We start from the raw sequence: 139,242 nt of genomic DNA on the forward strand, positions 1-139,242 counted from the left end.
GTTTCCGCAAAATTAATTGACATGCTGCGGATTTTTGAGCTCAGCGTTTACGCTGCGGAAAAATCCGCATCATGGGCACAGCACATGGGGATTTCAATTGGGGAACATTGCTGCCCTTCTACCATGCGTTTTTCATGCATTTCCGCGGCGTTTACGTAACATGAAAAACGCATCGTGTGAACTCAGCCTAAAGAGAATTTCCAACCTTCTTGAAAATTTTACAGGGGACAGGGTTTGTTTTAAGAAAAAGAAAAACAACCTTAAAGGGGTTGTCCAGCTTTAGGCTACAAGCCTGCAATTTCTCTGTGCGCGCTGTGAGGATTCTCAGGTGCCGGTGCCCGATGTGAATTGAGTGCAGCCGAACACAGTCTAGTCAGAATGTGGCCAGAAGTAGAAGTATGCGTATCACATGCTTGTGGTCACACACCCGACACCTGAAAATCCTCACAGCGAGCAGGGCGTGCAGTGTGAGGATTCACAAGTCTGCAGTCACATAAAGTGACTGCAGTCTTGTAGCTTAAGGCAGCTTGCACCTGCTTTATTCTGATCGGAGGTGCTGGTCAAGTTTTTTTTATAGTTTACTTTTGGAGGTTGTGACAGCCTCCTTTTCTGACTGTGCACTCCTCTGATCAGCCTAAGGCCCCCTTCACATGTACGTGTCTGCGTTACGTGTGGCATCCGTTTTTTTCATGGATACCACACGTGCCCATTATAACCTACTAGCTATTCAACCCGTTCTACGCCCCGGTGACAAGCATTTTTATTGGTATATGGTCTCCCATGCAGGTATGTGCTGCCCCCCTATTGGTATTTGTGCTTCCCCCATCCTGTCCCCACCATCCCATCCTGGTATGCAAGGCACCTCTCACCCCCAATCCTGGTATGCAAGGCACCCCTCACCCCCAATCCTGGTATGCATGGCACCCCTCACCCCCAATCCTGGTATGCATGGCACCCCTCACCCCCAATCTTGGTATGCATGGCACCCCTCACCCCCAATCCTGGTATGTGTGGTACCCCATCCCTCATCCCTATCCTGGTATGTATGGTATCCCAGATCCTGGTATGCATGGGCCGCTCACCCTCATCCTGGTATGCATGGCACCCCTCATCCCCATCCTGGTATGCAAGGCACTCCTCATCCCTATCCTGGTATGCATGGGCCCCTCATCCCCAATCCTGGTATACATAGTACCCCTCATCCCCAATCGTGGCATACATGGTACCCCTCATCCCTATCATGGTATGTATGGTACCCCTCATCCTGGTATGCATGGTACCCCGCATTCCTATCCTGGTATGTATGGTACCCCTCATCCCTATTCTGGTATGCATGGCACCCCTCACATCCCTATTCTGTTATACATGGCACCCCTCACACCCCAATCCTGGTATGCATGGTCCCCTCACCCCCCAATCCTGGTATGCATGGCCCCTCACCCCCCAATCCTGGTATGCATGGTCCCCTCGCCCCCCCAATCCTGGTATGCACGGTCCCCTCACCCCCCAATCCTAGTATGCATGGTCCCCTCACCCCTTAACACTGGTATGCATGGTCCCCTCACCCCCCAATCCTGGTATGCATGGTCCCCTCACCCCCAGTCCTGGTATGCATGGTCTCCTCATCCCCCCAATCCTGGTATACATGGTCCCCTCAACCCCCAATCCTGGTAAGCGTGGTCCCCTCACCCCCCAATAATGGTATGTGTGGTACCCCTCATCCTGGTATGCATGCTCCCCTCACCCCCCAATCCTGGTATGCATGGTCCCCCTCACCTCCCAATCCTGGTATGCATGGTCCCCTCACCCCCCAATCCTGGTATGCGTGGTACCCCTCATCCTGGTATGCTTGATCCCCTCACCCCACAATCCTGGTATGCATGGTCCCCTCACCCCACAATTCTGGTATGTGTGGCCCCCTCATTACTTTCACACTGTACACACATACAAAAAAATAAACAGTTATACTCACCTTTCTTCTCTGTGCTCCAGCGCTGCTGCGTCCTGTTCTGCCGGAGGCTGGGGGAGGAGTGTGGCGACGGAGCACCGCGCTGTCCGGCGCCATTTTGCTGAAGACACACTGCAAATGTGTCTTCAGTAAAATGGCGCAAGATAGCGCTATGTGCATGCGCCGATCCAGCGCCCCACTCCTGCCCCGGTCTCCGGCGAAGAGAGGCGCTGCGGCAACGCTCCTCCCGGTCAGGTAAGTATGGCGTCGGAGATCGCGGTATGCGTTCAGTGCCTACGCATACCGCGATCTCCGGCGCCATACACTCCTCTTACCTGTAACGGCTGGATGGGTGATTCTGTCTGGAGCCAGACTGCGCGTCGCGCATGCGCAGTCTATCGAGGCTGCAGACAGAGACACGCTTGTAGTGTTATATTATAGATGGTGTTTTTCCGGTAACGGTTTTATATGAATTTATGAAGGTGCCTAAGGCTTTTAATTAATGCTGGATCCTACCTGCCCTTTAAATTTTTACGCTTATAGCCCGGGAGAGGCATGACTGATAAATATTAGGATTAGGATCCCATCAAAGAAAGGTCACCTTGTCACGGCTAGTGGGCTCTCCTGAATTTGCCAATTTATGTGCTAAATACTGTAATTTTTATAAGTAAATTCTATATAGCAGTAATGCGGCTCAAATGTCATATATTCAATGTTTGCAGCACTTACAGGGGCGGCTGTATTCTCCTGTATCTATCTATACTGAGGAGAGGGTGGACATGCCTTGGTGTTTGGGACCTGATCTTTTAAGACCCTAACAACGCCCCCGCTGCTATCCGTCCTTGGTGACACTGTTTACCTCTTGGTATCACTTTGCAGCAGCCAACAGAATGTCTCCGCACTGTGACCCTAAACTACATTCTCACTTATCTTTTTGCAAAGGACCAGAAAAAGAGGGGAGGAGACATCACACCATGTGAGACATCCCACCCACTTTTACTGCAGTCTTAATGCAATCTAACACTACACTAGATTCATGGGAAATGTCTGCAGCTGCTCCCCCTAGTGTTTAAAAGTTGAAAATATCAAAACTTTTACAATTTTTATATTTTTTTACCATTAAAAGATTTTTTTTTTTAAATTAAAACTTTAGTGCTTTACATTTTTTCAATTGTTGCTGCGAGACCTCTGAAGATGATGAGTATTATACTATCCATTTCTGAGCTTTACGTTGCTTTACTCCCTACTTCACAGTACACTGACGTTGAGTATGGCCTCATCCATATGGGGTCACAAAGGTTCAGCTAATGTTATCGCCTTTTGCAGGGCTTTTCATACTGGATACATCACCGTCCATCATATGAAAGTCCAACCATAAACAATATTCCATGGACCCTCAAGGTAAATCCCAAACTTCTCCCTGATCTTCTCTATGGGATATTCATGAAGCTGCTTTATATTTTATCCATGACTGTATAATAACAAGGGCTCTCTGGTTGATTAGATTATGTATAAGAGAATTTCTAAATGTTTTTTTTTTATTACAGGATGACCCACTACGTGTGGTTCCCTGGAAAAATTCCTCTGAAGATTCCATCAAGCTTCCTCTTTGGATCTTCCGTGCCACAGTTTTTGTTGCGCTGATGACACTTGTGACAATACTAGAGAACTTGGCTTTAAAGCGCACCTGTCAGCAGGATTGTGCTTAGTAAACCACATACACTGACCGGTGGGCGCCATTACACTGAGTAAAATGATAGCTTTGTTGATGAAATCCGTCCAGAGGTTCTTTTATAATCTTTAGTTTCAGTTTTGCCATAATGAGATACTCGTGCTCTGGGGCGGGACTTTAGGGAGGTGCTGTAGCTGGTGCTCTCATTATGTATGCCTATCTCTGACAGGTCACTGTGCTTTCAGTCGCCGGCCTAATATTTTAAATATTGCCTTTGTAATTTCTCTGCCAATTTGAAATTTACATCCCCAAAATGGCCGCAAAGGCCCGCGCATGCGCAGTAGCATCTTTCGGTTGCCGAAAGATGCTACTGCACACGCGCGGTCGTCATTTTGCTAAAGGAAAAAGAAACTTGCCTGCAGCAATATGGCACCCAGCAACCGAAAGATGCTACTGCGCATGCGCAGGCCCCGGCGGCCATTTTGGGCGATGTAAATTTCAAATTGACAAAGAAATTACAAAGGCAATATTTAAAATAGAAGCAGAAGCACAGTGACCTGTCAGAGGCCAGAGATAGGAATACATAATGAGAGCACCACTTACAGCCCCTCCCTAAAGTCCCACCCCAGAGCAAGAGCATATCATTATGACAGAACTGAAAATAAAGATTACAAAAGAACCTCTGGACGGATTTCATCAACAAAGGTATCATTTTACTCAGTGTAATGGCACCCACTGGTCAGTGTATGTAGTTTACTAAGCACAGTCCTGCTCACATGTGCGCTTTAAGGCTTGTCCTGAGCAAGAAGGCAAAGTCTAAACCTGGTGAAACAACTATAAAACCCACTCCAAAGAACAAAAACATTCTGGAAGAACAAAGTACTTGTAAGGAACCAATTTGTATCCCTCAGATTCAGGAGCAAGTTTCCAGGAGAATAACTGTTCTGCCAAATGGCAAATGTTCTGGTCCATCCATGGCTCCTGCACCATAGGATGCGAATAAAGTTCCTAGACGCAACTATAAAGAGGGTTTCAGTGATATTGTCTGGGTCCATACTGTACCATATTACAGCAGAAGAAGAGCTCGAAGTTCTACAGAGCAAAAAGAGGTTTCTGATCTTTGAATGAAACCAATAACCAATAACCTAGAATTTCAGAGCCGAGAACGCCAGAGTTGAGCACACCAGTACCAAGAATACCAGAGCCTAGAGATTCAGAACCTGGAATGCTGGAGCCTAGAAAGCCCACAATACTGCAACACAGAATCGAGAGGAGAAGATTTTTCTGTAGATGTCTAAGAGGCAAAAAAGATTGAGAAAACAGCTGCCTGTAGTTTCCATCGCTTGCATCTCACCTATTCCCGATCCATCACAGATTTGAGGGATACCTCCTGATGTCATCAGCATCGTAACCATCTGTGGTTCACATCCTACAGATGACGATAAACTTGAAGTTCAGATTTATGGGTGGCTAAATGCTGGAGGGTGATGACCTATTGATGGCCCACAGCCAGAGGTTCATTACCTGTTGATGGTACACAGCTGGACAGTGGGTCAATAACTTTTGATGGGACACATCCAGGTTCCTCCCTGATTACAAGGGACCCTAGTGAATACTGATCATTCTGAACCCCCACTGACTATATACTTGCTCCACCTCACCCTATACCATCATGGAGGACACTTTCACCTGTGTCCACTGTAAGGTTGGACTTTCTTTCATAATTACAGAAGATTAATAAATATCATAAAGCTGAAAAAGTGTTGAGTAATTTTATTATTAATAAATATAAAGTATAATATATATCTATAGAGGGCACATAAGATGACTAACTATAGAAAGCATAGTATCGCCTGATATATACTGTATATTCTAGATGGCGCTATTACACTAAATACATCACAACCTCCAGGGTGATATTACCGTACAATGCGAGATCACTAATAATGGCCACAGATTATGAGAAAATGACCAGCTCCATAGTCCTGGAGTTATTATAAATGTCTCTAGTGTGAGGCAGGGACTGGACGAGTGTTGGAGGGAGGTATATTCCCCCAGGACGTCCTTTATGTATCCATGCTGTAGAATCTGCCGTATACTTCTGTTCTAGCAGTCAGACATTTCACTCTGCAGATCACAGGCTCAACATTGTGTAAAACTACCACCGTATATAAGAGCACTCAGAATAAAAACTAGCAGCATGCCGTGCACTGCCCACGTCATGTGTACGGGATACAGGACCTGCATGACCTGGTACGGCCATTATAGTTGATAGATTAATGATACCTGTGCAGATGAAGGGAAAAAAATATGTGCAACAACAGGAGGAGAAAGTCTCAAAATGTAATTTGAAGAGTATGAGATGCAGATATGTGGTACCAGGGAGAAACGTAAGTGTAGTCAGACAACACAATGACCTGGAAACGGGTCAAGCAGAGCCGGGTATGTGGTAATAATAAATGGGCAGGGAAATGAGTCGAAGTTTTGGTAATCATGGTGTAACAGACCGGGCACACTGACTGGGTAGGAGAGAATTTTATGTTCTTTTGATTATAGGATCATTCGGAGAATTCCTGCTCCTTAATATTTAAAGGGGTTGTCCGGGACTATTTTTTTTTTTTTTACCGTGGACCTAAGAACTTACAGGCCGATCTTTGCCTGCTAACAGTGGTCACAGCCCGCTCCTGCTGGTGATTCTCCAGCTCCCGCTCTGCTCTGTTGATGGGGCATGACTGCTGGAGTCATGCTGACTGACAGCTGGCTCCCCGCTGCCTAACAGCAGGGAGCCGGCTGCCAATCAGCATGAAGTTGGCAGTCATGCCTCCATGACAGAGCAGATAGGAAAAGGAAGAGCTGTCCTGTTGACTTGAAACACCAGAATTGCTGTTAGGAGCAGTTCAGGAGCGATCTGAGTCGCTACCAGCTAAAACAGGCAGGTAGTTAGCAATTACCTGCCTGTTAGTTCTTAGTAATAACTCATAGGAAATAGTAGCATGTTAAACCCAGTATAAAAAAAATCAAAGGTTATATAATGGCATAATACACATGCAGGTATTGAAGGACTCAGGTGGACAACTCGTCATGAAATACATATATACGGAGACAAAAAATGACGAGCAATAGTCCAGGGTAATGTACAAAAGTAGGAAAAAACAAGGAGTGATCCGGCATCCAAAAGTCTTTAAAATCAATAATCCTATATTGGAAAACTATTTTAAAAATCATATGCAGAGAAGTCACATCATACAATGATTAAGGACCATAAGGTCTGAAACTCGTCTGTACATCACCTCCTCCTGTGGGGGCTGTGACTTCTCTGCATATGATTTTTAAAATAGTTTTCTAATATAGGATTATTGCTTTTAAAGACTTTTGGATGCCGGATCACTCCTTGTTTTTTCCTGCTAATCTCCCGGGGCACTGCCGGCTGTTCCGTGCACCTGATGTCTGAGTAAGTTGAGCTGACGTTTTTTTCCTCTTTTGTTTCAATGTTCAAAAGTAGAAAATTTATTGATGGATAAAAATATAGATGAACAGGGCAGGGGGGAATAGGACACACATCCACGTGTGAAGACAAACTGTGGAAAAAAGGGGCACGCAATATAGGAACATTAATAATAGTATATATCAAATATCATATACATTATCATATGTACTATCATAACAGATATAAAGGAATACTATGTCATAAAAAAGAAATCCTGCCGTTATACCAATAAATAGCGTTATCAAGGTATATGTGACAAATTATCCCACTAGAACTATGCTAATGCACCAAACAAGAAGCATTATGAAATACTTTGGACACCAATGATGCAGGAGCTCTAACTATTAGTGCGTCCGCCCCTGACGCGCATTTCGAACCAGCCTTCGTCAGGTGGCACGGTCTCCACTTATTCCCTGACTTATACACTACGCCAGATGAAGAAAAAAGGCGATGTAGTGCAGCCCTGTACAGTAACAGGACCTCCCTTTTGTTTCCCCCATGGAACACCAATACATTTCAATTGAATGTGTGTCCTCGGATGTACATTCAGTTGAAACCAGTGGGCCCACTCTATGTCCTGCTCGGGGACACCCCAAAGATCTGGGCCCATTGCTCCAGTCCGGCCCTGGTTACAGTTCATGCTAGTCCAGACAACAGATATCACGTCCATCGCACATGTATCCAGTCAGCAACTACAGTCCTCACATACATAGTTCATCACATGCAGACGATGGATACCATGACCGTAGAACATCTATCTAACTCCAGCAACATATAGTACAGTCTCAACTGGGGTTCTCCAAACTTATTTGTGGGTTCAGTGTTGGGCAGAGGAGCAGACCTGTATTCCACCAGATGGAGCCATGGTGTTTTGGACTGTTACTGAAGAGACCCTCTGGAGTGGGAGTCAGAGACTTTATACCCACAGTTCCCATTCAGGACATTCCTCCACAGGATTGGAGAAGTTGGGGGGAGGTGATACTTCACTGTTCAACTAACCACCATATTTGTCCTAAATTGTGTAATTAGTAAACTGCAGTGGGCTGATGCAATATATACTCAGCAGGCATTTACAAATGAACATACCACAAGAGTGAACGTACAGTCTCATATGAAACAATGACTCAATTGAGGCCTCTGAGAGACTAACAAGAGTAATGGAATGATTGATTTACCTGATTACCAATTTTGGGTCTGGCCTTATGGATACATAAGATCCAGCTTGCATGTCTTTCTCTGCTTACTATTACTGAATGGAAACAGTGATTCCCGATGCTGAACGCTCTCCAGGAGAGACCCGTGCACCTCAATCTCATGAGCAAGTAAATCTCCAATAAAACACAACAATAAGACCGACATAACCAGTGCTCCGTGCTGGAAAAAGTCTGTATCCCTTAGAGACGTGCACTCTGCTCTACGTCCATTGGTCCAATAGTCTTTAGTCCGTGGCCAGCTCCTCACACTGATGAAACTGGTGTAATGCATGTACAAGAGATAGCAGCCACAACACTTATTACTCACATCTTCATCTCTTTTACATAGAGGCAGAATCATTTTATATCCTGGTGGTGGTGCTTCACTTGTAAATGACTTTAAAGCAGTACAGTTGCTGGGCCTGAAAACTCCATTCCTTTTTTTCTGCCCTTTACTGACCACTGCTCTTCCAGTAATTCCCTTGCCCCAGCCTGGAAAGTCCAGTATTTACTCACTATGACTCCCAGGTGTAGCCTACACATTACCTTCTCTTCAGTCGTACTGTCCATTGACAATATGGAAAGGAGTCTGCTGCTCACTGAGCAGCTGCTCACTGGGGTAGATGTGGGGGAGGGTGGTAGTAGGGAGCTGCAGGACAGTGAGGGGGGGTAGAGGGAAGAGTACCAGGGAGGCTAGTCCTGATCTGGCACAGCCCAATAAGTTTGCAAAGTTGGCATATGAGGGGGGTGACGGTACAGGGGTAGCACTGCTGCAGCAAGACATGTCCCTTGAAAGCCAGAGGAGTGTCAACTCCAGTAAGGAGGGAAATAGGAGAAACAATTATTAGGGAAACAGATAGGGCAATCTGTCACAAAGACAGGGATCGTCGAACAGTGTGCTGCCTACTTGGCGCTCGAGTCCGGCACATCGCTGATCGGGTTGACAGATTACTGGGAGGGGCTTGTGAGGACCCAGGGGACATGGTGCACATTGGAACAAATGACAAAGTTAGAGGTAGGTGGAAGGTCCTTGAAGATGATTTCAGGGAATTAGGCTGCAAGCTGAAAGCAAGGACCTCCAAGGTGGTATTCTCTGAAATACTACCGGTACCACGTGCCACGCCAGAGAGGCAACAGGAGATTAGGAAGATAAATAAGTGGCTCAAGAATTTGGGTAGGAAGAAGGGATTTGGGTTCCTGGAGAACTGGGCTGACTTCTCAGTTGGCTACAGACTCTACGCTAGGGACCGGCTGCACCTCAATGGGTGCTGGGGGAGAAAATGGCTAGAAGGTTGGAGGAGTGTTTAAACTAGGGATTGGGGGGAGGGTATTCATTTTATAGGTGGGGAAGATAGTGCAGATAGTGACCTGGGCACAAATAAAGAAATTGGGGGTGGGGTTAGAACAGTCAATAAAGTAAGAAGGAATAGAGGTACAGAGAGATACATAAAATGCATGTACACTAATGCCAGAAGCCTCACCAACAAAATGGAGGAATTAGAATTAATTTTGTTGGAAAATAATTATGACATGGTGGGGATATCTGAGACGTGGCTGGACGAGAACCATGACTGGGAAGTTAATTTACAGGGCTATAGTCTGTTCAGAAATAACCATACAAACAGTCGAGGGGGGGTGTTTATATGTAAAATCATCCTTAAAACCCATCTTGCGGGAGGATATATGTGAATCTAATGGAAATGTAGAGTCCCTGTGGGTGGAGATAAGGGGAGGGGGAAAAAATAATAAATTACTGATAGGGGTTTGTTATAAGTCTCCAAAAATAATGGAAGCAGCGGAGAATATCCTCGTAAAGCAAATAGATGAAGCAGCGACTCAAGGAGAAGTCACTATTATGGGGGACTTCACCTACCCTGAAATACATTGGGGGACAGAAACCTGTAGTTCAAGCAAAGGTAATAGGTTTTTGACAACTATGAGAGACAATTACCTTTCATAACTGGTTCAGGACCCAACAAGAAGGGGGGCACTGCAAGACCTAATATTAACCAACAGGCCAGACCGCATATCAAATATACGAGTTGGGGGTCACTTGGGTAATAGTGATCACAAAATAATACATTTTCATGTAACCTTTAATAAGATGTGTAGTAGAGAGGTTTCAAGGACACTAAACTTCAGGAAGGCAAATTTCCAACGGTTGAGAGATGATCTTAGTGCAATAAACTGGGACGATATCCTGAGACATAAAGCTACACAAAGCAAATGGGAGACATTTATTAGCATCCTGAATAGGACCCGTGCACAATATATACCCTATGGGAATAAACATGCTAGAAATAGGAGGAAACCACTATGGCTAAATAGAGCTGTAAGGGGCGCAATAAGTGACAAAAAGAAAGCATTTAGAGAACTAAAGCAAGTAGGTAGTGATGAGGCATTAAATAAATATAGAAAATTAAATACATTCTGTAAAAAACAAATCAAGGCAGCAAAGATTGAGGCAGAGAGAATCACTGCCAGAGAAAGTAAAAAAAAACCCAAAATATTCTTTAGCTACATAAATAGTAAAAAACTAAAAAATTATAGTGTTGGCCCCCTTAAAAATAGTCTGGGGGAAATGGTGGATGAGGATGAGGAAAAAGCCAATATACTAAATGATTTTTTTTCAACTGTATTTACACAAGAAAATCGCATGACAGAAAACATGATTAGTGATAACAAAAGTTCTCCATTAAATGTCACTTGCTTAACCCAGCAGGAAGTACAGCGGCGTCTAAAAATCACTAAAATTGACAAATCCCCGGGCCCCAATGGGATACACTCGCGAGTACTGCAGGAATTAAGTAACGTCATAGATAGACCATTATTTTTAATCTTTAAAGATTCCATAATAACAGGGTCTGTACCATAGGACTGGCGTATAGCAAATGTGGTGCCAATATTCAAAAAGGGGACAAAAACTGAACTTGGAAATTATAGGCCAGTAAGCTTAACCTCTACTGTGGGTAAAATCCTGGAGGGCTTCCTAAGAGATGCTATACTAGAGTATCTGAAGAAGAATAACCTCATGACCCAATATCAACATGGGTTTACGAGGGACCGTTTCTGTCAAACTAATCTGATCAGCTTTTATGAGGAGGCAAGTTCCGGACTGGACCGAGGAAATGTAGTGAATGTTGTGTATATGGACTTTTCAAAAGCTTTTGATACGGTTCCACACAAAAGGTTGATACATAAAATGAGAACAATGGGGATAGGGGAAAATATATGTATGTGGGTTAAGAATTGGCTCAGTGATAGGAAACAAAGGATGGTTATTAATGGAAAACACTCAGACTGGGTCTCAGTTAACACTGGTGTACCACAGGGGTCAGTATTGGGCCCCCTTCTTTTTAACATAATTATTAATGACCTTGTAGGGGGCATACAGAGTAATATTTCAATATTTGCAGATGACACTAAACTCTGCAGGGTAATCAATACAGAGGAGGACAATTTTATATTACAGGAGGATCTATGTAAACTAGAAGCTTGGGCTGATAAATGGCAAATGAACTTTAATGGGGATAAATGTAAGGTAATGCACTTGGGCAGAGGAAATAAAATGTATAATTATATGCTTAATTGTAAAACACTGGGCAAAACTGAAACTGAAAAAGACCTGGGTGTATTGGTGGACGACAAGCTCACGTTTAGTGGCCAGTGTCAGGCAGCTGCTGCAAAGGCAAATAAAATAATGGGATGCATTAAAAGAAGCATAGATGCTCATGAGGAGAACATAATTTTACCTCTGTACAAGTCACTAGTGCGACCACACTTAGAATACTGTGTTCAGTTCTGGTCTCCGGCGTATAACAAAGACATAGCTGAACTAGAGAGGGTGCAGAGAAGAGCGACAAAGCTTATTAGAGGACTGGGGGGTCTGCAATACCAAGACAGGTTATTACACTTGAGGTTATTTACTGTGGAAAAACGAAGGCTTAGGGGTGATCTTATTACTATGTACAAGTATATGAGGGGACAGTACAAAGACCTGTCTACTGATCTTTTTACTCTGAGGCCTGAGACGGGGACAAGGGGGCATCTTCTACGTCTGGAGGAAAGAAAGTTTAATCATAATCACAGACGGGGATTCTTTACTGTAAGAGCAGTGAGACTATGGAACTCTCTGCCGCATGATGTTGTAATGAGTGATTCACTAATAAAATTTAAGAAGGGCATGGATTCCTTTCTTGAAAAGTATAATATTACAGGTTATATATACTAGATTCCTTGATAGGGCGTTGATCCAGGGAACTAGTCTGATTGTCGTATGGAGTCGGGAAGGATTTTTTTTCCCCAATGTGGAGCTTAGTGTTTGCCACATGGTTTTTTTTTGCCTTCCTCTGGATCAACATGTTAGGCTATGGGTTGAACTAGATGGACTTAGTCTTCCTTCAACCTTAAAAACTATGTTACTATGTTACTTTGCCTGTGCTGTCTCAGGGTTACCCGCTAACCCACAGCTCTACCTCCTTAAGCTCCTGGCCGTATCCAGTGCAGCTGACCTCTTTCTGTCTATAGTCCACTTCACCACACAGGTAAAAGGCTGCTGTGGCCATATTACTCTGCCACTGGATCCAGTTACAGAATCTTGCTATCTCTGTTCTGCTTCCTTCCAGTCTCACACTCCTCACTATGCGGCCTCATCTGTCACACTCTCTGTATTTGGCGTCACCTCACTACTCATTCCAGTGCTGACTTCTCTAAGCAGGAAGAAACTCTCTTCTTACTTCCAAACACTCCTCCCATCTGTAGGGCCAGCTGACTGTTAAGTCTTCCTTACCTAGTTGTCTAATCTACTACAGCTCTGATGGGAGATATTGCATTAAATTCAGCATTAAACATTGCTCAACCATTATACATGTTATAATGACACAAACTGTAAAAGTCTTCTGGGACGGTGTCCGACATCTTCACACACTTTTACTGTATAACCACGAGTCACTTAAATGTCAGGGACATCGATCTGTCTAGTTAGGGGCAGAAGTGATTGTGAATCAATGTCACCTCTTCTGGTGCAGATGAAAGTGACAACAGGAGCCCGGGAGAGGAACAGCGAGACACCCCGAAAGAGGGAATGGTGCAGATAGTGGCCTATTATGACTGCACAAGCCCATGTACATTGGTAGCGTACAAACAAGGGGAACAAATACCTGAACCTGGCAGATCCAAATTCAGACTGGTAGAAGCACTACTCTGACCCTGGTCTGTCCCTACATGATGGTGGAGGTTGGCACCCTAAGATAACGCAATGGCGCTCCCTATCAATAGTGGCTCACCCTGAATGCTCCTAACAACTCCTAGTTTATCTATGCTTGTGTAGCAACTTACTTGGGAAAATAGGTTAAACACTAAAAACTACAACTGACCCTGCTTGCTCCTGTACAGACTAGATACCTTGACTACACAGTCCCCAGCGGTACCTGCGGGTGAAGAGATAGACCTGACCACAGACTAGGAGATGGCAACTATGGCCTAAACTGCCTAAAAGGCAGACAAGTTGCTTCACGCTCCTCCTAAAGAACCAGAGGGCAGAGCAGAGTGTGAATTATCTAAAAGAAGAGAAGTGTGCTGAACAAAGGAATAATCCCAAAGTAAGAAACAAAATACCAAACAAAGAATACAGCAAGTACTGTTAACAAATATACTGCCTATTTTCAAATGATAAAAAGAAGAAAAGTGCAAAGTATAGCAAATAAACAGCAAAGCGAAAAACCCTAGCTCCAAATATCAACAGAATGTCAGAATATCCAAATGAATCTATCACTAGCAGGAAACGCAGACTATAAAGCTGCACCCAAAATGTGATAGGCATCCAAATAAAAATACAAATATGTAAAGCTAAGCAGGCTGCAGCCAGAAAAGCAGAACCCAATCACCCAGTGAAAAGGTGTTTGTCCTGTGGCTCGGCAGAAAGAGAAGCCGACCACAGAACACAAACTGAAGGGATCAAATCCTGAAGCATGACATTGCTACAGACAATTCCTCTCTCTTCCTCCTCCCTGACTTCTCTAGTTTTCCATTTCTGTTGTGTCTTGGTAATTGTGGGTAACATGAGGCGGCCCATTCAGGTTGTACAGGTGGTCCGGCTCTGCAAGGACGGCATCCATACGTGCCGTCACAAGAAGGTTTGCTATATCTTGCAGCACAGTCTCAAGAGGATGGAAACAAACTCCATGTGGACGGCATGAGGGGCCAATATCCTGTAGTGGACAAGGGACAAATACCGCCACACCATGACCAGATCACATATTACCACCACATAGTGACCGAATACTACCATACTGAGCATTAATACAAAAACAGAATACTAATATTACCATTACTAATAGTGCCATTATTCACAGGAGCTCTGTGTATAGTATACAGTGTATAGTGTCAATGTACAGATAACACACTGACTCACTGGTGATGTCTCTAATTGAAGTCCTTCATCTCCACTTTTCCTCTTCATCCATCGCAGACCGCCATCACTTCTTCTCGCCAGGACTCGTCTCTGCATAAAATAACACAGTTATCTAGAGCAGCTTACAGAGCACATTCCCCAATATTTCCCCAACTTCTACACTACACCAGATGAAGAAAAAAAGTGATATAGTGCCGCCCTGCACAGTAACATGAACCCCCCACAGAAAACAGTATCCTCAAAAATAAAATACATTACAGCAGTAATAATATCCGTTAATTATCCCCTACAGTAATAATGCCCCACATCCTACTCCCATTGTCTTCATCCGGCCCCCTTTGTCTCCATCCTGCACCCAATGTCTCCATCCTGCCCCCATGTTTCCATTTGTCTCCATCCTGCCCCAATGTCTCTCCATCCTGCCTCCAATGTCTCTCCATTCTGCCCCCCATGTCTCCATTCTGCGCTCAATGTGTTTCCATTCTGCCTCCAATATGACTCCATTCTCCCCCAATGTGACTCCATTCTGCCCCCAATGTCTCCCATTCTGCCTCCATGTTTCCCATTCGACCCCCCTGTCTCCATTCTGCCCCATCTCCATTCTGCCCCCCATGTCTCCATTCTGCCCTCAATGTGTTTCCATTCTGCCTCCAATATGACTCCATTCTCCCCCCACATGCCTCCATTCTGCCCTCAGTGTCCCTCACCCTGCCCCCAACCTGTGCGGTTTTGGTGATTTTTTTCCTCTATAGACTTCTATGTGGAGCATAAAAAAACGTCTGTAAGAAACTGCAGATACTTTTTTAAGTGCAGAATCAAAGCTTTTCTGCACTGTAAAAAACAATTAAAAACGCGGTTTCACATCTGCACCAAAATGCATCAAATAAGGGGGAAAAAGCCTAAAATAGTGCACCAAAGATGCAATAACCAGAGGAGATTGTTATTGTATAGATTGGTGCACAGTATTTATGCTACGTGTGAACACGGCCTTACAGACACAAAAAAGCCAGATGTCATATAGTGAAACTACACAGAGATGAGAAAGTTCTGAAGGGTCCGACTGTGAATGAGGGAACAAAAAATAATCCACAGGTCCCAACTAGAGAAGAGCAGGACGCACAGATGATATTGCAGCAGCCCGGGCTAATCTAAAGCCGCGACAGGGCCTCCCGTCCAGCCACCAATTACCACTGACCTGGATGCTGGACCTGAGTCCCATGAGTCGATCCTCTCATCTCTAGTCCCAGCCGTCCTGGATACAGCAGACAGTCCCGGATTTAGGTCTATGCCCTGCAGTCCCGAGTTTCTGCTGAATGTCCCTCACTGCCACCGCCCCTCTGATAACTCTTCCTGCCGGGGGAGAAAGACATGGTAAATGGGCGTAGCTTGGGGTGTGGATAGGGGCGTGGTCAGACTACGCGTGCCGCATGGTTTCGCCCTTTTTCTAGTCCTCATAGGTTGGCGGTATGCTTGTACTGAGGAGATCTGGGATATCAGTGATTAGGTCCCATATTGTGCACTGTAAGGTCTGGAAAAGCTCCTTCTATCCGTCTCTGTAGCACCAGAGGAAGAACAGAGGGGAAAAGACAGGATTTTCTACATGTCGCGTTATGTAGATGTTCTGCAGATTTATCACAACCGTCCACAAGAAGAAACTGCCATCACAGAGCCGCCTTTAGCTGTTGGAAAAGTTTAAACTTAGTTTTGAATAGTTGCTATAGGCAACAAGGACTTTCTATTTATGCTGGGTCACATGATGCTGGTGCTGGGTGATGTCATGTGACGGAATGTTGTGGGTGATGACGTCACAGAGGGCGTTGTGATGTCACCCTTGGGGTATATAAGGGGGCTCCATCCACCTGGAGCTCATATCTCATTGGCCATATCTTGGTGCTGAGATACCCCCTGGAGACAATGAGGATCGCCATATTGTTTCTGTGCTGTACCCTGTTCTACCCTGTGAATTACCATAGGCTGCCGGTGAGTACCTGTCTATTATTACATATGGAGGACGTTTAGAATCAGCTGCGGCAGGGGAAGGGGATGGGGAGGGGGGTCCTGTAAGAATTTACCTGCGGGAATAAGAGGTTATGGCAGGGAAAGGAGCTTAGGAAGTGACAGTCAGAGGGGATATAAGTGTGGGGTGACCCCTCTGACTCCCACATTCCTGCTTTGTCCTTGTAGTGATTAATGACTTTGGTGTTGTCCCTTATATATCACTTTGCAGTCACCAGTGATCGCTCCGCACTGTGATCCTAAACTACAGTCTCATTTACCTTTTTGCAAACGCCCAGAAGGGGAGGAGTGACATCACACCCATGTGAGCAGATCCCGCCCACTTTTACTGCAGTCGTAATGCGAGCTAGCTGTATTCTGTTTTCATGGAAATGTCAGCAGCTGCTCCCCCTAGTGTTTACAAGATGAAAACATCAAAAGAGTTAAAATATTTTTTCAGATTTTATACCATTAAAACCTTTTTAAATATATATGTGTATTTATATATAAATATAAATACTTTACAATTTTACAATTGTAAAAAAATTGCTGACACTTTCCCTTTAAAAGATCTAAAGACGTTCTGCTTCATGTGCCATTGTGACCAATCACAGCACAGATTATATTTTTTAAACTTTTCTTGAAAAACTGAAGCTGCTCCGTGATTGCAAATCATGTGGAAGGGTTCTCTTTTAGACATTTAGTTAGGTCCAAAGTATCAGTGACATGATGGATAGAACTGTGCAATGATGTCACAGAGGGCTTTGTGATGTCACCCCTGGGTATATTAGAAGCCTCGGCCCATCTGCAGCTTGTATCTCATTGACCATACCTTGGTGCTGAGAGACCTCTGGAGATGATGAGTATCACCCTATCATTTCTGTGCTTTACGTTGCTCTACCCCCCACATTACAGTACACTGAGGGCGAGTATGTTCTCATCAATATGGAGGTCACAAGGATCAGCTAATGAGAATATCGCCTCTTGCAGGACTTCTCATACTGGACACGTGACCGTCCGTCATATGAAAGTCCAACTGTAAATAATATTCCATGGACCCTGGAGGTGAATCCCAAACTTCTTCCTGATCTTCTCAATGGGATATTTCTGAAAGTTGCTTGATAATGTATCCATCACTGTATAATAACAAGGGCTCTCTGTTTGACTGGATTGGGTATAAAATATACAGGACTTTATTATGTTTTTTTTCTTTATTATAGGATGACCCACTACCCGTGGATCTCAGGAGAAGCACCTATCAAGCTTCCATCAATCTTCCTCTTTGGCTCTTCCGTGACGCAGTTTTTGTTGCGGTGATGACACTACTGACAATACTAGAGTATTTGGCCTTAAGTCTTGTCCTGAGCAAGTGGGCAATGTCTGAACCTGGTGAAACAATCAGAAAACTCCTGAGAACAAAACCATTCTGAAGGAACAAAGTGCTTGTAAGGAGCCGATTTGCATCCCTCAGATTCAGGAGCAAGACTCCAGGAGAACACCTGTCCTGCCCAATGGCAAATGTTCTACTCCATCCATGGCTCCTGCACCGCAGGATGCGAAAAAGGTTCCTAGTTGCAACTATAAAGTGGCGTTCAGTGATATTGTCTGGGTCAGAACGATCCCTCACAACAATATAGGAAGAAGAGCTCGAAGTTCCACGGAGCATAAAGAGAGGCTACTGATTTTTCAGAGAATCCAACAACCCAGAATTCCAGAGCCAAGAGCACCAGAACCTAGAACACCAGAACCTACCATGTCAGAACCTAGTATGTCAGAACCTAGAATGCCAGAGCCTGAAATGCCTACAACACCTCCACCCAAAATCAAGAGGAGAAGATGTTTCCTTAGATGTCTTAGAGGCGAGGAAGATTGAGAAGGCAACTGCTTGAACTTTCCCATTGCTCGTGTTTTCATCACAGGTTAGTCCTATACATGCTGTCTGATGGGCACCATCTTACTACATACAATGCAGCATTGCACCTGAAATCGAATGGATATTTTGTCACACACTTGCACTTTAGCACCTTATCATATGGCGCATATATCTATGAACACTTTGCTAAGTATCACTGTCTAGTATGTGCTTCTGATGAACCTATTTTAGGAAAACGTGTCGAGGTTTGGCATACTATGTACTTGAGTTTGGCGTACTATGTGCTTGTTGGTAAATTCTATTGCCATCTATAATCTACTAGATATTATAATGTCTATGGTGGGATGCCCCATGCCGAATTGTTGATAACTGACTATGAGCATTGTCCTCTATTTCTTATCTACTATGGTTACAGGTTGATGTGAAGAGAGCTGTGCCATTGGTAGCGATTTTTCTACTGATTTGTCAGTCATATTTATGTTAGTTTAGCAAATTTCTGCTTGTAGGGTCTAATGTTTTAGCATAGTGTATGTTCTGTGAGCTAAATTGTCATACTTATGCACTAGATAGATTATAAATTGTGATGCTTATGTACTAGATAGATTATTAGTTTAATCGGTGATTTTTTAAATATTTTTTAACATCAGGAGACTCAAGAATCGCATCTTACAGAAGACAAGCCTAAATGCCGAAGGGTGATGACCTGTTGATGGCCCACAGCTGGAGGGTCATTACCTCTTGATGGCACAAAACTGGACAGAAGATAAAAACATTTGATGGCACACAGCCGGAGGGTGATGACCTATTGATGGCCATAGCCAGAGGGTCATTACCTGTTGATGGCACACAGCCGGACAGAGGATCATTACCTGTTGATGGCACACAGCCGGATGGTCATTACCTGTTGATGGCGCACTGCCGGATGGTCATTACCTGTTGATGGCACACAGCCGGAGGGTGATGACCTATTGATGGCCATAGCCAGAGGGTCATTACCTGTTGATGGCGCACTGCCGGATGGTCATTACCTGTTGATGGCACACAGCTGGAGGGTGATGACCAGTTGATGTCGCACTGCCGGATGGTCATTATCTGTTGATGGCACACAGCCGGACAGAGGATCATTACCTGTTGATGGCACACAGCCGGTCAGAGGATAAGATCTTTTGATTGCATACACCGGGTCCCTCCCTGATAACAAGGAACCCTGGGGAATACTGGTCATCTTGATCCCCCACTGACTATATACTTGCTCCACCTCAGCCTACACCATCATGGAGGACACTTCCACCTGTGTCCACTGTAAGGTTGGACTTTCTTTTATAATTACAGCAGATTAATAAACATCATAAAGCTGTAAAACTATCGAGTAATTTATTATAAATTATTATAAAGAAATATAAAGTATAATAGATAGCTATAGAGGGCACATAAGACGACTAACTATAGAAAGCATGGTATCGCCTGATATATACTGTATATTCTAGATGGCGCTATTACACTAAATACATCACAACCTCCAGGGTGATATTACCGTACAATGCGAGATCACTAATAATGGCCACAGATTATGAGAAAATGACGAGCTCCATAGTCCTGGAGTTATTGTGGCACCCCTGGGGTCTGGTTGCCACAGTAATAGAAATATTACGTCTGAGAGCAAGTGGGAGGTTTCCTGGTCAGGAGCCCTAAGCATGCCACACCTCCTGCCCCAGTCCTGGGAGGGGAGGAATCTGCCCTATATAAACTGGGTCTGGGGCGGGGTTAGAGAGTTCAGTTGAGTTCAGACACAGGGAAAGCAACAACTAGGAGCTCTGTAGGAGCAGGAGTTGAAGACCAGGGGCTGGAGCTAAGCGGAGCTCGCCCTGGCAGAAGAATACAAGAACCGGACACCGGAGTCCGAGGCTGCAAGGATCTTTAAGTCCAGCAGCAGAACCCAGCCGGCAGGGGATTCCAGGTCCTCTGGCCATAGAAGCCCGGAGGCTCGGTCACAAGCAATGGACCAGCACCACCATCGTGGAGCGGACGCTATCAGGAGGCCCCAAGTCACCGGCTATACGGTTGAGCACCACACGGTACGCTCAGGGATGTGGGCTACTTCTACCAGCTTACAGCAAGGTAGCCAGGAATAGTGCAGATAGACGGGGAGGCCTACAACTCCACCTGGCCAGGGGAACTCCTGCCTGCTCACAGACTGACCAGGCCCCTTATGCTAGCCAGTACTCCCAGGAGGGTCTGCCTTAATATCATCAGTAAAGACCCTGAACTGCACTGCAAAGACTCTGAGTCGTTCCTGCTTTCTCACCGCATACAGCACTATTAGTACTGGGACTCCCGTGTACCATCACTCCCATCATCCACATTAACTGCCCTGAGGCTATACTTCTCCCGTGCGGAGTCATTCCATCCTTTGCTGCGCACACAACACCAGCCTCAGCGGTCTGCCTTGCAGCGGCGGTCCCCACTGACCACAATCCACGGGTGGCGTAGTCGTACAATTATCATACAGCTTGCCTGCCACCGGTTTGACCACCCTGGGCACGGATCGGGCCATCGCCACGGAGACTACCACCCCCAGCGATCCGGCTCCGGGTAATCCCACACACGTTCACATTAGGCCCAGGGGGTGCGTCATTATTATAAATGTCTCTAGTGTGAGGCAGGGACTGGACGAGTGTTGGAGGGAGGTATATTCCCCCAGGACGTCCTTTAAGTATCCATGCTGCAGAATCTGCTGTATACTTCTGTTCTAGCAGTCAGACATTTCACTCTACAGATCACAGGCTCAACATTGTGTAAAACTACCACCGTATATAAGAGCACTCAGAATAAAACCTAGCGGCATGCCGTGCACTGCCCACGTCATGTGTACGGGATACAGGACCTGCAGGACCTGGTACGGCCATTATAGTTGATAGATTAATGATACCTGTGCAGATGAAGGGAAAAAAATATGTGCAACAACAGGAGGAGAAAGTCTCAAAATGTAATTTGAAGAGTATAATACAGAAATGGGAAACTTCTGGAGATGCAGATAAGTGGTACCAGGGTGAAACGTAAGTGTAGCCAGACAAGGGAAAAGTGCAAATGATCCAGCGTAAAGGTTTGTTTAGTAGAAAAAATATTAAAACTTAGCTTTTATTAGCCATATAAAACACTGCTCCACAAAGAATACAGCAAATGTGCAACTATCATAGCTTACAGACCTACGCGTTTCAACAAATCATGTCTTAATTATGGCCCTACTACTAGAATGACAAAAAGCCATATATATATATATATATATATATATATATATATATATATATCCACGTGCCTGTATGACCTCCCTACAACGCCTGGGCATGCTCCTGATGAGGTTGCGGATGGTCTCCTGTGGGATCTCCTCCCAGACCTGGACTAAAGCATCCGCCAACTCCTGGACAGTCTGTGGTGCAACGTGACGTTGGTGGATGGAGAGAGACATGATGTCCCAGATGTGCTCAATTGGATTCAGGTCTGGGGAACGGGCGGGCCAGTCCATAGCTTCAATGCCTTCATCTTGCAGGAACTGCTGATGACGCACCCCTGGGCCTGTATCGCGCAGCGTTGCGCACGCGGGAGCTTACCCGGAGCCGGATCTGTTGAGGGTTGTAGTCTCGTGGCGGTGACCCGGTCCGTACCCAGGGAGTCAGACTAAGTGGCGAGTCTATTAGCAGTAGATGTTGGATGACTACGCCACCCGTTGAATGCAGCTTTGGAGCTGCCGCTGCAGGGCAGACCGCTGAGGCCGGTGGAAGGATGGTGCAGCGGGGATGGTATAACCCCCAACGGGAGGGGTATGGCCTCAGGGCAGCCGACGTGGATGATGGGGGTAGCAGGAACCACTCGGAGACGGTACGGTGTAGTTCAGGGTCTTTACTGGTGACAAAGATAGACCCTCCCGGAGTACTGGCTAGCGATTGGGGCCTGGTCAGTCCTTGAGCAGATGGGATCTCCCCTGGCCAGGCGGAGTTGTAGGCCTCCCAAACTAACGATACTCTTCTGGCTACCTTGCTAGAGGCGGGTATAAGTAGCCCACGTCCCTGAGTGTACCGTGTGGTGCTCACCCGTATGGCCGGTGACTCGGGGCCTTCTAGTAGCTTCCGCTCCACGACGGCGGTGCTGGTCCCATGCGTGTGACCGTGCCTTCGGGTTTCTTGGCCAGAGTACCTGAAATCCCCTGCCTGACGGATTCTGCTGCTGGGTAGGAGTTAGTCCCCACAGCCTCGGACTTCGGGTCTGGTAAGAAATCTTCTCAGTCAGGGCGAGCTCTGCAGCTGCCAGCCCCTGACTCCTTGTAGCACTGCTCCCACAGAGCTCCTGATGTTCTTTTCCTATATCTGCTTCTCTGTCTCTACTTCTGGCATGGCCCAGGAGCTGGGCCCAGCCGGGGCCACAGCTCCCTGTCAGCCCTCCTGGCTGAACTCTCCCTCTGAACTCTCTAACCCTGCCTCAGCCCCCGGTTTATATAGGGGAAGTCCTTCCCCTCCCAGGACTGGGCAGGAGGTGTGGCATGCATAGGATTCCTGACCAAGAGACCTCCCACCTGCTCTCAGACATAACATTGCATTACTGTGGAAACCAGACCCCTGGGGTGCCACATTCCCCCCTAGTGAAATTTAGTACTCCGGGACTAAACATATTTTTTTAGAAAGACATAACAGGGTATAACAATAATAATACAATAAGAAAAACACATAAAGGTGGTCACGGCATGTCCGCAACCGGGTGCAGTCTTTGAAGGAAACAAAGGTGTCCATTTCACCAAAACAGGGAGACGTAACCAGGTAGGGGTCTGTCCTGCCCCGAGTCCTTAACAGTCTTTTAGTCCATCCTGGGTTACGCTCCACTAACTGTACAAAGGATTCCCGGTAAATCCACCAAGGACTCCTATAAATTACTAGAAACACATAATTATTTACAGGATATGGCCGCTCACAGTCCTCAGCCTGGTAAGGGATAGGGGATGGCTGCTCACAGTCCTCAGCCTGGTAAGGGATAGGGACACACGGGGAACAATTCACTAATCCCAACGGGGACCATATTTTAATTAGCAGCAGTCCTTGTACCCTTACGGGTAACTATTTACAGCTCTTTATTCACGCTACTTCCCTTCAGTAGCTATGTCCTCTTTGTGCTCCCTCCTGAGGGTAGTCCTCAGACCCGTCCGGGTCCTCTTGGCTTTCCTCGTATTGGTAGTACTGTAGCTCCTCCTCGGTTAGCTGGGTTAGTATCTCTGCGACAGTCCTCCCCCGAGGTGGCCAGGACTTTACCTCCCTTTGGGCTGCCCCGGTTAATTGGGCCACCAGGATGCTCACCTTTTGCTCCTCTGTGAGGGGGTACACCTGGAAGAGGCTATCCAGCTTTTCTCTAAAGTCATGCAGGGTATGTGACTCCCCTGAGTATTGGGGTAGCCAGGCTGCTCCCGGGATATAGGGCATGGTAAAAGGCATGACTGCAGCAGCGCTGGCGCTGGCGGGGGTTGAGGCAGTGAAGCTCTCCTCCGTATCCGACATCTTTCTCCCCCCCCTAGTGGACCGTGGCCTACCTTGCGATGATCCTCTTCCGTAGGCCGCGGCTCCGCAGTGGATCGTCAGGGTTGAGGACCTTCCGTCGCGCTCCTGTGACGTCGGCGTCTGCTGGGCTCATTCCAGGACCTTACGCAACGTCCGGACGTGAGGCGGGGCTTCAGTTCTCGCGCGCTTTCGGAGTCCACGCCCCTCTTCTTCCCGCGCGGCGTCTTCAAGATGGCGTCCAACGGCGGGAAAACTCCACGGAAGGCGGGAAGAAGGCAGAAGATGGCGCCGGATGGCGGGAAAACTTCGCGGATGGCGGGAAGAAGGTAGAAGATGGCGCCGGATGGCGGGAAACCTCCACGGATGGCGGGAATCTTCACCACTGGTAAGTTTGAACAGTCTTTTTCAGGCACGCAGTACCCGGTGGTTGCGGGCACGAAATCCTGCCGACTACGCCAAAAGTTGACGCGCCCCTGGGCCTGTGTCGCGCTGCGTTGCGCACGCGGGAGCCTACCCGGAGCCGGATCTCTTGAGGGTTGTAGTCTCGTGGCGGTGACCCGGTCCGTGCCCAGGGAGTCAGACTAAGTGGCGAGTCTATTAGCAGTAGATGTTTGATGACTACGCCACCCGTTGAATGCAGCTTTGGAGCTGCCGCTGCAGGGCAGACCGCTGAGGCCGGTGGAAGGATGGTGCAGCGGGGATGGTATAACCCCCAACGGGAGGGGTATGGCCTCAGGGCAGCCGACGTGGATGATGGGGGTAGCAGGAACCACTCGGAGACGGTACGGTGTAGTTCAGGGTCTTTACTGGTGACAAAGATAGACCCTCCCGGAGTACTGGCTAGCGATTGGGGCCTGGTCAGTCCTTGAGCAGATGGGATCTCCCCTGGCCAGGCGGAGTTGTAGGCCTCCCAAACTAACGATACTCTTCTGGCTACCTTGCTAGAGGCGGGTATAAGTAGCCCACGTCCCTGAGTGTACCGTGTGGTGCTCACCCGTATGGCCGGTGACTCGGGGCCTTCTAGTAGCTTCCGCTCCACGACGGCGGTGCTGGTCCCATGCGTGTGACCGTGCCTTCGGGTTTCTTGGCCAGAGTACCTGAAATCCCCTGCCTGACGGATTCTGCTGCTGGGTAGGAGTTAGTCCCCACAGCCTCGGACTTCGGGTCTGGTAAGAAATCTTCTCAGTCAGGGCGAGCTCTGCAGCTGCCAGCCCCTGACTCCTTGTAGCACTGCTCCCACAGAGCTCCTGATGTTCTTTTCCTATATCTGCTTCTCTGTCTCTACTTCTGGCATGGCCCAGGAGCTGGGCCCAGCCGGGGCCACAGCTCCCTGTCAGCCCTCCTGGCTGAACTCTCCCTCTGAACTCTCTAACCCTGCCTCAGCCCCCGGTTTATATAGGGGAAGTCCTTCCCCTCCCAGGACTGGGCAGGAGGTGTGGCATGCATAGGATTCCTGACCAAGAGACCTCCCACCTGCTCTCAGACATAACATTGCATTACTGTGGAAACCAGACCCCTGGGGTGCCACACTGACACACTCCAGCCACATGAGGTCTGGCATTGTCCTGCATTAGGAGGAACGCAGGGCCAACCGCACCAGCAAATGGTCTTACAAGGGGTCTGAGGATCTCATCTCGGTACCTAATGGCAGTCAGGCTACCTCTGGCGAGCACATGGAGGGCTGTGTGGCCCTCCAAAGAAATGCCACCCCACACCATTACTCACCCACTGCCAAACCGGTCATGCTGAAGGATGTCGCTTTCCACGGCGTATCCAGACTCTGTCACGTCTGTCACATGTGCTCAGTGTGATCCTGCTTTCATCTGTGAAGAGCACAGGGCGCGAGTGGCGACTTTGCCAATCCTGGTGTTCTGTGGCAAATGCCAAGCGTCCTGCATGGTGTTGGGCTGTGAGCACAACCCCTATCTGTGGACGTCGGGCCCTCATACCACCCTCATGGAGTCGGTATCCAACCGTTTGTGCAGACACATGCACATTTGTGGCCTGCTGGAGGTCATTTTGCAGGGCTCTGGCAGTGCTCCTCCTGTTCCTCCTTGCATAAAGGCGGAGGTAGCGGTCCTGCTGCTGGGTTGTTGCCCTCCTACGGCCCCCTCCACATCTCCTGGTGTACTGGCCTGTCTCCTGGTAGCGCCTCCAGCCTCTGGACACAGCCAACCTTCTTGCCACAGCTCGCATTGATGTGCCATCCTGGATGAGCTGCACTATCTGAGCAACTTCTGTGGGTTGTAGAGTCTGTCTCATGCTACCACGAGTGTGAAAGCACAACCAACATTCAAAAGTGACCAAAACATCAGCCAGAAAGCATTGGTACTGAGATGTGGTCTGTGGTCCCCACCTGCAGAACCACTCCTTTATTGAGGGTGTCTTGATAATTGCCAATAATTTCCATCTATCGTCTATTCCATTTGCACATCAGCATGTGAAATTGATTGTCAATCAGTGTTGCTTCCTAAGTGGACAGTTTGATTTCACAGAAGTTTGATTTACTTGGAGTTATATTCTGTTGTTTTAAGTGTTCCCTTTATTTTTGGAGCAGTGTATATAGATACATACAGTGAGTACGGAAAGTATTCAGACTCCTTTAAATTTTTCACTCTTTGTTTCATTGCAGCCATTTGATAAATTCTAAAAAGTTCATTTTTTTTCTCATTAAAGTACACTCTGCACCCCATCTTGACTGAAAAAAACAGCAATGTAGAATTTTTTTGCAAATTTATTAAAAAAGAAAAACTGAAATATCACATGGTCATAAGTATTCAGATCCTTTGCTCAGACACTCATATTTATGTCACATGCTGTCCATTTCCTTGTGATCCTCCTTGAGATGGTTCTACTCCTTCAATGGAGTCCAAATGTGTTTAATTAAACTGATAGGACTTGATTTGGAAAGGCACACACCTGTCTATATAAGACCCCACAGCTCACAGTGCATGTCAGACCAAATGAGAATCATGAGCTCAAAGGAACTGCCCAAGGAGCTCAGAGACCGAATTGTGGCCTCCATAATCCTTAAATGGAAGAAGTTTGGGACCACCAGAAGTCTTCCTAGACCTGGCCGTCCAGCCAAACTGAGCAATCGTGGGAGAAGAGCCTTGGTGAGAGAGGTAAAGAAGAACCCCAAGATCACTGTGGCTGAGCTCCAGAGATGCAGTAGGGAGATGGGAGAAAGTTCCACAAAGTCAACTATCACTGCAGCCCTCCATCAGTTGGGCCTTTATGGCAGAGTGGCCAGACGGAAGCCTCTCCTCAGTGCAAGACATATGAAAGCCCGCATAGAGTTTGCTCAAAAACACATGAAGGACTCCCAGACTATGAGAAATAAGATTCTCTGGTCTGATGCGACAAAGATAGAACTTTTTGGTGATAATTCTAAGTGGTATGTGTGGAGAAAACCAGGCACTGCTCATCACCTGCCTAATACAATCCCAACAGTGAAACATGGTGGTGGCAGTTGTTAGAACCCTCCTGTTAGTTTTTTCTATTTTGTGGTCACGTGACCTTCTGCCTATTTATTCCAGCTCCGCCCTTCAGGCTTTGCTGGACTTCAGTGTTACTTTGACTCTTAATCTAGCCAGGTGCTTTGTACCTACTGTATCTGTGGCACCCCAGGGGTCTGGTTTCCACAGTAATAGCAATATTACGTCTGAGAGCAGGTGGGAGGTCTCCTGGTCAGGAATCCTAAGCATGCCACACCTCCTGCCCAGTCCTGGGAGGGGAAGAACTTCCCCTATATAAACTGGGGCTGAGGCAGGGTTAGAGAGGAGAGAAAGAGGAGAAGAAGAGTCCCAGACAGAGACATAGTCTGGTCTGGAGAGGAGCAGCTATAGGAAAGAAAGATCAGGAGCTCAGTGGGAGCAGTGCTAAAAGGAATCAGGAGCTGGAAGCTGTAGAGCTCGCCCTGATTGAAGAGTTCTCACCGGACCCGGAGTCCGAGGCTGTGGGGACTAATCCTTACCCAGCAGCAGAAACCGACCGGCAGGGGATTTCAGGTCCTCTGGCCAAGAAACCCGAAGGCACGGTCACACGCAAGGGACCAGCACCGCCGTCGTGGAGCGGAAGCTACCAGAAGGCCCCGAGTCACCGGCCATGCGGGTGAGCACCACACGGTACACTCAGGGACGTGGGCTACTTTTACCCGCCTCTAGCAAGGTAGCCAGAAGAGTACAATTAGTTGGGGAGGCCTACAACTCCGCCTGGCCAGGGGAGATCCCATCTGCTCACGGACTGACCAGGCCCCGATCGCTAGCCAGTACTCCGGGGGGGTCTACCTTTGTCATCAGTAAAGACCCTGAACTACACCGCACCGTCTCTGAATGGTTCCTGCTACCTGCATGCTATTCTGCTACCCCCTTCAAACACGTCGGCTGCCCTGAGGCCATACCCCTCCCGTTGGGGGTTATACCATCTACGCTGCACAATCATACCACCGGCCTCAGCGGTCTGCCCTGCAGCGGCGGCCTCATAGCCGCATTCAACGGGTGGCGTAGTCGAACACCGTACCATCTTCTGCTAAACTCTGCCACTCAGCTTGACTCCCTGGGCACGGACCGGGTCACCGCCACGAGACTACTACCCCTATCAGATCTGGCTCCGGGTAGGCTCCCGCATGCGCAACGCTGCGCGACTCAGGCCCAGGGGCGCGTCAACTTTGGCGTAGTCGGCAGGATTCCGTGCCCGCAACCACCGGGTACTGCGTGCCTGAAAGAAGACTGTTAAACTTACCTGTGGTGAAGATTCCCGCCATCCGGCGCCATCTTCTGCATTCTTCCCGCCATCCGTGAAGTTTTCCTGCCATCCGGCGCCATCTTCTGCCTTCTTCCCGCCATCCGTGGAGTTTTCCCGCCGTTGGACGCCATCTTGAAGACGCCGCGCGGGAAGAAGAGGGGCGTGGACTCTGAAAGCGCGCGAGAACTGAAGCCCCGCCTCACGTCAGGACGTTGCGTAAGGTCCTGGAAGGAGCCCAGCAGACGCCGACGTCACAGGAGCGCGACGGAAGGTCCTCAACCCTGACGATCCGACTGCGGAACCGCGGCCTACGGAAGAGGATCATCGCAAGGTAGGCCACGGTCCACTAGGGGGGAGGAGGATGTCGGATACGGAGGAGAGCTTCACTGCCACAGCCACCGCCAGCGCCGCCGCTGCAGCGGTCATGCCTTTCACCATGTCCTATATCCCGGGGGCAGCCTGGCTACCCCAGTACTCAGGGGAGTCACATACCCTGAATGACTTTAGGGAAAAGCTGGATAGCCTCTTCCAGGTGTACCCCCTCACAGAAGAGCAAAAAGTGAGCATCCTGGTGGCCCAACTAACCGGGGCAGCCCAAAGGGAGGTAAAGTCCTGGCCACCTGGGAGGAGGACTGTCGCAGGGATATTAACCCGGCTGAAGGACACCTTTGATACCCGCACCTCAGCCGAGATTAAGCTTAGATTCTACGGGTGCAAACAGCGAGCACATGAGAATATAAGGGACTATGCACTAAACCTACAAGAGGCCCTGAGAGCCATTAAGCAGACCGACCCTGACGGCGTGGGAAACGAGGACAGGCTGTTGACCGAACAATTTATAGAGGGACTATATTGCAATGCCCACCGAACCCAGTTGCGGGCAATGGCCTTACAGGATCCTCATCTGGACTTTGCACAGTTCAAGGACAGAGCCATCCGGGTGCTCCGAGAACCGGCACCGGGTGGCGTGGTGACCCACAGGCGCCCTACTACCGCTTACCACCAGGAGGCGGCGCCCTTGTCGGCAGGGCCTGTGGGAGCTGACGCGCAGGCTTTGAACAATGACCCGGCTCCAGACTTGCACCATCAGGTCCAAGAGCTAGCTAAAAGCGTTGCTGCGCTAACCCGAACTGTGCAGTCTTTACAGGTTTCTGCTCCAGGGAAGATCCAGCTGGCATCCGGACCGGAGGACATCCCGTGGCGTCGACCAAGGAGGACCCCACCGGCCAGAGGAAGACCCAGCGACCGATACAACGAGGACGGACAACCCATCTGCCACCGCTGCAATCAACCCGGACATATGGCAAGGTACTGTCCTTTAAACTGGCACAACCTGGGGTAGAGGGCCAACCCCTAGGAATAAGATCACCAGGCCCATCGAACTGGCGTGACAAATACGTGGGAGGACGTCCAGTCTTGCCTGTGGTACTGGATGGCATTCCTATGAGTGCCCTACTTGACACCGGGTCACAGGTCACCACCATCCCGTACATGCTCTTCAAGCAGTACTGGAATGACTCGGATATAACCCGCTACCCTGACGACGACTTGAGTATCATTGCCAGCAATGGTCAGCCCGTGCCACAGATCGGATTTAAAGAGATGACCATTAAAATCGGTAGAGTCGAACTGGCAGCACAGGGACTGATCATTGTAGACATTGACAAGCGCGAGAGTCACCCAAAGATAACTCTAGGAACTAATGTGATTGAAAATTGTCTTGCAGAGGTGATTTTCATTTTACAGCAGGTTGCCAAGAACGCCAGCTCCGGCCAGCAGCGAGTGCTCCAAAAAGAGATCCGGGCACTGATGCGGCGGCAACAGGTGGAACTCTCCGGTGGTGAGATAGGAAGCGTGAGAATGTGTGACCCTTTCCCTATTGCCATGCCCCCGAAAAGTGAAATGATGATTTGGTGCCGGGCAGCTATTGGTCTGAGAGGTAGAGATTACCAGGCAATGGTAGAACCAGTCTACTCAGACAGTAGGCCCACCATTTTGACGGCACGGGGGGTGGTTGATGTACGCCATGGGAGGGTGCCCGTTCGCATAATAAATATCAGGAAGAGGGAAGTATACCTGCCCCGGTATGCCACGCTAGCCAAATTGTATACCATCGACCAAAATTCTGTACAGTCAGTGGAACCCTTGCCTCCATCTCACCCAGAGGAAGGTAACGGCTCTAAGAAACCAATGGAGGACTGGTGTCAGCAACTACATTTGGGAACTGACTCCACTCCCTCACACCAGAAACAGGGAGTCTATCGGGTGGTTCAAGAGTACGAGAGAGTGTTTAGTAAACACCCGTTAGACTTCGGGCGAGTAAAGGGGGTAGCACACCACATCCCCACGGGAGACCATCCTCCCATAAAGGAGAGATACCGACCCGTACCCCCTGCACACTACCAACACGCCAAGGGGATGCTTAGAGACATGAAGGAGGCTGGAGTAATCAGGGATAGCTGTAGCCCCTGGGCAGCTCCACTAGTCTTGGTTAAAAAGAAGGACAACACCATGAGAATGTGTGTAGATTACCGGAAAATCAACCGTATCACACACAAAGATGCGTACCCCTTACCAAGGATAGAGGAGTCTTTGGCTGCTTTAAAATCTGCTAACTTCTTCTCCACTTTGGATCTCACTAGCGGGTACTGGCAGGTTCCCGTAGCAGAGGCGGACCGGGAGAAGACCGCATTCACCACCCCGATGGGACTTAGCGAGTTTACCTGCATGCCGTTCGGACTCTGCAACGCACCAGGAACCTTCCAACGATTGATGGAATGCTGTCTGGGACACCGAAACTTCGAGACGGTCCTGTTATACCTGGACGATGTCATCGTCTACTCCAAAACCTACAAGGACCACCTGAAACACCTGGCAGAAGTGTTCGAAGCCCTGGCAAACTACGGCTTAAAGGTGAAACCCTCCAAGTGTCACCTCCTGAAACCAAAGGTGCAGTACCTGGGACACGTGGTGAGTGCTGACGGAGTGGCTCCCGACCCTGATAAGATCACCGCAATTAAGGAATGGCCAAGCCCCTCCAGCGTAAAGGAAGTGCGGCAGTTCCTCGGGTTGGTAGGCTACTACCGAAGATTCATTCCCGGTTTCACCAAAAAGGCAGCTCCTATGCAGGACCTCCTGATAGGCCAGTCCAGGAAGGCCAAGAACCAGAAGCCACCCTTCAGATGGGAGAAGCTGGAAGAAGAGTCCTTCCGCCAGCTGAAGATGGCCCTCACGGGGGATGAAATCCTGGCGTACCCTGATTACAGCCAGCCCTTTATCCTCTACACCGACGCAAGTAACGTCGGGCTAGGAGCCGTACTGTCCCAGATCCAGCAGGGGAAAGAACGGGTAATTGCTTACGCCAGCCGAAAACTGCGACCCACCGAAAGAAACCCTGAGAATTACAGCTCATTCAAGCTAGAGTTCCTGGCAGTGGTGTGGGCAGTCACCGAACGCTTTAGGCACTACCTTGCCTCTTCCCGGTTCACCGTGTACACGGATAACAACCCGTTGACACACCTGGATACGGCAAGACTCGGTGCCCTGGAGCAGAGATGGATGGCCCGCCTGTCCAACTATTAGTTCACGATCAAATACCGGGCAGGACGCTCCAATACCAACGCGGATGCCTTGTCCAGAATGCCAAACCTACCGGACGTAGGGGAAGATCCAGAGGAACTGGAAGAAGTTGAACTCCCCGCGTTCCACCGTCATGGGACTATCCAGTATTCCCACCGTGTAAGGGGTAAGCAATCTGCTACGTTCAACCCCTTACCTCATTACAACTGGGCGGAAACGCAAGACAGTGACCCCGCCGTCCGACTGGTGAAGGAGATGCTGACTCAGCCAGATGCCCGCCTTGACCCAGACGCTCCGGAGGAGGCCAAGCAACTGTGGGTTGAGAAGAGTCGACTGTTCCTTTACAAGGGGAAGTTGTGCCGCAGAATGGTTAACTCCCGGACGCATGAACTGATCTGGCAAGTAGTGGTGCCAAGAAGAGACGCGGCTATGGTACTGGAGGCATACCACAACGGAGCTGGGCACTTCGGATGGAAGAAGCTGGAGTTCCTGCTGCGCGGGCGGTTCCATTGGGTAGGCATGAGAGGAACCATCGAGAGGTGGTGCAGAGACTGTGGCCCATGCAACCTAAGAAGGAAGGACCGTGCTAGCCAGAAGACTCCCCTGCAGTCCATCGTCACCAAGCAGCCGTTGGAACTGGTAGCCTTGGATCATGTAAAACTGACCCCCAGCAGAAGTGGCTACGTCTATGCGTTAACCATCGTGGATCACTACTCCCGGTTCTTGGTTGTCGTCCCCGTCAAGGACTTAACGGCTCAAACAGCAGCTAGAGCCTTCCAGCAGCACTTCTGCCGTCCACACGGATACCCAGAGCAGGTGCTGACGGACCAGGGACCTGCCTTTGAAGCGGAGGTCTTCCAGGAGTTCTGCACTCTGTATGGCTGCCGGAAGATAAGAACAACACCCTATCATCCACAAACCAATGGACTCTGCGAGAAAATGAACCAGGTGGTGATAGACCTTTTGAAAACATTGCCCCTGGAAGAACGCAGTCTGTGGCCTGAGAAACTGCCTGATCTGGTGGACCTATACAACCACATCCCTGTAGGTTCTACCAACTGTACCCCGGCTTACCTAATGAGAGCAAGACCTGGTAAGCTGCCTGTTGACCTGGATATGGGAGTCCTGACACCCGAGGACACTTCACCAGAAGCAGACTGGGACACAGAGAGGCAGCAGCAGTACCGGAAAGTACAGGAGAGCGTGGAGCGAAGTCTCTGTCAAGCTAGAGAAAGACAGGAGAAGACTTACAACCAGTATGCTCCCGCTGTTCCCCTGGTACCTGGAGAGCAGGTCTTGAAGAGGAAGAGACGGCTCCACAAGTTGGACGACCAGTGGGAGAAGGACCCGTACACCGTACTGCCCTCAAGCCATGAGAACCCGAAAGTCTGCACAATCAGTAAGGATGGAGGAGAAACCACAGCCATTGTATCCCGAGATCACCTGAAGAAGTGTCCCGAACAGCTACGGAACCCTGAAGAAGAACAGGAAGACCCTCGACCCGCAGAGGAAAGGGAAGATATGGTCAGTACTGTGCTCGGAGACTTCCCTCGGTCTTGGACTCAAGTCAATGGCGCTGTTGTGGTACCCGTCCTCACCTTCCTCCAACCAGCATCTCAAGTACCTACGGAGAAACAGGTAGAGCTGGAAGAGCAGCCGGTCCAGGAGGCAGAAGACCCCACACAAGCAGACCAGGAGGCTCAACCCTCTGCTTATAGTGAGCCTGCCGTGCCCCTAGTGAGCCAAAGAGCTCGTAGACAGCTGCCCAGTTTACCTTTGACAGCCCCTACACCCTGTAACTCAGGACCAGTCAGTCAGCTCCGTAGGTCTACTAGGGTCACTAGAGGCCAGTTGCCCGTACGTTGGAGGATTTAAAGTGCTCAAACTGTTTTATTTGTATTTACCTGTTTATTGTTGCTTGTGAATAATTGTGTATTTCTAGTTATTTTATAGGTTTCGTTTATGGATTATCCGGAATCCTTTGTACATATGTTTGGAGCGTAACCCAGGAACGGACTAAAGACTGTTAAAGACTTGGGGCAGGACAGACCCCTACCTGGTTACGGCTCCCTGTTCTTTGGTGGAATGGACACCCTTGTTTTCTTCAAAAACTGCACCCGGTTGCGGACACGCCGTGACCATCCTAATGTGGTTTTCTTTATTGTACTGTTTCTGTTTATAACTTGTTATGTTTTCAAAAAAAATATGTTTAGTCCCGGAGTACTAAATTTTACTAGGGGGGAATGTGGCACCCCAGGGGTCTGGTTTCCACAGTAATAGCAATATTACGTCTGAGAGCAGGTGGGAGGTCTCCTAGTCAGGAATCCTAAGCATGCCACACCTCCTGCCCAGTCCTGGGAGGGGAAGAACTTCCCCTATATAAACTGGGGCTGAGGCAGGGTTAGAGAGGAGAGAAAGAGGAGAAGAAGAGTCCCAGACAGAGACATAGTCTGGTCTGGAGAGGAGCAGCTATAGGAAAGAAAGATCAGGAGCTCAGTGGGAGCAGTGCTAAAAGGAATCAGGGGCTGGAAGCTGTAGAGCTCGCCCTGATTGAAGAGTTCTCACCGGACCCGGAGTCCGAGGCTGTGGGGACTAATCCTTACCCAGCAGCAGAAACCGACCGGCAGGGGATTTCAGGTCCTCTGGCCAAGAAACCCGAAGGCACGGTCACACGCAAGGGACCAGCACCGCCGTCGTGGAGCGGAAGCTACCAGAAGGCCCCGAGTCACCGGCCATACAGGTGAGCACCACACGGTACACTCAGGGACGTGGGCTACTTTTACCCGCCTCTAGCAAGGTAGCCAGAAGAGTACAATTAGTTGGGGAGGCCTACAACTCCGCCTGGCCAGGGGAGATCCCATCTGCTCACGGACTGACCAGGCCCCGATCGCTAGCCAGTACTCCGGGAGGGTCTACCTTTGTCATCAGTAAAGACCCTGAACTACACCGCACCGTCTCTGAGTGGTTCCTGCTACCTGCATGCTATTCTGCTACCCCCTTCAAACACGTCGGCTGCCCTGAGGCCATACCCCTCCCGTTGGGGGTTATACCATCTACGCTGCACAATCGTACCACCGGCCTCAGCGGTCTGCCCTGCAGCGGCGGCCTCATAGCTGCATTCAACGGGTGGCGTAGTCGAACACCGTACCATCTTCTGCTAAACTCTGCCACTCAGCTTGACTCCCTGGGCACGGACCGGGTCACCGCCACGAGACTACTACCCCTATCAGATCCGGCTCCGGGTAGGCTCCCGCGTGCGCAACGCTGCGCGACTCAGGCCAAGGGGCGCGTCATATCTCTCTAGTTTGTTGGGTCCTTGGACCACTAAGTACTTTTGTCTGTTTGTCTTCTTCTGCTACTACTTCTGCCAGGAGGTGTCCAATTTTGTCCCAGTCCTTAGTTCTTTTAGGGACCCCTCCCTTTAATCTATAGGTCTGCGTTCAGACTAGCCGCGGACGAAGGCGGGTCTGTTCACAAGGAACAGGTTTCCCGCTGCATCGTAGGGAATCAGCTTAGTCCTATTGTATGGACAGATTTCCTCTCTTTCCTTAGTTCTTGTAGCAGATCATAACAGCAGTATCATGCTATGGGTGTGTTTTTCAGCTGCAGGGACAGGACGACTGGTTGCAATTGAAGGAAACATGAATGCGGCCAAGTACAGAGATATCCGGGATGAAAACCTCTTCCAGAGTGCTCTGCACCTCAGACTTGGCCAAAGGTTCACCTTCCAACAAGACAATGACCCTATGCACACAGCTAAAATAACAAAGGAGTGGCTTCAGAACAACTATGTGACCATTCTTGACTGGCCCAGCCAGAGCCCTGACCTAAACCCAATTGAGCATCTTTGGAGAAACCTGAAAATGGCTGTCCACCAACGTTTACCATTCATCCTGACGGAACTGGAGAGGATCTGCAAGGAAGAATGGCAGAGGATCCCAAAATGCAGGTGTGAAAAACTTGTTGCATCATTTCCAAGAAGACTCACGGCTGTACTAGCCCAAAAGGGTGCTTCTACTCAATACTGAGCAAAGGGTCTGAATACTTATGCCCGAGTGATATTTCAGTTTTTCTTTTTTATTAAATTTGCAAACATTTCTACATTTCTGTTTTCTTTCAGACAAGATGGGGTGCAGAGTGGACTTTAATGAGAAAAACATGAACTTTTTAGAATTTACCAAATGGCTGCAATGAAACAAAGAGTGAAAAATGTAAAGGGGTCTGAATACTTTCCGTACCCAGTGTACATGCATGGAAATAAATGCAGAATTATATTTCTTAATACTGCAGTATCAGATCCTGTCTTGAATTAACCCCTGTGGTATCCAATGTGAAAATCCACAGGGACTCCCGGTTCAGAAGTTTGCACTTATGGTCCCCCACTCGTGTGGATCTATATACCTTCTCTATCTCCATATATTTAAAGAATGAGGTGTCACCTTTATGAACTCTCGCAAAATGCCTCGATACTGCTGATGTATTTATGGCTTCCAAATGAATCGCATCAGAAAGATGTCTTCTGATACGGACTTTCAGCGCACCTGTGGTACAACCCACATAGTGGACCTTACACAAGGTGCATTCTATAAGGTATATAACCCCTGATGAATTACAATTGAGGAAATCATGAATTTTATATTCTCTATCATTACTTAAGGACATAAAACTATCTGTTTTAACCGCGTGTAGACACGCTTTGCACCGATTGGCTCCACATCTGAAGAAACCTTTTGTGCTGAGCCAATTTGGTTGTACAGTATTAGTCTCACTGGTGTATAAGCTAGGAGAAAGGATGGTTCCCAGAGCGGGCGCTTTCCTGGCTACAAAGCGGATGGCATTAGAAAGTAGGTTTTTTAGTTTCTTGTTCTGATATATAATAGGCAGGGGTGGATTAAGAGTAGCAAGGGCCCCGGGCAGTTTAGAAGGCGCGGGCCCCCCCCACCTGATTTATCACGTGACATGTCACATGATCCCCTGTGATAGATCATGTGATAGTTCACGGGAAATTAATTTGGCACAATATTAATTGTGCTGCCTCATCTGAAAGCAGCACAATATTGGGGCAGATACCCTGATTCCAGCGATGTGTCACTTTTTCAGCTGCTTGTTGTCATTTTGAGAAAATCACCGTTTTATCTGCTGCAGATCTAGCAGCTCTCTGAATGCTGCGCTCTGTATAGCCCCACCCACACCACTGATTGGCAGCTTTCTGCCCATGCTCAGTGTACACAGAAATCTACTGATCAGTGATGGGGGTGGGGTCCTACAGAACTTACTAGTCATCTAGTGATATTTACCTTCTGACAAATCAATGATTTTATCAAAACAACACTAAGCAGCCCAGTAAGTGACACATTACTGGAATCAGTGCCTGTAACCCTACATTATGCTGCTCTCAGGTTAGGTGGCAAAAACCTGATGACAGATTCCCTTTAAAGGAGCTGTAAAGACAAAAAAGTTTGTATTAAAAAAAATACAAGCCATTTGTTAAATTAACTTTTTTTCATTGTTAATTCACATTAGACTGTATCTTCAACACTTTTGTCAGCAGGTCTTATTACAGACTCTGAATAGAGCAGCTCTCTCCCTCTCCCTCAGCAGAAAGTCACAGCATGGTTAAAAAACAGGATCTTTTATGATTTTCTCATAATAAATAAAAAAGGACATGCAAGTCCTCCAAACTATTTTCCGTTTCTCTATAGGGGAGGTCCTAAATCTTTCTTGTTCTTTAGTTGATCACAAGTCAAAAAGGCAAAGCATTTACTATGAACTCGCCTAAAAAAATATACATTTGGAGAGTAATATCATCATCTGCATGTAAATATTCCTTGACTCTAAGGGCTCGCTCACACTGTCGTATAACACGGCCGAATGCTATGTGATGTTTTATCGGATAGGACTCGGCCCTATGTTATACTATGGGACAGTGCGATTATTGGCATGAGAAAATAATCTCATTCCATATTCGGACCATGTGCACCCATACAAGTCTATGGGTGCACGTAAAACATTGGACTGCACTCGGATGTCATCCAAGTGCAGTCCGATGAACACTCACAGAGACTATGGAGAAGATGGAGAAATTAAGTTCTCCATCTTCTCCATATCTGTGCTGCGAGAGAATCGGATCACACTCAGTTGAAGCTCTGACAGAGTTTGAGCCGAGTGTCATTAGCATAATTGGCCCTATTCTCTTGCATGAGAGAATATATGGCTTAGTGAGTGGACCCTAAAACTGAATAGCAGTGACGGACAGGCACCTCACAAGCGGGATCCATGTAGATCTCAGATGTCATGTAGGTAGGGCTTCATTCCATGGGGTAGGGCTTAATTTCAAGGTATATAAAAAAAAATAGACTTCAAATAAAAATTAAATGAACACAAAAAGCACTAATTGAATTATTTTTTTCGTATTTATGTTTGCAGCCCCTTTAAAAACCATTTGAGGACCAAGGCACATATATGTCCTATAGTTTTAAACTGGAAAAAAATTTGATTGAATAAAATTTAAGGTCCTCGAAGGTTTAAGTAGGTCATAAATTCATATGAATACTTGCTCATACAATTGCACATGCCAAAAGATGAAGAAGAACAGAATCAAAAATATGACATTAAATGGAGCACTTACAGGTATTCAAGGTGAAAGAGACCAGCAAAGGCATCGTCTCGAATGACAGTAAATGAGATAGAATTCAGCAAGCTGAAAATGAAGACAGCAGGTTAGAAGTGAACCAGACTTTATGGTGCTCAGAATTAGTCAAGCAGAATTTATTGAATGCTCTTGCAAAGCACTGAGACTCCCGCTGTGTATAGATGGCGCCGTGCGGCCTCCTGCTGTGTATAGATGGCGCCGTGCGGCCTCCCGCTGTGTATAGATGGCTACGTGCGGCCTCCCGTTGTGTATAGATGGCTACGTGCGGCCTCCCGCTGTGTATAGATGGCACCATATAGATGGCTACGTACGGCCTCCTGCTGAGTATACGTGTATAGATGGCTACGTGCGGCCTCCTGCACGGCGCCATCTATACACAGCAGGGGGCCGCACGGCACCATCTATACACAGCGCCGGGCCGCACGGCGCCATCTATAAATAGTGGGAGGCCGCACGGCGCCATCTATACACAGAAGGGGGGCCCACGGCGCCATCTATACACAGCAGGGGGCCGCACGGCACCAACTATACTCAGCAGGAGGCCGCACGCAGTCACGCATGCAGTCACGCACACACACAAACATATACAGACATATACATAGACACATAAACACATTTGAAACACAAAAATACATATAAACAGACATCACACAATGATATCTGCCTGCACACACACACACACATACATACATACATACACACACACAGACTTACCATCCCCGGCTCCATTCCTCCTGCCTGCACTGACTTCTCCGTTGCAGCAGTGCAGGCCGGGCGCACACTGCGTGACGTCACAGCTAGGAGACACGGCCGCGCACAGGGCCGTGTCTCCTAGCAGTGACGTGGCCGGGTCAGCACAGGGATCTTAACTGCTGCAGTGCTGGCCCGGCCGATGAAGAAGTAGCGGCGGCCGCTGCTGGGAGAGCGGTCCGGGGCCCCCCCTCCCGCCACTGCTACCGGTATTTGCCACGGCGGCCCGCACATATAATGAGGGCAATCCGGCATTAGACACCCCGCCTGGAGCCTCGGGCCCCCTGCAGGCTCGGGGCCCCGGGCGGTAGCCCGGATTGCCCTCATTATAATCCGCCTATGTTTGTGGGCACAATGTACTGTGTATAAGGACGTCCTCTGTGCAGAAACTCCATTCTACAACCCCTGGCAAAAATTATGGAATAACCGGGTTCGGAGGATGTTCATTCAGTTGTTTAGTTTTTTGCCATGTCTGTGATCTGCTTTTTTTCAACAACATTAAAGTCATTTCAAATAGCAACTTTAGGACTTTAAGAAACCCTAAAAGAAATCAAGATAAAAAATGTGGTACTCAGTAAGGGTAATTTTTTTCAGACCAAGCAGAGGGAAAAAATTATGGAATCACTCAATTTTGAGGAAAAAATTATGGAATCACCCTGTAAATTTTCATTTCCAAAACTAACACCTGCATCAAATTAGATCTGCTTGTTAGTCTGCATCTAAAAAGGAGTGATCACACCTTGGAGAGCTGTTGCACAAAGTGGACTGACATGAATCATGGCTCCAACACGAGAGATGTCAATTGAAACAAAGGAGAGGATTATAAAACTCTTAAAAGAAGGTAAATCATCACGCAATGCTGCAAAAGCTGTTGGTTGTTCACAGTCAGCTGTGTCTAAAATCTGGACCAAATACAAACAACATGGGAAGGTTGTTAAAGGCAAACATACTGGTAGACCAAGGAAGACATCAAAGCGTCAAGACTGGAAACTTAAAGCAATATGTCTCCAAAACAGGAAATGCACAACAAAACAAATGAGGAATGAATGGGAGGAAACTGGAGTCAATGTATGTGACCGAACTGTAAGAAACCGCCTAAAGGAAATGGGTTTTACTTACAGAAAAGCTAAACATAAGCCATCATTAGCACCTAAACAGAAAAAAACAAGGTTACAATGGGCTAAGGAAAAGCAATCGTGGACTGTGGATGACTGGATGAAAGTCCTATTCAGTGATGAATTGAGAATCTGCGTTGGGCAAGGTGATGATGCTGGAACTTTTGTTTGGTGCCGTTCCAATGAGATTTATAAAGATGACTGCATGAAGAGAACATGCAAATTTCCACAGTCATTGATGATATGGGGCTGCATGTCAGGTAAAGGCACTGATGAGATGGCTGTCATTACATGTTCAATAGATGCCCAAGTTTACATTGATATTTTGGACAGTTTTCTTATCCCGTAAATTGAAAGGATGTTTGGGGATGATGACATCATTTTTCAAGATGATAATGCATCCTGCCATAGAGCAAAAACTGTGAAAACATTCCTTGAAAGAAGACACATAAGGTCAATGTCATGGCCTGCAAATACTCCGGATCTCAATCCAATTGAAAATATTTGGTGGAAATTGAAGAAAATGGTCCATGACAAGGCTCCAACCTGCAAAGCTGATCTGGCAACAGCAATCAGAGAAAGTTGGAGCCAGATTGATGAAGAGTACTGTTTGTCACTCATTAAGTCCATGCCTCAGAGACTGCAAGCTGTTATTAAAGCCAGAGGTCGTGCAACAAAATACTAGTGATGTATTGGAGTGTTCTTTTGTGTGTTTGTTTTTCATGATTCCATAATTTTTTCCTCAGAATTGAGTGATTCCATAATTTTTTCCCTCTGCTTGGTCTAAATTAACTTTTTGATGATATTCTAATTTAGTGAGATGCAACTGTAGATAAAAGGGTTTCTTAATTGACGTCATAGCACAGACCTGCATCAACTCAGCTTAAACAGAACAAAACCCATAGGACCCTATTCATCCGTTTTTACTCCAGAATTCTGTTATAAAATGCTCAATGGTATAATTTGGATGCAGCTGAAGACTATTTAAAAACGTTGCAACTTTTTCCTTTCTAATGCCATTTTTATCGGTAAGTGGGCAGGGTTGTGATGACTGCTGTTTGGCAACTTCATCATGAGCAGCGGTGGTCGCTACAAATCCTACTCCAGTAAGTGGCATAGCATGGAGGCGCTGTCCAGCCATCAGACACCTCTGATGAATATGTCTCTTAATGAATCAGGAGCTGCGTCCTTCACCCCCGCCCTCTCATCAAGACATTAATCAGGTGCAGAGTTCTTTAAGGTGACAATGCAGCAATTTAGCTCGAGTAGTTAATATTTTGTATACATTTCTATACATAAATGACAGCCGAGTGCTGTGATGGCCTATTTTTATTCGTCCCATACAGTATCCATGAATGGACGGACAGACCTGTGCTAAGCATACGTGAAAATTATTTGATTAAACATGGACATAGTCTTTCCTAAGTAACATTGGGGTCCCTGGTGGTCCTATCCTCAGCAACTTATGTTTTATCCAATATGACTGTAACAGTGTGTCCCTCCCCTGCCTGTGTTCATGTACTCTATGTAATGTAACCTGCTTTAGTGTAAGGGGTGTAAGGCTATGTGCCCACGATGCAGAAATGCTCCGGATTTTTCCTGAGCGTTTCTGCATCTCCCTGGCAGAAAAAACGCATGCGGATTGTACATGCGGATTTTACATTGTTTTTCCTGCTGGGGACAAGCGGATGTGAAGCGTTCTTCACATGCATTTCCGCATGCGGGTTGACAAGCGATTTTAACATCACTTGGAAAGTGCTTGACAACTTGGTCACACTATATAAATCCATGCAAACGGCATGGATTTATATAGTGTGACCGTAAATAATGGTAAAAAATAAATCTATACTTACCTTCTGATGGCCCCCGCTGTCTTGCTTCGCTCCATCCTGGCTTGCCGGCAGCTCGCGGTACACTGAAGGACCTGCCATCACATGACTATGATGTCAGCGCAGGTCCTTCAGTCCACAGCGCGCTGCCGTCAAGTGAAGACAAGGACACCGCGGGCCATCAGAAGGTAAGTATAATATTTCTTTTTTTCACAGGTTCTATGGTACCCGGGTCTGGAGGAGAGTCTCGTGTCCTCCACACCCAGGTACCATCCGTACATAGAAACGCATACTATCCGTGTGTGCAAATGTGCTGACACGGATAATATGCGTTTCCATACAAGTCAATGGCAGGAATTACGCTGCGTGTCCGCAAAATTAATGGACACGCTGCATATTTTTCCGGAATGATAATCCGCAGCGGAAATTTGCACAGCACATGCAGATTATCATTGGGGAACATGGCAGGTCTTCTACAATGCGTTTAAGCGTTTTTGCCGGTGCGGAAACGCTTAAACGCATCGTGGCACACAGCCTAACAGATTGTCCCTCCCCCGGCCTGTGTTCATGGACTGTAATGTAATCAGGCCTAGGTCAACATCTCTTGTTGCATCTAGAGGGTGTGAACCCTTTCCCCCATCCAGGGGCTGATCCCAGTAGACAGAACAATAGACTCGTGTTTGGCCCAGTCAGTTGCGTGGTGACTCCCGACGCTGGAGGGTCTCAGGCTGCGGCCAGACCCTCGTGGCGTGTGTGGATTGATAGAAGCTGCCACGTGGGACTGTGTTGTGTCCCTCATCTGCTGGATCCATTGAACTCATCCAAGGACTATTGCTATATTTTCCCTGGCGGGAAGCGCCCCCGGACTTGTTTCTGCTGTTATATAGCAAAAACGAACCAAATACGGAGTATATGGCAGAGAATCAAAAAACTTTATTGTAAACAATATACAGAAAAGACAAACATGATTAAAAAGGACGACACACAGACAACCAAACTGGGTGACACATATACAACATAATAATAGATGTTAAATATCTATTGGGACAAAGTGCAAGAAGTGCTCGTATTCAAGTCATTTATGCACTGGTACAAAATTATGGCATATTTCATCACTATGGATATGTACCACGTGCCATATGGCCTATAGTGCCCTATGAAAAAATGCTGAAGAATTATATTGCACTCTTAGCCATATTAGATCAGCACCCAGAATAAGCAAGGACCCCAATGCGTGTTTCGCGTGGTATATCCTATGGCTTCCTCAGGGGGATTGTTTAATAGGACCTTCCATGTCTGTTTAAATATACTTTAGGGCCTGCGGTCACGTGACCACAACGGACCAATCATCTCCTGGACCATCAGCGCATGCGCGCTGAACTGCCCGAGCCAGATGCGTCATGCACGGCCATCAAGGTGAACCACGCATGACAGGGAACCAGGACTCGTTGCCATGGCCCCCAACATGCGCAGACACCATGCAGATGCTGTGCATGACGCAGAGGCAAAGGGAGGCACAGCACCCACGCGCTCGCCAAAGAGAACACAGCAATGCATTAAGACAAGTATAGTAACGCAACTACTTAATAATGCAAAAATGTGTTAGAGTAAGCAGTATCATTTTCCTATAATTGCAACACGATTCTGTCAGTACGAAAATCTATTTTCTTGGTCCAATTTAATTGTTGCTCGTAGTATCCTCATATTGATTAACCATATGTAGGTGATCCATACAGATGGTGCATATAGACTATGGAGGGAGAAAGTTACAAATGACAGAGAAAACAAATTAAAATCAACACATACAATTGTATAAAAATACCACAAAGATTATATCTATTAAAGAAATGGGGTGAAGCTCAGGGCCTCATTAAGGCCATTTGGCGTCATTGTTCCCAGTTCCACTATCCATTTGGTTTCCCTTTGAGCCAAAGTTTTTTTTACATTTCCATCCCTAATGCCACTATGGATGACATCGATACCACGTACCATAAATGTTTTAGGATTTCTCCCATGACAGATTTTAAAATGGTGTGCTATCGTCTTTAAGGAGGTTGTGTCGGCCACTGTCCTCCTACCCCATGCCCCCTCACACCAGCCCCCTGGATGCCCCTCTACATACCCCAAGCCCCTCACACCAGCCACACAGCTCCCTAGATGCCCTTCTACATTTCCCATGCCCCCTCACACCAGCCACGCAGTCTCCTGGATACCCTTCTACATACCTCATGCACCCTCACACCAGCCCTCTGGATGCCCCTCTACACACCTCATGCCTCCTCACACCAGTCACACAGCCCCCTGGATGCCCCTCTACATATCCCATGCCCCCTCACAGCCCCCTGGATGCCCCTCTACATATCCCATGCCCCCTCACACCACCCACACAGCCCCCTGGATGCCCCTCTACATACCCTATGCCTCCTCACACCAGCCACACAGCCCCCTGGATGCCCCTCTCCATACCCTATGCCTGCTCACACCAGCCACACAACCCCCTGGATGCCCCTCTCCATACCCCATGCCCCTCACACCAGCCACACAACCCCCTGGATGCCCCTCTACATAGCCCATGCCTCCTCACACCAGCCACACAACCCCCTGGATGCCCCTCTACATACCCCATGCCTCCTCACACCACCCATACAACCCCCTGGATGCCCCTCTACATACCCCATGCCTCCTCACACCAGCCACGCAGCCCCCTGGATGCCCCTCTACATACCCCATGCCCCATCACACCACCCAAACAGCCCCCTGGATGCCCCTCTACATACCCCATGCCCCTCACACCAGCCAGACAGACCCCTGGATGCCCCTCTACATACCCCATGCCTCCTCACACCAGCCACACAGCCCCCTGGATGCCCCTCTACGTACCTCATGCCCCCTCACACCAGCCAGACAGCCCCTCTACATACCCCATGCCTCCTCACACCAGCCACACAGCCCCCTGGATGCCCCTCTACATACCCCATGCCCCCTCACACCAGCCACGTAGCCCCCTGGATCCCCCTCTACATACCCCATGCCCCTCACACCAGCCACGTAGCCCCCTGGATCCCCCTCTACATACCCCATGCCCCTCACACTAGCCACGTAGCCCCCTGGATGCCCCTCTACACACTTCATGCCCCCTCACACCAGCCCCCTGGATGCCCCTCTACATATCCCATGCCCCCTCACACCACCCACACAGCCCCCTGGATGCCCCTCTACATATCCCATGCCCCCTCACACCACCCACACAGCCCCCTGGATGCCCCTCTACATACCCCATGCCCCTCACACCAGCCACACAGCCCCCTGGATGCCCCTCTACATGCCCCATGCCTCCTCACACCAGCCACACAGCCCCCTGGATGCCCCTCTACATGCCCCATGCCTCCTCACACCACCCATACAACCCCCTGGATGCCCCTCTTTATACCACATGCCTCCTCACACCACCCAAACAGCCCCCTGGATGCCCTTCTACATACCCCATGCCCCCTCACACCACCCAAACAGCCCCCTGGATGCCCCTCTACATACCCCATGCCCTCACACCAGCCAGACAGCCCCCTGGATGCCCCTCTACATACCCCATGCCTCCTCACACCAGCCACAGAGCCCCCTGGATGCCCCTCTACATACCCCATGCCTCCTCACACCAGCCACGTAGCCCCCTGGATCCCCCTCTACATACCCCATGCCCCTCACACCAGCCACACAGCCCCCTGGATGCCCCTCTACATACCCCATGCCCTCACACCCACACCAGCCAGACAGCCCCCTGGATGCCCCTCTACATACCCCATGCCTCCTCACACCAGCCACAGAGCCCCCTGGATGCCCCTCTACATACCCCATGCCTCCTCACACTAGCCACGTAGCCCCCTGGATCCCCCTCTACATACCCCATGCCCCTCACACCAGCCACACAGCCCCCTGGATCCCCCTCTACATACCCCATGCCCCTCACACTAGCCACGTAGCCCCCTGGATGCCCCTTTACACACCTCATGCCCCCTCACACCAGCCACACAGCCACCTGGATCCCCCTCTACACACCTCATGCCCCCTCACACCAGTCCCCTTTATGCCTCCACAGCATTTATTCACAAGGCCCGTTCTCCCCGCCTCAGTCCTCACAGCACAACGCTGAACACAACCTGCTCATCACCATCCTCCTGTCCCGGCACAATGTACGCACTGCTGCAGCTGCAGGTGGAATAGAGTCCACTGGATTGAGAAGGCCCCGCCCCTTCCGGTGACGTCAGGCTAGAATGAGATCACTCCTCCCCCTCCAGAAATCAACTCCAATCTAGACGCTCCCCTGCCGTCATTCCAGGTGTCTCCGTCTGTCCCGGGGTGCGGCTCTGCAGCTGGAGGACTGTGCAGACTCCTCGTTATTCTCTATGCGGATTATTTCTTCCTCATCCTTCTATATCGCCGCAGCACTGTACACATTATCGCACTCACTATAGTCCTTATTCACACCTGCGATTCCTATCTGTGTCTGTGCAGTGATTGCTGTTTCCTCTTTGCATCCAGCCAGTAATGTCCTCCCCTCTGTACCGGCCACTGTAATAATTCTCCCTTCTCCCCCTGTGACCCCACAAGATAACATCCCCCTATTCACCTGCAGCGGCCACAACTCCTTCTATGTGCCAGAAATAGTATTACTGCCCCCTGTGTGCCCCCATATATTACTAATGTCCCCTGTGTGCCCCCATATATTACTAATGTCACCTGTGTGCCCCCATATATTAGTAATGTCGCCTGTGTGCCCCCATATATTAGTAATGCCCCCTGTGTGCCCCCCATATATTCGTACTGTCCCCTGTGTGCCCCATATATTAGTAATGTCCCCTGTGTGCCCCCATATATTAGTAATGTCCCCTTTGTGCCCCCATATATTAGTAATGTCACCTGTGTGCCCCCATATATTCGTACTGTCACCTGTGTGCCCCCATATATTCGTACTGTCCCCTGTGTGCCCCCATATATTCGTACTGTCCCCTGTGTGCCCCCCATATATTAGTAATGTCCCCTGTGTGCCCCATATATTAGTAATGTGCCCTGTGTGCCCCATATATTAGTAATGTGCCCTGTGTGCCCCATATCTTAGTAATGTGCCCTGTGTGCCCCCCCATATATTAGTAAGTCCCCTGTGTGCCCCCATATATTAGTAATGTCCCCTGTGTGCCCCCATATGTTAGTAATATCCCCTGTGTGCCCCATATATTCGTAATGTCCCCTGTGTGCCCCATATATTAGTAATGCCCCCTGTGTGCCCCATATATTAGTAATGCCCCCTGTGTGCCCCCATATATTAGTAATGTCCCCTGTGTGCCCCCATATATTATTAATGCCCCCTGTGTGCCCCATATATTATTAATGCCCCCTGTGTGCCCCATATATTATTAATGCCCCCTGTGTGCCCCATATATTAGTAATGTCACCTGTGTGCCCCATATATTAGTAATGTCACCTGTGTGCCCCTTATATTAGTAATGTCCCCTGTGTGTCCCCATATATTAGTAATGTCCCCTGTGTGCCCCCATATATTAGTAATGTCCCCTGTGTGCCCCATATATTAGTAATGTCCCCTGTGTGTCCCCATATATTAGTAATGTCCTCTGTGTGCCCCCATATATTAGTAATGTCCCCTGTGTGCCCCCATATGTTAGTAATGTCCCCTGTGTGCCCCCATATGTTAGTAATGTCTCCTGTGTGCCCCCATATGTTAGTAATGTCCCCTGTATGCCCCCATATGTTAGTAATGTCCCGTGTGCCCCCATATGTTAGTAATGTCCCCTGTGTGCCCCCATATGTTAGTAATGTCTCCTGTGTGCCCCCATATGTTAGTAATGTCCCCTGTATGCCCCCATATGTTAGTAATGTCCCCTGTGTGCCCCCATATATTAGTAATATCCCGTGTGCCCCCCATATATTAATGTCCCCTGTGTGCCCCATATATTAGTAATGTCCCCTGTGTGCCCCCATATATTAGTAATGTCCCCTGTGTGCCCCCATATATTAGTAATGTCCCCTGTGTGCCCCCCATATATTAATGTCCCCTGTGTGCCCCATATATTAGTAATGTCCCCTGTGTGCCTTCATATATTAGCAATGTCCCCTGTGTGCCCCCATATATTAGTAATGTCCCCTGTGTGCCCCCCATGTATTAATGTCCCCTGTGTGCCCCATATATTAATAATGTCCCCTGTGTGCCCCCATATATTAGTAATGTCCCCTGTGTGCCCCATATATTAGTAATGTCCCCTGTGTGCCCCCCCATATATTAGTAATTTCCCCTGTGTGCCCCCATATATTCGTAATCTCCCCTGTGTGCCCCCATATATTCGTAATGTCCCCTGTGTGCCCCATATATTCGTAATGTCCCCTGTGTGCCCCATATATTCGTAATGTCCCCTGTGTGCCCCCATATATTAGTAATGTCCCGTGTGCCCCCATATATTAGTAATATCCCCTGTGTGCCCCTTATATTAGTAATGTCCCCTGTGTGCCCCCATATATTAGTAATGTCCCCTGTGTGCCCCCATATATTAGTAATGTCCCCTGTGTGTCCCCATATATTAGTAAGGTCCCCTGTGTGCCCCATATATTAGTAATGTCCCCTGTGTGCCCCATATATTAGTAATGTCCCCTGTGTGCCCCCATATATTAGTAATGTCCCCTGTGTGCCCCCATATATTAGTAATGTCCCCTGTGTGCCCCCATATGTTAGTAATGTCCTCTTTGTGCCCCCATATGTTAGTAATGTCCCCTGTGTGCCCCCATATATTAGTAATGTGCCCTGTGTGCCCCATATATTAGTAATGTCCCCTGTGTGCCCCCCCATATATTCGTAATGTCCCCTGTGTGCCCCATATATTAGTAATGCCCCTTGTGTGCCCCCATATATTAGTAATGTCACCTGTGTGCCCCATATATTAGTAATGTCACCTGTGTGCCCCCATATATTAGTAATGTCCCCTGTGTGCCCCCATATGTTAGTAATGTCCCCTGTGTGCCCCCATATATTAGTAATTTCCCCTGTGTGCCCCCATATATTCGTAATCTCCCCTGTGTGCCCCCATATATTCGTAATGTCCCCTGTGTGCCCCATATGTTCGTAATGTCCCCTGTGTGCCCCATATGTTCGTAATGTCCCCTGTGTGCCCCATATATTCGTAATGTCCCCTGTGTGCCCCCATATATTAGTAATGTCCCGTGTGCCCCCATATATTAGTAATATCCCCTGTGTGCCCCTTATATTAGTAATGTCCCCTGTGTGCCCCCATATATTAGTAATGTCCCCTGTGTGCCCCCATATATTAGTAATGTCCCCTGTGTGTCCCCATATATTAGTAAGGTCCCCTGTGTGCCCCATATATTAGTAATGTCTCCTGTGTGCCCCATATATTAGTAATGTCCCCTGTGTGCCCCCATATATTAGTAATGTCCCCTGTGTGCCCCAATATATTAGTAATGTCCCCTGTGTGCCCCCATATGTTAGTAATGTCCTCTTTGTGCCCCCATATGTTAGTAATGTCCCCTGTGTGCCCCCATATATTAGTAATGTGCCCTGTGTGCCCCATATATTAGTAATGTCCCCTGTGTGCCCCCATATATTAGTAATGTCCCCTGTGTGCCCCCATATCTTAGTAATGTGCCCTGTGTGCCCCCCCATATATTAGTAAGTCCCCTGTGTGCCCCCCCATATATTAGTAAGTCCCCTGTGTGCCCCCATATATTAGTAAGTCCCCTGTGTGCCCCCATATATTACTAATGTCCCCTGTGTGCCCCCATATATTCGTAATGTCCCCTGTGTGCCCCCATATATTCGTAATGTCCCCTGTGTGCCCCATATATTCGTAATGCCCCCTGTGTGCCCCCATATATTAGTAATGTCCCCTGTGTGCCCCCCATGTATTAATGTCCCCTGTGTGCCCCATATATTAATAATGTCACCTGTGTGCCCCCATATATTAGTAATGTCCCCTGTGTGCCCCCCCATATATTCGTAATCTCCCCTGTGTGCCCCCATATATTCGTAATCACCCCTGTGTGCCCCCATATATTCGTAATGTCCCCTGTGTGCCCCATATATTCGTAATGTCCCCTGTGTGCCCCATATATTCGTAATGTCCCCTGTGTGCCCCCATATATTAGTAATGTCCCGTGTGCCCCCATATATTAGTAATGTCCCCTGTGTGCCCCCATATATTAGTAATGTCCCCTGTGTGCCCCCATATATTAGTAATGTCCCCTGTGTGCCCCCATATATTAGTAATGTCCCCTGTGTGTCCCCATATATTAGTAATGTCCCCTGTGTGCCCCATATATTAGTAATGTCCCCTGTGTGCCCCCATATATTAGTAATGTCCCCTGTGTGCCCCCATATATTAGTAATGTCCCCTGTGTGCCCCCATATGTTAGTAATGTCCTCTTTGTGCCCCCATATGTTAGTAATGTCCCCTGTGTGCCCCCATATATTAGTAATGTGCCCTGTGTGCCCCATATATTAGTAATGTCCCCTGTGTGCCCCCCCATATATTCGTAATGTCCCCTGTGTGCCCCCCCATATATTCGTAATGTCCCTTGTGTGCCCCCATATATTAGTAATGTCACCTGTGTGCCCCATATATTAGTAATGTCACCTGTGTGCCCCCATATATTAGTAATGTCCCCTTTGTGCCCCCATATGTTAGTAATGTCCCCTGTGTGCCCCCATATGTTAGTAATGTCCCCTGTGTGCCCCCATGTGTTAGTAATGTCCCCTGTGTGCCCCCATATGTTAGTAATGTCCCCTGTGTGCCCCCATATGTTAGTAATGTCCCCTGTGTGCCCCCATATGTTAGTAATGTCTCCTGTGTGCCCCCATATGTTAGTAATGTCCCCTGTATGCCCCCATATGTTAGTAATGTCCCCTGTGTGCCCCCATATGTTAGTAATGTCCCCTGTATGCCCCCATATGTTAGTAATGTCCCCTGTGTGCCCCCATATATTAGTAATGTCCCCTGTGTGCCCCCCATATATTAATGTCCCCTGTGTGCCCCATATATTAGTAATGTCCCCTGTGTGCCTTCATATATTAGCAATGTCCCCTGTGTGCCCCCATATATTAGTAATGTGCCCTGTGTGCCCCCATATATTAGTAATGTGCCCTGTGTGCCCCCATACATTAGTAATGTGCCCTGTGTGCCCCATATATTAGTAATGTCCCCTGTGTGCTCCATATATTAGTAATGTCCCCTGTGTGCCCCCATATATTAGTAATGTCCTCTTTGTGCCCCCATATATTAGTAATGTGCCCTGTGTGCCCCATATATTAGTAATGTGCCCTGTGTGCCCCATATATTAGTAATGTCCCCTGTGTGCCCCCATATATTCGTAATGTCCCCTGTGTGCCCCCATATATTCGTAATGTCCCCTGTGTGCCCCATATATTCGTAATGTCCCCTGTGTGCCCCATATATTCGTAATGTCCCCTGTGTGCCCCATATATTCGTAATGTCCCCTGTGTGCCCCCATATATTAGTAATGTCCCCTGTGTGCCCCCATATATTAGTAATGTCCCCTGTGTGCCCCCATATATTAGTAATGTCCCCTGTGTGCCTCCATATCTTAGTAATGTGCCCTGTGTGCCCCATATATTAGTAATGTCCCCTGTGTGCCCCCCCCATATATTAGTAAGTCCCCTGTGTGCCCCCATATATTAGTAAGTCCCCTGTGTGCCCCCATATATTAGTAATGTCCCCTGTGTGCCCCCATATGTTAGTAATGTCCCCTGTGTGCCCCATATATTCGTAATGTCCCCTGTGTGCCCCATATATTCGTAATGCCCCCTGTGTGCCCCCATATATTAGTAATGTCCCCTGTGTGCCCCCATGTATTAATGTCCCCTGTGTGCCCCATATATTAATAATGTCCCCTGTGTGCCCCCATATATTAGTAATGTCCCCTGTGTGCCCCATATATTAGTAATGTCCCCTGTGTGCCCCCCCATATATTCGTAATCTCCCCTGTGTGCCCCCATATATTCGTAATCTCCCCTGTGTGCCCCCATATATTCGTAATCTTCCCTGTGTGCCCCATATATTCGTAATGTCCCCTGTGTGCCCCATATATTCGTAATGTCCCCTGTGTGCCCCCATATATTAGTAATGTCCCGTGTGCCCCCATATATTAGTAATATCCCCTGTGTGCCCCTTATATTAGTAATGTCCCCTGTGTGCCCCCATATATTAGTAATGTCCCCTGTGTGCCCCCATATATTAGTAATGTCCCCTGTGTGTCCCCATATATTAGTAAGGTCCCCTGTGTGCCCCATATATTAGTAATGTCCCCTGTGTGCCCCATATATTAGTAATGTCCCCTGTGTGCCCCCATATATTAGTAATGTCCCCTGTGTGCCCCCATATATTAGTAATGTCCCCTGTGTGCCCCCATATGTTAGTAATGTCCTCTTTGTGCCCCCATATGTTAGTAATGTGCCCTGTGTGCCCCCATATATTAGTAATGTGCCCTGTGTGCCCCATATATTAGTAATGTCCCCTGTGTGCCCCCCCATATATTAGTAATGCCCCTTGTGTGCCCCCATATATTAGTAATGTCACCTGTGTGCCCCATATATTAGTAATGTCACCTGTGTGCCCCCATATATTAGTAATGTCCCCTGTGTGCCCCCATATGTTAGTAATGTCCCCTGTGTGCCCCCATATGTTAGTAATGTCCCCTGTGTGCCCCCATATGTTAGTAATGTCCCCTGTGTGCCCCCATATGTTAGTAATGTCTCCTGTGTGCCCCCATATGTTAGTAATGTCCCCTGTATGCCCCCATATGTTAGTAATGTCCCCTGTATGCCCCCATATGTTAGTAATGTCCCCTGTGTGCCCCCATATGTTAGTAATGTCCCCTGTGTGCCCCCATATGTTAGTAATGTCCCCTATGTGCCCCCATATATTAGTAATGTCCCCTGTGTGCCCCCCATATATTAGTAATGTCCCCTGTGTGCCCCATATATTAGCAATGTCCCCTGTGTGCCTTCATATATTAGCAATGTCCCCTGTGTGCCCCCATATATTAGTAATGTCCCCTGTGTGCCCCCCATATATTAATGTCCCCTGTGTGCCCCATATATTAGTAATGTCCCCTGTGTGCCTTCATATATTAGCAATGTCCCCTGTGTGCCCCCATATATTAGTAATGTCCCCTGTGTGCCCCCATATATTAGTAATGTGCCCTGTGTGCCCCCATACATTAGTAATGTCCCCTGTGTGCTCCATATATTAGTAATGTCCCCTGTGTGCCCCCATATATTAGTAATGTCCCTTGTGTGCCCCCATATATTAGTAATGTCCCCTGTGTACCCCCATATGTTAGTAATGTCCCCTTTGTGCCCCCATATGTTAGTTATGTCCCCTGTGTGCCCCCATATATTAGTAATGTGCCCTGTGTGCCCCATATATTAGTAATGTGCCCTGTGTGCCCCATATATTAGTAATGTCCCCTGTGTGCCACCATATATTAGTAATGTCCCCTGTGTGCCCCATATATTCGTAATGTCCCCTGTGTGCCCCATATATTAGTAATGTCCCCTGTGTGCCCCATATATTCGTAATGTCCCCAGTGTGCCCCCATATATTAGTAATGTCCCCTGTGTGCCCCCATATATTAGTAATGTCCCCTGTGTGCCCCCATATATTAGTAATGTCCCCTGTGTGCCCCCATATCTTAGTAATGTGCCCTGTGTGCCCCATATATTAGTAATGTCCCCTGTGTGCCCCCCCATATATTAGTAAGTCCCCTGTGTGCCCCCATATATTAGTAAGTCCCCTGTGTGCCCCCATATATTAGTAATGTCCCCTGTGTGCCCCCATATGTTAGTAATGTCCCCTGTGTGCCCCATATATTCGTAATGTCCCCTGTGTGCCCCATATATTAGTAATGCCCCCTGTGTGCCCCCATATATTAGTAATGCCTCCTGTGTGCCCCATATATTAGTAATGCCTCCTGTGTGCCCCCATATATTAGTAATGTCTCCTGTGTGCCCCCATATATTAGTAATGTCTCCTGTGTGCCCCCATATATTAGTAATGTCTCCTGTGTGCCCCCATATATTAGTAATGTCTCCTGTGTGCCCCCATATATTAGTAATGTCCCCTGTGTGCCCCCATATGTTAGTAATGTCCCCTGTGTGCCCCATATGTTAGTAATGTCCCCTGTGTGCCCCCATATGTTAATGTCCCCTGTGTGCCCCCATATATTCGTACTGTCCCCTGTGTGCCCCCATATATTAGTAATATCACCTGTGTGCTCCCATATATTAGTAATGTGCCCTGTGTGCCCCATATCTTAGTAATGTGCCCTGTGTGCCCCATATATTAGTAATGTGCCTTGTGTGCCCCCCATATATTAGTAAGTCCCCTGTGTGCCCCCATATATTAGTAATGTCCCCTGTGTGCCCCCATATGTTAGTAATGTCCCCTGTGTGCCCCCATATATTAGTAATGTCCCCTGTGTGCCCCATATATTAGTAATGCCCCCTGTGTGCCCCCATATATTAGTAATGTCCCTTGTGTGCCCCCCCATATATTAGTAAGTCCCCTGTGTGCCCCCATATATTAGTAATGTCCCCTGTGTGCCCCCATATGTTAGTAATGTCCCCTGTGTGCCCCATATATTCGTAATGTCCCCTGTGTGCCCCATATATTAGTAATGCCCCCTGTGTGCCCCCATATATTAGTAATGTCCCCTGTGTGCCCCCATATGTTAGTAATGTCCCCTGTGTGCCCCATATATTCGTAATGTCCCCTGTGTGCCCCATATATTCGTAATGTCCCCTGTGTGCCCCCATATATTCGTAATGTCCCCTGTGTGCCCCCATATATTAGTAATGTCCCCTGTGTGCCCCCATATATTAGTAATGTCCCCTGTGTGCCCCCATATGTTAGTAATGTCCCCTGTGTGCCCCCATATGTTAGTAATGTCCCCTGTGTGCCCCATATATTAGTAATGTCCCCTGTGTGCCCCATATATTAGTAATGCCCCCTTTGTGCCCCCATATATTAGTAATGTCCCTTGTGTGCCCCCCCATATATTCGTAATGTCCCCTGTGTGCCCCATATATTAGTAATGCCCCTTGTGTGCCCCCATATATTAGTAATGTCACCTGTGTGCCCCCATATATTAGTAATGTCACCTGTGTGCCCCATATATTAGTAATGTCCCCTGTGTGCCCCCATATGTTAGTAATGTCTCCTGTGTGCCCCCATATGTTAGTAATGTCCCCTGTATGCCCCCATATGTTAGTAATGTCCCCTGTATGCCCCCATATGTTAGTAATGTCCCCTGTGTGCCCCCATATGTTAGTAATGTCCCCTGTGTGCCCCCATATGTTAGTAATGTCCCCTGTGTGCCCCCATATGTTAGTAATGTCCCCTGTGTGCCCCCATATGTTAGTAATGTCCCCTGTATGCCCCCATATGTTAGTAATGTCCCCTGTGTGTCCCCATATATTAGTAATGTCCCGTGTGCCCCCCATATATTAATGTCCCCTGTGTGCCCCATATATTAGTAATGTCCCCTGTGTGCCTTCATATATTAGCAATGTCCCCTGTGTGCCCCCATATATTAGCAATGTGCCCTGTGTGCCCCCATATATTAGTAATGTGCCCTGTGTGCCCCCATATATTAGTAATGTCCCCTGTGTGCCCCATATATTAGTAATGTCCCCTGTGTGCTCCATATATTAGTAATGTCCCCTGTGTGCCCCCATATATTAGTAATGTCCCCTGTGTGCCCCCATGTATTAGTAATGTCCCCTGTGTGCCCCCATATGTTAGTAATGTCCTCTTTGTGCCCCCATATGTTAGTTATGTCCCCTGTGTGCCCCCATATATTAGTAATGTGCCCTGTGTGCCCCATATATTAGTAATGTGCCCTGTGTGCCCCATATATTAGTAATGTCCCCTGTGCGCCCCCATATATTAGTAATGTCCCCTGTGCGCCCCCATATATTAGTAATGTCCCCTGTGTGCCCCATATATTCGTAATGTCCCCTGTGTGCCCCATATATTCGTAATGTCCCCTGTGTGCCCCCATATATTAGTAATGTCCCCTGTGTGCCCCCATATATTAGTAATGTCCCCTGTGTGCCCCCATATATTAGTAATGTCCCCTGTGTGCCCCCATATCTTAGTAATGTGCCCTGTGTGCCCCATATATTAGTAATGTCCCCTGTGTGCCCCCCCCATATATTAGTAAGTCCCCTGTGTGCCCCCATATATTAGTAAGTCCCCTGTGTGCCCCCATATATTAGTAATGTCCCCTGTGTGCCCCCATATGTTAGTAATGTCCCCTGTGTGCCCCATATATTCGTAATGTCCCCTGTGTGCCCCATATATTCGTAATGCCCCCTGTGTGCGCCCATATATTCGTAATGTCACCTGTGTGCCCCATATATTAGTAATGCCTCCTGTGTGCCCCATATATTAGTAATGCCTCCTGTGTGCCCCCATATATTAGTAATGTCTCCTGTGTGCCCCCATATATTAGTAATGTCTCCTATGTGCCCCCATATATTAGTAATGTCCCCTGTGTGCCCCCATATGTTAGTAATGTCCCCTGTGTGCCCCCATATGTTAGTAATGTCCCCTGTGTGCCCCCATATGTTAGTAATGTCCCCTGTGTGCCCCCATATGTTAGTAATGTCCCCTGTGTGCCCCCATATGTTAGTAATGTCCCCTGTGTGCCCCCATGTGTTAGTAATGTCCCCTGTGTGCCCCCATATGTTAGTAATGTCCCCTGTGTGCCCCCATATATTAGTAATGTCCCCTGTGTGCCCCCATATATTAGTAATGTCCCCTGTGTGCCCCATATATTACTAATGTCCCCTGTGTGCCTTCATATATTAGCAATGTCCCCTGTGTGCCCCATATATTAGTAATGTCCCCTGTGTGCCTTCATATATTAGCAATGTCCCCTGTGTGCCCCCATATATTAGCAATGTCCCCTGTGTGCCCCCATATATTAGTATTGTGCCCTGTGTGCCCCCATACATTAGTAATGTGCCCTGTGTGCCCCATATATTAGTAATGTCCCCTGTGTGCTCCATATATTAGTAATGTCCCCTGTGTGCCCCCCCATATATTAGTAATGTCCCCTGTGTGTCCCCATATATTAGTAAGGTCCCCTGTGTGCCCCCATATGTTAGTAAGGTCCCCTGTGTGCCCCCATATGTTAGTAATGTACCCTGTGTGCCCCCATATGTTAGTAATGTACCCTGTGTGCCCCCATATGTTAGTAATGTCCTCTTTGTGCCCCCATATGTTAGTAATGTCCCCTGTGTGCCCCCATATACTAGTAATGTGCCCTGTGTGCCCCATATATTAGTAATGTGCCCTGTGTGCCCCCCTATATATTAGTAATGTCCCCTGTGTGCCCCCATATGTTAGTAATGTCCCCTTTGTGCCCCATATATTAGTAATGCCCCCTGTGTGCCCCATATATTAGTAATGCCCCCTGTGTGCCCCCATATATTAGTAATGTCCCCTGTGTGCCCCATATATTAGTACTGCCCCCTGTGTGCCCCCATATATTAGTAATGTCTACTGTGTGCCTCCATGTTTTAGTAATGTCCCCTGTGTGTCCCCATATATTATTAATGTCCCCTGTGTGCCCCCATATATTAGTAATGTCCCCTGTGTGCCCCCATATATTAGTAATCTCCCCTGTGTGCCCCCATATGTTAGTAATGTCCCCTGTGTGCCCCCATATATTAGTAATGTCCCCTGTGTGCCCCCATATATTAGTAATGTCCCCTCTGTGCCCCCATATATTGGTAATGTCCCCTGTGTGCCCCCATATATTAGTAATGTCCCCTGTGTGCCCCCATATATTAGTAATTTCACCTGTGCCCTCATATATTAGTAATGTCCCCTGTGTGCCCCATATATTAGTAACGTCCCCTGTGTGCCCCCATATGTTAGTAATATCCCGTGTGCCCCCATATGTTAGTAATGTCCTCTGTGTGCACCCATATTTTAGTAATGTCCCCATATATTAGTAATGTCACCTGTGTGCCCCCATATATTCGTAATGTCCCCTGTGTGCCCCCATATATTAGTAATGTCCCCTTTCTGCCCCATATATTAGTAATGTCCCCTGTGTGCCCCCATATATTAATAATGTCCCGTGTGCCCCCATGTATTAGTAATGTCACCTGTGTGCCCCCATATATTAGTAACGTCACCTGTGTGCCCGAAATAGTATTACTGTCCCCTGTGTGCCCCCATATATTAGTAATGTCCTCTGTGTGTCCCCATATATTAGTAATGTCCTCTGTGTGCCCCCATATATTAGTAATGTCCCCTGTGTGCCCCCATATGTTAGTAATGTCCCCTGTGTGCCCCCATATGTTAGTAATGTCCCCTGTGTGCCCCCATATGTTAGTAATGTCTCCTGTGTGCCCCCATATGTTAGTAATGTCCCCTGTATGCCCCCATATGTTAGTAATGTCCCCTGTGTGCCCCCATATATTAGTAATGTCCCCTGTGTGCCCCCCATATATTAATGTCCCCTGGGTGCCCCATATATTAGTAATGTCCCCTGTGTGCCCCCATATATTAGTAATGTCCCCTGTGTGCCCCCATATATTAGTAATGTCCCCTGTGTGCCCCCCATATATTAATGTCCCCTGTGTGCCCCATATATTAGTAATGTCCCCTGTGTGCTCCATATATTAGTAATGTCCCCTGTGTGCCCCCCCATATATTAGTAATGTCCCCTGTGTGCCCCCATATATTCGTAATGTCCCCTGTGTGCCCCCATATATTCGTAATGTCCCCTGTGTGCCCCATATATTAGTAATGTCCCCTGTGTGCCCCATATATTAGTAATGTCCCCTGTGTGCCCCCATATATTAGTAATGTCCCCTGTGTGCCCTCATATATTAGTAATGTCCCCTGTGTGCCCTCATATATTAGTAATGTCCCCTGTGTGCCCCCATATATTAGTAATGTCCCCTGTGTGCCCCCATATATTAGTAATGTCTCCTGTGTGCCCCCATATAATAGTAATGTCTCCTGTGTGCCCCCATATAATAGTAATGTCTCCTGTGTGCCCCCATATAAGAGTAATGTCTCCTGTGTGCCCCCATATAAGAGTAATGTCTCCTGTGTGCCCCCATATAAGAGTAATGTCTCCTGTGTGCCCCCATATAAGAGTAATGTCTCCTGTGTGCCCCCATATAAGAGTAATGTCTCCTGTGTGCCCCCATATAAGAGTAATGTCTCCTGTGTGCCCCATATAAGAGTAATGTCTCCTGTGTGCCCCCATATATTAATAATGTCTCCTGTGTGCCCCCATATAAGAGTAATGTCTCCTGTGTGCCCCCATATATTAATAATGTCTCCTGTGTGCCCCCATATAAGAGTAATGTCTCCTGTGTGCCCCCATATAAGAGTAATGTCTCCTGTGTGCCCCCATATAATAGTAATGTCTCCTGTGTGCCCCCATATATTAGTAATGTCCGCTGCGTGCCCCCATATGTTAGTAATGTCCCCTGCGTGCCCCCCATATGTTAGTAATGTCCCCTGCGTGCCCCCCATATGTTAGTAATGTCCCCTGTGTGCCCCCCATATGTTAGTAATGTCCCCTGTGTGCCCCCCATATGTTAGTAATGTCCCCTGTGTGCCCCCCATATGTTAGTAATGTCCCCTGTGTGCACACATATATTAGTAATGTCCCCTGTGTGCCCCCATGTATTAGTAATGTCCTCTGTGTGCCCCCATATATTAGTAATGTCCCCTGTGTGCCCTCATATATTAGTAATGTCCCCTGTGCGCCCTCATATATTAGTAATGTCCCCTGTGTGCCCCCATATATTAGTAATGTCGCCTGTGTGCCCCCATATAATAGTAATGTCCCCTGTGTGCCCCCCATATATTAATGTCCCCTGTGTGCCCCATATATTAGTAATGTCCCCTGTGTGCCTTCATATATTAGCAATGTCCCCTGTGTGCCTCCATATATTAGTAATGTCCCCTGTGTGCCCCCATACATTAGTAATGTGCCCTGTGTGCCCCATATATTAGTAATGTCCCCTGTGTGCTCCATATATTAGTAATGTCCCCTGTGTGCCCCCATATATTAGTAATGTCCCCTGTGTGCCCCCATATATTAGTAATGTCCCCTGTGTGCCCCCATATATTAGTAATGTCCCCTGTGTGCCCCCATATATTAGTAATGTCCCCTGTGTGCCCCCATATATTAATAATGTCTCCTGTGTGCCCCCATATATTAATAATGTCTCCTGTGTGCCCCCATATAAGAGTAATGTCTCCTGTGTGCCCCCATATAATAGTAATGTCTCCTGTGTGCCCCCATATATTAGTAATGTCCGCTGCGTGCCCCCATATGTTAGTAATGTCCCCTGCGTGCCCCCCATATGTTAGTAATGTCCCCTGTGTGCCCCCCATATGTTACTAATGTCCCCTGTGTGCCCCCCATATGTTAGTAATGTCCCCTGTGTGCCCCCCATATGTTAGTAATGTCCCCTGTGTGCACACATATATTAGTAATGTCCCCTGTGTGCCCCCATGTATTAGTAATGTCCTCTGTGTGCCCCCATATATTAGTAATGTCCCCTGTGTGCCCTCATATATTAGTAATGTCCCCTGTGCGCCCTCATATATTAGTAATGTCCCCTGTGTGCCCCCATATATTAGTAATGTCGCCTGTGTGCCCCCATATAATAGTAATGTCCCCTGTGTGCCCCCCATATATTAATGTCCCCTGTGTGCCCCATATATTAATAATGTCCCCTGTGTGCCTTCATATATTAGCAATGTCCCCTGTGTGCCTCCATATATTAGTAATGTCCCCTGTGTGCCCCCATACATTAGTAATGTGCCCTGTGTGCCCCATATATTAGTAATGTCCCCTGTGTGCTCCATATATTAGTAATGTCCCCTGTGTGCCCCCATATATTAGTAATGTCCCCTGTGTGCCCCCATATATTAGTAATGTCCCCTGTGTGCCCCCATATATTAGTAATGTCCCCTGTGTGCCCCCATATATTAGTAATGTCCCCTGTGTGCCCCCATATATTAATAATGTCTCCTGTGTGCCCCCATATATTAATAATGTCTCCTGTGTGCCCCCATATAAGAGTAATGTCTCCTGTGTGCCCCCATATAATAGTAATGTCTCCTGTGTGCCCCCATATATTAGTAATGTCCGCTGCGTGCCCCCCATATGTTAGTAATGTCCCCTGCGTGCCCCCCATATGTTAGTAATGCCCCTGTGTGCCCCCATATATTAGTAGTGTCCCCTGTGTGCCCCCATATATTAGTAATGTCCCCTGTGTGCCCCCATATATTAGTAATGTCGCCTGTGTGCCCCCATATAATAGTAATGTCCCCTGTGTGCCCCCCATATATTAATGTCCCCTGTGTGCCCCATATATTAGTAATGTCCCCTGTGTGCCTTCATATATTAGCAATGTCCCCTGTGTGCCCCATATATTAGTAATGTCCCCTGTGTGCCTTCATATATTAGCAATGTCCCTGTGTGCCCCCATATATTAGCAATGTCCCCTGTGTGCCCCCATATATTAGTATTGTGCCCTGTGTGCCCCCATACATTAGTAATGTGCCCTGTGTGCCCCATATATTAGTAATGTCCCCTGTGTGCTCCATATATTAGTAATGTCCCCTGTGTGCCCCCCCATATATTAGTAATGTCCCCTGTGTGTCCCCATATATTAGTAAGGTCCCCTGTGTGCCCCCATATGTTAGTAAGGTCCCCTGTGTGCCCCCATATGTTAGTAATGTACCCTGTGTGCCCCCATATGTTAGTAATGTCCTCTTTGTGCCCCCATATGTTAGTAATGTCCCCTGTGTGCCCCCATATACTAGTAATGTGCCCTGTGTGCCCCATATATTAGTAATGTGCCCTGTGTGCCCCCCTATATATTAGTAATGTCCCCTGTGCGCCCCCATATATTAGTAATGTCCCCTGTGTGCCCCCATATGTTAGTAATGTCCCCTTTGTGCCCCATATATTAGTAATGCCCCCTGTGTGCCCCATATATTAGTAATGCCCCCTGTGTGCCCCCATATATTAGTAATGTCCCCTGTGTGCCCCATATATTAGTACTGCCCCCTGTGTGCCCCCATATATTAGTAATGTCTACTGTGTGCCTCCATGTTTTAGTAATGTCCCCTGTGTGTCCCCATATATTATTAATGTCCCGTGTGCCCCCATATATTAGTAATGTCCCCTGTGTGCCCCCATATATTAGTAATCTCCCCTGTGTGCCCCCATATGTTAGTAATGTCCCCTGTGTGCCCCCATATATTAGTAATGTCCCCTGTGTGCCCCCATATATTAGTAATGTCCCCTCTGTGCCCCCATATATTGGTAATGTCACCTGTGTGCCCCCATATATTAGTAATGTCCCCTGTGTGCCCCCATATATTAGTAATTTCACCTGTGCCCTCATATATTAGTAATGTCCCCTGTGTGCCCCATATATTAGTAACGTCCCCTGTGTGCCCCCATATGTTAGTAATATCCCGTGTGCCCCCATATGTTAGTAATGTCCTCTGTGTGCACCCATATTTTAGTAATGTCCCCTGTGTGTCCCCATATATTAGTAATGTCACCTGTGTGCCCCCATATATTCGTAATGTCCCCTGTGTGCCCCCATATATTAGTAATGTCCCCTGTCTGCCCCATATATTAGTAATGTCCCCTGTGTGCCCCCATATATTAATAATGTCCCGTGTGCCCCCATGTATTAGTAATGTCACCTGTGTGCCCCCATATATTAATAACGTCACCTGTGTGCCCGAAATAGTATTACTGTCCCCTGTGTGCCCCCATATATTAGTAATGTCCTCTGTGTGTCCCCATATATTAGTAATGTCCTCTGTGTGCCCCCATATATTAGTAATGTCCCCTGTGTGCCCCCATATGTTAGTAATGTCCCCTGTGTGCCCCCATATGTTAGTAATGTCCCCTGTGTGCCCCCATATGTTAGTAATGTCTCCTGTGTGCCCCCATATGTTAGTAATGTCCCCTGTATGCCCCCATATGTTAGTAATGTCCCCTGTGTGCCCCCATATATTAGTAATGTCCCCTGTGTGCCCCCCATATATTAGTAATGTCCCCTGTGTGCCCCCCATATATTAATGTCCCCTGGGTGCCCCATATATTAGTAATGTCCCCTGTGTGCCCCCCCATATATTAGTAATGTCCCCTGTGTGCCCCCATATGTTAGTAATGTCTCCTGTGTGCCCCCATATGTTAGTAATGTCCCCTGTGTGCCCCCATATATTAGTAATGTCCCCTGTGTGCCCCCATATATTAGTAATGTCCCCTGTGTGCCCCCCATATATTAATGTCCCCTGTGTGCCCCATATATTAGTAATGTCCCCTGTGTGCTCCATATATTAGTAATGTCCCCTGTGTGCCCCCCCATATATTAGTAATGTCCCCTGTGTGCCCCCATATATTCGTAATGTCCCCTGTGTGCCCCCATATATTCGTAATGTCCCCTGTGTGCCCCATATATTAGTAATGTCCCCTGTGTGCCCCCATATATTAGTAATGTCCCCTGTGTGCCCTCATATATTAGTAATGTCCCCTGTGTGCCCTCATATATTAGTAATGTCCCCTGTGTGCCCCCATATATTAGTAATGTCCCCTGTGTGCCCCCATATATTAGTAATGTCCCCTGTGTGCCCCCATATATTAATAATGTCTCCTGTATGCCCCCATATGTTAGTAATGTCCCCTGTGTGCCCCCATATATTAGTAATGTCCCCTGTGTGCCCCCATATGTTAGTAATGTCCCCTGTATGCCCCCATATGTTAGTAATGTCCCCTGTGTGCCCCCATATATTAGTAATGTCCCCTGTGTGCCCCCCATATATTAATGTCCCCTGGGTGCCCCATATATTAGTAATGTCCCCTGGGTGCCCCCATATATTAGTAATGTCCCCTGTGTGCCCCCATATATTAGTAATGTCCCCTGTGTGCCCCCCATATATTAATGTCCCCTGTGTGCCCCATATATTAGTAGTGTCCCCTGTGTGCTCCATATATTAGTAATGTCCCCTGTGTGCCCCCCCATATATTAGTAATGTCCCCTGTGTGCCCCCATATATTCGTAATGTCCCCTGTGTGCCCCCATATATTCGTAATGTCCCCTGTGTGCCCCATATATTAGTAATGTCCCCTGTGTGCCCCCATATATTAGTAATGTCCCCTGTGTGCCCTCATATATTAGTAATGTCCCCTGTGTGCCCTCATATATTAGTAATGTCCCCTGTGTGCCCCCATATATTAGTAATGTCCCCTGTGTGCCCCCATATATTAGTAATGTCCCCTGTGTGCCCCCATATATTAGTAATGTCCCCTGTGTGCCCCCATATAATAGTAATGTCTCCTGTGTGCCCCCATATAAGAGTAATGTCTCCTGTGTGCCTCCATATAAGAGTAATGTCTCCTGTGTGCCCCCATATATTAGTAATGTCCGCTGCGTGCCCCCATATGTTAGTAATGTCCCCTGCGTGCCCCCCATATGTTAGTAATGTCCCCTGCGTGCCCCCCATATGTTAGTAATGTCCCCTGTGTGCCCCCCATATGTTAGTAATGTCCCCTGTGTGCCCCCCATATGTTAGTAATGTCCCCTGTGTGCCCCCCATATGTTAGTAATGTCCCCTGTGTGCACACATATATTAGTAATGTCCCCTGTGTGCCCCCATGTATTAGTAATGTCCTCTGTGTGCCCCCATATATTAGTAATGTCCCCTGTGTGCCCTCATATATTAGTAATGTCCCCTGTGCGCCCTCATATATTAGTAATGTCCCCTGTGTGCCCCATATATTAGTAATGTCCCCTGTGTGCCTTCATATATTAGCAATGTCCCCTGTGTGCCTCCATATATTAGTAATGTCCCCTGTGTGCCCCCATACATTAGTAATGTGCCCTGTGTGCCCCATATATTAGTAATGTCCCCTGTGTGCCCCCATATATTAATAATGTCTCCTGTGTGCCCCCATATATTAATAATGTCTCCTGTGTGCCCCCATATAAGAGTAATGTCTCCTGTGTGCCCCTATATAATAGTAATGTCTCCTGTGTGCCCCCATATATTAGTAATGTCCGCTGTGTGCCCCCATATATTAGTAATGTCCGCTGTGTGCCCCCATATATTAGTAATGTCCGCTGTGTGCCCCCATATGTTAGTAATGTCCCCTGCGTGCCCCCCATATGTTACTAATGTCCTCTGTGTGCCCCCCATATGTTAGTAATGTCCCCTGTGTGCCCCCCATATGTTAGTAATGTCCCCTGTGTGCCCACATATATTAGTAATGTCCCCTGTGTGCCCCCATGTATTAGTAATGTCCCCTGTGTGCCCCCATATATTAGTAATGTCCCCTGTGTGCCCTCATATATTAGTAATGTCCCCTGTGTGCCCCCATATATTAGTAGTGTCCCCTGTGTGCCCCCATATATTAGTAATGTCCCCTGTGTGCCCCCATATAATAGTAATGTCGCCTGTGTGCCCCCATATAATAGTAATGTCGCCTGTGTGCCCCCATATATTAGTAATGTCCCCTGTGTTCCCCCATATATTAGTAATGTCCCCTGTGTGCCCCCATATATTAGTAGTGTCCCCTGTGTGCCCCCATATATTAGTAATGTCCCCTGTGTGCCCCCATATATTAGTAATGTCCCCTATGTGCCCCCATATAATAGTAATGTCCCCTGTGTGCCCCCATATATTAGTAATGTCCCCTGTGTGCCCCCATATATTAGTAATGTCCCCTGTGTGCCCCCCATATGTTAGTAATGTCCCCTGTGTGCCCCCCATATGTTAGTAATGTCCCCTGTGTGCCCCCCATATGTTAGTAATGTCCCCTGTGTGCCCACATATATTAACTAACAGACCAAAAAGTGGAAAAAATACCCATTAAAAAATAACTTTTAATGTATCATTTAAAAATGTGTGCTCTATAGTACAGTTAGGACAAACTACACATAATGAGGAGAGATACCTTATATTATAGGGATGGTGGGGATAAGCATATAGCAATCAGAAATTAGCCCTAAATAGCCCTGGTAGAGGAGCTCTCGCTACCTGACAGCGGAGTGTTTTCACCCTAGGGGTTCAAGTGGTGCCCCCGCTCCGCAACGGCTGTCCCTCACCTATCCCTGAATATCCCTACTCAACCACACAATAAAACACACATTTATTGACCAGTAACGTCCTAATGACGTACTAGATATATATCAGACACACAATAGTTATGTCAATAGACGTAGTCAATAAATACACAAAAATAGAAAGAAGGATCGCCTGAAAAATAAGGGCAATCCTAAAAAGACAATAGCCAATTGCAACATATACTGGTCAAAGATATGATATCAAAAATATATAGCAATGTACTTATCTTATTAAATCCTTCTGAGGTTCCGGCTGGTGTTCAGACAGGTATCCCCTTCAGGCTCAACGAACATGTGGCTGTATGAACCAGGTCCAGGAAGTGATCCCAGCAAAGGACGTGCACTTCTATCCTCTAATACAGCTTGTCCCCTGATTTACCAGGATGCACTACATTGGACCATTATACTGTGGTACACTATATGGGACCATTATACTGGGTGGCACTATATGGGGAAGACATTATACTATAGTTCACTATATGGGGCCATGATACTGTGGGGCACGATATGGGGCCATTAGACTGTGGGGCACTACATGGGGCCATTATACAGAGGACTTGGTGACTCTTATGAGCGGTATAGTTACTGAGGTCACTGCTCATCAGAGCCGCCAGGTCTTGTGGAACGCAGTGGGTCCCGGAGTGGCTTCTGCTACGACCTATAGAGCGTCGTTCTCTGAACAGGGCTCCATAGCCTTTGGATGTTGGATTCAGGGATCGTTGTGGGAACGCCATGGACTACGTCGGACCTGCATGTTTTTTTTTCAAAAATAAATTGGTGAACCAGGAAGAGTGTCGGGGAGTCTTTCTTCAAATAATTTTTTTTTTCTGTCTGGGTATTTTTTTCTCCATTACTAACCCCAGGGCTTGATGCCAAATGTGTTTTTTGACAATTCACAGCTGACATCAACCTCAACTATCATTACCCCGATTGCCACCGCACCAGGGCAATAGAGAAGAGGTGGGCAAAGCGCGTATTTTCAGGCTGGAAAGGGTCAATAACCAGGATCATTCTGAGCCTGATATCAGCCCGCAGCTGTCTGCTTCACCTTGCCTGGTTACGAAAAATAGTGGGGGACCCCAAGTGTTTTTTTTTTCATTTATTTATTAGGGTAAACACCCTTTAGTGCCACATGAAAGGCACTAAAGGGTGCAAGTTTATTATATGTAGGGGCTTGTGAAATTATATATAAAAGCCTCAAACTTCTGTGTGTGAATCAGACATGAGAACTAACATGATAGAAGATTACAGTCCGGGGAAGACGGGAAACATTCATATAGACGACCAGTGGAGATGTAGTCAGTGACTCTCTCTGGCCAAATATGTTTCTAGAGCCGTAGTATAAGATGAAGATGTCGTCCTCCTCATGAAGTAGTTATTTCTCATGTCGCGTGTAATGAAGATCTCCTGCAGTATTGCTAATGCCGATTCCAGTGTCCGTAAATGAGACGAGAATTAGCTTTATGGAAGATGAGTCTATGAGAAATGTATTCAGCTGCAGACTCCGAGGAAGAAACTACTTGTTGTCTGTGACCTAAAATATAGAGGTTTTATTACTAGATGTAAAGAAGAAAACTAAATACTGTAAAATAATAAATCTCATATGTTTCCCTTATTATCTCCAGTAATTGTATTATTACACAGGATTTTTATGATGCTACATCGGCTCATCTTCTCATTCAGGTCTCTACAATATCAGATCCTCTCAGTGAAGATCTTCTATATTAGAGAATTTTCCTGTTTCTCCCATCAAAGATGGATATGGACAGAGACAAGATGGCGGAGAGGATATTACACCTCACCCTAGAGATCCTCTTCCGGCTTACTGGAGAGGTGAGAGATTCTGATGACGTCACATTACATCATTCTTATCTATGGGAATAACAGATGGACAGAACTGGAGAGGTGAGGACTCTGGAGATGTCTGGAGGGAGATTTATTAATGTATCTCTCCATAACCAGGATTACACAGTAGTGAAGAAGACCTCTAGTGAGCGCTGCCAGGACCCTGTGTCTGAGGGATGGGTAAGACCCCTGAGCCCAATCACAGGGCCTCCACCTCACCCCCTGATACATAAGGACATCAATGACCAGAAGATCCTAGAACTCACCTACAAGATGATTGAGCTGCTGACTGGAGAGGTGACACTGCTGGGAATGCTGGTACATTATACAGTAACACTATGAAGGGATTGGGGGATGACGGTATCATTGTATGTGTCAGGTTCCTATAAGGTGTCAGGATGTCGCTGTTTATTTCTCCATGGAGGAGTGGAAGTATATAGAAGAACACAAATATCTGTACAAGGACGTCAAGATGGAGGTTCCCCAGCCCCTCACATCACCAGGTAATAGACAGGACTAAATACACACGGCCTATAATTATCTGTATGTAAAGAATGAATTCAGTCCCTGTATGTGTTTCCTCCAGATCTATCCAGTAAGAGGACAACACCAGAGAGATGTTCCCATCCTCTTCTTTCACAGGACTGTAAACAAGAAGATCCCAATGTTCCTCAGGATCATCAGGTAGATGGAGAGAAGGTGTCATGAGATCTCCCCTATGATGTGTAGACGGCTGTGAAGGTCTTGTGCTCAGTCTTGTTTTATCCACCAGTATTATATGTTTTATACTTGTGTAATGAGAACGGTGGAGATGGCAGGATTAGAGCTGATCATAGATGGGACTTCTCATCTGTCTGTGACTTTTACAATATTTGTTTCAGGGTGAAGATCTGACCCATATTAATACTACAGAAACATATGTAAGGGGTGATGAGCGGTGTAAAGAGGAGATTCCTACATATGACTACCCAGGTGAGTAGTAACCACTAAATGCAGAGAAGTCACAGATTCTTCTCAGTCACCGGCTGTGGCTGCTTTATCGGTGGTGTAGTCCGGCCGTATTACAATCATGTGATCACCATTTTACCTCTTGACCACAACATTCTCCTTCACCCACAACTGTTCAAATGACTTTGGGCATTGAAAGCCCTTTTCTATAGAATTTACAACCTGCAGGATCCACCTACCCCCTGTTGGCTTCCTAGAATCCTGATCTCTTATTGGATGAATCTACCTTCTCTCCCTTCTGTGCTGCTGAATGTCCTCATATGGTCCCTACAAGACCAGGTCCAGTCTTTCTGACCAAACTTTACTTTTATGATCGACAACATTAAATGTGTAGTGAGGCCAAGTGTGAATTTCTGTACAATAACAGCAGAGTTTCCTTTTATACTTTTCAAATTCTTTTCAAACCAACTAACTTCAAACAGGATTGTGATAAACTATACAGAAAACATTACACCTGTGCCATGATATATCTCTAAGCTGTGCGTGGCTGATGGCTGTAATATGCATTTATTCCCGCCTGCAGGAGATGTGTTGGCATGGCTCCAGCCTTGGTTTCATGGATTCACTCCACGTCATAAATTCCATTATGTTTTCAATCCTCAGGAATTCAGATTACTGCACAATCTCTCCTGAAATGGGGGCACTAATACTTTCTCTACTCTTCTGGTCAGGACTCATAGTAGCTCCAATGGTCCACCATAAATCAATAAAGTCCGGTTTAGTGTTGGTGTTCTCCCCCCATACATAAAATTTTGTTGGAGATGTAACTTTTTTTTATTCCATATCTTTTTTTTACAGGTTAATTCTGTGTAATAGTTTGATTGTGGTTGGATCAGCCTGCCTCACTTATGTGAGTCTGTAACTCCCTGGTAGTCTTTAAAAAAAAAAAAAAAAAGGTCTCCATTGCCTCTTCCAACTGTCCTTACGATACTTTAGATTGCTAAGAGCCACCGAGCCCCATACTCTAATTACCCCAGAGAGGTTTCTCCACTAGTTACTATTTACTGATGAAGACTGTTGAGTTTGATCATTTCAATAGATGTGTTATTGTCTATAGTCACAGTTTTTGACTGCACTAGTTAGTGTCCAAAATAGGGCTTGCCTTGCCCATCACCCTTTTACCCCTCTACATGGATCTGGACTTGCACCCCTAGGCTTGGGTCATGGTGTTACCTGCTGTTCTTTGGTGTGAGATGGGAAGAAGAATAGTCATGTAGCCGGGTCAGAGCCAAGGGCTGGACAGAACCTGCATCACCGAGAGCTTCTGGTTCTGATGTCTCCTCCATTACCAGCGCCGCCTGCAGGATGAATAAGGTGACAGAGGCAGATGTCGCAGGAGCAGATCCCAGAGAAAATGGGAGATGCCTTTTGCAGAAGCCCTAAAATAACAAAATTGCTGAAAACCAGAGCAGTAGAAATCCCCATAAAGTGACTCTATTTTGGAAATTATAACCCTCAGTGAAATAATCTATAGGAGTAGCGACTATTTTGATTCCACAGACACTTTCTGGAAATTAGCACACGGTGGATGTTGGAGAAAGAAAATTGCAAATATGCCATTTTATTACCCAACACATAGTGTCCAGATTGTGCTCCAGGAGACACATAACGTAAATTAAGTGGGTTCTTCTCACTATAGTAATGCCAAATACATGGATGCTAAATGTGGTTTGGGTACACTACAAGGCTCAGAAGTGAGGGGGAGATTTCAATTTGGGAGAGTGGATATTGCTGGATTAGGTTATGGAAGCCATGTTACTTTTCAAGAGCCTTTGAGCCAATAATGGTGTAGAAACCTTTGTTTTCCATTGACAGATGATGGACCTGAGTGGGGACTTGGTTTTTGTGAGATGAGTAGAAGTTTTCATTGATATTATTTTCGCCGACATAACATTGTTTGGTGGCTTTTTATTCCATATTTGGGAGGGAGAATGAAAAAACAGTTGAACATCACGCTCCACTGGTTCATCCTACGAGGTTTTCTATTAGACTGTGATCTGTCATTGTCTTGATGAATAATTCAGTATTTTACATAACTTACCATTTTTACAGACAGTTTAAGTAGAAATGTTCAAAAATATAAAATTCAAGGATATTTTATTCTAAAATAATAATTGGTTTTATTCTTGGCAGATGACTGTACCCGGAGATCAGAGGAACAGCTGACATCTTCAATTTTTAAATCAGATGATCTTGAGATCCCACAGGATACAATTGAAGTGAATGCCATTACTCCAGATATCCCATCATCCCTTCACAGCAAAGATCTGTCATCTGATCCTGTGAAACAGGTCCTGTCTGCTGACTCATTATCGACTACTATGGAAAATCAAAGTCACAAAATAAGCATTAAAAAACAAACTGCTCCTAAAGGAAAGAAGCCATTTTCACATACAGAATATGGAAATAGTTTTCCCCTCAAAAAGTCTATTCTTAAACATCAAAAAATTAACACGACAGAGAATAGGTTTGTATTTTCCAAGTGTGGGAGATGTTTTAACCAGAAATCAGATTTGGTTAAGCACCAGAGAACTCACACAGGGGAGAAGCCTTTTTCCTGTTCAGAATGTGAGAAATATTTTAACCATAAATCAAGTCTTGTTACACACCAGAGAACCCACACAGGGGAGAAGCCTTTTTTCTGTTCAGAATGTGGGAAATGTTTTAACCAGAAAACACAGCTTGATTACCACCAGAGAACCCACACAGGGGTGAAGCCTTTTTCCTGTTCAGAATGTGGGAAATATTTTAACCATAAATCAAGCCTTGTTACACACCAAAGAACTCACACAGGGGAGAAACCATTTTTCTGTTCAGAATGTGGGAAATGTTTTAACCAGAAAACACAGCTTGATTACCACCAGAGAATTCACACAGGGGTGAAGCCTTTTTCCTGTTCAGATTGTGGAAAATGTTTTAACCTGAAAGCGCATCTTAATAGACACCAAATAACTCACACAGGGGAGAAACCATTTTCCTGTTTAGAATGTGGAAAAAGTTTTGTGAACAAATCATATCTTTTAAGTCACCAAATAATTCACACAGGGGAGAAGCCATTTTCATGTTCAGAATGTGGTAAATGTTTTAACCATAAATCAAATCTTGTTAGGCACCAGATAAGTCACACAGGGGAGAAAGCATTTTCCTGTTCAGAATGTGGAAAATGTTTTAAACTGAAAGCGCATCTTAATAGACATCAGAGAATTCACACAGGGGAGAAGCCATTTTCATGTTCATAATGTGGAAAATGTTTTGTGAAGAAAACATGCCTTCTTAGTCACCAGAGAACCCACACAGTGGAGAAGCCTTTTTCATGTAATTAATGTGGGAAATTTTTTACAAGGAATCAACTTTTAATAAACATCAGAGAAGTCACACAGTGGAGAAGCCTTTTTCATGTTCAGAATGTTGGAAATGTTTTAACTGAAAATTGTATCTTCTTAAAGGAGTTGTCCACTACTACTGCCAACTCCAGAACCAGGCAGTAAGAACTAACACTGGCATTACCTAAGTGTCAGAGGTGAGCTTATATAGCAGAGGGGAGTGGCCAACACTGAACAGCTGAGACAATCCAGGTAGGAAAGCTCCAGCAGCTTCAACTAAACAGATTAACCCTTGCACTGCTAGCAAGGAAAAAACCTGCACTTTTGAATATGGTGGTGAAGTACTTTTAACCAGTGCAGAAGTACATGAAACCAGACACCGCAGTCTTCTGGCCCCTCTCTGTCATGGTAACCCAGTGACTCTAACTCTGAAATTGCAATCACTATTAAGCCTCAGCCCTAAAGCACACCACATATTTAATTTCTGCTGGTATTTTTGGGGGAAAAAGGTAACAATTTTAATGGAAGTGGTCATCAGAACGTGATACCTGACCAACCTAGGCGGGGGGATGTGTTAGGGGTCCTATTAATTACTCTCTGACCCATTCCTTTACTCGGGTTGAGGTGCCATTGGCCTTATTTAATGCATCCAACAAAATTGAAGAAAAGCGGCACTCACCAGGTATGCAATTCAAGAGTCCTTTATTTCCAGTACATTGGAGCAGGATCTAACTGAGTGGAGGACAGGGAGTGTGCAGGGGAATGAGGGAGAATCACAGCCGTTTCACGCAGCTGTGCTTCAATGGGTTCAGCTAACAATGCCGTAGCCACTGATTCCTTTTGTAAAAAAACAGGTGCAGAATAGTTGTCATTATCAGTGCATGCAAAACATTGTGCAATTTAAAAACATGTTAAAAGATAATTACAAAAAACACGGACATATATTTTTATTTATTTCACTCACTTATATACCACTATTAATTCCATTGGTGCTGTCAATCTAAATTCCCTGCCAGTATGTCTCTGGAGTGTGGGAGGAAACCCACCCAAACACAGGGAGAACATACAAACTCCTTGCAGATGTTGTCCTTGGTGGGATTTGAACCCAGGACCCCAGCGCTGCAAGGCTGCAGTGCTAACCACTGAGTCACCGTGTTGCCCATCCAATCTGTCATTTAGTCGCAAAGGACCCTGGGCTGCAGAAGTAAGAATCCACCTTGCTTCTTGTTTTAATAATAACACATGATGATTTCTAAATTGTGGAGGGACCTTGACCTTTTCTATTCCTGCAAAACACTTCGGATCAGCATTATGATAATCATGCATGTGTCGTCTAAGTGGAGGAGCTCCCTTTCCAGCAATTATAGAGCGATAATGTTCTCTAGATCAGACAAACAGAGGTCTTATAGTTTTACCTTTCTTATAGAATTTACATGGGGAGATGACGTATACCACATGCTTAGTTCTACATGACACAAAGTCCTTCACATGTCAGGTCAATGGTCCTAAGCGGAAGCTTTTATCTGTGATCTGCAGGTGGCAGAACGAGCAGCTGCCGCATCTGAAGTGTCTCTAGCCAGTTACCTGTATTATGTTCAGTTCTGTTTCTGACTATTAAATCTCCCAATTTACTACTTCTACATGAAGATAGGGGTTTAGTATTGGCTTTCTCGTTTAGCTCTTTGTCACTTTCTATCAGGTGTCCGTTTTGTCTTATAGCTGTATGGATCACCTTATCCATTGCTTTGTGTTTGACAGTTAAAGTTAACCTCTCTACAGTACTCTGCTTTTTCTTATCTTTCTGTTTTAATAAATCTTTTTGAGTTTTTTTTACTGACTCTGTCTGTTCATTTAGTAGGGGTAATGGATAACCTCGACTAAGAAAATTTATTTTTGAGTTCATTTGCTTGTCTGGAAAATGTGTCATCATTGTTATTGATCTTTCTTAATCTCAGGAATTGACTGTAAGGAGCCATCTCTTTGTGTGCTGTGGATGTGCACTGTTATAATGTAACAGCAAATTTGTTACAGTGTTGTTTTTATACATTTCTGTAACTATTTTTCCTTCCTGTATGTTTATTTTGACATTGAAATATTCTGAGTTCCCCCACAATTTGCAGTAAATTTCAGATTTTGAACAGTAATTCAGATAAGGAACAAAAGAAAAAAAAACTGCAAACTAGTGCCCGCCCATCCAATAAACACATCATCTACATACTGGAGATATGCATGGATGGGTTTGAGGTAGTGGTGACATATTTATCTTCAAAAAAAGCCAAGAATAATTGGCAAAAACACATGCCACAGGGGTACCCATTGCAGTTGCAGCCTGCTGAAGGAACCACTTGTCCTGAAATTTAAAAGTGTTATGGGATAAAACAAAACCCAAAGCTTCACCTACAAAGTCATTTTAGTCCTAATTTTCACCTGCATTATTTAACCCCTTTACCCCCGAGGGTGGTTTGCACGTTAATGACCGGGCCAATTTTTACAATTCTGACCACTGTCACTTTATGAGGTAATTACTCTTGAACGCTTCAACGGATCCCCCTGATTCTGAGATTTGTTTTTTCGTGACATATTGTACTTCATGATTGTGGTAAAATTTCTTCGATATGACTTGCTTTATTTGTGGAAAAAAATGGAAATTTGGTGAAAATTTTTGCAATTTTCAAAATTTGAATTATCATGGCCTTAAATCACAGAGATATGTCAAACAAAATAGTTAATAAATAACATTTCCCACATGTCTACTTTATACTGTCTACTTTTTTTTTGTTAGGAAGTTATAATTTCTCATTTTTCCAACAAAATTTACGAAACCATTTTTTTAGGGACCACATCACATTTGAAGCGACTTTAAGGGGCTTTTTATGACAGAAAATACCCAAAAGTGCCACCATTCTAAAAACTGCACCCCTCAAGGTGCTCGAAACCACATTCAAGAAGTTTATTAACCCTTCAGGTGCCTCACAGGAGTTTTTGGAATGTGAAAGAAATATGAACATATAACTTTTTTCACAAAAATGTTACTTTATACTCCAATTTTTTTTTTATTTTCGCAACGGTAACAGGAAAAAATGGACCCCAAAGTTTGTTGTGCAATTTCTCCTGAGCACGCAGATACCACATATGTGGGGAAAAAACACTGTTTGGGCACACAGCAGGGTTCGGTAGGGAAGGAGCGCCATTTGACTTTTTGAATGTAAAATTTGTTTGAATAATTAGCAGACGCCATGTCGCGTTCTGGGAGCCACTGATGTGCCTAAACAACTGACCCCATTTTGGAAACTAGACACCTCAGGGAACTTCTTTAGATGTGTGGTGAGCACCCTGAACCCCCAGGTGCTTCACAGACAAGCCATGAAAATAAAAAAATCTAACTTTTTCCACAAAAATGATCTATTAGCCCCAAATTTTTTATTTTTACAAGGGTAAGAGGAGAAAATGGACCCCAAACAATGTTGTGCAATTTCTCCTGAGTATGCCGATACTCCATATGTGGGGAAAATACACTGTTTGGGCACTCGGCAGGGTTCTGTATGGAAGGAACACTGTTACTTTTTGAATGCAAAATTGGCTGAAATCAAGAGCGGGCGCCATGTCGTGTTTGGGGAGCCACTGATGCGCCTAAACAGTGGAAACCCCCCAAAAGTGACCCCATTTTGGAAACTACACCCCTCATGGATTTTATTCATTTTGAACCCAGAGGTACAACACAGAATTTGATAACATTAGGTCATCATATTGAATTAGTTGTCATTAGTCTTGAGTGCAAGTGCTCGCTACTTGAGTTTGCATCGGGTACTCGGGTACACCGCTCCTGGCACATAGCACCGGCGGCGATCGCCCTGCACAGCTTGTGTGCGGGCGTGATCACATTGTGCATAATAGTAGTAGTCCAATAGGCTCAGGACACAGGGACGTACTATTGCTGACAATGTCAGAGAGGGGTTTTAATATACATTCAATTGCCTTTTTTTTGGGAATTCTTGTACAAAGGCTTTCTACATCTATCGATGTTAAAATAAAATTCTCCTGTCATTCAATGTCATAGAAAGTCTTCAGGAATTCACCAGATTCTTTTAGATATGATGGAACATTTTTTAACAATGGTCTCAGCAGCCAGTCGAGATATTTTGACAGTGGTTCCATTACAGAACCAATCTCCGAGAATATCGGACTGCCAGGAGGTGAGGTTAAGGATTTGTGCACTTTGAGTACATAGTGCCAGTATTTTTCAACCTTTTTCTCAAAAATGTACTGAGTTGATTTTTATATTTATTACTAGAATCATCCGGCAAAGGAACATATGTGGAGTCATCCATTAATTGTCTGTGTGCCTCTGAGATATACCATATGATGCCCTGTTATGGGGGAGGTCTGCTGCTGACACTGTTATAGGGTTAATGTACCCCAAGTCTATACTAATATCCCCCATCCTGATATATATATGTCCCCATCCAGACATATAGAATTCCCATGTTGGTATATATGGCCCCCCATCCTGGTATACACACACAGCTCCGCTCCACAGCTCCTCTTGCACACGCGGCTCTGCTCCGTATACCTCGTACACGCGCGGCTCTGCTCCGTACACCTCGTACACGCGCGGCTCTGCTCCGTACGCCTCGTACACGCACGGCTCCGCTCCGTACGCCTTGTACACGCGCGGCTCCGCTCCGTACGCCTCGTACACGCGTGGCTCCGCTCCGTACACCCCGTACACAGGCGGCTCCGCTCCGTACACCCCATACACGCGCGGCTCCGCTCCGTACACACGGCTCCGCTCCGTATACCTCGTACACACGCGGCTCTGCTCCGTACACCTCGTACACATGTGGTTCTGCTCCGTACACCTCGTACACACGCGGCTCCGCTCCGTACACCTAGTACACACGCGGCTCTGCTCCGTACACACGCGGCTCTGCTCCGTACACCTCGTACACACGCGGCTCCGCTCCGTACACCTCGTACACACGCGGCTCCGCTCCGTACACCTCGTACACACGCGGCTCTGCTCCGTACGCCTCGTACACGCGCGGCTCTGCTCCGTTCACCTCGTACACACGCGGCTCCGCTCCGTTCACCTCGTACACACGCGGCTCCGCTCCGTACACCTCGTACACACGCGGCTCCGCTCCGTACACCTCGTACACACGCGGCTCCGCTCCGTACACCTCGTACACACGGCTCTGCTCCGTACACCTCGTACACACGCGGCTCTGCTCCGTACACCTCGTACACACGCGGCTCCGCTCCGTACACCTCGTACACATGTGGTTCTGCTCCGTACACCTCGTACACACGCGGCTCCGCTCCGTACACCTCGTACACACGCGGCTCCGCTCCGTACACCTAGTACACACGCGGCTCTGCTCCGTACACACGCGGCTCTGCTCCGTACACCTCGTACACACGCGGCTCTGCTCCGTACACCTCGTACACACGCGGCTCTGCTCCGTACACCTCGTACACACGCGGCTCTGCTCCGTACACCTCGTACACACGCGGCTCTGCTCCGTACACCTAGTACACACGCGGCTCTGCTCCGTACACCTCGTACACACGCGGCTCCGCTCCGTACACCTCGTACACACGCGGCTCCGCTCCGTACACCTCGTACACATGCGGCTCCGCTCCGTTCACCTCGTACACACGCGGCTCCGCTCCGTACACCTCGTACACACGCGGCTCCGCTCCGTACACCTCGTACACACGCGGCTCCGCTCCGTACACCTCGTACACACGGCTCTGCTCCATACACCTCGTACACGCGCGGCTCTGCTCCGTACACCTCGCCGCTCCTCTCCGTACACCTCGTACACGCGCGGCTCTGCTCCGTACACCTCGCCGCTCCTCTCCGTGCACCTCGTACACGCGCGGCTCCGCTCCGTGCACCTCGTACACGCGCGGCTCCGCTCCGTACACCTCGTACACACGCGGCTCTACTCCGTACACCTCGTACACACGCGGCTCCGCTCCGTACACCTCATACACACGCGGCTCTGCTCCGTACGCCTCGTACACGCGCGGCTCTGCTCCGTTCACCTCGTACACACGCGGCTCCGCTCCGTTCACCTCGTACACACGCGGCTCCGCTCCGTACACCTCGTACACACGCGGCTCCGCTCCGTACACCTCATACACACGCGGCTCTGCTCCGTACGCCTCGTACACGCGCGGCTCTGCTCCGTTCACCTCGTACACACGCGGCTCCGCTCCGTTCACCTCGTACACACGCGGCTCCGCTCCGTACACCTCGTACACACGCGGCTCCGCTCCGTACACCTCGTACACACGCGGCTCCGCTCCGTACACCTCGTACACACGGCTCTGCTCCGTACACCTCGTACACACGGCTCTGCTCCGTACACCTCGTACACACGCGGCTCCGCTCCGTACACCTCGCCGCTCCTCTCCGTGCACCTCGTACATGCGCGGCTCCGCTCCGTGCACCTCGTACACGCGCGGCTCTACTCCGTACACCTCGTACACACGCGGCTCCGCTCCGTACACCTCATACACACGCGGCTCTGCTCCGTACGCCTCGTACACGCGCGGCTCTGCTCCGTTCACCTCGTACACACGCGGCTCCGCTCCGTTCACCTCGTACACACGCGGCTCCGCTCCGTACACCTCGTACACACGCGGCTCCGCTCCGTACACCTCGTACACACGCGGCTCTGCTCCGTACGCCTCGTACACGCGCGGCTCTGCTCCGTTCACCTCGTACACACGCGGCTCCGCTCCGTTCACCTCGTACACACGCGGCTCCGCTCCGTACACCTCGTACACACGCGGCTCCGCTCCGTACACCTCGTACACACGCGGCTCCGCTCCGTACACCTCGTACACACGGCTCTGCTCCGTACACCTCGTACACACGCGGCTCTGCTCCGTACACCTCGTACACGCGCGGCTCTGCTCCGTACACCTCGCCGCTCCTCTCCGTACACGTCGTACACACGCGGCTCCGCTCCGTACACCTCGTACACACGCGGCTCCGCTCCGTACACCTCGTACACACGCGGCTCTGCTGCATCCACACTGTAAACCCCTCCTGACCCCACACATAAACTTCAGCTCATCCAGCACCATGACAACCAGCACAGCAGAGTCCTGCATCCACTGAGGCCCCTGATCATGTGACCCCTGACTCCTCCCCTCCTGTGACCTCATCACAGCTCCTGTGCGCACAGAGCAGCCATATATGTGGTGGCGGCTCTGCAGGTGGAGGTATGTGGAGATTCCCCGTTATTCTCTATTATTTCTTCCTCTTCCTTCTATATCGCCTCCATACTCGGCAGCGCTGTACACACATTATTATCACCGTCCCCATCGGGCCTCACTCTCTCCTTTCTTCACACCTGTTCACATTCACCATTTGCCGCCTTCTCCATCTGTGTAATGATGTTTTTCATCCATTTTTAGGAATGTTTAACCCCTTGGCATCGGGTGATAGAAAATTTTTGTGCTTTAGAACTAAATTCACTTTAAAATGTACTAAAAAATAAAATTCTGCAATTTTTTTAACACTTCTTTAAATGTCCAGTGTGAATGAGCGGTGTGAAGACCCGGGGATCAGTGGGTGCTCTTCTCTGCCGGCCCGGCTGTCTTTAGAAAGACCGCATGGACCAGGGCTCAAGACATCTCTGAGGGTTCAGCAATGGTCAATGGAGCCGATCTGTATTCCTCTAGCCGGTGCTGTAGTCTCCTAAGCTGACATGCTGTAGAATGACACCGAATAGAGGCAGAGACCCCCTTTTTATAGATCACAATTGTCCTTGCAGCCATCATTCACAGGTCAAGGGGCAGGTTTGAAGGTGGAAAGAGCTCATGACTCATTGTTTGAGCATTTAATCATCTTGCATAGTTTGTCCTCCATTGCTCAGCAAATCAACAAATCCCTGGACTAGTATAATACGTAATCAGCATGTTATCAAACAGTATAACCATGCTCCATGACCCTATCTTTTTAAGATTTGCAGACAATAAATTGCAGTACATCTTAACTCAATTGTTAACATTGTTAACATTCAGGATTATTCAAACAATAGTCTGTGTTAATCAACCAAAGAAGAACACAGGTTAAAAAGTCAACATAAAAATAAAGGTATATTGCTCTTGATCATCAGAAAGTATGTCTAGCATAATTAAGAAGAAAAGCTGTGTCGTCACCTGCGGCGATTCTCCCGGTTGGTGTGATACCAAATTTAAGAAGAATTTATTATTATTTAACCCCTTAAGCCCCGAGGGTGGTTTGCACGTTAATGACCAGGCCAATTTTTACAATTCTGACCACTGTCACTTTATGAGGTAATTACTCTGGAACGCTTCAACGGATCCCCCTGATTTTGAGATTGTTTTTTCGTGACATATTGTACTTCATGATTGTGGAAAAATTTCTTCGATATCACTTGCGTTTATTTGTGAAAAAAACGGAAATTTGGCGAAAATTTTGCAATTTTCAAAATTTGAATTTTTAAGCCCTGAAATCAGAGCGATATGTCACACAAAATAGTTAATAAATAACATTTCCCACATGTCTACTTTACATCAGCACAATTTTGGAACCAAAATTTTTTTTGGTTAGGGAGCTATAAGGGTTAAAAGTTGACCAGCGATTTCTCATTTTTCCAACAAAATTTACAAAACCATTTTTTTAGGGACCACATCACATTTGTAGTCACTTTGAGAGGTCTTTATGACAGAAAATACCCAAAAGTGACACCATTCTAAAAACTGCACTCCTCAAGGTGCTCAAAACCACATTCAAGAACTTTATTAACCCTTCAGGTGCTTCACAGGAATTTTTTGAATGTGGAAAAAAAAAATGAACATTTAACTTTTTTCACAAAAATGTTACTTTAGACCCAATTTTTTTTATTTTCACAGGGGTAGCAAGAAAAAATGGACCCCAAAATTTGTTGTGCAATTTCCCCTGGGCACGCAGATACCCAATATTTGGGGAAAAAACACTGTTTGGGCGCACGGCAGGGCTCGGAAGGGAAGGAGCGCCATTTGACTTTTTGATTGTAAAATTTGCTTGAATAATTAGTGGACGCCATGTTGTGTTTGGAGAGCCCCTGTGTGCCCAAACTTTGGAACTCCCCCACAAGTGACCCCATTTTGGAAACTAGACCCCCCAAGGCACCTATCTAGATTCACAGTGAGCACTTGGAACCCCCAGGTGCTTCACAAATTGATTCGTAAAAATGAAAAAGTGTTTTTTTTTCACTTTTTCATTTTTACGAATCAATTTGTGAAGCACCTGGGGGTTCCAAGTGCTCACTATGCATCTAGATAGGTGCCTTGGGGGGTCTAGTTTCCAAAATGGGGTCACTTGTGGGGGAGCTACAAAGTTTGGGCACAGAGGGGCTCTCCAAACGCAACGTGGTGTCCGCTAACAAATTGAATGGAAAATCGGCTCAAATTGTTAGCGGATATCATGTTGCATTTGGAGAGTCCCTGTGTGCCCAAACATTGGAGCTCCCCCACAAGTGACCCCATTTTGGAAACTAGACCCCCCAAGGCACCTATCTAGATTCATAGTGAGCACTTGGAACCCCAGGTGCTTCACAAATTGATTTATAAAAATGAAAAAGTGGGGTTTTTTTTTCACTTTTTCATTTTTACAAATCAATTTGTGAAGCACCTGGGGGTTCCAAGTGCTCACTATGCACCTAGATAGGTGCCTTGGGGGGTCTAGTTTCCAAAATGGGGTCACTTGTGGGGGAGCTCCAATGTTTGGGCACACAGGGGCTCTCCAAATGCAACATGGCGTCCGCTAACAATTTGAGCCGATTTTCCATTCAACTTGTTAGCGGACACCATGTCGCGTTTGGAGAACCCGAGATGTGCCTAAACAGTGGAGCTCCCCCACAAGTGTCCCCATTTTGGAAACTATACCCCTCAAGGATTTTATTAAGGTGTATATTGAACATTTTGAACCCAGAGGTACGGCACAGAATTTGTTTACATTAGGTCATCATATTGAATAAGTTGTCATTATTCTTGAGCGCAAGTGCTCGCTACTTGAGTTTGCATCGGGTACTCAGGTATGCACCATGTACAGCATGTGCTCGAGTGACATGCTCGAGTCCCTGCTCCGCATGTTTCACGGTTATTAGACACCCAAAAAAAAACATGCGGTGATCGCTCGTGCATGGCAGGCAATCCCCTTAAACTTTTTTTGGCCGCGAAGCATATGGGGCAGAGACTCGAGCATGTCACACAAATACCCACGATACTCAATGCATACCAGAGCACCCGATGCAAACTCAAGTAGCGAGCACTTGCGCTCAACACTAGTCGCCATATCGTCATCTTTTTTTCTTACTTTTGAAAAAAATCCCAACCCCAGCCCTAACCCTAGCACAACCCTAACCCTAGCACAACCCTAGCCCTAGCACAACCCTAGCCCCAGCACAACCCTAGCCCCAGCACAACCCTAGCCCCAGCACAACCCTAGCCCCAGCACAACCCTAGCCCCAGCACAACCCTAGCCCCAGCACAACCCTAGCCCCAGCACAACCCTAGCCCCAGCACAACCCTAACCCTAGCCCAATCCTAACCCAAGAGTTTATTTTTGACGCCGTTCCTTGTGCGGTATAAGTGATTAGACGACTTTATTCTTCGGGTCGGTGTGATTACAGCAATGCCAGAATCATATGGGGATTTTATGACTGACAGCTGTCACACACTAAAAGACGCATTTTTTGTAAAATCTAGTTTTTGCATCGCCATATTTTGAGAGCTATAATTTTTCCAGATTTTGGCAGACAGTCATGTGACGGCTCGTTTTTTGCGGGATGACTTGACGTTGTTATTGGTGCCATTTTCAGGCACGTGACATTTTTTTGATCGCTTTCTATTCCGATTTTTGGGAGGCAGAATAAACAAAAACCAACAATTCAGGAATTGTTTTTTTTTTTTTTTTTATTATTCTGTTCCGTGTGTGGTAAAATTGATGAGGTAGCTTTATTCTTCGGGTCAGTACGTTTACAGCGGTACCACATGTGTATCATTTTTCTATGTTTTGGCGCTTATACACAATAAAAGCTATTTTATAGAAAAAAATATTTTTTAGCATCGCTTTATTCTGAGAGCTATAACTTTTTATTTTTCGGCTGATGGAGCTGTATGGCAGCTTGTTTTTTGCGGGACGAGATGACGTTTTCAGCGGTACCATTTTTATTTATATGCGTCTTTTTGATCGCGTGTTATTCCACTTTTTGTTTGGCGGTATGGTGATAAAGCATTGTTTTTTGCTTCGTTTTTTTTTTTTTTTACCGTGTTCACTGAAGGGGTTAACTAGCGGGACAGTTTTATAGGTCAGGTTGTTCCGGACGCGGCGATACCAAATATGTGTACTTTTATTGTTTTGTTATTGTTTTTTTTATAATAATATTTATTGATGGGTACATTATATTTTTATTTTTGGTGGATTATTTTTTTTATTTTTTTTTATATTTTTGCAAATTTTTTTTTTTTTTTCCACTTTCAGACAGTTTATACACTTTATTACTTTGTCCCACTCTGGGACTTTCACTTTTTTTTCTCTGATCGCCTGCATGGCACAGGAATGCAGCACCATCCCTATGCCATGCAGGCTGTCAGCAATGCACAGTGTGAAGATTGCTTGGAGATGCACTGCGCATGTCCAAGCAATCTTCCTGCTCTCTGGTGACCCGGATGTTGTCATGACGACATCGGGTCGTCATGGCAACACCCGGGAATCCTTTGCAGACTGCGCTGGAAGCCGGAAGAGGAGGTGAGTATCGCCGATCACCTCCCCTTGCCCCCGCAATGCTGCGATCGACTTTGATCGCAGCATTGCGGGGGTTAATGTGCTGGGAGCGGTGCAGGACCGCTCCCTGCACATTGTCACAGCTGACACCAGGTACTATCAGCTGACACCCAGCGGCGATCGCGCCTGCACAGCCTGTGTGCGCACGCGATCGCCATGACGTACTAATACGGGTCTGGCTCTTAAGTCCCAGGGCACAGACGCGTATTAGTACGTCAGATGTTGTTAAGGGGTTAACATAAAAGGGGAAGGATTTAAAATGTTTATTGTTTATTACATATATTTTTATATTTTCAATTATTCTCCATTCAGCACCTTGCACATTCCCCTCCCCCCTCCCACTTCCATAGTGCCATAACCATCCATTGTGGCTTAGATTCAGGGGCTAGCTGGCACGTTATATCCTGGGGTTACAAGCCCTAGCCCATGAGAAGCGGCCCATCGCTAAAGGCCACCATCCACATTGGACACACAGTCTAATGTGTATGGGCGCTTTCCTATTCTTATGAATAAGATGAGAGAAAAGAATCCGAAGCTTTGGATTTCCGGAGGCCGATTCTTTTGTTCACAGGGAGATAAGCGAATGCCGGAGCAGCTCTCTCATAGAGAACACAGAAGCTTGAGGCAGAGATGAATGTTCTAGTGTATGCGATCTGGGCTGCTTTGGTGGCTTCCTTTTCCTCCCGGTCCAGCACAAACTGTCGCACTTCCACAGGGCAAAGATGAATAAACTGGTCCTTCACCATCAGATCTTTTAGGTCCTCAAAAGTGATCGGACTCAAAGAGTGGTCGTAAATGGCTTCACATCCAGTTGGATGAATGTCTCAAGTGGGGTACCACAGGGCTCCGTCCTGGGACCTGTATTGTTCAACATCTTTATCAATGATTTAGATGAAGGAATTGAGGGTAAACTGATTAAATTTGCTGATGACACAAAGCTAGGAGGGATAGCTAACACTAGAGAAGAGAGAAAGAGGCTTCAGAAAGACCTAAATAAACTGGAGCAGTGGGCAGCGACTAACAGAATGTTTCTTAACAGGGAAAAATGCAAAGTCCTACATCTGGGCAATAAAAATGAAAAAAGCATATACAGAATGGGAGGAATAGAGCTAAGCAACAGTACATGTGAAAAAGACTTAGGTATACTAATAGATCATAGACTGAACATGAGTCAGCAGTGTGATGCAGCAGCAAAAAAGGCAAATACAATTCTGGGATGTATTAACAGAAGCATACAGTCTAGATCACGTGAAGTCATTATCGCACTTTACTCCTCTTTGGTCAGACCTCATCTGGAATACTGTGTCCAGTTTTGGGCACCACATTTTAAAAAAGACATTGACAAACTGGAGCAAGTTCAGAGAAGAGCGACCAGAATGGTGACCGGTCTGCAAACCATGTCCTATGAGGAACGGTTACAGGATTTGGGAATATTTAGCTTGCAAAAAAGAAGACTGAGAGGAGACTTAATAGCTGTCTACAAATATCTCAAGGGCTGTCACATTGTAGAAGGATCATTTTTATTCTCATTTGCAGAAGGAAAGACTAGAAGCAATGGGATGAAACTGAATGGGAGGAGACACAGATTAGATATTAGAAAAAAACTTTTTGACATTTAGGGTGATCAATGAGTGGAACAGGCTGCCACAAGAGGTGGTGAGTTCTCCTTCAATGGACGTCTTCAAACAGAGGCTGGACAAACATCTGTCTGAGATGATTTAGTGAATCCTGCTTTGAGCAGGGGGTTGGAACAGATGACCCAGGAGGTCCCTTCCAACTCTACCATTCTATGATTCTATGGAACGGGACCACTACTTACACAAATATGTATCTCCCGACATGAGGATAGATCAATATGCAGCTTGGTCTTTTAAGCTGAAGGGGGCACTGCCCACATACTTCCCTGTGATGACCTCACGTGGGCTGGTCTCCGTCCTTCATGGTTTTTATAAAATTTCTAACTTCTGCAATAACTCCTCGCTGGTTGATCGCAGAAGTTAGAAAGTGATGCCATCTTTTTTATTTTGATTTTACCTTTACTTAGAGTCCACAGACATGACTGCTGTCCGTTATTTTTGTGTTCTTGCGTTACAGCTCACCGGGAGGGCGCACAGATCTGGAAAAATATGCATATTGTTCCTTAGCTGGCGCCGCCGCTAAAAATATGTCCCGTATACCAATCAGAATTATAGAACTCCTGATATTCCATATTTTATTTTGGTGCCTACGAGTCTGCAGATTCAACACATGTGCAAATGAGAATGCCCCGGCTATTGTGAGAAGTGTGGTAGATTCCCTTTGAAGCCTTAACGAAATATTCCTATTTACTCAGGTGTCTATTCATCACCCATGTCTCTCCATTTGGTATGGTAATTAGCCTGGATAATTGAGTTTGCCACCTCTTGTGTGTACTGCCATTTGCGTAGAGACAGCTCTCTAGATTGTGAGCTCTTCTGCTTTGACATGTGGTATAGGGGAGGGGGAAGAGTGAGAGGGATTTCAGGGGGGAGAGAGGTTCTTAATATTTTCTATGACAATGGAGGATTCAAGGAAGATAGATTTTGGATGTATCTGATGTCTATGGGGGCTTTATCTATTTTCCTTTGGCTGCCTTATAAAGGTAACTGAGTTATTAGGCTTTAAAGTAGACACTTTTAACCCCCTAATGAAATATGATGCACTAGGTATGTCAAATGCTAGCTCCCTGACTTTAATGCAGGCTCGTAAAAAAAGCCCGTGTCTTTGTCAGCAGATGATGGCTGTGATCATCTGACTTGCTGTTAAATGCCGCTGTTAGTCTGTGACAGCGGCATTTACAATGCATCAGCAGGGGGCGCGCTGTTCTAACTGCTCATCGGAGCTCCCCCAATGTGTGGGACACTGATGGGTCTTCGTGACAGCTAGGGATTTGTTGAAAACCCTGTGCCTGTCATAAGCCAACCCATGCCTGGCATTGATAGACTATGTTTTTTGCTATACACAGCAATATTGTGGCACTGCTGTATATAGCACAAGCGATCAGATGATCTCAGGTTCAAATCCCCTAAAGGGACTAAAAAGTCTGAAATATACAAAAAAATATATATATATTTTCAAATCACACCCCTTTTTGCCTATTGAAAATTAGGAAATAAAAAAATACACATATTTGCTTGATATCGCTAAGTTCTTAAAATATGATCAAGATATGTCATAGAAAATATTAAGAATTTCTCTCTCCCCCCCAAGCCCCTCTTCCCCCTCTCCTATACCATTTGTCAAATGAAACGGAGCTTGCAATCTAGACAGCTGCCTTTATGCAAAAGGCAGGGGACAAAAGAAACCTCAAACTCAATAATCTAGGCTAATTATCATACCAAACAGAGACACATGGGTGATGATAGGCACCTGGGTAAAGAGGAAACTGCTCGTTTAAGCTTCAAAGAAATTCTATCACACTCCGTATAATAGCAAGGTCATCCTCATTTGCAAACTCCTTTTGCTCACCAGTCTCGTAGGCACTGTCACAAAATATGGAATATTGGAAGTTCTATAATTCCGATAATGATAGGATCCACATTTTTAGCAGAGGGTCTAGCTAAGGAACAATATGCACATTTTTCCAGATCTATAAGCCCTTCCTGGGAGCTATAACGCAAAAAGTACAAAAATAATGGACAGAAGCCATGTTATGTCTGGTCTCTACAGAAAAGTATATTTGCAATAAAAAATATGGCATCGCTTGCTAACTTCTGCGATCAACCAGCGAGAAGTTATCGCACAAGTTAGAGATTTTAATAAAAACATGAAGGGTGGAGCCGAGACCACGTGAGGTCATCCCTGGGGAGTGTGTGGGCAGGGCCCCCATTTAGCATAAAAGATCCGGCTCAAGATGGGTCCATAGTCATGCCGGGAGGTACAGTATATATTCTATAAACAGGGGTCCCGTTCGATAATGGTCCATTGGAGCGCCTCCTCTCCAGCTAAACTAAATCGTCTAGTAAGTTCTTCTATTAATCCCATTTATTTTGTGTAACTATATATTCTATATTGTATTGCCCCCCTTGGTAAAATCTTTGTATATTTTTCATAAACACTGCCTCCCTTTTAGATTAAATATAAAATTTAATAGTTCTGTTTCTTGTGCTCTGTAATTGTCCCTCCCCCGAAGGCATATACGCTACCAGAAAGCAGGCGCCCAATCATGCCTGTATTTGATCGGTGGTGGCAGCGAATAATCTTAATTGGGCTATCGTGAAGCTGGCAGTGATCATATGGAGGCATATACACATATTCCATGCATTGGAATTCGGAAGTGTGTACGCCATACGCTCACTTGCCGCTAATTACGGAATGAGTAATCGGGATAGTGCGTGTGCCGAATCCCTGACAAATTGGTGGAAGCGGTGGGATATTGTATAGTCCCACTGGTGTCGTTCCTGACCATATAAAATAAATTAATCAGCTCGGTAAACTATGTAACGAGGAAAAAAATTCAAACCGCAAGAATTGCATTTTTTTTGGCCACTACAACAACTCAAAAATTTAATAATGGGAGATTAAAACATAGTATCTACCCAAAATTCTATCAATAAAAAAATTGGCTAGGGGTGCAAAAAAATAAGCCCTCGCACAGCTCCATATCCCGAAAATTGAAAACGTTACGACTCTTGGAAAATGACATCACAAGCTAATTTTTTTTACAAATTTCTGATTTTGTTTTCACCACTTAAATACAACAAAAACGATGCATGTTTGGTATCTGCATAATGGTACTGACCTGGAAAATCATGCTGTCAGGTAATTTTCACCATAAAATTAACACTCTAAGTAAAAAACAATTACAGAATTGTGCTCTTTTGCTATTTCCCCACACTTGGAATTTTTTTCCCACAATCCAGTATCACATGATTAATTGGATGATGTCATTCAAAAGTACAACGCGTCCCATAAAAAACAAGCCCTCACATGCTTATGTGGATGGAAAATAAAATAGTTCTGGGTCTTGGAATAAGGGGAGGAAAAAACAGAAAGGTAAAAACGAAATGTCATCTGGCCCTTAAAGGATTAAAGAAGGAGCAGGGGTTGTGTGTTTATGTTGGGATTGTATTTGTAATGTAGTCACAAACCCATGATTGAACAGACTACACAGACATGGTTAAAAAACGTCTACTGAATAAATATATGACAGCCCAGCGTACTAAATAGATCCGGTACCAGGACCAAGCATAGTGTCTAGATCCGGTACCAGGACCAAGCATACTACTTTGATACAGTACCAGAACCAAGCTTACTACACATCTACAGGAACAGAACCTAGGTTACTACATAGCTACAGGAACAGAACCATGCCTATTAGAAGCAAACTGTAACAGAACCTAGATTACTGCTGATATACATTTACAAAAAAAAGGTTACTGTATATATATGGGATCAGCGAAAACTTACTGCATAGAAATAATAATAGATCCATACTCGCTATGTAGATACAGTAACACAATCAAGCTTGCTACATTGGTACCACAACAATTCTATAATAAAAAGCGTGTGGTTTGGAATCTGCTGTCCTAATTGTGCTGCATTCAAGGCGCATTGTGATAACAATAGTGAACATTACATGAGGGTCTTCGTAAAGTCCCCACACACCAATTGTTTATTTAATTCACCTAAAAAAACTGATAGGTAATGTGTACATAAGTCTCTGAATCATAACTGTGGTAGTTTGGGAAGTCTGGGGAACCTGACATGATGGAGAGGAGATGAGTTTAATGACAAACCTGAAAACATTATGTCTGCATAACCTGCATTTTCTTACATCATAAGACACAATACGTATATCCACATCATTGGTTTTTTCCTTTAAAAAAAAGTTCCATATAAACAGCACGTAATTGGCAAAGTTATATCCTTTTTTTCGTAGTGTATATACAGTACAGACCCAAAGTTTGGACACACCTTCTCATTTAAAGATTTTTCTGTATTTTCATGACTATGAAAATTGTACAATCACACTGAAGGCAGCAAAACTATGAATTAACACATGTGGAATTCTATACTTAACAGAAAAGTGTGAAGCAACTGAAAATATGTCTTATATTCTAGGTTCTTCAAAGTAGCCACCTTTTGCTTGTAGCATCGGCGTCTCTGCACCGTACTAGGCAGAGACGCCGTCCCTCTCACCTCCCCACTCCTGGCGCGGCGTCCTCCAGCGCTTCTCTCCCCGCTGCTTCCGGCACGCGCTCCTTCCCCGGCAGTGTGCTTAGAGCGCGCGCGCGCGCTCCCCCTCTCTTAAAGGGACCGCGCGCGCCGTCCTAAGGAGTCCCCGGCCAATTGCCGGAGGACCTCCCATATTTAAGGCACCTCCTCCAAAATGGAGGTGCCCGAGCAATGTTTGCACTGTGTCTCACCTGTGCTTCAGCCCTCAGGTCCCGCTGCTAGCCTGACTTCTCATCCTGCCTGCCAGCCTGTTACTTGCCTTGTCCGTCAGATCGCTCACCTGGGAGCGTCTCCTACTTACCTGCCTTGCCTGCCAGTCCGCTCACCTGGGAGCGTCCTTCAGTCATCTGCCTGTCTCCTGCCTCGTCTGTCAGACTGCTCACCTGGGAGAGTCCACCAGTCACCTGCCTGTCTCCTGCCTCGTCTGTCAGACTGCTCACCTGGGAGCGTCCACCAGTTACCTGCCTGTTATCTGCCTTGTCTGCTGACTGCTCACCTGGGAGCGTCCACCAGTTACCTGCCTGTTACCTGCTGTCTCCGTCAGCCCGCTCACCTGGGAGCACCCGCCAGCTACCTGTCAGGTACCCGCCTCGCCTGTCTACCCAGAGACTGCCCCGGTCACTTGCCGTGACCACCTGCCTATCTACCCAGAGACTGCCCGGTCACTTGCCGTGACCACCTGCCCATCTACCCAGAGACTGCCCCGGTCACTTGCCGTGACCACCTGCCCATCTACCCAGAGACTGTCCCGGTCACTTGCCGTGACCACCTGCCTATCTTCCCAGAGACTGTCCCCGTCACCTGCCGTGACCACTTGCCCGCTTACCCAGAGACTGTCCCCGTCACTAGCCGTGACTACCTGCCCACCTTCCCTGGGAGCCACCCGCTTCCTTACAAGGACTGCCCCCTTGTATAGTTGCTCAGAGGTTCCACCTCCCAGACCCGTTACAGTGCTTTGATGACTGCTTTGCACACGCTTGGCATTCTCTTGATGAGCTTCAAGAGGTAGTCATCGGAAATGGTTTTCACTTCACAGGTTTAATAAGTGGTATTTCTTGCCTTATAAATGGGGTTGGGACCATCAGTTGTGTTGTGCAGTAGTCTGGTGGATACACAGCTGATAGTGCTACTGAATAGACTGTTAGAATTTGTATTATGGCAAGAAAAAAGCAGCTAAGTAAAGAAAAAGGAGTGGCCATCATTACTTTAAGAAATGAAGGTCAGTCAGTGCGAAAAATTGGGCAAACTTTGAAAGAGTCCCCAAGTGCAGTTGCAAAAACCATCAAGCGCTACAAAGAAACTGTCTCACATGAGGACTGCCCCAGGAAAGGAAGACCAAGAGTCACCTCTGCTTCTGAGGATAAGTTTATCCAAGTCACCAGCCTCAGAAATCACAGGTTAACAGCAGCTCAGATTAGAGACCAGGTCAATGCCACACAGAGTTCTAGCAGCAGTCACATCTCTACAACAACATTTAAGAGGAGACTTTGTGCAGCAGGCCTTCATGGTAAAATAGCTGCTAGGAAACCACTGCTAACGACAGGCAACAAGCAGAAGAGACTTGTTTGGGCTAAAGAACACAAGGAATGGACATTAGACCAGTGGAAATCTGTGCTTTGGTCTGATGAGTCCAAATTTGAGATCTTTTGTTCCAACCACCGTGTCTTTGTGCGACGCAGAAAAGGTGAACGGATGGACTCTACATGCCTGGTTCTCACCGTGAAGCATGGAGGAGGAGATGTGATGGTGAGGAGGTGCTTTGCTGGTGACACTGTTGGGGATTTATTCAAAATTGAAGGCATACTGAACCAACATGACTACCACACCATCTTGCAGCGGCATGCTATTCCATCCGGTTTGCGTTTAGTTGGACCATCATTTCTTTTTCAACAGGACAATGACCCCAAACACACCTCCAGACTGTGTAAGGGCTATTTGACCAAGAAGGAGAGTGATAGGGTGCTACGCCAGATGACCTGGCCTCCACAGTCACCAGACCTGAACCCAATCGAGATGGTTTGGGGTGAGCTGGACCGCAGAGTGAAGGCAAAAGGGCCAACAAGTGCTAAGCATCTCTGGGAACTCCTTCAAGATTGTTGGAAGACCATTTCTGGTGACTACCTCTTGAAGCTCATCAAGAGAATGCCAAGAGTGTGCAAAGCAGTCATCAAAGCAAAAGGTGGCTACTTTGAAGAACCTAGAATATAAGACATATTTTCAGCAACTGTTGAGAGGAGACTTTGTGCAGCAGGCCTTCATGGTAAAATAGCTGCTAAGAAACCACTGCTAAGGACAGGCAACAAGCAGAAGAGACTTGTTTGGGCTAAAGAATGCAAGGAATGGACATTAGACCAGTGGAAATCTGTGCTTTGGTTTGATGAGTCCAAATTTGAGATCTTTGGTTCCAACCACCGTGTCTTTGTGTGATGCAGAAAAGGTGAACAGATGGACTCTACATGCCTGGTTCTCACCGTGAAGCATGGTGGAGAAGGTGTGGGGGTGCTTTGCTGGTGACACTGTTGGGGATTTATTCAAAATTGAAGGCATACTGAACCAGCATGGCTACCACAGCATCTTGCAGCGGCATGCTATTCCATCCGGTTTGCGTTTAGTTGGACCATCATTTATTTTTCAACTGGATAATGACCCCAAACACACCTCCAGGATGTGTAAGGGTGATTTGACCAAGAAGGAGATTGATGAGGTGCTATGCCAGATGACCTGGCCTCCACAGTCACCAAACCTGAACCCAATCGAGATGGTTTGGGGTGAGCTGGACCGCAGAGTGAAGCAAAAGGGCCAACAAGTGCTAAGCATCTCTGGGAACTCCTTCAAGATTGTTGGAAGACCATTTCCGGTGACTACCTCTTGAAACTCATCAAGAGAATGCCAAGAGTGTGCAAAGCAGTCATCAAAGTAAAAGGTGGCTACTTTGAAGAACCTAGAATATAAGACATATTTTCAGTTGTTTCACACTTTCGTGTTAAGTATATAATTCCACATGTGTTAATTCATAGTTTTGATGCCTTCAGTGTGAATGTACAATTTTCACAGTCATGAAAATACAGAAAAATCTTTAAATGAGGTGTGTCCAAACTTTTGGTCTGTACTGTGTGTGTATATATATATATATATATATATATATATATATATATATATATATATATATATATATATATATATATATATATATATATATATAGCATACTTATGTAGTAGATAGATATATATATATATATATATATATATATGTATATACAGTACAGACCAAAAGTTTGGACACACATTTTTCTGTATTTTCATGACTATGAAAATTGTACATTCACACTGAAGGCATCAAAACTATGAATTAACACATGTGGAATTATATACTTAACAAAAAAGTGTGAAACAACTGAAAATATGTCATATATTCTAGGTTCTTCAAAGTAGCCACCTTTTGCTTTGATGACTGCTTTGCACACTCTTGGCATTCTCTTGATGAGCTTTAAGAGGTAGTCACCGGAAATAGTTTTCACTTCACAGGTGTGCCCTGTCAGGTTTAATAAGTGGGATTTCTTGCCTTATAAATGGAGTTGGGACCATCAGTTGTGTTGTGCAGAAGTCAAGTGGATACACAGCTGATAGTCCTACTGAATAGACTGTTAGCAGCTTTTTTCTTGACATAATACAAATTCTAAGTAAAGAAAAACGAGTGGCCATCATTACTTTAAGAAATGAAGGTCAGTCAGTCCGAAAAATTGGGCAAACTTTGAAAGTGTCCCCAAGTGCAGTTGCAGAAACCATCAAGAGCTACAAAAAAAGTGGCTCACATGAGGACCGCCCCAGGAAAGGAAGACCAAGAGTCACCTCTGCTTCTGAGGATAAGTTTCTCCGAGTCACCAGCCTCAGAAATCGCAGGTTAACAGCAGCTCAGATTAGAGACCAGGTCAATGCCACAGAGTTCTAGCAGCAGACACATCTCTACAACAACTGTTAAGAGGAGACTTTGTGCAGCAGGCCTTCATGGTAAAATAGCTGCTAGGAAATCACTGCTAAGGACAGGCAACAAGCAGAAGAGACTTGTTTGTGTTAGAACCCTCCTGTTTGTTTTTTCCATCTTGTGTTTTGCGGTCACGTGACCATCTGCATTTATATTCCAGCTCCGCCCTTATGGCTGTGCTGGACTTCAGTGTTTGACTGTTTCTCTAGCCAGGTGCTTCTGTGCCTTTCTCTGTCAGTTCGCTTGGTCCTTCTGGGATCTCTAGTACATTTTTGTCAGTTTGTATTTTTGTGTTTCTGCAACTACTACTCTGTTTAGGAGGTGTCCCACTTTTGTCCCAGTCCTTAGTTCTTTTAGGGACCTTTCTTAATGCTATAGGTCTTCGTTCAGACTAGCAGAGGACTAAAGCGGGTCTGTTCGCTAGGCACAGGCAGCCCGCTACATCGTAGGGATTCAGCTTAGTCTTACTGTAGGGACAGCTTTCCCCTATCTTTCCTTAGTACATGTTGCAGATCATAACAGTATACACAACCACATTCTTACCAATCAAAGGACTCAGGATGTCATTAATAAAGTTCTTAAAAAAATGCAGGAGCATTGGTGAGACCAAAAGGCATCACCAGATTCTCAAAATGACCTACCGGGGTGTAAAAAGCAGTTTTCCATTCGTCACCCTTTTTCACTCGTAACAACTTGTATGTCCCCCGGAGATCAATTTTGAAGAACCTCTTGGCCCCCAATTAACTGGTTAAACAAGTCAGGAATTAACGGCAATGGGTAGGAATTGCGTACGGTAATCTTATCAATTTCACGAAAATCCAGACATAGATGTAAACCCCCATCCTTTTTTTAACAAAGAAAAATCCAACTGCCACAGGCGACTTAGAAGGTCTAATGTGACCAGCAGTCAGGCTAGTGTGTATGTACTCCTCCAAGGCCTTTCTTTCAGGGATAGTCAGATTAAACAAAACGACCTTAATGGCGCAATCATAATCCCTATGAGGAGGTAAAATTTGTGACTCCTCCTCTTAAAAAACCCTCCAAAAATCTTGAATAGGTACAGGTAATTCCCCTTTTTCCACAGACGCAATGCGACCATTACAACATTTATCATAGCACTTCGGACTCCAAGACTTAATCACATTAGTAGACCAGTCCAATAAAGGATTGTGCCTTTTTAACCAAGGCAATCCTAGAACAACCCGAGAGGGTAAATTATCTAAAACAACCAAGTCCAAAATTTCTTTGTGAACTCCATTGATAGTGAGGGGAAATGCAGCAATCTTGTGAGTAATATACAGTATTTCAAGGGAGTGTTATCAATTGCAACCACAGAAATAGGTGATGACAAAGGTTTGGATTTCAATTTAAGTTTTTCCAAAAACCCTTTATCAATCACACTAAGTGTTGAACCACAATCCACAAATACCTGAAATTCAATTAAATCTTCCTGCAAAGCAGTACTCCCATAAAGAAATACTCCTGCAGAGTGTAAACAAGCTATACGGGCCTAACTGACCTTTTTTTTTCTTTACTTAAACGACGCTCACAATACTTAATCAAATGGTCAGCTTTACCACAATAAAGACACAATCCTTCGGAAAACTTCCGGTCTCTTTCCTGAGAGCGGAGTGGCATCGCCCCAACCTCCATCGGTTCTCCGTCGTCAGAGCAGATTTTCTGGGGACTAGGAACAGACATTACAGGAGTCTTTCCCTCATTAAGCCTGCACCTCAGTCTCCTGTCTACACGAACAGCTAACTGCATGGCATCCTGCAGAGTCTCAGGTGCAGGGAATGCAATTAGAAAATCCTTAACTCTTTCACTCAGACCAGCAAGAAATAGACATCTCAGCGCAGGATCATTCCATTTAACTTCTGAAGCCCATCTCCTGAAGTGTGTGCAATAATTTTCAACATCATCTGACTCCTGATTCAAACGCCTGAGCTCTGCTTCAGCAGATCAGATTCGATCAGGATCATCATATAATAGCCCCATAGCAGAAAAAAAAATCTTCAACAGACCTTAAACACGGACCATTAGGTTGGAGAGAAAAGGCACACCCCTGTGGTTCATTGCGCAAAAGTGACATAATAAAACCAATGCGCTGTGATTCATTCCCAGAGGACCTTGGTCTCAAACGAAAATATAACCAATAAGCATTTTTAAAGGAAAAAAAATCTTGCTGTTTACCATAAAAGACATCAGGCAGTCCTACCTTGGGTTTGACAAAATGCGCTCCAGAACAGCTACTCCCGTGTTGCTGAAGCTCGGCCACCTCCAGAGACAATCCCTGCAGGCGTTGAGCCAAATCCTGGACGGAAACCATACTGATCCCCGAATTTCTTTCCTTTTAGTTTTGTGGGCTGGACTTACTGTTATGATCTGCAACATGTACTAAGGAAAGATAGGGGAAAGCTGTCACTACAGTAAGACTAAGCTGAATCCCTACGATGTAGCGGGCTGCCTGTTCCTAGCGAACAGATCCGCCTTAGTCCTCGGCTAGTCTGAACGAAGACCTATAGCATTAAGGGAGGGGTCCCTAAAAGAACTATGAACTGGGACAAAAATGGGACACCTCCTAAACAGAGAAGTTGTTACAGAACACAAAAAGACAAACTGACAAAAGGTACTAGAGGTCCCAGAAGGACTAAGTGAACTGACAGAGAAAGGCACCGAAGCACCAGGCTAGAGAAACAGTCAAACACTGAAGTCCAGCACAGCCAGAAGGGCGGAACAGGAATATAAAGGCAGATGGTCACGTGACCGCAAAACACAAGATGGAAAAAACAAACAGGAGGGTTCTAACATGGTCGAGTCGCCAGAAGAAAGCCATTACTGCGCAAAGGCCACAACGTATCTCGCCTACAATACGCCAAACAGCACAGAGACAAGCCTCAAAACTTCTGGTACAAGGTAATTTGGAGTGATGAGACCAAAATTGAACTTTTTGGCCACAACCATAAACTTTAAATTTGAAGAGAGGTCAACAAGGCCTATGATGAAAGGAACACCATTCCTACAGTAAAGCACGGAGGTGGATCGCTGATGTTTTAGGGATGTGTGAGCTACAAAGGCCCAGAAAACTTTGTAAGGGTTGAAGGAAAGATGAATGCAGCACGGTGGCTCAGTGGTTAGCACTGTAGCCTTGCAGCGCTGGGGTCCTGGGTTCAAATTCCACCAAGGACAACATCTGCAAGTAGTTTGTATGTTCTCCTTGTGTTTGTGTGTTTTCCTACGGGTTCTCCGGTTTCCTCCCACACTCCAAAGACTTACTGATAGGGAATCTAGATTGTGAGCCCCGATGGGGACAGTGCCGATATTGTCTGTGAAGCCCTGTGGAATTAATGGAGCTATATACAGTTATGTGAAAAAGTTTGGGCACCCCTATTAATCTTAAGCTTAATGTTTTATAAAAATTGGTGTTTTTGCAACAGCTATTTCAGTTTGATATATGTAATAACTGTTGGACACAGTAATGTTTCTGCCTTGAAATGAGGTTTATTGTACTAACAGAAAATGTGCAATCTGCATTCAAACAAAATTTGACAGGTGCATAAGTATGGGCACCCTTATCATTTTCTTGTTTTAAATACTCCTACCTACTTTTTACTGACTTACTAAAGCACTTATTTTGGTTTTGTAACCTCATTGAGCTTTGAACTTCATAGCCAGGTGTATGCAATCATGAGAAAAGCTACTTAAAGTGGCCACTTGCAAGTTGTTCTCCTGTTTGAATCTCCTCTGAAGAGTGGCATCATGGGCTCCTCAAAACAACTGTCAAATGATCTGAAAACAAAGATTATTCAACATAGTTGTTCAGGGGAAGGATACAAAAAGCTGTCTCAGAGATTTAACCTGTCAGTTTCCACTGTGAGGAACATAGTAAGGAAATGGAAGAACACAGGGACAGTTCTTGTTAAGGCCAGAAGTGGCTGGCCAAGAAAAACATCAGAAAGGCAGAGAAGAAGAATGGTGAGATCAGTCAAGGACAATCCTCAGACCACCTCCAGAGAGCTGCAACATCAACTTGCTGCAGATGGTGTCACTGTGCATCGGTCAACTATACAACGCACTTTGCACAAGGAGAAGCTGTACGGGAGAGTGATGCGAAAGAAGCCGTTTCTGCAAGCACGCCACAAACAGAGTCGGCTGAGGTATGCAAAAGCACATTTGGAGAAGCCAATTTCCTTTTGGAAGAAGGTCCTGTGGACTGATGAAACCAAGATTGAGTTGTTTGGTCATACAAAAAGGCGTTATGCATGGCGGCAAAAAATCACCGCATTCCAAGAAAAACACTTGCTACCCACATTAAAATTTGGTGGAGGTTCCATCATGCTTTGGGGCTGTGTGGCCAATGCCGGCACCGGGAATCTTGTTAAAGTTGAGGGACGCATGGATTCCACTCAGTATCAGCAGATTCTTCACAATAATGTTCAAGAATCAGTGACAAAGTTGAAGTTACGCAGGGGATGGATCTTTCAGCAAGACAATGATCCAAAACACCGCTCCAAATCTACTCAGGCATTCATGCAGAGGAACAATTACAATGTTCCGGAATGGCCATCCCAGTCCCCAGACCTGAATATCATTGAACATCTGTGGGATTATTTGAAGAGGGCTGTCCATGCTCAGCGACCATCAAACTTAACTGAACTGGAGTTGTTTTGTAAAGAGGAATGGTCAAAAAATACCTTCATCCAGGATCCAGGAAATCATTAAAAGCTACAGGAAGCGACTAGAGGCTGTTTTTTTTGCAAAAGGAGGATCTACTAAATATTAATGTCACTTTTCTGGTGAGGTGTCCATACTTATGCACCTGTCAAATTTTGTTTGAATGCAGATTGCACATTTTCTGTTAGTACAATAAACCTCATTTCAAGGCAGAAACATTACTGTGTCCAACAGTTATTACATATATTAAACTGAAATGGCTGTTGCAAAAACACCAATTTTTATAAAACATTAAGCTTAAGATTAATAGGGGTGCCCAAACTTTTTCATATAACTGTAAGTGAGTAAAATAAATAAATAAATAAATAAAGCAGCACGTTTTCAGCAAATACTGGAGGCAAATTTGCACTCATCAGCCCGGAAGCGGCACATGGGACGTACTTGGACGTTCCAACATGACCACGATCCAAAACTAAAAGCCAAGTCGACCTGTCATTGTCTACAGCACAACAAAGTGAAGGTTCTGGAGTGCCAATCTCAGTCTCCTGACCTCAATGTCATTGAGCCACTTTGGGGAGATCTCTAGCACAGTTCATGCTAGACAGCCCAGGAATTTACAGGAACTGAAGACTTTTTGCCAAGAAAAATGGGCAGCTTTACCATCTAAGAAATTAAAGAACCTCATCCACAACTACCACAAAAGACTTCAAGCTGTCATTGATGCTAGAGGGGGCCATACACGGTATTAAGAAATGGGGTATGTAAACTTTTGATTAGGGTCATTTGGATGTTTTTGGTTGTCATTAAGATTTAAAAAGAGAAAACACAGTAGTTTGACAATAAATGGCTTCACCCAACCAATAACCATGAGTGGAGAAACAGTTTTTTTGTTATCATTCATATTCTCTGAAACAAGGCCGAGAAAGGAAAAATTCTTCCGGGGTATGTAAACTTTTGAGCAAAACTGTATATATACACTGCTCAAAAAAGTAAAGGGAACACTCAAATAACACATCCTAGATCTGAATGAATGAAATATTCTCATTGAATACTTTGTTCTGTACAAAGTTGAATGTGCTGACAACAAAATCACACAAAAATCATCAATCGAAATCAAATTTATTAACCAATGGAGGCCTGGATTTGGAGTCACCACCAAAATTAACGTGGAAAAACACACTACAGGCTGATGTAAATTTGATGTAATGTCCTTAAAACAAGTCAAAATGAGGCTCAGTATTGTGTGTGGCCTCCACGTGCCTGTATGACCTCCCTACAACGCCTGGGCATGCTCCTGACGAGGTTGCGGGTGGTCTCCTGTGGGATCTCCTCCTAGACCTGGACTAAAGCATCCACCAACTCCTGGATAGTCTGTGGGGCAACGTGACGTTGGTGGATGGAGCGAGACATGATGTCCCAGATGTGCTCAATCGGATTCAGGTCTGGGGAATGGGCGGGCCAGTCTATAGCTTCAATGCCTTCATCTTGCAGGAACTGCTGACACACTCCAGCCACATGAGGTCTGGCATTGTACTGCATTAGGAAGAACCCAGGGCCAACCGCACCAGCATATGGTCTCACAAAGGGTCTGATGATCTTATTTCGGTACCTAATGGTAGTCAGGCTACCTCTGGCGAACACATGGAGGGTTGTGCGGCCCTCCAAAGAAATGCCACCCCACACCATTACTGACCCACTGCCAAACCGGTCATGCTGAAGGATGTTGCAGGCAGCAGATCGCTCTCAACGGCGTCTCCAGACTCTGTCACGTCTGTCACATGTGCTCAGTGTGAACCTGCTTTCATCTGTGAAGAGCACAGGGCGCCAGTGGCGACTTTGCCAATCCTGGTGTTCTGTGGCAAATGCCAAGCCTCCTGCATGGTGTTGGGCTGTGAGCACAACCCCCATCTGTGGATGTCGGGCCCTCATACCACCCTCATGGAGTCAGTCTCTAACCATTTGTGCAGACACATGCACATTTGTGGCCTGCTGGAGGTCATTTTGCAGGGCTCTGGCAGTGCTTGTCCTGTTCCTCCTTGCACAAAGGCCGAGGTAGCGGTCCTGCTGCTGGAGTTGTTGCCCTCCTACAGCCCCCTCCACGTCTCCTGGTGTACTGGCCTGTCTCCTGGTAGCGCCTCCAGCCTCTGGACACTACGCTGACAGACACAGCAAACCTTCTTGCCACAGCTCGCATTGATGTGCCATCCTGGATGAGCTGCACAACCTGAGCAACTTCTGTGGGTTGTAGAGTCCGTCTCATTCTACCACGAGTGTGAAAGCACAACCAACATTCAAAAGTGACCAAAACATCAGCCAGAAAGCATTGGTACTGAGATGTGGTCTGTGGTCCCCACCTGCAGAACCACTTCTTTATTGAGGGTGTCTTGATAGTTGCCAATAATTTCCATCTATTGTCTATTCGATTTGCACAACAGCATGTGAAATTGATTGTCAATCAGTGTTGCTTCCTAAGTGGACAGTTTGATTTCACAGAAGTTTGATTTACTTGGAGTTATATTCTGTTGTTTAAGTGTTCCCTTTATTTTTTTGAGTAGTGTATGTATATATATATATATATATATATATATATATATATATATATATATATATATATATATATATATATATATATATATATATACAGTACAGACCAAAAGTTTGGACACACCTTCTCATTTAAATATTTTTCTGTATTTTCATGACTATGAAAATTGTACATTCACATTGAAGGCATCAAAACTATGAATTAACACATGTCGAATTATATACTTAACAAAAAAGTGTGAAACAACTGAAAATATGTCTTATATTCTAGGTTCTTCAAAGTAGCCACCTTTTGCTTTGATGACTGCTTTGCACACTCTTGGCATTCTCTTGCTGAGCTTCAAGAGGTAGTCACCGGAAATGGTTTTCACTTCACAGGTGTGCCCTGTCAGGTTTAAAAAGTGGGATTTATAGCCTTATAAATGGGGTTGGGACCATCAGTTGCGTTGTGCAGAAGTCTGGTGGATACACAGCTGATAGTCCTACTGAATCAGCTAAGTAAATAAAAACGAGTGGCCATCATTACTTTAAGAAATGAAGGTCAGACAGTCCGAAAAATTGGGCAAACTTTGAAAGTTTCCGCAAGTGCAGTTGCAAAAACCATGAAGCGCTACAAAGAAACTGGGTCACATAAGGACCACCCCAGGAAAGGAAGACCAAGAGTCACCTATGCTTCTGAGGATAAGTTTATCTGAGTCACCAGCCTCAGAAATCGCAGGTTAACAGCAGCTCAGATTAGAGACCAAGTCAATGCCACACAGAGTTCTAGCAGCAGACACATCTCTACAACATTTAAGAGGAGACTTTGTGCAGCAGGCCTTCATGGTAAAAAAGCTGCTAGGAAACCACTGCTAACGACAGGCAACAAGCAGAAGAGACTTGTTTGGGCTAAATAACACAAGGAATGGACATTAGACCAGTGGAAATCTGTGTTTTGGTCTGATGAGTCCAAATTTGAGATCTTTTGTTCCAACCACCGTGTCTTTGTGCGACGCAGAAAAGGTGAACGGATGGACTCTACATGCCTGGTTCTCACCGTGAAGCATGGAGGAGGAAGTGTGATGGTGTGGAGGTGCTTTGCTGGTGACACTGTTGGGGATTTATTCAAAATTGAAGGCATACTGAACCAACATGGCTACCACAGCATCTTGCAGCGGCATGCTATTCCATCCGGTTTGCGTTTCGTTGGACCATCATTTCTTTTTCAACAGGACAATGACCCCAAACACACCTCCAGACTGTGTAAGGGCTATTTGACCAAGAAGGAGAGTGATGGGGTGCTACGCCAGATGACCTGGCCTCCACAGTCACCAGACATGAACCCAATCGAGATGGTTTGGGGTGAGCTGGACCGCAGAGTGAAGGCAAAAGGGCCAACAAGTGCTAAGCATCTCTGGGAACTCCTTCAAGATTGTTGGAAGACCAGTTCTGGTGACTACCTCTTGAAGCTCATCAAGAGAATGCCAAGAGTGTGCAAAGCAGTCATCAAAGCAAAAGGTGGCTACTTTGAAGAACCTAGAATATAAGACATATTTTCAGTTGTTTCACACTTTTTTGTTAAGTATATCATTCCACATGTGTTAATTCATAGTTTTGATGCCTTCAGTGTGAATGTACAATTTTCAAAGTAGCCACCTTTTGCTTTGATGACTGCTTTGCACACTCTTGGCATTCTCTTGCTGAGCTTCAAGAGGTAGTCACCGGAAATGGTTTTCACTTCACAGGTGTGCCCTGTCAGGTTTAAAAAGTGGGATTTATAGCCTTATAAATGGGGTTGGGACCATCAGTTCTGTTGTGCAGAAGTCTGGTGGATACACAGCTGATAGTCCTACTGAATAGACTAGAATTTGTATTATGGCAAGAAAAAGCAGCTAAGTAAATAAAAACGAGTGGCCATCATTACTTTAAGAAATGAAGGTCAGTCAGTCCGAAAAATTGGGAAAACTTTGAAAGTGTCCCCAAGTGCAGTTGCAAAAACCATCAAGCGCTACAAAGAAACTGGCTCACATAAGGACCGCCCCAGGAAAGGAAGACCAAGAGTCACCTATGCTTCTGAGGATAAGTTTATCCAAGTCACCAGCCTCAGAAATCACAGGTTAACAGCAGCTCAGATTAGAGACCAGGTCAATGCCACACAGAGTTCTAGCAGCAGACACATCTCTTCAACAACTGTTAAGAGGAGACTTTGTGCAGCAGGCCTTCATGGTAAAATAGCTGCTAGGAAACCACTGCTAAGGACAGGCAATACACAGAAGAGACTTGTTTGGGCTAAAGAATGCAAGGAATGGACATTAGACCAGTGGAAATCTGTGCTTTGGTCTGATGAGTCCAAATTTGAGATCTTTGGTTCCAACCACCGTGTCTTTGTGCAACGCAGAAAAGGTGAACGGATGGACTCTACATGCCTGGTTCCCACCGTGAAGCATGGAGGAGGTGTGATGGTGTGGGGGTACTTTGCTGGTGACACTGTTGGGGATTTATTCAAAATTGAAGGCATACTGAACCAGCATGGCTACCACAGCATCTTGCAGCGGCATGCTATTCCATCTGGTTTGCATTTAGTTGAACCATCATTTATTTTTCAACAGGAAAATGACCCCAAACACACCTCCAGGCTGTGTAAGGGCTATTTGACCAAGAAGGAGAGTGATGGGGTGCTACGCCAGATGACCTGGCCTCCATAGTCACCAGACCTGAACCCAATCGAGATGGTTTGGGGTGAGCTGCAGTGAAGTGAAGGCAAAAGGGCCATCAAGTGCTAAGCATCTCTGAGAACTCCTTCAAGATTGTTGGAAGACCAGTTCTGGTGCCTCCTCTTGAAGCTCATCAAGAGAATGCCAAGAGTGTGCAAAGCAGTCATCAAAGCAAAAGGTGGCTACTTTGAAGAACCTAGAATATAACACATATTTTCAGTCGTCTCACACTTTTTTGTTAAGTATATAATTCCACATGTGTTAATTCATAGTTTTGATGCCTTCAGTGTGAATGTACAATTTTCATAGTCAAGAAAATGCAGAAAAATCTTTAAATGAGAAGGTGTGTCCAAACTTTTGATCTGTACTGTATATATATTTTTTTAAAAATTAAAAAATAAGTTCATTTTTTTCTATATAAAATGGTAAATAAGGTTCACGGTGCTGAATTTACTGTTTGCATTCGTCACAAGTATAATTTACAAGTCTTTTGCATAAGTACTTTGCACAACTGCAACATATCACATTTGTTTTGTGATTACTTGATGTTGGTCAGAAGGCGCATTGTTTCAGTTTTAGGCTGGTTGAGGCCGTGGGTATCGTAGCAGTGCCAGTGGAAGCTGTTGGTTCACTTTTCTTAGCATGCTGTTGGATCCTGTGGACAATGGCTACTGCTCCATCATTTCTCGGTGTTACTTTTCTTTCTTCGATATATGGGCTAACCAGTGATTCTCCCAACTCCTCTATAAAAATTCTTCTTTTATATAGTCTATTTTTGTTCCAATTTGGGTGTATTTCACGCCATAACACGAATGCATTGTATGCCGACACATCAAGAATGTTGTAAAAGACAACTCTTGGCCACCTATTTGTTTTGCGTTTACAGGTGTAAGTGCCTATGAGTTGATCTAGAGCAGGGGTCTCAAACTCGGCTAAGTATATGAGCCGCACATAGAAAGAATGCAAATTTGAAGGGCCACATTCTTTGCAGGATGATATGATATTTTTAATGATACCATATTGTTTTTTTCTATACACATTTTGGATAATTTTTTCAACATTTTTGGCTGTTTTATTTTATTCTTTACAATGGCACTCATTTTATGGGCTATGGTACAGTTTTTTGAATTTTTTTTACAATTTTTATTTCCTTTTTGTGTCCACTAATTGGCGACATACAGTGATTTTTTTTCTTCTTACAATTAGCACCATATAGTAATTCTGATCAACTTCTTAGAGTAATGTTCCCATCTTGTAGTAATGTTCTCCATCCTGGTCCGCCTCTTGTAGTAATTTTATCCATCCTGGTCCCCATCTTTCAGTAATGTTCTCCATCCTGGTCCCCATCTTGTAGTAATGTGCCCTTCAGGGCCCCATCTTGTAGTAATGTGCCCATCCTGGTCCCCATCTTGTAGTAATGTGCCCATCCTTGTCCTCATCTTGTAGTAATGTGCCCATCCTGGTCCACATCTTGTAGTAATGTCCCCCCATCCTGATCCCCATCTTGTAGTAATGTCCCCATCTTGTAATAATGTTCTCCATCCTGGTCCCCATCTTGTAGTAATGTTCCCCATCCTGGTCCCCATATAGTAGTAATGTCCTCTATCCTGGTAACCCATCTTGTAGTAGTGGCCAATGCTGGTCCCTAACTTGCAGAACATTCAACTGAAAAGAATCACTGACTTCGGCTGCCCTCAGGACTAGGCCGCAGTCATTACTGGTGCTCCAATGCTTGCGGGCCCTCGGGCTGCGTGTTTGAGACCCCTGATCTAGAGTATCAACTGCCCCTTTTGTGGCATTGTAATGTAAAATTATGTCCGGCTTTCTGTCCTCTCGATTACTGATTGCACTATCATGGTGCATCGTGCTCATCAGAATGACCGTTTGTGTTTTTTGGGAACGTAAGAATCTACTGTGGTATCCTTAGTAAAAATAACACATAGAACTATAAATGTCTCTCTTACTGAGGATACCTTGTGGCAGTTCTGGCTTATTTTTTCTAACAGTACCCAGCATGGTCATTTTTCTGTTCAGCAACATCTCCCCCAGTTGGTATGATGTGAAAAAATATAACATTTTGTCCTATGAGTCCGTGTGTCAAATCCAAAACTACTCGCATGCCTTGATTTTTTTCAGCTCTTTCTCCAGTGTTTTTCCCTATGTATACCTGAGAGTTTAGAGCGTATGAACTTTTGCTGTCGCACAGAGTCCATATTTTGATGCCGTACTTTGCAGGCTTACTTGGAATATACTGTGTGAATGGGCACCTACCTCTGAATGACACCAGTTGTTCATCTACAGTCACATTTTCACCAGTATTATAAAATGTTGGTAGAATCTCTACCCATAAATAAGATACAGCAAAAATTTTGCACATAACTATACTGGAAGCGAATCCATCTGCTGTATCGTAATTTGAAAATGTATGTACGTGTAAATCAGCATGGACCAAAAGGACCTAGATAAGTCGATAAACAGTAGTAGATGCAATATACATATAGTCCAAAATGAGATTATAACTCCTTTATTTTACTCAAAAAATGGCTGAAGATTAGTATAAAAGGCTATCGGTCATTTTTGACCAAACAGTACAAGTGTAAAAAAAAACCTGGAGCAAGAAGTAAAAAAAAAAAAAAAAACACCTACTACCCACAGTAAGAACCCCTCAAATGAGGAAACGTCAATTAACCACAAGTTTCAGAACCGCATAATGAATATTTTAAAAAATATCAAATTTCAACTTTGGTCATTTTTGACCGAACAGAACAGCAGGGTTAAATAAAGATTCTTATTGTGAAGCAATAACTCGAGATGCTGGATTTAAGAATTTGAATTTTTGTACAAAATTTGTTAGCATTTGTTGTCATTTTCCATTTTTGATGAGTATTGTACAACCATTTAAATGTGGACATGAATGTAAACTTACATTCTTTCCTACCAATCCTTAATTTTTGAAGATCATCTATGTCTGGGAAACTCTTGGTTGAACAGTAAATCAAATATTTTAATCTGTCCGAATCATTTATCCATTGATTAGGAGAGTCATGTTCACAGAACATTAACACCAGACGTCTGGAAAATGTCACAGGAATCCACATTTTAAATAATTGATTCCTCTCCTCATTAGTTAAATTAAACTTATCACCAAAGCTCTCAAATATCTCGGAATTTCTACAGACATGGATTTTTGGAATGATTTTTTATCATTTTAACAAATTTTTCCAAACTTTAATGTGTAGCTTTTAAGTTTTCTTCTAATTTTAATGGTCTTTGTACATAAGCTCCTCCTACATTACTTAAGTCAATTATCATGTCTCCTACATCACTTATTATGTCAGTTTCTCGTTCATCCGTTCCCATGTCAGTCTCTTTGTCAATAGACACAAGGTCACCTTCAGTAGCTGTCATCTTGTTCAATTTCCACATTACAGTCAGAATCAGTAACATCATTAGTATCCTCTGACACTATTACACAGTCATGCTTAGACTTTTCTGACACTATTACACAGTCATGCTTAGACTTTTCTGACACTATTACAGTCATGCTTAGACTTTTCTGACACAAGTTTGTGAAATACGTCAATGAATTGTAAAATATTTTTCAACTTCTTTGTCTCTATAAAAGGACACCAGCTTAGAATCTATTTTTAAATTCTCCATTTCACATTCTGCGCATAAGCTAAGCCACAAAAACGTCTAAGTCAGTCTCGTCAGTAGCCTTAAATTTTAGTTTACTTTGCTTAGAAAAGAAGAAATAATATCCATATTTTTCCTTAACTTCAGATTTCTCAGATTCTCCTTAACACTGGGGTTTGGTCATCAGTGTACGTCTGATCCTTGTAGTACTTCTGGTGCCTGTCAATCCATCTTGAGAATATATCAGTCCTCAATCTTCTGTAGGTTCTTTCTGATTCTTGTGACAAAGTTAGTGGATTTCCCGACACTTGGACAACAGGTGTTCAGGTGCCTATATAGGCAGTATAGGTACCGTCCCAATTTAGGGTCACCTTGCCGCTGGTGGGATGGCTTGTATACCTTTTTTTGATCAAAAATAGTTCACTAAGTACCCTATATTTATTATGCAACTTTGCTTTACATTTATATATAATGATGGTAGGGTATGAGATATATTTTTGTCTTTTGTAGGTTTTGCTTCTTTTTGCTAGTGTGAACATGCTCCTATTTCTTGCATGTCTACCATCTTAGACCTCAGTTCACATTGCTTGTTTTTCTGTCTTGTTTGCATTCTGTGCAATTTAAGGGTGTGGGCATCCCCTTTGTTGAGCTGACTGGTATATATGTAGCTTACCACGGGCCTGGGTGGTCTGGAGTTGGGACCCGGTCCTATTTGTCTACCCTTTTATATGCATTACTTCAACTTTGATATACAGTAAGGTTTTTAATATAGGCAGTATAGGTACCGTCCCAATTTAGGGTCACCTTGCCGCTGGTGGGATGGCTTGTATACTTTTTTTGATCAAAAATAGTTCACTAAGTACCCTATATTTATTATGCAACTTTGCTTTACATTTATATATAATGATGGTAGGGTATGAGATATATTTTTGTCTTTTGTAGGTTTTGCTTCTTTTTGCTAGTGTGAACATGCTCCTATTTCTTGCATGTCTACCATCTTAGACCTCAGTTCACATTGCTTGTTTTTTTGTCTTGTTTGCATTCTGTGCAATTTAAGGGTGTGGCATCCCCTTTGTTGAGCTGACTGGTATATATGTAGCTTACCACGGGCCTGGGTGGTCTGGAGTTGGGACCCGGTCCTATTTGTCTACCCTTTTATATGCATTACTTCAACTTTGATATACAGTAAGGTTTTTAATATAGGCAGTATAGGTACCGTCCCAATTTAGGGTCACCTTGCCGCTGGTGGGATGGCTTGTATACTTTTTTTGATCAAAAATAGTTCACTAAGTACCCTATATTTATTATGCAACTTTGCTTTACATTTATATATAATGATGGTAGGGTATGAGATATATTTTTGTCTTTTGTCTTTTGTAGGTTTTGCTTCTTTTTGCTAGTGTGAACATGCTCCTATTTCTTGCATGTCTACCATCTTAGACCTCAGTTCACATTGCTTGTTTTTTTGTCTTGTTTGCATTCTGTGCAATTTAAGGGTGTGGCATCCCCTTTGTTGAGCTGACTGGTATATATGTAGCTTACCACGGGCCTGGGTGGTCTGGAGTTGGGACCCGGTCCTATTTGTCTACCCTTTTATATGCATTACTTCAACTTTGATATACAGTAAGGTTTTTAATATAGGCAGTATAGGTACCGTCCCAATTTAGGGTCACCTTGCCGCTGGTGGGATGGCTTGTATACTTTTTTTGATCAAAAATAGTTCACTAAGTACCCTATATTTATTATGCAACTTTGCTTTACATTTATATATAATGATGGTAGGGTATGAGATATATTTTTGTCTTTTGTAGGTTTTGCTTCTTTTTGCTAGTGTGAACATGCTCCTATTTCTTGCATGTCTACCATCTTAGACCTCAGTTCACATTGCTTGTTTTTTTGTCTTGTTTGCATTCTGTGCAATTTAAGGGTGTGGCATCCCCTTTGTTGAGCTGACTGGTATATATGTAGCTTACCACGGGCCTGGGTGGTCTGGAGTTGGGACCCGGTCCTATTTGTCTACCCTTTTATATGCATTACTTCAACTTTGATATACAGTAAGGTTTTTAATATAGGCAGTATAGGTACCGTCCCAATTTAGGGTCACCTTGCCGCTGGTGGGATGGCTTGTATACTTTTTTTGATCAAAAATAGTTCACTAAGTACCCTATATTTATTATGCAACTTTGCTTTACATTTATATATAATGATGGTAGGGTATGAGATATATTTTTGTCTTTTGTAGGTTTTGCTTCTTTTTGCTAGTGTGAACATGCTCCTATTTCTTGCATGTCTACCATCTTAGACCTCAGTTCACATTGCTTGTTTTTTTTTTTTATTATAAAATGTTGGTAGAATCTCTACCCATAAATAAGATACAGCAAAAATTTTGCACATAACTATACTGGAAGCGAATCCATCTGCTGTATCGTAATTTGAAAATGTATGTACGTGTAAATCAGCATGGACCAAAAGGACCTAGATAAGTCGATAAACAGTAGTAGATGCAATATACATATAGTCCAAAATGAGATTATAACTCCTTTATTTTACTCAAAAAATGGCTGAAGATTAGTATAAAAGGCTATCGGCCATTTTTGACCAAACAGTACAAGTGTAAAAAAAAACCTGGAGCAAGAAGTAAAAAAAAAAAAAAAAAACACCTACTACCCACAGTAAGAACCCCTCAAATGAGGAAACGTCAATTAACCACAAGTTTCAGAACCGCATAATGAATATTTTAAAAAATATCAAATTTCAACTTTGGTCATTTTTGACCGAACAGAACAGCAGGGTTAAATAAAGATTCTTATTGTGAAGCAATAACTCGAGATGCTGGATTTAAGAATTTGAATTTTTGTACAAAATTTGTTAGCATTTGTTGTCATTTTCCATTTTTGATGAGTATTGTACAACCATTTAAATATGGACATGAATGTAAACTTACATTCTTTCCTACCAATCCTTAATTTTTGAAGATCATCTATGTCTGGGAAACTCTTGGTTGAACAGTAAATCAAATATTTTAATCTGTCCGAATCATTTATCCATTGATTAGGAGAGTCATGTTCACAGAACATTAACACCAGACGTCTGGAAAATGTCACAGGAATCCACATTTTAAATAATTGATTCCTCTCCTCATTAGTTAAATTAAACTTATCACCAAAGCTCTCAAATATCTCGGAATTTCTACAGACATGGATTTTTGGAATGATTTTTTATCATTTTAACAAATTTTTCCAAACTTTAATGTGTAGCTTTTAAGTTTTCTTCTAATTTTAATGGTCTTTGTACATAAGCTCCTCCTACATTACTTAAGTCAATTATCATGTCTCCTACATCACTTATTATGTCAGTTTCTCGTTCATCCGTTCCCATGTCAGTCTCTTTGTCAATAGACACAAGGTCACCTTCAGTAGCTGTCATCTTGTTCAATTTCCACATTACAGTCAGAATCAGTAACATCATTAGTATCCTCTGACACTATTACACAGTCATGCTTAGACTTTTCTGACACTATTACACAGTCATGCTTAGACTTTTCTGACACTATTACAGTCATGCTTAGACTTTTCTGACACAAGTTTGTGAAATACGTCAATGAATTGTAAAATATTTTTCAACTTCTTTGTCTCTATAAAAGGACACCAGCTTAGAATCTATTTTTAAATTCTCCATTTCACATTCTGCGCATAAGCTAAGCCACAAAAACGTCTAAGTCAGTCTCGTCAGTAGCCTTAAATTTTAGTTTACTTTGCTTAGAAAAGAAGAAATAATATCCATATTTTTCCTTAACTTCAGATTTCTCAGATTCTCCTTAACACTGGGGTTTGGTCATCAGTGTACGTCTGATCCTTGTAGTACTTCTGGTGCCTGTCAATCCATCTTGAGAATATATCAGTCCTCAATCTTCTGTAGGTTCTTTCTGATTCTTGTGACAAAGTTAGTGGATTTCCCGACACTTGAACAACAGGTGTTCAGCAAAAGCTTTCCTCCTCTCCCCCACCTTGTTCAAGGAGAAGGAAGCCACTTAAAAGCACAAAAAAATCAGGAATGAGGGCTCGCCAAAATGTTAAATATACTTATTTTCATATATTTATATATAGATAGTACTGTTTATCAGATGCGATTGTTCAAAGAATATATTTTTTATTTTTGGGTTGTCCATTAAAAATAATAATTCCAGCAGTTACATAAAATAGGTGAAATAGTTACAAAATGATTTTCCATTTGTCCATAATTAGCCTATTAGTTGAGATTCACCCATCTTTTCCTGGGATCCTGAATGGTAGGTTGCGTCTGTCTGTGTCCAGCACGTGTGTCAGGGCCTACATGTCAGCTGCCTCTTCAGCTCTTAGATCCTAGCACTGAGCCATGTAATGTAGAATGGAAAAGAGACCCCGAGCCTCCCACCCTGTATGGGTTATATTGGCCCCTCACAGCACCTGTTCTTCTGCTTATGGCACTAACTTACACTGAGCTAAAAAGACAAGAATAGCCTGAATGTCTTGTCAGCAAAACCTAGCTCGAGGCTGATCTATATAGAATTCAGATTAAAAAATGAATATCCATAATTCATATTTAACAGTAATATAGCACACCTAGAAGTGTATAGGATTATAATGTTTATTACAATATTATGGTTATATAAGAAATTTCAAGAATGTGGAATGTTAATTGTAAGATATAGTGACTGCAAGTTATCAGACGGTAATGGGCAAGCTGAAAGGATATATAGGAGAGATGCATGTATGTCATCCCTATGGTATGTTATTTTATTACTGTATGTACTGGTTTCTTGGTTTGTAGAAAAAATCTAATAAAAAAATAACTATAAAAATTTATTGGATTAAAAAAAAAAAGATTAGGAAAAAGGCTTCTCCCCTGTGTGAGTTCTCATGTGTCTATCCAAAGCTGATTTCTGGTTAAAACCTTTCCCACATTCTGAACACGAAAAAGGCTTCTCCCCTGTGTGGGTTCTCTGGTGCTTAATCAAAGCTGATTTATGGTTAAAACATTTCCCACATTCTGAACACGAAAAAGGCTTCTCCCCTGTGTGAGTTCTCTGGTGACTAACAAAATCTGATTTATGGTTAAAACATTTCCCACATTCTGAACACGAAAAAGGCTTCTCCCCTGTGTGGGTTCTCTGGTGCTTAATCAAAGCTGATTTCTGGTTAAAACATTTGCCACATTCTGAACATGAAAAAGGCTTCTCTCCTGTGTGAGTTCTCTGGTGATCAACCAAAGTGGATTTCCGGTTAAAACATTTCCCACATTCTGAACATGAAAAAGGCTTCTCCCCTGTGTGGGTTCTCTGGTGCTTAATCAAATCTGATTTCTGGTTAAAACATTTGCCACATTCTGAACATGAAAAAGGCTTCTCTCCTGTGTGAGTTCTCTGGTGTCTAACAAAAGCTGATTTCCAGTTAAAACATTTCCCACATTCTGAACGTGAAAAAGGCTTCTCCCCCGTGTGAGTTCTCTTGTGGATATTAAGAAGTGATTTCCGGTTAAAACATTTCCCACATTCTGAACATGAAAAACGCTTCTCCGCTGTGTGAGTTCGCTGGTGCGCAACAAAATCTGATTTCTGGTTAAAACTTCTGCCACATTTGGAACAAAGCAATCTATTGTCTGCTGTGTGTATTTTTTGATGCTTAAGAATAGATTTTTCGAGGGTAAAACTATTTCCATTTTCTGAACGTGAAAATGACCTCTTTCCTTTAGGAGCAGTTCGTTTTTTAATGCTTATTTTTTTATTTTGATTTTTTTCCTTCATAGTCGGTAATGAATCAGAAGACAGGACCTGTTCCATAGGCTTAGATGATAGATCTTTGCTTTGAAGGGATGATGGTATATCCGGAGAAATGGCATTCACTTCAATTGTATCCTGTAAGATCTCAAGATCATTCAATTTAAAAATCTCCTGTCCCTCCGATCTCCTGGTACAGTCATCTGCCAAGAAAAAAAACAATTAATAATTTTGAATGAAATATCCTTGAATTTATATTTTTGAACATTTCTACTTAAATGTCTGTAGAAATGGCAAGTTATTGACAGAATGACAGTGAAACGTGAAAACCTCACAGGATGAACCAGTAGAGCATGGTGTTGAACTGTTTGTTCATTCTGTCTCCAAAATATGGAATAAGAAGCCACTAAACAATGTTATGTAGACAAAAATAATATCAATAAAAACGTCTTCTCATCCATAAACCAATGCAGCAAAATCCGGTCTCCCAAAGTCAAATCTCCCCCTTCCTTCTAAGCCTTGAAGTGTGCCTAAACAATATTTAGCAACCATGTATTTGGCATTACTATAGTGAGAAGAACCCACTTAATCTACAGTGTGTGTCTCCTGAAGCACAATCTGGGCACTATGTGTTGGGTAATAAAATGGCAAATGCGTAATTTTCACTCTCCAACATCCACTGCGTGCTAATTTCTGGAAAGTGATTGTGGAGTCAAAATATTCACTGCACCAATAGTTAATTCACTGAGGGTTATAATTTTCAAAATGAAGTTACTTTATGGTGATTTCTACTGCTCTGGTTTTCTGTCATTTTATTATATTAAGGCATCTGTAAATGGTGTGTCCCATCTCCTCTGGTGATAAATGGATTATATAGCACCAAGCCTGTTCGTGGTGGTCATCTTTTGAACTGCCAGGTGACCATACAGTTCATACAGTGCCCCCAATACATTGTGTCTGGGAACTATTCCAGCAAGATCTGCATTCCTAATAGCTAAATGTCGCTCCTTCCCTTCTTAACCTGCCATGTGCCCAGACAGTAGTGTACAGCTGTATATAGGGTATTGTCAAATTCAAGAGAAGTTGGAAAATAATTTGTAAGGTCCATTTGTTTCCTATTATCCTTTGTGAAGAATTCCAAAGTTATCTCCACATAAAGTGACACATGTCAGATTTGAAAATGGAGCCTGACTAGAAACATAAAACTGGCTGCAGGAAGAGGTTAAATCAGAGGATCACTGAAGTCAAAAACTGTGACTATAGACAATAACACATCTACTGAAATGATCAAACTCAACAGTCTCCATCAGTTAAAAACGAGTAACTAGTGGTGAAACCTCTCTGGGGTAATTAAGAGTATGGGGCTCGGTGGCTCTTAGCAATCTAAACTATCGTAAGGGACAATATTTTCTGTCAGATGAGTTTCAAGAAGAAATATTAGACATTTAAAGAGAACTTTTCATAATAGTGCAGAGCTGAGGTGTCTTAAATTTAGACCTCGGGCATTGGGAAGACATAATGGAGACCTTCTTTTAAAGACAACGAGGGAGTTACAGAGTCACATAAGTGAGTCAGGCCGATTCCACTACACTCAAACTATCATACAAAATGAACCTGTAAAAAAAGACAGAATAAAAGATATGTTACATCCCCAACAACAATATATGTATCAGGGGAGAACTACAACACTAAACCGGAATTGCAGTCATTTATGGTGGACCATTGGAGCTACTATGAGTCCTGATGAGAAGAGTAGAGAAAGTATTGGTGCTCCTGTCAGGCAAAATGTATTTTTGGTCATAGTTTTAAAAAATGAGAGCTGTCTCAAATCTCCACCCCCCCTGTCCATTTGTAAGAGTTTTACATAGAAGTCACTGTTGCTTTTCCCCCAAACCTCAGGAATTTTTAAGAGCGTCATAAAGCCTCAGCTCAGAAAAAGCACTGGTATACCCTGGATTTTTCCCTCCAATCCTATTGTTTAGCTGTACAAACGTTTAATGTCGATTTTAATAATGCACATGACTGTCACAAACACAGGGACCACATTTTTGAGATCGTCAACTTGGAGACTATCTCAACTAGGAGACCACCGGAAGCCCTGGAAATGGGTTCTGAGCTTCTGAGCATCATAGAGATTTCATATTTGATATCCATCTTCATGAAAAGTGTTGAGGGCAAACATGATGTCTCCATCTTGGATGTGGGACCCCCCCACACCAAGATATGAAATCTGAAGGAGTTTTAGGTCTTCTGCAGCTGGGTGGGTTCACAAAGCCGAGCCCCCGTGTGAGGTAAGCACCATGGGTGTCTCCTAATGTTTTGGCCCCTTTACTAAAAACCAGAACGGCCATTTTTTAAGTCATTCTTGCCCCGGGACGTCAGATGCATGCACACCACGCTGCGTGGAAGAATCGCATCTAATTTCCGGGGACCCGTCCCCCCCACAGAATCTGAGACCATCACCACGTGGCACAGGTTTTGCTATTACTTATCCCTTTTATTTTAATAACTGTTTATGCATATATGTACATTGTCTCTTTTATAATATCTTTTGTAAATACTGCCCACTTTCGGGAGTAAATCATTATTATTTACCAGCTTCGTTCTTCTTGTCCTATGTCGAGCACCCGCTAATTCACGTTACCTAATGGGTACCCGATCCACCTGTTAAGCGATTGGTGGTGGCAGTATACCAGTATTTATGTGATAATGTGGTTTGAGGGTGGCTGGTCGGAGGTATATATACATTCCTGGAAGGAACTGGTGGTATATATATATACGTCCTGTTACATCACGTGCCGCAATAGTCGACATAAATTAGAGCAGCTGCGCCCGTGCTTATCCTCGGTCAATACCGTGTTTGATCAGCAGGATAAGGGGGCACCAGAGAGCTGCAAGGTCTGACCAATTGGTGTTTTCGTGACAGCTCCCCATTTCAGGAGAGATTGTGCAGTAATCTGAATTCCTTAGGATTGAAAACATAATGGAATTTATGATGTGGAGTGAATCCATGAAACCAGGGCTCGAGCCATGCCAACACATCTTCTGCAGGCGTGAATATATGTATATTACAGCCTTCAGCCAAGCACAGCTTAGAGATATATCATGGCACAGGTGTAATGTTTTTATGTAGTTTATCACGATCCTGTTTGAAGTTAATTGGTTTGAAAAGTCAAGATAAAGGGAAACTCTGTTGTTATTGTACAGAAATTCACACTTGGCCTCAATGCACATTTAATGTTGATCATAAAAGCGAAGTTTGTCCAGAAAGACTGGACCTGGTCTTGTAGGAACCATATGAGCACATTCAGCAGCACAGAAGGGAGAGAAGGTAGATTCATCCAATAAGATATCAGGGATCTAGGAAGCCAACACCATCATTACCCTCCGCTTTCTCTTACAGGCCCAGCATAATATTTTTCTTCAAGTGATTTTCTAACGTGTCAGCACATTCTACGTACGCGGTCATTTGGCTTTGTTACAGATCTGGGCAGGTAACGGACAGAGTCTCCTAATCCCAGGAGGTAGGTGGATCCTCCAGGTTGTAAGTTCTCTAGAAAAGGTCTTTCCCAATTCACAAAGTAATTTGAACATTTTCGGATGGAGGAGAATGTTATGCTCTAGCGGCAAAATGGTGATCACACGATTGTGATACTACCAGACTGCACTACCAATAGAGCAGCCACAGCTGGTGACTGAGAAGACTCTGTGACTTCTCTGCATTTAGTGGTTACTACTCACCTGGATGGTTATCTGTAGGAATCTCCTCTTTACACCGCTCATCACCCCTCACATATGTCTCTGTAGTATTAATATGGGTCAGATCTTCACCCTGAAACAAATATTGTAAAAGTCACAGACAGATGGAGAAGTCCCATCTATGATCAGCTTTAATCCTGCCATCTCAACCGTTCTCATTATAAAACATATAATCCTGGTGGATAAAACAAGACTGAGCACAAGACCTTCACAGCCGTCTACACATCATAGGGGAGATCTCATGACACCTTCTCTCCATCTACCTGATGATCCTGAGGAACATTGGGGTCTTCCTGTTTACAGTCTTGTGAAAGAAGAGGATGGGGACATCTCTCTGGTGTTGTCCTCTTACTGGATCGATCTGGAGGAAACACATACAGGGACTGAATTCATCCTTTATATACAGATAATTATAGGCCATGTGTATTTAGTCCTGTTTATTACCTGGCGATGTGAGGCACTGGGGAACCTCCATCATGACGTCCTTGTACAGATCTTTGTGTCCTTCTAAATACTCCCACTCCTCCATGGAGAAATAGACAGCGACATTCTGACACCTTATAGGAACCTGACACATACAATGATACCGTCACCCCCCCGATCCCTTCATAGCATTACTGTATAATGTCCCAGAATTCCCAGCAGTGTCACCTCTCCAGTCAGCAGCTCAATCATCTTGTAGGTGAGTTCTAGGATCTTCTGGTCATTGATGTCCTCATGCATCAGGGTGTAAGGTGGAGGCCCTGTGATTGGGCTCAGGGGTCTTCCCCATCCCTCAGACACAGGGTCCTGACAGCGCTCACTAGAGGTCTTCACTACTATGTAATCCTGGTAATGGAGAAACTCATTAATAAATCTCACTACAGACATTTCCAGAGTCCTCACCTGTCCAGTTCTGTCCATCTGTTATTCCCATAGATAAGAATGATGTAATGTGACGTCATCAGAATCTCTCACCTCTCCAGTAAGACGGAAGAGGATGTCTAGGGTGAGGTGTAATATCCTCTCCGCCATCTTGTCTCTGTCCATATCCATCTTTGATGGGTAAATCAGGAAAATTCTCTTATCTAGAAGATCTTCACTGAGAGGATCCGATATTGTAGAAACCTGAATAAGAAGATGAGACAATGTAACATAAAAATCCTGTGTAATAATACAATTACTGGAGATAATAAGGGAAACATATGAGGAGATTTATTATTTTACAGTATTCAGTTTTCTTCTTCACATCTACTAATAAAACCTACTGTATATATTTTATGCCACAGAAAACAAGCAGTTTCTTCCTCTCCAGTTGAATATGTTTCTCATAGACTCATCTTCCATAACACTAATTGTCGTCTCATTTACCGACACTGGAATCAGCATTAGTAATACTGCAGGAGATATTCATTACACGTGACATGAGAAATAATTACTTCATGGTGAGGACGACATCTTCATTTCTACTACAGCTCTAGAAACATTTTTGGCCAAAGTCTGTCACTGACTACATCACCACCAGCCGTCTATATGAATGTTTCCCGTCTTCCCCGGGCTCCACCATGTTGGATCTCATCACTGATTCACACACAGAAGTTTGAGGCTTTTATAAAAGCTTTTTTGTTTGCACAAACACCGCAGACAGAAATTATTTGATACCAAAGTCTCCATATACAGTTTTTTATGGGGTTTATTTATGGCCTTAGGCTTTCCTATATTACAAGAAATACACCAGAAAAAAAATCAGATATTAAAATGTTTCAAAAGAAAACTGGCACCAACAATTCTTGTAAAAAGAAAGAAACTTGCAAAACGTATTAGGCCCATTGTTATTTCTTAAGAAGTTAAACATTTGTTTTTTTAAAAAAATAACTCTTTTGGGCACCAGAACATAGATGTACACCGCAGGGATGGCACAAGTGCGGCTGCAACAGAAACCTTGGCAGTTTAACCACTTGCTGCTGTCAAAAGGAAACATGGCATCTATGAAGGTTTGGCTCAATTCCCCTCCTCACCCAAGTACTCAATAGTAATAAGTTACCTTTTAACACCCCCAAACACATTAGACTAAAGTTGCATTAAAGCACTGATTTCAGTGGGGTTTAGTCGACTATACAATGTATTTGGGGCCTACCGACATATAATGTCAGGGCAGAGAAGGATCTGGCATCCTGAATTTCAGAGGCTATTCCGTTTGTTCTTCCTGTAGATAATCCTCCGCTATAGGAGTCCGGAGGTGACTCTCTCATACAGACCACAGGAAAGATGGAATATTTGTGTGTATGGGGGAGTCGGGAGAGATAGCCGTCTGCCAAATGACCATTTAGGCAACACTTATCTCATGTGTATGGAGTCGTTAGTATTACACAAACAGGCAGGGATAATACACGGCACTACAGTAGTACAGTGCATCACTGAGCAATCAGAGTCTTGCATGTTGTATGATCGCACTAATCAGTGTTGTTTAAAAAAAGGTTTAAAGTGAAAAAAATATTACAGTTTTATCAACAAGAAATATCAGTCACTATAGTGAAAACAGATTCACTGCGCAATGTTAGGTAAGTCACGTCCACAACAACAATAGCTATAAGTGGACCCCCCAACCTCAAAAGGAAGTAAATATGTATATAGAGAACTCATATCTCCTGATTCTGCAAATCTGGACCAGATGATGTGGAGATGAATGAGGAAGAACAATGTCCAGGGGTACGTGCCCACGATCAGGAATAGCAGAGTTTTGGATGCAGCTCACCTGTGCTGCGTATAAAACGCTACATTCCACATTACAAGCACAGTAGATGGGATTTATAGAAATCCCATGCCCAAGGTGCTTCTATTTGACGTTGCGTAAACTCACCGGTGGTGCGGGTTTACGAGCCACAGCATGTTAATTTCTGTTGTGGAGACACTAGTCTCCGCAAACAGAAATTTCCACAATAGAAAGTATTAGATGTGGTAAATCCGCATTGTTCAATGAACACATGCAGATTTAACTGCGTGATTGAATGCAACGTATTAATGCATAATGCAGAAGAAGCAGTCCGGAACTTTCTGGTTACATGTAGCAGTATATAACTTTTGTTACAAGCCACAACAGTCCAGCAAACCATTATGGGAAGGCCCATCATCCCTTGTGTCACTACGGCCCCTGAGAGCTACTCTATGCTCCCAGTTGATTTGTCAGGACCTCACTGGCTGAGGTCCATCGGTACAACTTCTCAGTAGTACTCTCTATGTTCATTCGATGACTGGCTTCCTCAGGGGGCTGGGGTTATAATTAGTGTTGAGCATTCCGATACTGAAATATCGGGTATCGGCCAATATTCGCGGTATCGGAATTCCGATACTTTTGCAATATCGTATACCGGAATCGGAAGTTCCCATAATGCAATGAGCCATTTTCATTTTATTCAGCCAATGAGGATCCTAAGAAGTGTGGGCACATCCTGTTAGGCATGTAGGCATCTTAACTAATGGCATGGCTGTGATTGGCTGCTGAAATGATGTCATGATGCACTATAAAAGCCGCCGCCGCCATTTTGAGCTCACTCTGCTGTGAATTCAGTTAGGGATAGGACGCTGTTGTTCTGAGGGACAGTTTTAGCTACCTATTTGGTCTATTCTGCTTTACCCAAGCTACTTTATAAATCGCTGTGCCTTGCAGCGCTAGTGCACAGTTCTCTGTGCTGTTCACCGCTGTCTGCAAGGTCTGTGTGTGTGAGTGCAGCTCACCCTGTAGTGTGTGCTTCAACCACGTCTGGTTGTAGTGCACTCAGTGTGTGTCACTGCCTCATACATTGTCCTTTTTTGCCAATTCATAATTTTTCCTGATATCTCCCATTAGTGTGGTGGTTCCATCCGTATTCAGCTAAATTGGTTCCAAACACACTATATAGGAGAAGATAGAGGAGCCTTTCTGCAGCATTGTGCCCTGCAGCCCCAGCCAGATTAGTATTAGCCTATTTTTTGTAGCCTCATCTATTGCATTGTAGGTTACCTTCCTACATTGTAATAGCTACAAAAAGTTTGTGATACTATCGGTATTACATCTTTGGGCACATCCAGTGTCTTTTTGTGACAAAAAAAAACCTAAATAAAGTTCACCAAACACTCCACTTTACAGTTGTGTAGGCCACATTAGCTCTTATTAAAGTCTAGTTCACACTTTATAAAATTAGTGTTTCTTATACCTGTTAGCAGCTGTTCAGGAATAAGCACACTAAGCCCTTAGTACTTTTCTGCCTATCTTTATCTGTCTACCAAGATGAAGAAGGCAGGGAGTAAGGCATGTGGTCGTGGGCATGGAGTTTCTGCAGGGAGAGGACGTGAGGATTCTGTGCCTGCAGGGAGAGGACGTGGGGATTCTGTACCTGCTGCGGGCACCAGTGACTCAGCATCCCCCAGTTTTACCAGGGAACAGTCCTTTATGCGCAGCTTTGTAGGAGCTAGCCGAACCCCACTGGAGGACCAAATTGAAGCCGTTGTCGGATGGATGGCAGCTAACGCATCGACTTCAATTAGTTCCAGATCCTCTCAGGTCCTGAGCACTGAAGAGCACCCATCTGTCTCTTCACCACCTGCCAAATTGTCCAGGCAGTCAGAGAGCCCTGGACAGGAGCCATCTCTACTTCTGTTCTCTGAATCTCTTGGCTTGTAAAGAGGGAGCCAGCCAAGCAGAATTCGAGAATTTGAAGAAGAGGTAGCATGCAGTGATGTGCAACCGTTTTGTCTCTCTGAATCTGAAGAGGCGGGTGGGCCAGTGCCTATGGTCAGCAGCACACCTCAGTACGCATCTGATGATGAGACTCAGGTGCCACTTTCTGGTGCGTACTGTGCTGTCGAGACTACCCAGGAGAAGCAGTTGTTTGAAAAGGGTGGTGTAGATCAGAGGTCCCCAACCGCCGGTCCGCGGACCAGGACCGGGCCGTTGGGGTTTTTCAGCCGGTCCGCGGGGAGAGGGGGCCCCTCCAGCCTCCAGCAGGGCCGCCATCAGGGCATGACTGCCCTGACTCCAGTATGGGGCCCGGCCGGTAGGAGCCCCCTCGGAGCCCCCCTCTTGTGCGTCTCTCTCCTCATGGGGCCCCCGGCCGCATGCTAAGCGCCGGGTCCGGGACATCTTAGCGCTGCGCTGCTGCGGCAGCACCTTCATGATTCCCCTGACTTCCGGTCATGTGACGGCGCCGTCACATGGCCGGAAGTCAGGAGAACCTGGTGTCAGCGATTTGGACGAGCGCCAGGATTCTGCAGGGATCGCATGGGGGTAAGTATAACAAGTTTTATTTTTTTTTAAATACAATTAACTAGGAGTGGGGGGAATGGGAGATGCACATGTGGTGGAGGGGAGAGATGAGAGATGCACATGGGGGGAGGGGAGAGATGAGAGATGCACATGGGGGGAGGGGAGAGATGAGAGACGCACATGGGGGGAGGGGAGAGATGAGAGATGCACATGGGGGGAGGGGAGAGATGAGAGATGCACATGGGAGGGAGGGGAGAGATGAGAGATGCACGGGGGGGATGAGAGATGCACGGGGGGGATGAGAGATGCACGGGGGGGATGAGAGATGCACGGGGGGGATGAGAGATGCACGGGGGGGATGAGAGATGCACGGGGGGGATGAGAGATGCACGGGGGTGGATGAGAGATGCACGGGGGGTGGATGAGAGATGCACGGGGGGTGGATGAGAGATGCACGGGGGGGATGAGAGATGCACGGGGGGGTGAGAGATGCACGGGGGGGGATGAGAGATGCACGGAGGGGATGAGAGATGCACGGGGGGTGGATGAGAGATGCACGGGGGGTGGATGAGAGATGCACGGGGGGTGGATGAGAGATGCACGGGGGGTGGATGAGAGATGCACGGAGGGGGATGAGAGATGCACGGAGGGGGATGAGAGATGCACGGGGGTGAGCTGCACATGGGGGGGTGAGAGATGCACATGGGGGGGTTATGTTTACATAACTTTGTTGCCTTATGAAGGGCGGGGGGGGCCCCCAAAAATTTCTTGCACAGGGGCCCACTACAGTCTGTGTCCGCCCCTGGGATGAAGTAAATGCAGCTGAACAGCAGCTGTCAGGACAGCTGCCCTGTCCTGCTGCAGGGCGTGATGGGGCCTCAGTGATGCGGCTCCTGGCACAGCACATTATGTGGGGCTCCTGGCGGGGACCTGGTCTACACTATATGATAAGTATGCACTAAACTCCAAATCCCTCCATTACCCCGCCCCCATATGACCAAAGCCCCGCCCACCCCACCCCCTCCTTGCTGGGCCATGGAAAAATGATCTTGCTTCAAGCCGGTCCCTGGTGCAAAAAAGGTTGGGGACCACTGGTGTAGATGATGAGGTCCTTGACCCATCATGGTGTGAGGGACAGGAAGGTGGTGGGAGCAGCTCTGAGGAAGAGATTCCCCGAACAGCCCAAAAAGGAGGGAGAGGGAGGGGGCAGACTTGGTTGCCTGTAGCCTCCACTTAGGCACCCATTAGGAGCATGGCTCTTCCAAAATCCAAAGCGGGCGCTCCCAAGACTTGCAGTGCCTGGTCCTTTTTTGACACAGTTGCAGATGACATTTGCTTTGTCAAATGCAAGCTGTGTAATCAGAAGGTGAAAAGAGGGAAAAGTGTCAGCAACCTCAATACCACAAATATGTGGAAACATGTGCGGACCAAGCACATGGTGGAGTTACAAAAACACACTGAAGACCTAGGCCAACCTACAGCGCCACCTACCACCTCTTCAGCTCGTGTTGTAGCCTCTTCCTCCAGCTCACACACAGCTGGTTCGGCTTCCTCACAGGATCGCCATGGAAGAATCTCTGGCACTGTTGTACAGAGACACAGTGTAATTCCACCCACAGCACCACTTTCCCAGTCATCCTCACACTCCCAGGCCAGTCTACAGCCATCGTTAGCACAGGCATGGGAGAAAAGGCGCTCATACTCGGCAAACCACCCCCGAGCACAGGCTCTGAATGCTGGCATTGCTAAACTACTGGCCCTTGAAATGCTATCATTCAGGCTGGTGGAGACTGACACCTTCCGTAACTTTATGGCATTGGCAGTCCCACAATACAACGTACCCAGCCGCTTTTATTTCAGCAGGCAAGCCGTCCCTGCCCTGCAACATCATGTGGAGGGAGAAATTAAACATGCGCTACAAAATGCCGTCAGTAGCAAGGTCCACCTGACCACCGATGCATGGACCAGTAAGCATGGACAGGGACGATACCTTTCCCTCACTGCCCATTGGGTAAATGTTGTGGAGCCGGGTACAGATCTTGAGAGTGGCGCTGTACGTGTTCTGCCAACTCCAAGGATTGCAGGAATCCAGTCTGTACACATTGACTCCTCCTCATACTCCAGTTCCTCTGAATCAGCGCTGCAGGAGCCATCACGGTCTACCTCCACATCGACCCGTGAACGGTTGGTTACCTGTTATGATGACCGATATGAGCACAGCCGTGGCCAAACGTCAACAGGCCGTATTAAAATTAATTTATTTTGGGAATCGAAGCCACACAGCGCAGGAGCTCTGGAATGCCATCAAGCAGCACAGCGACGTGTGGTTTGTGCCAGCGAATCTCCAGCCAGGCATGGTAGTGTGTGACAATGGCCGAAATCTGGTGGCAGCTCTGGGCCTAGGCAACCTCATTCACATCCCATGTCTGGCACCTGTGCTCAACTTGGTCGTGCAGAGTTTTTTGAGGGACTATCCGGATCTTGATGCACTGCTTCACAAGGTCCGCATAGAGTGCGCTCACTTGCGGCATTCCAGCAACGCAAGATAACGCATTGCAGCTCTGCAGCGCCGATTACGTCTTCCGGAACATTGCATCATATGTGACCTACCCACCAGGTGGAATTCAACGTTACATATGTTGGAGAGGTTGTGTGAGCAGCAGGCAGCAGTAATGGAGTACCAGCTGCAGCAGGCGCAAACAAGTCGCAGTGCGCGCCGTTCACACTTCACCACCACTGGGTGGGCCTCTATGAAGGACATTTGCCACGTTTTGCGTGCCTTCGATTATTCCACGCGGATGGCGAGTGCAGATGATGCACTAGTCAGCATGACTATCCCCCTTATCTGCCTGCTTGAAAAAACACTGCAAGCACTAAGGGACAAGGTTTTGGAAGAGGTGGAGGATGAGGAGTCACAAATGCCATCTGATTCTCTACAGTCTGCGCAACGTGGTTCCTCACAAAGACCTAGGCAGGGGACACTTTGTGAGGAGGATGAGGAGGAGTCAATGGATGAGGAAGACATCTGTCCAGAGGAGGGAGGTACACAATGCTCTAGTAGTCAGTATCTAGAGCGAGGGTGGGGTGATGCAGAGCAGGCAGAGATCATGCCTCAAGCAGGGGACAGCGTTTCTTGGCCAGTTGGCAGTCTGCAGCACATGGTTAATTTCATGCTGCAGTGCCTGAGAAACGACCGCCGCATCGCCCACATTCTCAACACGGCTGATTATTGGGTGTCAACCCTCCTAGATCCTCGCTACCGGGACAACTTACAAAGCCTCATAACACCGTTGAACCGGGAGTACCAAGACGCACTGGTGCATTCCATCATGTTCTCCATTCCAACCGAGAGCAGTGCTGCTAGTGCTTTACAAAGCAGCTCAGTGCGTCGAGGCAGTGGAGGAAGCTCTGCACAAAGAGGGAGCAGAAGCAGCGCCTCAGCACAAGGCAAGACCAGTATGGCCCAAATGTGGCAAAGTTTTGTGTCCCCACCGCCACAAATGTCTACACCATCACAGACGGCTCCAGTCAGCAGGAGGCAACGTTTCCGTCAGATGGTGACAGACTACATGTCTTGCCCTCTCGGTGTACTCCCAGACGGCTCTTCTCCCTTCAAGTTTTGGGTCTGTAAGCTGAATACATGGCCAGAGCTTAGTCAATATGCATTGGAGGTGCTAGCTTGCCTTGCTGCTAGTGTATTATCGGAACGCGTCTTTAGTGCCGCAGGTGGTGTACTAACAGACCGTCGCATGCGACTATCGTCCGATAAAGTTGACCGGCTTACTTTTCTCAAAATGAACAAGGCCTGGATCTCTCATGAATTTGCCAGTCCTCTTCCAGAATAAATAATTGGTTGGCAACAGTATCCAGGTCTCCTGTTGTGTTCATGTTTCTACCACCTGAACTGTAATCCCTGAGCTCCAACACCGCCAGTTGGCGCTCAGAAGTGCCGTCTGCACAGTCAACACTTGCTGCCGTGTTATTGGGGTTCAGTAACGTCAGCTGTTCCCCTGCTGTGCGGACGGCAATTTCTCCTGCTTTGTCCACATCCACTGTACTACTGATTTAAAACTTGCTCCAATTACACCTCTCGCTCCTCTGTTTTTAGTATTTACCCTGGGCTCCAATACCGCTAGTTGCTGCTCAGAAGTGCCGTCTGCACAGTCAACACTTGCTCCAGTGTTATTGGGGTTCAGTAACGTCAGCTGATCCCCAGCTGTGTGTCTGGCAAATTCTCCTGCTTTGTCCGCATCCACTGTACTACTGATTTAAAACTTGCTCCAATTACACCTCTGGCTTCTCTGTTTTTAGTATTTCCCCTGGGCTCCAATACCGCTAGTTGCTGCTCAGAAGTGCCGTCTGCACAGTCAACGCTTGCTCCAGTGTTATTGGGGTTCAGTAACGTCAGCTGATCCCCAGCTGTGTGTCCGGCAAATTCTCCTGCTTTGTCCACATCCACTGTACTACTGATTTAAAACTTGCTCCAATTACACCTCTGGCTCCTCTGTTTCTAGTATTTACCCTGGGCTCCAATACCGCTAGTTACTGCTCAGAAGTGCCGTCTGCACAGTCAACGCTTGCTCCAGTGTTATTGGGGTTCAGTAACGTCAGCTGATCCCTAGCTGTGTGTCCGGCAATTTCTCCTGCTCTGTCCACATTCACACTACTACAGATTTTAAAGTTGCTCCAATTACGCCTCTGGCTCCACTCTGTTTTTAGTATTTACCCTGGTTTCCAGCACCGCCAGCTGTTTCCCAGCAGTGTCTTCGGCACGGGTACTCCCTCCTGCCCAGCCTGGTTCCAGCAATCCAGCTGTTTCTGGGTAGTGTCAACGTCACTTTGCCTCCAATGCGTTGTCCTGTCGTGTTGCGGTCGGGTTAGCCGACTCTATGGTGCCTGCAGTTTAGGTGACTCCTATGTGGGCTGCGGGATCTGGCAATGAAGGCTGGTTCCATAGTGCCAATAGGACAAGCACCCCCTGTAGGACTGTGGGTTTTGGTAACTGCGGCCAGCTCGCGGCCTTGAAACTTTTTTTTACATGGGTACCTTCTGCTACTCATCCGGGTTCCAGTACCGTCAGCTGGTTCTCGGCAGTGCCTTTGGCTTAGGTGCCTCCTTCTCGGTATCCAAGTTTCACCAACGTCTGCTGGTCCTTGGTAGTGCTTTCTGGCACAGGTACCTCCTGCTTAGTAACCGAGTTCCAGTACCGTCAGCTGGTCTTCAGAAGTTCCATTGGCTCTTGTACCTTCTGCTACCCATCCGGGTTCCAGTACCGTCAGCTGGTCCTCGTTAGTTCCATTTGCTTTGGTACCTTCTACTACCCATCCGGGTTCCAGTACCGTCAGGTGGTTCTCGGCAGTGCCTTTGGCTTAGGTGCCTCCTTCTCGGTATCCAAGTTCCACCAACGTCTGCTGGTCCTTGGTAGTGCTTTCTGGCACAAGTACCTCCGGCTTAGTAACCGAGTTCCAGTACCGTCAGCTGGTCTTCGGTAGTTCCATTGGCTCTTGTACCTTCTGCTACCCATCCGGGTTCCAGTACCGTCAGCTGGTCCTCGTTAGTTCCATTTGCTCTTGTAACTTCTACTACCCATCCGGGTTCCAGTACCGTCAGCTGGTCCTCGGTAGTTCTTCAGCCTTCTTGTACCTTCTGCTACATTTCCAAGTTCAAGCTTTTTGAAATTGTTCTTGGTAATCACTCTGGATCTCCCTGACGAGGACCCTGAAGACCTCCCCGAAGAAGATGAGGACCCCGAAGACGAGGACCCCGAAGACGAGGACCCTGAAGACGAGGACCCTGAAGACCAACCCGAAGAAGACGAGGACCCCGAAGACGAGGACCCCGAAGACGAGGACCCCGAAGACGAGGACCCCGAAGAAGACGACCCTGAACACGAAGACCCTGAAGACCACCCCGAAGAAGACGACCCTGAAGACGAGGACCCCGAAGACGACGACCCTGAAGACTACCCCGAAGAAGACCAAGAAGATGACCCTGAAGAAGTTGAACAAGAGGACAAAGAAGAAGAAGACAACCACCAAGATACAGAAGAACAAGAGACAGAAAACCAAGAAGCAGAAGTACAAGAAGCTGCAGAACAAAAAGCGGAAGAACATTAAGCATAAGACTAAAAATCAGAGGAAAAGATAATATCGAAATTATAAGCAGAAGATGACTAAGCAGTGTATGGGGGTGAGTCCGTTCCTCCTCGTGGTGCCCCTGGAAAAGACCTGCTGCTGCAGGCCAAACTGAACGCGGACAAATCCTGTTGTAAATCTTTTGTGACAAGCAGAACAAAAGGTGTAATGTTCAAACTTTTATAGATAACTACAGGAATGCCTGTCGCAAATAAGAATATGATGAAGATGAAGAAGTAGAATATGAAGAAGAATAATAGTTGAATATGAAGAATGTAAAAAAAAAGAATAATAAAAAGAAGGTGAAGAAGAAGATGAAGAAGGTGAAGAAGAAGTTGATGAAAAAGATGCTGATGCTGAGGATGATGAAGGAGAAAGTGTGGGAGAAGTAAAAAAGAAGGTGAAGAGCATGGAAGTAGTGAAACATAAATATCTGACAAAATATAAAAATACTTAACATAGTCAATATTTCCGTAACTCAGAACGTCTTAAAAAAAAATATTAATTCCTGCTATTCCATTTGATTGGGCTAAACCTCTATGCCTTTATTGTCTCCCCCCCCCAATACATTCTACATTATTCTTAGTTGTTTTCCTTCATGTAGAATTAACCTACAAGGAAAGAAAGGGTTTATTTTCATTCCGATATTTGTGTCCCATTGACTTGCATTGGTTTCCGGTATCGGAATCGGCGATATCCGATACTTTTTGGGTATCGGTCCGATCCAATCCGATCCGATATTTCCCGATATCGGAAGGTATCGCACAACACTAGTTATAATGCAATAAAAAATGGAGTCACTTACCTTTTAAAGCCTTTGCTTTAGCACCATAGGTCCAATAGGTACCAATAAATTGGCCACTTCTATGTCCAAAATCTTAACAGCTTCTTGCTCTTTCTTCCTGCAGTCATAGTGGAGATAATATGGCGAAATTTTAAATTGATATACCACTTTTAAAGATAATTAATGTTTTATTGCTTTTAATCCTTTAATTAGGGTTTATTTACCCCTACGGTAATTTGGTCATACGTAAATATCTCATAGGTCCTGGGTTTATTAGCATCTGCAACAAAAATGGGGCTAAGTAAGTATTTATTAATTAGCCATGGGGTAGATAGTACCATTTTGTGTATGTAGGAGGCAGTACTGTGGGAAAATTTTACTGTGTGTGGGGAGGTGGCAGTACTGTGGGAACATTACACTGTTAGTGGGGGATGGCAGTCCTCTGGAAACATTATAATGTGCATGGAAGGATGGTGGTATTGTGGGAACATTAAACTTTGTGCTAGGGGAATGCTAGTACTGTGGGAACATTATACTGTGTGTGGTGGGAATGGTGGTACAGTGGGAATATTATAATGTGTGTGAGGGATGGTGGTACAGTGGAAACATTATACTGTGTGTGCGGAGGATGGTGGAACTGTTGAAATATTATCTTTTGTATGAGAGATGGCAGTACTGTAGGAACATTATACTGTGTGAGGGGCATCATACATACTGCATAAGAAGTGTAAGATTGTGCGCCATAAAAAGAGAAAATCCTCAGTGTTGTGCAGCATTTGTAGAAGAAGACTGCCATCTGTCGTCCAAGCGGAACCCTCCAGAACCAATTGGAAGAGATCGAGTTTCAGGAAGGAGTCTAGATGGTTCACCAGGTAAGGTGACTTTGATGATCCAGTTTCTTGACATAAAAGGCCAGCTCCCCAAAATGGTAGCAGATTTGTTGCCAAGCAAAGAATCGAGCACGATATGTGCAGGGGAATCTGAAGCCGAGGAACCAGGCCGTGGTAAAACCCAAGGCAGCGCGTTGTGGTGCGCCGGGTAGCAGAACCCGGCCGTGCCAGATGAGTCCCAGAATCCAGTCTATGCTAGCTGAAGCCCAAGAACCAGACCTGCGCCGGTCAAGAGCCGAAGTCGCAGCTACGCCAGTCAAGGCCAGAGAACTAGACCCCAGTAATTCGGGTATGCCCACAGATGGATAAGCACCGAAGATCCGCGAAGAGATTCCTCTCGGGAGTATACGGCTACAGTGAAGAGTGGGAGGCGCAAGAGAGCCAGGCTGCTGCTTCCAGCACTGACGTATGCTACAGGGGTTGGTCCAGGCTACTACAACAAGCAGGGCAAGGCTGGTTGAAGTGATGGCGGCCCAGCGAGCCTTGATAAACTTTGTCAGGAGGACTTGCATCCTATGGGGAAGAACCGGAAACCCCCGCTGGGAAAATATTATATACAGTGGGTACAGAAAGTATTCAGACCCCTTTAAATTTTTCACTCTTTGTTTCATTGCAGCTATTTGGTAAATTCTAAAAAGTTTATTTTTTTTCTCATTAAAGTACACTCTTCACCCCATCTTGACTGAAAAAAAAAACCAAAAATGTAGAAATTTTTGCAAATTTATTAAAAAAGAAAAACTGAAATATGACATGGTCATAAGTATTCAGACCCTTTGCTCAGAAAATCATATTTAAGTCACATGCTGTCCATTTCCTTGTGATCCTCCTTGAGATGGTTCTACTCCTTCATTGGAGTCCAGCAGTGTTTAATTAAACTGATAGGACTTGATTTGGAAAGGCACACACCTGTCTATATAAGACCTCACAGTGCATGTCAGACCAAATGAGAATCATGAGCTCAAAGGAACTGCCCAAGGAGCTCAGAGACAGAATTGTGGCAAGGCACAGACCTGGCCAAGGTTACAAAAGAATTTATGCAATACTCAAGGTTCCTAAGAGCACAGTGGCCTCCATATTCCTTAAATGGAAGAAGTTTGGGACCACCAGAAGTCTTCCTAGACCTTGCCATCCAGCCAAACTGAGCCTTGGTGAGAGAGGTAAAGAAGAACCCCAAGATCACTGTGCTGAGTTCCAGAGATGCAGTAGGGAGATGGGAAAAAGTTCCACAAAGTCTATCAATGCAGCCCTCCACCAGTCGGGCCTTTATGGCAGAGTGGCCCGACGGATCCTCTCCTCAGTGTAAGACATATGAAAGCCTGCATAGAGTTTGCTCAAAAACACATGAAGGACTGCCAGACTATGAGAAATAAGATTCTCTGGTCTGAGACTAAGATAGAAATTTTTGGTGATAATTCTAAGGTATGTGTGGAGAAAACCAGGCACTGCTCATCACCTGCCCAATACAATCCCAACAGTGAAACATGGTGGTGGCAGCATCATGCTATGGGGGTGTTTTTCAGCTGCAGGGATAGGATAAATGGTTGCAATTGAAGGAAACATGAATGCGGCCAAATACAGAGAGATTCTGGATGAAAACCTCTGCCAGAGTGCTCTGGACCTCAGACTTGGCCGAAGGTTCACTTTCCAACAAGACAATGACCCTAAGCACACAGCTAAAACAACAAAGCAGTGGCTTCAGAACAACTCTGCGACCATTCTTGACTGGCCCAGTCAGAGCCCTGACCTAAACCCATTTGAGCATCTCTGGAGAGACCTGAAAATGGCTGTCCACCAACGTTCACCATCCAACCTGACGAAACTGGAGCGGATCTGCAAGGAAGAATGGCAGAGGATCCCCAAATCCAGGTGTGAAAAACTTGTTGCATCAATCCCAAGAAGAGTCAAGGCTGTACTAGCTCAAAAGGGTGCTTCTACTCAATACTGAGAAAAGGGTGTGAATACTTATGACCATGTGATATTTCAGTTTTTCTTTTTTAATAAATTTGCAAAAATTTCTACATTTCTACATTTTTTTCAGTCAAGATGGGGTGCAGAGTGTACTTTACTGAGAAAAAAATGAACGTGTGTGCGTGTGTGTGTAAATATATATATATATTTATTTGTCGGGACCATCACCCTTGTCAATAGCTAAAGTAACATACGGTCAGAGGCTGCGATTACAGTTAGAGGGAGCCGGAGAATTCATTGTATATCTGATATTCTAGATTTCACCTTGTAATCTCCCTGTTCTGCATTATTCACGGTTGCTATAGTTATAACATTTCCCCCATATCAGGGACATAAATAATTATATTTGTTACTCCCACATTGTGTATGTCTGTGCGTTGTATCCAGTCACCTGATTACAGGGGCATAATGGGGGCATTATACTGTGTGGGGGCATCATACATCCTGCATAAGGGGCATAATGGGGGCATTACACTGTGTGGGGGCATCATACATCCTGCATAAGGGGCATAATGGGGGCATTACACTGTGTGGGGGCATCATACATCCTGCATAAGGAGCATAATGAGGGGGCATTACACTGTGGGGGCATCATACATACTGCATAAGGGGTATAATGGTGGTATTACATGGTGTGGGGGCATCATACATCCTGCATAAGGGGGGCATTACACTGTGTGGGCATCATACATCCTGCATAAGGGGCATAATGGGGGCATTACACTGTGGGGGGTATCATACATACTGCATAAGGGGCATAATGGGGGCATTACACTGTGGGGGGCATCATACATACTGCATAAGGGGCATAATGGGGGAATTACACTGTGTGGGCATCATACATCCTGCATAAGGGGCATAATGGGGGCATTACACTGTGGGGGCATCATACATCCTGTATAAGGGGCATAATGGGGGCATTACACTGTGGGGGGCATCATACATCCTGCATAAGGGGCATAATGGGGGCATTACACTGTGGGGGGCATCATACATCCTGCATAAGGGGCATTACACTGTGTGGGGGGCATCATACATCCTGCATAAGGGGCATAATGGGGGCATTACACTGTGGGGGGCATCATACATCCTGCATAAGGGGCATTACACTGTGTGGGGGGCATCATACATCCTGCATAAGGGGCATAATAGGGGCATTACACTGTGTGGGGGCATCATACATCCAGCATAAGGGGCATAATGGGGGCATTACACTGTGTTGGGGCATAATGGGGCATTACATTGTGTGGGGGGCATCATACATCCTGCATAAGGGGCATAATGGGGGCATTACACTGTGGGGCAGAAAAGGGGTCCTGTACTATGAGAACAATACGTTTCCTCCCTTCCTGTCTCCATAGTTGGGTCGTATGTATCTATTACAGGAAACAGAACAAAAACCTTATGATTCTTATAAATGGGCAACACAAGACCCCAAAAGAGTCTCGGTGCTGACGGGGTTAATGCCCCCTGCGCCCAGTAATGGGGGTCTCCACATACCTCCACCTGCAGAGCCGCCACGGTAGCGTCTAGTTTGGAGTTGATTTCTTGAGGGGGAGGAGTGATATCATGAAATCATGACGTCACCGGAAGGGGCGGAGCCTTCTCAGCCCAGTGGAAATTAGCAGTGCAGCCGCAGCAGTGCGCATGTTGTGCGGGGACGGGAGGACTGGTGATGAGGAGCTCCTGTAGTTGTTTCTGTAGTTGCTCCTGAGTTGTGCTGTGGAGAGGACTCCAGGACTCTGCTGAGGTTCCTGTACTGAGTTGTGTAACAACCTGTGCTCTGGCGAGGACTCTGCTCAGGAACTCGTGTTTTGCTGTGAGGACTGATGCGGATCCGGAGTGGACTGAGGTGGGGAGAACTGACCATGTGAATAAATGTTGTAGAGGCCTCCAGGGGGCTGCGTGGCTGGTGTGAGGGGGCATGGGGTATGTAGAGGGGCGTCCAGGGGGCTGTGTGGCTGGTGTGAGGGGGCATGGGGTATGTAGAGGGGCGTCCAGGGGGCTGTGTGGCTGGTGTGAGGGGGCATGGGTCATGTAGAGGGGCTTCCAGAGGGCTGCGTGGCTGGTGTGAGGAGGCATGGGGTATGTAGAGGGGCGTCCAGGGGGCTGCGTGGCTGGTGTGAGGGGGCATGGGTCATGTAGAGGGGCGTCCAGAGGGCTGCGTGGCTGGTGTGAGGAGGCATGGGGTATGTAGAGGGGCGTCCAGGGGGCTGCGTGGCTGGTGTGAGGGGGCATGGGTCATGTAGAGGGGCGTCCAGGGGGCTGCGTGGCTGGTGTGAGGGGGCATGGGGCATCCAGGGGGCTGCGTGGCTGGTGTGAGGGGGCATGGGTCATGTAGAGTGGCGTCCAGGGGGCTGCGTGGCTGGTGTGAGGGGGCATGGGTCATGTAGAGGGGCGTCCAGGGGGCTGCGTGGCTGGTGTGAGGGGGCATGGGTCATGTAGAGGGGAGTCCAGGGGGCTGCGTGGCTGGTGTGAGGGGGCATGGGTCATGTAGAGGGGAGTCCAGGGGGCTGCGTGGCTGGTGTGAGGGGGCATGGGTCATGTAGAGGGGCGTCCAGGGGGCTGCGTGGCTGGTGTGAGGGGGCATGGGTCATGTAGAGGGGCGTCCAGGGGGCTGCGTGGTTGGTGTGAGGGCGCATGGGTCATGTAGAGGGGCGTCCAGGGGGCTGCGTGGTTGGTGTGAGGGCGCATGGGTCATGTAGAGGGGCGTCCAGGGGGCTGCGTGGCTGGCGTGAGGGGGCATGGGGCATGTAGGGGGGTGTCCAGGGGGCTGCGTGGCTGGCGTGAGGGGGCATGGGGCATGTAGAGGGGCGTCCAGGGGGCTGCGTGGCTGGCGTGAGGGGGCATGGGGCATGTAGAGGGGCGTCCAGGGGGCTGCGTGGCTGGCGTGAGGGGGCATGGGGCATGTAGAGGGGCGTCCAGGGGCCTGCGTGGCTGGCGTGAGGGGGCATGGGGCATGTAGAGGGGCGTCCAGGGGCCTGCGTGGCTGGCGTGAGGGGGCATGAGTCATGTAGAGGGGCGTCCAGGGGGCTGTGTGGCTGGCGTGAGGGGGCATGGGTCATGTAGAGGGGCGTCCAGGGGGCTGCGTGGCTGGTGTGAGGCGGCATGGGTCATGTAGCGGGGCGTCCAGGGGCCTGCGTGGCTGGCGTGAGGGGGCATGGGTCATGTTCATTGTCTTCCACAGGAAAAGGGGTGATGGTGCATACACAGGGCTGCTTCTTGGGTGTGCTTGCACAGTGAAGGGGGTTATGCAGGTATGTTGCTGCATGTTGTTGGCGGTTGCACAGGGAATTTGCTGATGTTGCCTGCACAGGACTGCTTGCAGTGTGTTTTGCATAGTCATGATGGCGCTGCATGTTGGGGATTGCACTGGGAAAGAGGTCATGTTGCAAAAGGTTAGTCTAAAAAAGGGGGTGATGTATGGTATTTATCTTACAGTTAGATTGTGCTGATGATACATGCATAGGGCTGCACTTAGGGGGGCTTTCACAAGGAAGGTGGTGGTACATATAAATGTCTGTGTGTAGGGGGGAGGATTGTGTGATGACTCAGCATCTGGCCGTTTGTGTAGTGTGAACTGTTCTTGATTAGGCCAGTCTACAAATATTGTTCCTTTGGTAAATCAAGATAAGTTAGCCATTGTTTCATGTCACAGGACCGGAGTCCTAATTTGTGTGTAACTTTGTAGATTGTCTGACACGTGGATTTCCTCAATCCCTCTCCCTACATAATTCAGAATAAAATTATGAAAACTGTGGTATAAAAAGGAATTTGCTTCTGTTACTATCATACATTCTACAGGGCTTCAGCCTAGGATCCATGGATCCAGCTGGAAGATCATACAACAGTGAACAGTAAGTACACCTGGGTTAAACATATCTCACACAAGTGTAGTTGGGGATTTGTGTATCTCCTATCCCAGGGCTCCTTTCAGCAGGCCAGTGAATCTGTTCCACTTAAGGCCCCGTCACACTAAGCAATGCAGCAGCGATCCCGACAACGATACGACCTGTCAGGGATCGTTGCTGCATCGCTAATACATCGCTGGTGAGCTGTCAAACAGGTAGGCTCACCAGCGATCAGGGGAATCTTTCCACGATGCCCTGCTCCGGTTACCAGCCTGCTGCTGAAGCAGGAGCAGGCTCGTAACCATGGTAAACAGCGGGTTACTAAGTGCGCGCGTGCCCCTAGTAACCCGATGTTTACCATGGATACCACTCTGCTACGGTGCGCGGGAGGTTACCGTTCACCTTAGCAGAGTCGTATCCATGATAAACATCGGGTTACTAGGGGCACGCGCACTTAGTTACTAAGTTACTTAGTTACTAAGTGCGCGCGTGCCCCTAGTAACCCGATGTTTACCATGGATACCAGCCTGATCGTTGGTCCCGCTGGTCACACACAGCGATGTGTGCTGGCCAGCGGGAGGCCAACGACCAAAAAATGGTCCAGGACACCTTGCAGCGATCAGCGACCTCACAGCAGGGGCCTGATCACTGCAAAGTGTCACACATAGCGACATCGCTTGTGAGGTCGCTGTTGCGTCACCAAAACCGTGACACAGCAGCGATCTCGCTATGTGAGACGGGGGCTTTACTTCCGCAGCCCTTTGTAAGCAATGAATGAGTGGAGCTGTAGCGTTTCCAGTAGGGTTCTCCACTTCACGGAGGCTTACTCCCCCATGGTCACACTGCTTTGCAGTCTTGCCACGCTCCCTCTTCTTGCGGATTTTTTCCTTCTCTGCCTGCCAATCAGTTTACTTTTTTCTCTCAGCTAAAGTTTATACCGCGAGTGCTCCCACCCCAATTTTGGGGGAAAGTGTGTCTTTCAATCCAAAATATACTTTAATTTTTCAGCCACCTCTTGTGTTCTGAATGCTCCACGAGGTATTTCGGTTTTCCTTCCTGATGCACTCCGTCAGTGCAGATCGCATAGAAGATCCAAAGAGCAGACACCCTCCAGTTACTCTTCTGGTTCTCCCTGGACTTCCACATTTTCCAGGTTGACATCTGTCTATTGCTCTTCATCGTTCAAGCTGCAGGCTGTTCAGGCTTCTGACTAAGTTGGACTCTGATCTAGACTCTGACCGGGCCATCCAAGCTTCAGGATATGGTGAACAGTCTGATCTTAGTAGTCAACCAGACACTTAAGGTCAAGGAAGATGAAGTGCTTCCCACAGAGCCTTTGGTATCTTTCAAAAGGCAAATCATACCCCTCGGTTGTTTTCTTACCACAATGAGTTTGAAACTATTTTATCCAGGGAATGGGACCATCTGGAAAGGCATTTTCAAAGTAGGCGAATAGAAATCCTATTTCCCTACCTCCTAAAGGTCTAGGCCAGGGGTGGGCAACCTCTTTCCTGCCGTGGGCCATTTTATTATCATTCAGGGGCCTCACAAACTTATCACCTGTACACTTCCCCTACTATATTAAGTCAAACAATTAACTCCCCCCCCCCCCTCCCCCTACTTTGGTGGCTGGAGCTGCTTCTCTTTGGTTTGGCTGTGATGTTGGGTATTATTGATCTTGTTGTTTTGCACAACTGCTTTTCCAGGTTTGACAGCCTGGAGCGCAGTCACAGACAGCCCTGGGCTAGCCTACCTATGGATGTAAACAATTCTATTTATGTGTTGTAGTAACATGGTGGTTCAACAACACAAAAATATTGTTGTTGCGGCACTATTACTGCATTGTCCTTATTCCAGCCCAGGTTTTCTTATCTGGCTGCCCTCCGTAAACCTTCCTCTGAGAATCAATGCTTGGCTCCATCCATTGAATGACCAGTGACACCAGTGTGTTTGGGAGGCAGGGGACGCTCTCTGTACTTTTGCTGTGACAAGCTATTGCAGATACACAGCTGCAAGGACATGAAGTCAACCTAAACAAGTATAGATGACCTAAAGATTTAATGTAGATATTATTCTTTGCCAGATCTACCTATTTTTTTATTTTTCTTTAAATTCACTATAGGTACAATTGAAATGGCTGAAAAC

At 46.0% G+C, this 139,242-nt stretch overlaps 2 protein-coding genes and 1 long non-coding RNA gene across 5 annotated transcripts; 1 reads left to right on the forward strand and 2 right to left on the reverse strand.

The window, feature by feature from the left end:
• Nucleotides 1-16,990: 16,990 nt before the first annotated feature.
• Nucleotides 16,991-47,030, reverse strand: LOC141182761 (uncharacterized). Of its 2 annotated transcripts, none has more exons than XR_012257966.1 (4): nucleotides 46,943-47,030; nucleotides 39,071-39,142; nucleotides 19,609-19,708; nucleotides 16,991-17,118 (listed from the first exon to the last, which is right to left on the reverse strand). It is a non-coding gene; the product is annotated as an uncharacterized lncRNA (long non-coding RNA). The 2 variants fall into 2 exon arrangements; XR_012257967.1 differs by lacking the exon at nucleotides 46,943-47,030 and adding an exon at nucleotides 44,778-45,123.
• A 30-nt stretch (nucleotides 47,031-47,060) lies between these two features.
• Nucleotides 47,061-74,151, forward strand: LOC141182762 (uncharacterized). 2 transcript variants are annotated; one of them, XM_073660865.1, is made up of 7 exons: nucleotides 47,061-47,141; nucleotides 68,707-68,856; nucleotides 68,986-69,165; nucleotides 69,248-69,371; nucleotides 69,455-69,552; nucleotides 69,750-69,840; nucleotides 72,010-74,151. In XM_073660865.1, the coding sequence occupies exons 2-7, from the start codon at nucleotides 68,779-68,781 to the stop codon at nucleotides 73,113-73,115; spliced, it is 1,677 nt and encodes a 558-aa protein (XP_073516966.1). In that variant the 5' UTR covers nucleotides 47,061-47,141; nucleotides 68,707-68,778; the 3' UTR covers nucleotides 73,116-74,151. The 2 variants fall into 2 exon arrangements, with proteins under 2 accessions (XP_073516966.1, XP_073516967.1); XM_073660866.1 differs by having other exon boundaries at nucleotides 47,061-47,121.
• A 38,705-nt stretch (nucleotides 74,152-112,856) lies between these two features.
• On the reverse strand, nucleotides 112,857-130,531 carry LOC141182855 (uncharacterized). Its single transcript, XM_073660982.1, has 7 exons — nucleotides 130,410-130,531; nucleotides 119,207-119,356; nucleotides 118,901-119,077; nucleotides 118,694-118,817; nucleotides 118,513-118,610; nucleotides 118,232-118,322; nucleotides 112,857-114,693 (listed from the first exon to the last, which is right to left on the reverse strand). Exons 2-7 carry the CDS (start codon nucleotides 119,282-119,284, stop codon nucleotides 113,600-113,602), a joined length of 1,662 nt encoding a protein of 553 aa, XP_073517083.1. The 5' UTR covers nucleotides 119,285-119,356; nucleotides 130,410-130,531; the 3' UTR covers nucleotides 112,857-113,599.
• Nucleotides 130,532-139,242: the final 8,711 nt, after the last annotated feature.

The sequence above is a fragment of the Phyllobates terribilis genome, unplaced genomic scaffold (genome assembly GCF_046119375.1).
Source record: "Phyllobates terribilis strain yellow unplaced genomic scaffold, ASM4611937v1 Scaffold_36__1_contigs__length_13169755, whole genome shotgun sequence".
Classification (NCBI taxonomy): Eukaryota; Metazoa; Chordata; class Amphibia; order Anura; family Dendrobatidae; genus Phyllobates; species Phyllobates terribilis.

Bases quoted from the DNA above. Each gene is read 5' to 3' on its own strand.
- LOC141182762 (XM_073660865.1), top strand. From the start codon at position 68,779: ATGGATATGGACAGAGACAAGATGGCGGAGAGGATATTACACCTCACC. The intron at 68,857-68,985 runs GTGAGAGATTCT...CTCCATAACCAG, and splicing joins TCTTCCGGCTTACTGGAGAG to GATTACACAGTAGTGAAGAA. The intron at 69,372-69,454 runs GTAATAGACAGG...TGTTTCCTCCAG, and splicing joins CCAGCCCCTCACATCACCAG to ATCTATCCAGTAAGAGGACA.
- LOC141182855 (XM_073660982.1), bottom strand. From the start codon at position 119,284: ATGGATATGGACAGAGACAAGATGGCGGAGAGGATATTACACCTCACC. The intron at 119,078-119,206 runs GTGAGAGATTCT...CTCCATTACCAG, and splicing joins TCTTCCGTCTTACTGGAGAG to GATTACATAGTAGTGAAGAC. The intron at 118,323-118,512 runs GTAGATGGAGAG...TATTTGTTTCAG, and splicing joins ATGTTCCTCAGGATCATCAG to GGTGAAGATCTGACCCATAT.